The sequence below is a fragment of the Silene latifolia genome, chromosome 4, assembly GCF_048544455.1.
Source record: "Silene latifolia isolate original U9 population chromosome 4, ASM4854445v1, whole genome shotgun sequence".
Lineage (NCBI taxonomy): Eukaryota > Viridiplantae > Streptophyta > Magnoliopsida > Caryophyllales > Caryophyllaceae > Silene > Silene latifolia.
In genome coordinates, this window is record NC_133529.1 from 67816991 (window position 1) to 67961169 (window position 144179).

At 37.9% G+C, this 144179-nt stretch overlaps 1 protein-coding gene and 5 non-coding genes across 6 annotated transcripts; 2 read left to right on the plus strand and 4 right to left on the minus strand.

The window, feature by feature from the left end:
* Positions 1-2712: 2712 nt before the first annotated feature.
* Positions 2713-2818, minus strand: LOC141653969 (small nucleolar RNA R71). Its single transcript, XR_012547555.1, has one exon. It is a non-coding gene; the product is annotated as a small nucleolar RNA R71 (small nucleolar RNA).
* Positions 2819-15962: 13144 nt separating this feature from the next.
* Positions 15963-16068, plus strand: LOC141654009 (small nucleolar RNA R71). The gene has a single exon (XR_012547592.1). It is a non-coding gene; the product is annotated as a small nucleolar RNA R71 (small nucleolar RNA).
* A 5110-nt stretch (positions 16069-21178) lies between these two features.
* LOC141654322 (small nucleolar RNA R71) lies at positions 21179-21285 on the minus strand. The gene has a single exon (XR_012547883.1). It is a non-coding gene; the product is annotated as a small nucleolar RNA R71 (small nucleolar RNA).
* Positions 21286-25342: 4057 nt separating this feature from the next.
* On the plus strand, positions 25343-96100 carry LOC141651611 (uncharacterized). Its single transcript, XM_074459315.1, has 2 exons — positions 25343-25431; positions 95497-96100. Exons 1-2 carry the CDS (start codon positions 25343-25345, stop codon positions 96098-96100), a joined length of 693 nt encoding a protein of 230 aa, XP_074315416.1.
* Positions 96101-118045: 21945 nt separating this feature from the next.
* Positions 118046-118153, minus strand: LOC141654400 (small nucleolar RNA R71). Its single transcript, XR_012547961.1, has one exon. It is a non-coding gene; the product is annotated as a small nucleolar RNA R71 (small nucleolar RNA).
* Positions 118154-143224: 25071 nt separating this feature from the next.
* LOC141654403 (small nucleolar RNA R71) lies at positions 143225-143331 on the minus strand. The gene has a single exon (XR_012547964.1). It is a non-coding gene; the product is annotated as a small nucleolar RNA R71 (small nucleolar RNA).
* Between the last annotated feature and the right edge of the window lie 848 nt (positions 143332-144179).

The following is a 144179-nucleotide window of genomic DNA, read 5'->3' on the forward strand; positions in this document are numbered from 1 at the left end:
TAATTGGTAGTGTTGTCCCTGCTTGAGGTGATTTTGAGGTTGGCCCCTTGTGGTTTCTTGAGGCGTCAAGTTAGGATTGTTTGACAGGTTGGGATGTTGAAGTATGAAAGAAAAGAGCGTTTATATTATGAGTTTGGTAACGAAGAAGTTTACTTTGGGAATAGAGATTTGTAAGATGAAGTTTCCTTTGGGATTAGAGGTTGTTGAGATGAAGTTTACTTTAATTTGGGAATAGTGGTTGTTAAGATAAAGTCTCATTTGGGATAAGTGGTTGTTAAAAACTTTTATGTACTTGAGAAAATCATTTTGATGATAAAGGGTGGTGATATTTGGCATAAGATGTATGATTGTGGTTTGACAGTTTCACTAGAAGTGAGAGACATGAAAGGTTGATTTATCTTGTGGTAATATTTAGGAATATTGTGGCTTATGCTCTTAATGGTTAGAATTGTTAGATTTTTGTCTATGTCAAAGGAAAAGTTATGTGAGTTATTTATGGATCGAGGATAAATTGAGGGGAACGAATTGAATGTTATCGTTGATACGTGCATTTTAGATAGTCTTTTTAGTCTATTTTTGCACGTATTTCCATGTACTTTTGTACTGTTTATATTGCATTATGCCCCGAAATGGCTACTTTGGTTCGTCTTGTCTATTTTGTAGGAATGAACGTGAAAGTAGTAGAACCGTACCATTTTCGTCCTGTTTTGCATGCATTTTGAGGAGACGGGATTTTCAGAGCGAGATACTGCATTGGGATGCGTGAAGGAATGGTCTACGAAGCAGTCGGCAACGAGTTTGGAGCTCTTTTGGAGGAAGAACACTCGATCGAAGACTTTTCTTAGTCGATCGAGTGGTTTCACAAGCTGAGGAGGTCGATCGAGCAATCTGCTGTACTCGATCGAATTGCTGAAATTCAAGGTTACTCGATCGAGTAATATTTCTACTCGATCAAATGGTTTGCCGGCTGAAGTCCTCGATCGAGCTGTTTCAAACTGCTCGATCGAGTGGATTGAGGTTTCACGGGCCTTAATTAATCCGTGAATGTTTATTTTCGTTAATGGACTTGTTATTTCCTATTTAAGTTCGAATAATTAGGTCATTTAGAGGATCTTATCTATCTTTCACTGCTTAACACTCTTAATTACGCTGCTTTCTCTTTTCCCTAAACTCTTTCACTGTAACTTTTGCTATTGGATTATTTTGCTTGGATCTTGTGTTCCTTACGCCAGAATTCTCGCTATTGTAATCTCTTACTCTCCTTTAATCTTAATCTTTCATTTGTTTGCATTAATTCTCTTGTTTAATTCTCTTAATTTCTGCCCTAATCTCTTTTATGCAATTTTCTTACAATTTCAATATGTTTGTTATTAGTTCATTCATTATTATTAATCTTGACAATATTGATAGTATGAGTAGCTAATTTAATTCATGTTGGGATTAGGGGATCTATGGTAGAATTGTGACGATGTAGCGAATAGGTTATATGACTTATTTGTGAGATCCTGTACCCATGGCATTTTAATTGTATTTACCGACTTAGTTGAGTACACACTTCTAAGTTACCCTTTAATCTGGTTAAATTTAATCCTGGATCGGAAGATTGGACTAAATAGACCTGCTATGAAAAGTAGACTACCCTGACGAGGACGAAAGTTAAGTTAGTGGAAATCTAGGATAGAAAGTGGACCGGAAGGATCTTTCAGCATCCGTCTCACAATGAGTTATCTAGACTATTTGCAGTTGAGTCAACAAGCTACCATAGTGATCCGAAGTCCCGACATGTTCTCTCTTTATTGATATTCTTATCCTTGTTTTCTCCCATTTACTGCTCTTATTTATTTCTCTTTCCCTTAAGCCTATTTAGTTTAGAAAACCAAATTTACAAACCCCATACTGTGACCGAATAGACGGACCTTTTATAGATATCTTGCCTCCCTGTGGAGATCGACCCGACTTCCCTAGCTATATAGTTAGTTTAGTTGGTTATTTTTGATAGGTATACGACTGCCCTGTCAAATTTTGGCGCCGTTGCCGGGGAGGCAATAACCCTATCTGTTTTTGTTTCGTTTATTTTACCGTCTCAGGGAATTTTTATTCCTTGGGGCAGTTCTCATTTATCTCTTTTAGTGTTGTGTGTGCCCAGGTCAAACAGGTCGGAGTTAGTTTCAGCTGATTCTGAGCCAGAGCGACTGTTTAGGCATAGACTCCGTCTGCAAAAAGAATCACGAAAGGAAGACTTGAGTAATTTCGAACCCGAGCTACAACATTTCCTATTTACAGAAGATCAATCTTTAATAGAAGATAATCTCAGTTCTGTAAACCAACCAGTAAAGATGCCGAATATTGCAAGTCATTCGGAGCCTACATCATCATCTATTCCCAAGGGTTTCAATCTCCAGACTGAGGATGGCAATACTTTTGACATCCGTCCGTCTTATATCAATCTGGTGGAGAGAAATCTCTTTAGAGGTGTGGCAGGTGAAGACCCGGGGAAGCATATGAAGGTCTTTACGGATTATTGCTCTACTATCCCCGCCACAAAGGGGGTAACTCAAGACAAGATTAAGGAGGTGTTGTTTCCTTTTTCTTTGACTGACTCAGCCAGGGAGTGGCTGACTGACTTGGACCGTACGGCCGCGGGTATCACGAATTGGGAGACTCTCGCGCTTGCTTTCTATAAAAGGTATTTCCCTCCGCAGCGCACTAATCAGCTGAGGGCAAACATTACTAGTTTCAAACAGGCACCTGATGAGACTTTCTATGAAGCTTGGTGTCGGTTCAAGAGGTTGGTGAGGTCTCTTCCTCACCATGGTTTTGATCTGTGGTTCCTGTCAAATCAGTTCTACAATGGGTTGTACGATGACCACAGAGCTATACTTGACGCCTCATCCAACGGAAGTTTTCAAAAGAATACTGATGATGATAAGGGATGAGCCATTATTGAGGAGATGGCGACCCATTGTGCTGAATATGGGAACCCACGAGACGGTATTCGAACAGTTCACGCGGTTGACAAGGCCGTTGTGGCTCAGTTGGAAGCCATGAATGCCCGGTTTGATAGATTAGAACTGCAACCTGCTGCAGATTAACAGACGGTTCATCTGTTGACTAGACAGGACACCGTCACATGTGAGAGGTGTGGAAGCAATGACGGTCATACTGCTATTGACTGTCTTACGGAGAAAGAACAAGTCCTTGCTTTACAACAATATAGGCAAGGAGGAGGTTCTTATTATAACAACCAAGGGGCTATCCATCCCAATTTGAGGTGGACAAGTCAAAATGTGCTCAATCCCACTCCTCCACCGCAGCAGCAGCAGCCATATGTCCCTCCTCATAAGGCTCAACAAGGCTTTCAAAAGCCTCCTTCCTTTCCTCCTCCCAATCAAGGTGCATCATCTTCAAGTGGGGTAAGTGAGCTATCTGAGTTGAAGACGATGTTGCAGTCTTTGACAAAGCAGTGGCAGCTAAGTGACCAACAAAAAGACTATCTAAAACGCGCGTATCAAATCTCCCCAAACCGAGCCTTTACTCGTCCTCGAGTAAACTAAATGCAACTAATGGAACGGAAATGAAAACTCAGAGCTAGCTATAACTTGTCTACTTGAACCAATTTAATGCAACAAAAACCATTGGTTACAACTATAACAGTCAATACACAAACGAGTTATGAGTTGTTCAGAAATAAAGCCGACCTATCGACCTTGCAAGACCAACAAAATCGGACTCTCACGTGGTCACTCTTCTCTCATGAAGCAAAGGGTGAATTATATGTAAAAGAGAGAAAGAGAAACAGTCACTCACCTAAACTGCGACCTACATAGCATGCATGCTACAAAAATGAAAGACGATTCGAGTACTAATGCACACATTCCCACCAACAATGTCCGTCACAGCCGAGGGCTTACAAATAATATAGGAATAGTGAGGTTCAGGTGAGAAAAGGCAAAACAATTTATGGAAATATGGAGGTAAAAGCGCCAAGCTAGTTCCTAAACAGGACCATACAAGACCGTCCGAATCTCAAATGACTAAGAAATAAACACAAGTGCCCTTCATTTGGCACACAACTAACCATCCAATCACACTATCTCCTCAAAAATTTATGAATAAGAACGGAGGAGTGAGACGGTCACAAACTTCCCTTTTTTAATACCGTCTTAAAGAATAAAATAAACCAAATTATTAACTTTTTCAATTTTTTTTTCTTCTTTTTCTGGTTTTCACACGTCTGACTCTTTTTTCATATTCTTTTCTTTTTCTTTTCACGTTTTCCTTTTTTTTTTTCCTTTTTTTTTCTCAATTCTTTTTTTCAATTCATACTCATACTCCCTTCCTTCATCTCCACCAACTCCAGTCAAAATACACACGGGCCAAACCGCAAACGGAAAATCATACCGCAAAAGACATACTAAACTAGCTTGACTAGGCAGGTTCAGTTTTGGATGTAGCTAATGGCTCAAAAAGGCTAAATTTGGCTTAAGTGGAGCTAAATAGGTGAAAAATGTAAGAAAAGGGAAATTTGCAAGCACCTCCCTGCATGTGACACCGACCACAAACCCGAATGTATGTATTTGACAAGAAATCGAATGTCATAAAAGTGCAAAAATGATGAACATGCTATGCAAGGAGTACTACTCTCAATTCCTATATAAACCGGTCATGAATGTCACCAGTTATACGACTCTAAAACTCAGAAATTGTAAGTAGTTTGCCGATTTATCAGGTCAAGTCTAAACAGTCAGCTATATTTGAACAAAAACTCGTAGATTATGCGTAAGACTCAGCTAATAACCGTCAATGAAAGTGCAAGGCTCAAGTAAAATGACAAATTACAGTGCAATATCATCACGGAAATCAACCGTTCCGACTCAACCTATATGCAAAAATAAACGTGGATATTTTATTAATTTTTAGAATTTTCTAATTTTTTTGGATTTTATGATTTTATGAAATAAATAAATACAATGCAAGCTGAAAAATAGAAACGTGAATGCAAAACAAATCCAAATGCAGACTCAAAGGATGCATTAATCGTGGAGTTTAGATTGAGCACGTTGAGAATTTTGGAGACTATGCTCGTCTTTAATTGGAATATAATTTGAGGAATAAGAATCGTTATTGGAAATAAGTGAGTTATGAAAGATTTTATGATATATCCGTTGAGGAGTTATTTATTGATCATACGCTTTTAAGGATTGGTTGAACGAGATAATCTGTAATTTATGGATTTGTGAGATGTTTGACAGGACAGTCGTATACCTATCAAAAATAACTAACTAAACTAACTATATAGCTAGGGAAGTCAGGTCGATCTCCTCAGGGACGCAAGATATCTGTAAAGAGTCCGTCTATTTGGTCACAAAATGGGGGGTTTATAATTGATTTTCTAAACTAAAAGGTGTAAAGAAAGAGAAACAAGGAAAGAGCAGTGAAGGCAGGAAATAGAGATAAACTATCAATAAAGAAGGGACATGTCAGGACTTCGGTTCACTACGGTAGTCCAGTGACTCAACTGCAAATAGTCTAGATAAATTACTGTGAGACGGATATGGAAAGGTCCTTCCGGTCCACTTTCTATCCTAGATTCCCACTAACTTAACTTCCGTCCTCGTCGGGGTATTCTACTTTTCATAGCAGGTCTATTCAGTCCAATCTTCCGATCCAGGATTAAATTTAACCAGATTAAAGGGTAACTCAGAAGCGTGCACTCAACTAAGTCGGTAAATACAGTTATATTGCTATGAGGACAGAGTCTCACAAATAATTCATCTAACCTATTCACTACATCGTCACATTTCTACCGTAGATCCCCTAATCCTAACATGAAATGATTTAGCTACTCATGCTATAAATATTGTCAAGACTAATAACAATGAAATAACTAATATTAAACATGATAAAACAATAATAAATGTGCATAAAAGACTTAGAGCCGAAATTAAAGAGAACAAAACAAGTAATTAAAGTAAATAAATGAAAGATTAAGAATAAAGAAGAGAGATAGATTACAATCGCAAGAATCCGGCGTAAAGAACAAATAAATCCGAGCGAGAAATAATCCGAAAGCAAAAGTTACAGTAGAGAGTTTTTGAGAGAAGAAAGTGTAAAGCAGTAAACGTAATTGCTAAAAAATGAATAATCGATAATAAGATCCTAATGACCTAATTATTGTGCGTTTAAATAGAAATAAGCTAAGTCCATAAGCTAAGAATAAGTTCACGGACTAATTAAAGCCCATTAAAGACCAAACCACTCGATCGAGCAATTTGAAACAACTCGATCGAGTACTTCTTCAAGAAATATACTCGATCGAGTAGAAATAGAGCTCGAACGAGTAACCTCCAATTCCAGCACTGTCGATCGAGTAAAACAAACCACTCGATCGACCAACTCAGCCACAAAAACCACTCGATCGACCAATAAAAGGGCTCGATCGAGTATTCTTCCTCTGAAACAACTCCAACTCGTAGCCGACTGCTTCGTAGACCGTTCCTTCACGCATCCCAATGCAAGATCTCGCTCTGAAAAATCCCGTCTCCTCAAAATGCATGCAAAGTAGGACGAAAATGGTATGATTCCACTACTTTCACGTTCATTCCTACAAAACGGACAAAACGAACCAAAGTAGCCAATTCGGGGCATAATGCGATATAAACAGTACAAAAGTACATGGAAATACGTGCTAAAATAGGCTAAAAAGACTATACAAAATGCACGTATCAAATCTCCCCAAACCGAACCTTTACTCGTCCCCGAGTAAACTAAAATGCAACTAATGGAACGGAAATGAAAACTCAGAGCTAGCTTAACTAGTCTACTTGAACCAATTTAATGCAACAAAAATTAACAATTACAGTTATGCAGTCAATACGCAAACGAGTTATGAGTTGTTCAGAAATATAGCCGACCTATCGACCTTGCAAGACCAACAAAATCGGACTCTCACGTGGTCACTCTTCTCTCATGAAGCAAAGGGCGAATAATATATGTGAAAGAGAGAAAGAGAAACAGCCACTCACCTAAACTGCGACCTACATAGCATGCACGCAACAAAAATGAAAGATAATTCACGTACTAATGCACACAATCCAACCAATAATGTCCGTCACAGCCGAGGGCTTACAAATGATATGGGAATAGTGAGGTTCAGGTGAGAAAAGGCAAAACAAGTTATGGAAATGTGGAGGTAAAAGCGCCATGCTAGTTCCTAAACAGGACCATATAAGACCGTCCGAATCTCAACTGACTGAAAAATAAAGTACAAGTGCCCTTCATTTGGCACACAACTCACTAATCACATACACCATCTCCTCAAAAATATGGAATAAGAACGGAGGAGTTAGACGGTCACAAACTTCCCTTTTTTAATACCGTCTTAATGAATCAACTGATACAAATCAAATATTGTTATCAACTTTTTCTTCCTTTCTCTGACTTACGTGAATCATTCATTTTTCATTTTTTTTTCTTCTTCAGGTTTTTTCCTTTTTTTTTCTTTTCAATTCCTTTTTTTTTCTCCTTCCTTTATTTACACCAACTCCAATCAAAATGATACGGGCCAAACTGCAGACGGAAAACGCATACCACAAAAGACATACTAAACTAGCTTGACTAGGGAGGCTCAGTTTGGGATGTAGCTAATGGGTCAAAAAGGCAAGTTTTGGCTTAAGTTGAGCTGAATGGGTGAAAAATATAAGAAAAAGGGGAAAATTTGCAAGCACCTCCCTGCATGTGACACCGACCACAAACCCGAATGTGTGCATTTGACAAGAAATCGAATGTCATAAGAGTGCAAAAATGATGAACGTGCTATGCAAGGAGTACTACTCTCAATTCCTATGTAAACCGGTCATGAATGTCACCAGTTATAAGGCTCTAAATCTCAGAAATTGTAAGTAGGTTGCCGATTTATCAGGTCAAGTCTAAACAGCCAGCTATATTTGAACAAAAAATCGTAGACTATGCATATGACAAAGCTAATAACTGTCAATGAAAGTGCAAGGCTCAAGTAAAATGACAAGTTATAGTGCAATATCATCACGGAAATCGACCGTTCCGACTCAACCTATATGCAAAAATAAACGTGATATTTTATAATTTTTTTGGAATTTTCTAATTTTTGTTGTTTTTGTATTTATGATTTTAAGAAATAAATAAACAATGCAAGCTGAAAATATAAACGTGAATGCAAAACAAATGCAAATGCAGACTCAAAAGGATGCAATACCCTCCCCAAACCAAAACGGACAACACCCTCATTGTCCTCCAGCATACACCAGCAGATATATACAGGGGAACAGGAATATACAACCAATAAAGAAAGGAAAACAATAAAATAAAAAGGAGACAAAAGAAAATAAAAGAGTGAGAATAGACATACACAACACGAACTTCCCCAAACCAGCCTGAAAACTGGGGAAGTGAGTAGACCAGCAGCTACTCGTCAGCCTCCTCTATCACGTCCTCCACCGTCACAGTGTAGTCCGGGTCAACCTCCTACTCTCTCCTCCTTCTCTGCTCAGCTCGAGCTCTCTCCGCCGCCGCCGCCGGGTCCTCGTCCTCCTCCTCCTCACTAGCAGGCTCCGGGTACCCCTCAGCTGGGTACCGGTAAAAGGAAGGGTATGGCCAACCCTCTGGGATCAGACGGTGTCGCCTCATGTGATACTCGTATAGAGGGAACAAAGTGAGAGCTATGTCCCGCTCCATACGAGCCTCTCTCTCTGCCATCTCAACAACAAACTGTCACGGAGCCCTTGGTCCATGACCGCAGACGCCTCAAAGTGTGGAGGACAAACAAAATTAGCCGGAAGAACCGACTGTGCCTGGTCGGGCGCAGGAGTAGGAGTAGGGATTGAGGTAGGTGTGGTCGTGGAGGGCTAACCACTCGCGGAAGGTGCGGATCCCTCTCCAGTCTCAAGTCTACGCCACTTCTTAGAAGCGTGTAAGGTAGTAGGTGGTCGGATCGGCAGGTGGTACTCGGGTAAAGGTGGTGGTCGGGCGCCCCGTGCAACAGTAAGCAAAGGTACTAGACGAGGGAGAGTGGTGCAAGGTAGGTCTACGGACAAGGAACCATCTATCTTCCAGGTCCGGTAATCAGAAGTCAGCCAGGTCTGAGAGTGCATAGACGCTAGGCTCAGGTACCTATCTCCCTCTATGTACGGTAGGTCACGAGGCAAGGCAGGGAGGAGAGAGCGGGCAATAATGGTGGCTATGCCACCGCAGACGATAGTGCCCGTGATCTTCTCTCCCTGAGCCTGGAACTACTGGGCGGTCAAGTATGCGATGTTGAGGGTAAAGGGACCCTCGCAGTCGATGTTCAGGTAACCACCTAAAATGGAGAGCTCGTTGTTGTTGATATTGTTTGGCTCCTTTCGGCCAAAAATAGTACTCCCCATCAGTCGGAGAAAGTAACGAGCAGGGGGAAGGTGGACCTAAGCGAGTTTTCGCTCGGGAAAGGTGGTCTGGGCAAAGGCCTGCCAAAGCTGACGGAGGACCTTCCTAGGGGCAACAGTGGCGCCCGTAAAAGAAAGTCCGAGTCGAGTACCAAACTCCTCCAATGTCATCGAAAAAGTCCGGTTAAACAATCGGAAGGACACGGAAAGACTAGTGGGGGCAGCATCGTGTTCCCCGGAGGAGAAGGTGAAGGAGTTGAAGAACTCAAGACTCAGCTCCCGAAAGGTATGGCCACTCATAGTGATAAGTCCGGCCATCCCCGTGCCTCATAAAAGCTCACAATCTGGCTCATAGAAACCGAGCCTCTCAAGTGACGTACGGCAAAGGAAACGCGTATGTAGAAACTCGCAGTCAACTAAGTTATAAAATCTAGTACGATGTACACCATTAACAAAAGTTACCTGTGCGGGTACTCAGGGTGGGAGTCAAGAGTGTCATCCACTCGGATGGTAACACGGCCAACAGTAGGTGTAGCTCGTGCACGACCGCGACCCCGGCCTCTAGAACCTGAAGTAGAAGACCGTCCACTGACGGTACGAGGAACTAGAGCTGCCCGTAAAGCAGCTGTGACTGCGGGTGACCACGCAACATGGGTGGTCACCGTACCTGAAGTACTAGCTGAGGCTGCTACAGAAAAAGCAGCAGAGACCGCCACAGAGGAAGAACGGCTAGCAGCAGTGGCTGTGACGGAGGTAGAGGCTGAAATAGAGCTAGCAGCAGTAAAAACGGTACCAACAGCATAAACTAAGAACACAGGAGCTGCGGTACTAACGGAAGTGGAGGCGGTGGTGACAGCAGGGACCACCGTCTCAGACAAGGACGGACTAAAAGTCGAGCTCGTAGAAGGCATAGAGCTAGAATCCATCCTAGTAAAAAAGGGCAGGGGAAAACGATAATTAATTAACGAAGTAACAGCAGAAAATTCCCCATGGACAGTCGAAAATTTCGACTAAACAACCCATAATTCCCAAATTTTTCCTCAAAAATTCGAATGAAACAAGTAATCAGTGACGGGATAAGGGGGATGATCATGAAATGACGTTTTCTATGACGTATTAACAGGAGATAACACACAATTTTCAGTCGAAAATTTCGACTGTCAAGAACCCTAATCACAAATTTCTCAAAAGAATTTGAATTAAACATGTGAACATCAATGGGGTAAGGGAATTAATCATCAAGTAAGGCAAATGAAGCATGGAAGCACAATAATAGTCGAAAAATTCGACCCAAAAGGAAATCCCGAAACCCTAATTCCTAATTATCTTCATAAAAAGCAAAAATTAATGCAATTAAAAGACAATGAAGAGTAGGAATTACTTACTTGATGATAAGGAACCTACACAGAGCAATTAATCGAGACACAAACAAGCAAATTTGGGCGATTTTTCGATCGAAAAGCCGCAAACCCTAACTCCTCTAATTGACCGTGTAAAACAACAATAATCAAGGGGAAAGTAGAGGGCAAATGTCGTTTAATTAGCAAGGAACGATTTGTAGGTGGTGGATTTGGTATTGGGCAAGATTAATGGAGGTTTTAGGGAGGATTTATCGCAAATAAAGGGGAAAAGTGAATAATGAACGAAATAATGAAATAAAGGAGGAAAGTAGGAAGTTTAGAAAACACTTCCTGCGTAGCCCTTGCAAATCCACTTGATCTAGTGATTTTAAACCACTCGATCGAGAGCTCTTGTATGCAGTTCACTCGATCGAGTAAAAATTTACTCGGTCGAATACTCCCCTTTTTAGCTTTTGTCGATCGAGCATTCTGGAACCATTCGATCGATCAAATTTCACTCGATCGAGTAAATTTTTAGGCGGTTACATTTAGGAGACAATTAGATTTGGAGCTTAGGAACTACCATTTTGGTGATGCGCATAGGAGTAAGGAAGCTTAGCGGACAAAGGAAGAGCTTCAAACTACTAGGGCCTACTTTGAAGAGCTATATCTCGAGTTCTACAACTGATAATCAGGTGGTTCTAATTGGAGGTGAAATCTTATCCTCTTAAATTTCCAACGCCATGAGAATCGCTTGATTCCGACAAGTAACGAAGAAATGGCGGCCGTTTGAAGTTCAGTGCGCGAAGCAGGAAATTACGCGCTGAAGCTCTCGATCGAGAACTCTGAAATACACACATTTCGATCGACCAGCTGCTCTTTTGGATCGACCACCTTGAGTCCTTTATGTTGTTAGATCGAGCTAATCGAGTCGGACGAAGCTTATCTTATGTCGAGACTATCTTATATTTAGTTTTATGTTATAAAAAATATCTCTTCTACTATATAAGAGATAATTAGGTTACAATAGGGGGGGGGGGGGGGGGGGGGGACTTCTTTCATCACTGTTCTACTGTTCATTTTTCCCTCTCTATTTTTCCGGATCTAACTACGTAATCCCTTGTCTCTCTTTAATTTAATTCTAGCTTTTAACTATTTTTGCATCTCGTAATTCCTTGCTCTTTTACTTATTGTTACTATTTGTTATTATATCAAGTAGTAGTTATTGCTTCTTCTCTAAATCCATCTTTTGTTATGTCGAATTTAGTTGTTCCTATTGCTATTAGTTTTATTCTTGCCATGTTTAGTTAATTCTCCCTTGCTAAGACATAGGGGAGCCATGATTTTAAGGGAATCGTGAAATAAGTAATTAGGTTTAACGCGAATTTGATCTATGTTGTTAATCGCTAGATTTAACTGTTCTTGTCTAATTGAGTCGACGCAGTTAGTCATTAAACCGCGGTACACCTTGACCTAGATCGGAAGATTTGAAGGGGTAAGACCTGTAGCGAACATTAGGGCACGTAGTGAGGGCGGAAGCTAAGCTATTAGTGTCTTAGGGCGAATTGAGACCGGAAGGAGATATTCATTGCTCCGTAGATTAGACTTGCATTACCTGAGACCTTAGACTACATTACTTGAGAATCATGGTGAACCGACTGTCTTAGCTGCTTTCTCTTTACTTATTTACTCTCTACTTATTTGCTCTCTTTCTTTCTCTTGACCTTATTAGTTTAGTTCAAATACTCAAACCCCCATCCTATGACATATGATAAACTTAAATTAGCAAGTAGAAACAATAGCCTCCCTGTGGAGATCGACCCTATTTACCGCTAGCTTCAGTTAGTAGTATTAGGTTTATCTTTGATACTAAACAATGTCCTCATTGTACACAACAACTAACAACAGCAAAATATGGGAAAAGGAAAAATGCAAACTAAGAAGATGAAGTAGAAAAGGAGCTAAGGAACTCACAGGATAACGCGAAAGAGGGAAAGGTGGACCTCCCCAAACCAGCCAGCAACAAGGGAGGTCACAGCTACCAGCTTTAGAGCAGCTAAATTGCTAACAGAATGCAAGAGTACCTGCAAATTCGCAAATAGCAACCGCACAAAAGTACTGCCAAAGCAAATAGAGCTAAATTGTTCACAGTCTATAGCCGAGTAGGCTAATTATTAAGGCACACAACAAAACTAAATAAAATGTTCAAAAATAAATAAAAAGTTCTAAAATTCCGGGCTGCCTCCCAGTAGCGCTAGATTAGAAGGTGCTAGCTCGACCCCCGTTTGTCAACCAGCAACACAAAGTAATTGCCCACTAATAGGCCTCTGACTGGAAGTAGTAACTTCAGCAATCGTCATATCTGCTTCCGGCCTCCACAGCATGGCAACGGAAGAACAACAGCTTCTCCAATCATCGGGATCCCAATCTCTAACGTCGGCACGCAGCAACTTCCTAGACGACATAACTTCCTCAAAACCTCCTCCAGGGTCATCTATCTGGGTAGTTCCAGACTTCAACTTGAGAGCAGTCATCTCACCTCCCGGGTCCTCGAACCTGTCAAGACCTGTAAAAAGAGAAACAAAGTAATATTCCTCCAATTTGCTCCCAAACTGGGGCGGAGGTGTTATAACAGCAGCAATATGTGACTCATAAGCAATATTGTACTCGATCGAGCTCTTTTCCTCGTGTAAGCCTTTGAATTTGCGTATAATCTCCCCAAACCTGCATAAAAACACTTGCAAAAATATCCCAAAATACCAAATATGAATAGTAACAGTCTATAGTCTTCTGAATTACGCTAAAAATGTCTAAATTCTAATTGTCCTAATTAAATGCAATAAATAAAATCCGACGGAAATTAAAAATTGTTTATACAATTTGTTACACGGGGCATTTCCCCGCTCACTTCTCAAAGCAATTCAGCAGCCCCTCGGAGGGCTTCTGACTGGAGGACGTCACCTCAGCAACATTAACCATCCTCTTCATTCTCCACGAGCTTGTATTTGAATAATTAGGAGGAGAATAGTTGACATCCACATACGCGCAAACTTTCCTCGTCCTTACTCCTTTCTTACCAGCTTTAGCGTCATCACTCCCACTTTGACTGACATTAATTGCACAATAACCATTGACAGCTCCTGCATTATTTTCATCTGTACCTGCAGCAAGGAAAACAGACGAACTTTCCACCTTTTTGCTCTCAATCTGAGGCGGAGGGGTCACGATAGCAGCACAATATTCCAAATTTTCATTTGGAGTGTCAATAGGAGGGTCAGTAGAAGAGAGGGCATTGCAAGGCTGAGCTTGCATGGGAGCCCTTCGGGACTTAGACTGATGGAATATCAATTCCTCGTCCCCAACCTGAAAAGTCAATGTCTTGCCCCCGACGTCTATCACTGCACGGGCAGTGCATAAAAATGGTCTCCCTAAAGTGATAGGGGTATGTGTGTCCTCGGGGATGTCAAGTACAACGAAATCGACGGGAATAAAGAATCTCCCGATCTTAACAGGTATGTATTCTATGACACCTAACGGCCGTGATATAATACGATCGGCCATCTGAACAGTCATATTTGTGCAATTAAACTTGGTCAACCCAAGTCTCTTAGCAAGAGACATCGGTAAGACACTCACGCTAGCGCCAAGATCGCATAACGCATTATCAATTAAGTGGGTACCAATATGACACGGAATCGAGAAACTACCCGGGTCTGACTGTTTGGGAGGTAACTTATTCTGAACTAGGGCCGTCCTTACCTCGGTCAAAGCTACCATCTCATGATCATTAATGTGCCTCTTACGTGATAAAATTTCTTTCATAAATTTAAGGTAAGAGGGTACCTGTGTCAGCAATTCGGCGAACGGAACGGTGACTTGCAAGCTTTTCGGTAGTTCGGCAAATTTACCGAACTGTTGATTAGCCTTTGTGTTCTGTAGTCGCCTCGGGAAGGGCACCGTAATGGGTATTTCAAGCCCCTTGTTCCTCTCTTCCAACGTATCAGCTGGATCAAGCTCTTTATCCTTCGATCGAGACTTCTGTCCTCTCGAACGGGGTCTTTTAGGCGATATTTCACTCGATCGAGCACTAGCAGGCTCTCGATCGAGTTCTTCTTTATCAGCATCACTCGATCGACGAAAAATATCAATCAATCGAGCAGAATCCTCAATAAAATCACTCGATCGACCTGTTTGTTTTACTCGATCGAGCTGTTCTTTTTCCTGGTCACTCGATCGAGAAGAAATTCCACTCGATCGATTCCTTTCTTCATCTTTTTCACTCGATCGACCACCTGAAACCAATCGATCGAGTATCTTCTTTGTCGTCATCTCTTTTTCATCAATAGTACACTGTTCATCAGCAGTAATTACTTTCCTCGGGTCTGATTTCAACAATTCCGGTCCCTCATATAAACGACCGCTTCTCAGATTTATTAAATTCACCGTCTCGTGTGGATTCTTATCAGCTTGTGACGGTAAATGACCCGATTTCCTCGTGGACTGGTTCGCGGCTAATTGGGCAACTTGAGTTTCAAGTGACTTGATAGACGCATCTTTTTGTTGGTCACTTAGCTGCCACTGCTTTGTCAAAGACTGCAACATCGTCTTCAACTCAGATAGCTCACTTACCCCACCAGAAGATGATGCACCGTGATTAGGTGTAGGAAAGGAAGGAGGCTTTTGAAAGCCTTGTTGAGCCTTATGAGGAGGGACATATGGTTGCTGCTGCTGTGGAGGAGGGGTAGGATTGAGCACATTTTGACTTGTCCACCTCAAATTGGGATGGACTGCCCCTTGGTTATTATAATAGGAACCCCCTCCTTGCTTGTATTGTTGAAAAGCAAGGACCTGTTCCTTCTCTGTAAGACAATCAATAGCAGTATGACCGTCGTTGCTCCCACACCTATGACATGTGACGGTCTCCCCTCTAGTAAGCAAATGGACCGTCTGAGGCTCCCCAGCAGAATGCAACTCCAATTTATCTAAACGGGCATTCATGGCTTCCAGCTGAGCCACAACTGCCTTATCGACTGCGTGAACTGTTCGAATACCGTCCCTCGGGTTCCCATACTCAGCACAATGGGTCGCCATTTCCTCAATAATGGCCCACCCCTTATCATCATCAGTATTCTTTTGGAATCTTCCGTTGGATGATGCGTCAAGTATAGCTCTGTGGTCATCGTACAACCCATTGTAGAACTGATTGGACAGAAACCACGGATCAAAACCATGGTGAGGAAGAGACCTCACCAACCTCTTGAACCGGCACCAAGCTTCATAGAAAGTTTCATCCGGTGCCTGCTTGAAACTAGTGATCTTGGCCCTCAGCTGATTGGTGCGCTGCGGAGGGAAATATCTCTTATAAAAAGGCAAGAGCAAGAGTCTCCCAGTCGGTGATCCCTGCGGCCGTACGGTCCAAGTCAGTCAGCCACTCCCTGACTGAGTCAGTCAAAGAAAAAGGAAACAGCACCTCCTTAATCTTGTCTTGAGTTACCCCCTTTGTGGCGGGGATAGTAGAACAGTAGTCCATAAAGACCTCCATATGCTACCTCGGGTCTTCACCTGCCACACCTCTAAAGAGATTTCTCTCTACCAGATTGATATAGGAAGGACGGATGTCAAATGTATTCCCATCCTCAGTCTGGAGATTGAAACCCTTAGGAATAGATGATGCTTTAGGCTCCAAATGACTTGCAATATTCGGCATCTTTACTGGTTGGTTTACAGAACTGAGATTATCTTCTACTAAAGATTGATCTTCTGTAAATAGGAAATGCTGAAGCTCGGGTTCGAAAGTACTCAAGTCTTCCTTTCGTGATTCTCTTTGCAGACGGAGTCTATGCCTGAACAGTCTCTCTGGCTCAGAATCAGCTGAAATTAGCTCCAACCTGTTTGACCTGGGCATACACAACACTGAAAGAAAATAAATAAGAACTGTCTCAAGGAATAAGAATTCCCTGAGACGGATAAAATAAACGAAACAAAAACAGATAGGGCAATTGCCTCCCCGGCAACGACGCCAAAATTTGACAGGGCAGTTGTATACCTATCAAAAATAACTAACTAAACTAACTATATAGCTAGGGAAGTCAGGTCGATCTCCTCAGGGAGGCAAGATATCTGTAAAGAGTCCGTCTATTTGGTCACAAAATGGAGGGTTTATAATTGATTTTCTAAACTAAAAGGTGTAAAAGAAAGAGAAGCAAGGAAATAGCAGTGAAGGCAGAAAATAGAGATAAACTATCAATAAAGAAGGGACATGTCAGGACTTCAGTTCACTACGGTAGTCCAGTGACTCAACTGCAAATAGTCTAGATAAATTACTGTGAGACGAATATGGAAAGGTCCTTCCGGTCCACTTTCTATCCTAGATTCCCACTAACTTAACTTCCGTCCTCGTCAGGGTAGTCTACTTTTCATAGCAGGTCTATTCAGTCCAATCTTCCGATCCAGGATTAAATTTAACCAGATTAAAGGGTAACTCAGAAGCGTGCACTCAACTAAGTCGGTAAATACAGTTATATTGCTATGAGGACAGAGTCTCACAAATAATTCATCTAACCTATTCACTACATCGTCAGATTTCTACCGTAGATCCTCTAATCCTAACATGAAATGATTTAGCTACTCATGCTATAAATATTTTCAAGACTAATAACAATGAAATAACTAATATTAAACATGATAAAACAATAATAAATGTGCATAAAAGACTTAGGGCAGAAATTAAAGAGAACAAAATAAGTAATTAAAGTAAATAAATGAAAGATTAAGAATAAAGAAGAGAGATAGATTACAATCGCAAGAATCCGGCGTAAAGAACAACTAAATCCGAGCGAGAAATAATCCGAAAGCAAAAGTTACAGTACAGAGTTTTTTAGAGAAGAAAGTGTAAAGCAGTAAACGTAATTGGTAAAAAATGAATAATCAATGATAAGATCCTAATGACCTAATTATTGTGCGTTTAAATAGAAATAAGCCAAGTCCATAAGCTAAGAATAAGTTCACGGACTAATTAAAGCCCATTAAAGACCAAACCACTCGATCGAGCAGTTTGAAACAGCTCGATCGAGTACTTCTTCAAGAAATCTACTCGATCGAGTAGAAATAGAGCTCGAACGAGTAACCTCCAATTCCAGCACTGTCGATCGAGTAAAACAAACCACTCGATCGACCAACTCAGGCACAAAAACCACTCGATCGACCAATAAAAGGGCTCGATCGAGTATTCTTCCTCTAAAACAGCTCCAACTCGTAGCCGACTGCTTCGTAGACCGTTCCTTCACGCATCCCAATGCAAGATCTCGCTCTAAAAAATCCCGTCTCCTCAAAATGCATGCAAAGTAGGACGAAAATGGTACGATTCCACTATTTCACGTTCATTCCTACAAAACGGACAAAACGAACCAAAGTAGCCAATTCGGGGCATAATGCGATATAAACAGTACAAAAGTACATGGAAATACGTGCTAAAATAGGCTAAAAAGACTATACAAAATGCACGTATCAATTTTAATGTTAAAGTGCTCTCGAGTTGACTTAGTGAACAACCATTTTGACGATGATTATAATATATCGTGGTGGTCATATTTTGAGGATATAGAGATTGCTATGGATGGATTCGTTAAGTGTGATTACATGAGGTTCTTGAGAGTGGAAGGACACGAGAGTTGGATATCTTGAGTGTTGAAGATATTGAGAGTTAAAGGTTTTGAGATCAGTTGATGAAATGAGGAATATAGTTTTGTGAAGGGCAATTATATACAGATTTGTTGGTCTTGAGGTATTATGGGGATATGACGGAAGGATGTTACAAGACGTTGTTACATTGAGTGATGATTATACGAGAATTGTAAGACTCTGGTTATCGTGCTTTGTTTTTCTTGTCTTAAGGTGTCGCCTTCGGGAAAATAAAACTCGTTTTTAGAGTCGTCTATTCTTGTCATCCTTGCACGTTGATGTGACCATAATTAGCGCATATTTAGTCCCCGAATTAGCCTTGTTCCCATGCTTTTTAGTGCATATTTGGGTCATTTATTGTCTTTAGTCATTTGTTTTGCATATTCTTTGAGGTTTTGTGTCCTTGGTAGGAAAGGAGTGCAAACCTTGCATTTCCATGGCAAAATGAGGCTAAATTGATTGAATTCAATGACCAACCATCAAGGAGAGACAAGACTAGAAGGCCTTTGTACATACTATAGTAGATGGGCAATGATGAGAAAAGATCCTTGCATCCCCGAGGAAATCCTCAAGGATTTTATGAAGAAAAAGGAAGAAATGAAGAAGGAACGAAACTGTTTGACAATCCGTGCGGATTGCCCTGAAGACGCCCGTCCATCACCCATAATCCGAGCGTCTTCCTCCACAAGACGCCCGTCCAAAACACCACCAATCCGAGCGTCTTCCTCCACAAGACGCCCGTCCAGAAGCACCTAAATCCGCCCGTCCCGTGCCTAAGACACCCGGATTCCCATACAGTACTAGTTCGTCTACTATAAGCTTCAAGGAAGGATGCGCATCTTTTTCTAAAGACCGGAGTCTCCCTCGAGACCGGCGATTCCTCAACTAGGGTCTTAATCGTCATTTAAGCCCTTAGTTAACCCTAATTTATGTACCTAATCCCCACTATAAATACCCCATTAGTCTAATTAGAAGAGCATGTTCTTCTTAGCAATCTTTAGTGTAGTTAATATCAACCAAATCTCTCTTTAATATTGTAATCAACATTTAATCAAGTTTTAATACAAGTTTTATTTCCTTAATCTCTCTCTTGTTCATCCTTTATTTTGGGTAATTGAAGATTATTTGGGTTATTATTGGGAGATTGACAACTTTCCAATCAAGCATCAAGTACTACTTTTATTCTTTGGTTTATTATTGGAATCATTAGTAGTTATAATCCTCTTAATCCCTTTTTAATTATTGCTAATTATCTTTATTTATTCATCATGTTTCACTTTGTTGGTATGATTGACAACCTTGCTAGCATGTTCAACATGATAATGAGTGAGTAGTTCCTTAGCTAGGGTTAATGGGTAATTAGGGGAAACCAACATGGGGGATGATTCATGCTTAAATTAATATGTTTTCATAGTTTATTTGCTTGCTTGTTGTGAATCTCAACTCATGCACATGTTATGTTTGATGAAATGCGAGCCTATGAATCCTTGCATTTTTTACCCATCACCTATCTTTTCAATGAGACTTGTAAGACATAAACCAACTCGAGTCTCATTAGACCATGCATGTTGTTGAGTAGGGAAGATTAAGTCGACTTGTAGATGTTGTACAATCTAATCGATTCGGCTCCGGGACCCAAACTTTCCTAGGATTGTAAGATATAAACCAACTCGATCCATCACAACAATAATTGCTTGCTTATAATTTGATAATATGTTTGTATGATCAATTCCCATGAATCCCCTATGACCCCATGACACCCTAGTGCCTTTTATCAATTGTTTACATCCCTTTTTAATCATCTTGCTTGTTTACTTTCATTGCTATTTAGTTTAGTGATCTTCTACTTCAGACCCCAAATTGTGACACCCTTAGACACCACTAGTTGCAATAGAAATTCTCATCTCAATTCCCGTCCCTTGGGATCCGACCTTTACTTGCCTCTTTACTAATTGTAGAGTTTTTTTGTGAAGTTATAAATTGTGTTTTGGTCTAGGTGCTCCTAACGACAAGTACCGAAAACTAAACCTCCGCGAGAGTCCGACCAAAAATGGCGTCGTTGCCGGGGACGGTGTTAACTTGATTTAGATTTTCTTATATTGTTATTAGTTGTGTCTTTCTTTGCCTTAGGGAAGTAAAACTCCTCAAGGTTTGTTCTAATTGTTTTCAAGTTGTTTGATATTTTGCATGTCTAGAAGATCACAAGGTAACTTGTTACCCTTTGATCACGAAATTGAAAGGACTTTGACAACCAATAGAAGACTTGCTAGAGGAACTTTGAGAGGTATTAGTGAGGTTATTCAACCAAACAATATTGAGTTCATCAACCCTTTTGCAAGAGAAGGTGAGGAGAACCCAACACAAAATCCAACACAAAATCAACCCACAATGCCTAAATTTTCATCACATTCCATACCCACCGAGGAGAACCTACCCAATGGTACTCCCACACCACAACATTTAACCGGAAATTTTATTGCCAAATCCGCATTTATACAATTAGTCGAAAGAAGCGAATTTGGGGGGATGCCTAGTGAAGACCCTCATTCTCATATGGAGGCTTTTTATGACTATTGTGATGCGATCTCACAAACCGGTGTAACTCAAGACCAAATTCGATGGGTCTTATTTCCTTTTTCTCTAATTGGCACCGCCAAACAATGGTTGAAAAGCCTTGATAAGGCTACTCTCGGAATTGATTCTTGGAAGAAATTGGCTCTAACTTTCTACAAAAAGTTCTATCCACCAGAAAAGACTAACATGCTAAGAGCTCAAATTACAGGCTTTAAGCAAAGAGATGAAGAATCCTTGTATGAAGCTTTGGAACGATTCAAAGGAATTTGCCGCTCATGTCCTCATCATGGACTTAGCGAGTGGTTCTTGGTACAACAATTTTGGAACGGTCTTTATAAAGACTCAAGAAACATTCTCAACATGGGATCAAATGGAATGTTCACCGAAGTTGACGATAATCAAACTTGGAACAAGATTGAGGAAATGGCGGTCCATAACTCACAATATAGTAGACCTCGAAAGGCTACTAGAGGAGGAAAGCATGAAGTGGACTCCATTAGTCAATTGGGTAATCAACTTAGTGCTCACATTGATACCATTAGCTTGAAGTTTGAAAAAGCTATGGCTAGACTTGAAGAAGCCTCAAAATCTCCAAAGCATCATGTTAATGCCATGACGGCATCTTCATCAATCCCAAGTGGGATATGTCAGAATTGTGGAACTTTGGGACATGACCAAAGTGAATGTAGGGGGACAAATAAACAAGTGAATGCTTTTCAAGCATACAAGAGTGGTATCCCTTACTCCAATTATTACAATGAAAACACCAAATTCCACCCAAATCTCTCATACAAAAGCCAAAATGTTCAAAACCCTCAACCAACATACACCCCACCTCCCAAGAGAAACCAAAATCAAAGACCCTTTTACAACCAAAACCAAGGTTACCAAAATCAAACTCCATACAATCAACGAAATGACTAAGGTTTTGATGTTCAAAAAGCGGTCCTCCAAATGCAAAAGAATCAACAAGAGTTTTTCACTCAAATGCAAAAAGATAGTCAAGCAAAGGAAATCACCATCAACAACATCGCTCACACCAAAATGTTGGAAACCCAATTGACTCAACTAGCATCTTCAAGCTCTCAAAGACAAAAGGGGCAATTACCACCTCAAGGTAATCCCCCAAGACATGAAACGGTTAGTGCCATTCACTTGAGAAGTGGTACAAGGTATGAAGCACCGAAGAAGCAAGTTGAGGATGAAATTGTGGAAGCTAGTGACAAAGAAGAAATTGTGCAAAACTCCAAGGATGGAGAACCAAAAGAAGAAATTTCAAAGAAAAATGAAGATAAGGCCAAGGAGACAGAGCCCATTGTGATTAGGCTTCCTTTTCCAAGTCGCCAAGCCAAGCCCAAATTTGATAACCAACTTGAAAAATTTATGGAGATTGTGAAGAATTTGGAAGTCTCGATTCCTTTTACGGAATTAAACAATCACGTGCCGGCCTATGCAAAATATATGAAAGACATCCTTACAAAGAAGAAGTCTATCCGGAAGCTTGAGACTATCGCCTTCACTAAGGTGAGTAGTGCAATCCTTCAAGGGAGTTCACCTCCTAAACTTAAAGATTCGGGAAGCTTCTCAATACCGTGTACCATTGGCGACACCACGATCAACAAAGCCTTATGTGATCTTGGGGCTAGTGTGAGTGTCATGCCGTACTCGGTGAGTAAAAGGTTAGGGATGGGAGAGCTTAAATGCACCAATTGTTAGAAATCTATATCTGATTACAAAACATAGTCATATATGTTTTAAATTAATTTAGTCATAAAATTAAATGTTGATCTTATGCATGCAAACAATAAAAGGAATAAGGGAGAAATCATCATCTTACATTGAAGATTTCGGATTATTTGGGCACAAGTGAGTTCTCCTACTCAATTGTTCTTGAGCTTCCTAAAATGGATGAACAAGGATTCAAGTGTAGAATACCTCCCAAGGATTAATACCCAATATTAATTTGAATAAAATTGACCCAAAAACCTTTATTTTGTTCTCTGATTTCGGTTAAGAGAGGGAGAAGAAGGAAGAATATTTATCTCTCTAAAACTCTTATTTTAGATGGTTGTGTATGAATGAATAATCCTCTAACATTTTTATGTAATGTATAAGGTAAAAATTAGAGGAAAAATCCATGGTATTTCCTCTCACAAAACCGGGTAAGAGGGGGAGTAAAGGGGCCAATGCATGAGCTAGGTTGTCTTCACAAGAGCAAGTAGGTTTGCATGGCTAGTTTTAGGCAAATATGATTATGTTTACCACTAAGTTAATTAACATAATAATTTCCTAATACACCCCATTATTTCGGTCCATTTAGAGATAAAATGGATTCCATTTTATCTTTGTCAATTTGTCAATTTGTCACATGTCACATAAAATTGTTATGTATTTTTAACATATTAAAAATCAACGCATTAATAAAAATACGTCATATACAAAATCGACTTAGTAATTCATAATTACTTGTACCAAAATAATTTACCAATTATTAATCACAACATCTTGTATTTATAATAAATTATTCATTCAAATGCAATTGTTTCCTTAAACAATAATTTCATCTAAGTAATAAAACAATTCGATCACTTAGACCGTATCTTATTTAATCAAATTATAATGAGATACGTAAATATTACTTCCAAAATCGTCCGTCAATTTTAAGTAATTTAATTAACCCGTATCGTCATACGATCAATTAAATATTCAATTAAGAGTGTTACCCTTTAGGTATAACCTAAGGGGATCAAATGATCACCACCGTCGCACGACAGTAATGTCAAACTCTAGTCAGCCAATCATTACCGATATGTGTGGACCAGTTGACAGTAAAATATTACTTCCCAATCGTATTCTTTAAAATGAGACTTAAACATGTGATCATCATGATCGACAATTGTGATCACATTATTGTCAGAGGACACATATTCCAACAATCTCCCACTTGTCCTCGACAAGTGTGCGTCACCAATTCTCTTGTCCTATTACTATCTCCCACTCAATGCAAGGTGTCTTTCAGGTCGTACTTGCAAGTGATCATATCGAGAGTGGTTTCCTCGATCTGGAGAATAACCGATTGACCGGATTTATCTACCGTAGATATCTTCCGAGCGTGGCCACGCATTTCCAGTTCATTACTCCTCGAGTGGCCCTGAGATATTGTTATAACCCTGACTAGGGGTGGACAATTCCTATCGCACTCATTCCCTTCGACTAGCCACAGCCATCATAACCCAAAATATGCCCATTTGACCCCATTTACGAAGGTCGTAGTAACACAAATCAAAGTTAATCTGAACCTGTGCCATCTTAGGCGAATAGTCTTTAGTCAAAAGAATCGACTCATTAGAATACTATAGTAGCTCTCGCCACGACCAAGCTATATAAATTTGCCAGAACTCTATAAGCGGTCATAAGGCCCGACAAAGTGTTCCTTGATCTGCCTATGTGATCGACTAGTCATCTCACATGACTCTATGGCACTTGAACTTGCCATCAATCGCATCACACTCTAGTCACTTCGAGACGTCACCTCATACAAGTGACTATGGGCGAATACTATGTTAATCCGTGTTCACTTTAACGGGGTTCAATTTGTCACTACTACCCGTTTGGATGTAACAATGTATAAAGAAAAGATAAAAGACAGATGTGATTATGAACATGAACAAAAACAACACTTTTATTTCATTTCAAAATCTAACAAAACCTTGGTACACGTTTAAGTCCCATGGACGCAACATGTCCATCATGCTTGGCCTGCGATAAAGGCTTGGTAAGCGGATCGGCTATGTTGTCATCCGTCCCAACCTTACATATCGCAATTTCCTTTATTTCAATGAAATCTCTAATTACATGATATTTTCTAAGTACATGTCTAGATCTATTACTAGACTTTGGCTCTTTAGCTTGGAAGATCGTCCCACTATTATCACAATAGAGAGTGATGGGATCATTTGTAATACCCCGTATTTTATATAATCGAGTAAACGGATATTTTTTTATATATTAATTATTATGTATTTTTATATTACTAATTATGTCGGGATAATAGTTGAGTCGAGTTAATTGTTTAGTCGTGTTGATATCGTAAAATCGAGTTGTTGCATAAGTTATCTAAGACGGGTTTATATGGTATTCGAGACGTGAGCTAAACCATTTACCCTCGACCCATTTGGGTTTACCCAATATCATGTTTAACCCAATTAACCCAACACCCAACATCATATTCTAACCTAAGTTTAACCTAATTTTTACCCTAGCAACACACGACCCACACCTCAACCCGCCTCCCTCCTTTCATCAACTCCAACTTCTATCTTCACGCAAAACGAGAGAGAGAGAGAGAGCATGGGGATTGGCGGTGCAGCAAGGAAGACCTTAGGGTGTTTGTCGACCTTCATAGGTGGCCCTGGTGGCGGTAGTGGCGGCGGGAAAAGGTAAGAGTGCAACCTTCTCTGTTTTCTTTTTTGTCCGTCGGGTTTTTAGGGGTTGTGCGTGTCTTAGTGAGGTTCTTGGTGGTTGTTGACGGGGCATATGGGTAGAGTGGTAGGGGACGTGTGAAATGGTGGTGGTTATGGTGGCTTTAGGTGGTGGTGGTGGCTGAGATAGGCGGCGTCGCGATGGGGTGGTCAAACAGGTTTTTATACGGTTTCGAGATGGGTTTTTACACGACTATGTTGGGGTGGCACCACCGTGGACTAGGGGGAGGTCGAAATGGTGGTGCCATGGCGTCTGGGTTTGTGGGTTGGCGGCGAACATGACAGTGGTGGGTTTGCAGGGGATAGTTGTTGGCTGCGGTGGTGGTATGGCGGGAACAGAGGGTGTTTGGTGATGCGTGGTGGTGAACCAGGCCAAATGACGGCCTGGGTTTGACTCGCGGCGGGCGATCGACCCGAGTGGGGGTGGCCGTTGGTGGCTGGGGTAGAGTGGGGGTTTGGTCAGGTGGTTGTCGCGGTGGTGAGGTGGCGCGTGGGAGTGTGGGGGTGCGTGTGAAGGGACGTGGTTGATGACGGGTTGTGTTTGTTTTGGAAACGGGTTTTTCATAGTTTAAATCGTTATAATTCGTTAATTGGTCGTATACTTAATTAATTAATTCAATTCCCGAGTCTTCTAAATAATTTATTCAATTTAATCCCTGAGTTATTTAATATAATTAGAGACGGGTTTGAGTCGGGATTGTTTGAGTTGTTTAAGGATTGATTCGGGTATTTCTAAATCGTATAATTCGTTTAATCTTTATTTATTATATTAGTTATTTAATTTAAATCCCGAATCATTTAAATAAATTATTCTAGTCGGTTAAATAATTCAAGTCGGGTTTCGAGTCGGGTTTGTTAAAAGTGGAAAGTTACTATATCGGGAAAGTTTCCATTTTGGGAGATTTCTATATTTAGTAGTTAGTAATTATAAATATTATAATTGTTTTAGGTGACGGATTCGTGAAGGATCGATAATCAAATTCATTGCTTTACTTTCTGGACTGCTTAAGTGCTTAATTGGATTTGCTGGCACTTTGAGGTAGGGAAATACACTTGTCTTATTATCGTCGTTGTTGAGTTGTGTTGACTTGATTCCTGGTTGTTGACTTACGTTATGATTTATATACGGGAAGTGATTGACTGAATTTATCGTATTGAGTATGATATCACAACATCGGGTAATCGGCATGACTTAATGATTTATCGGTTCGTTGATTTATATACATATTGCATTGCATTAATTATCGTTGAGCATTTCATATGCATTGGAGTTGGAGGAAGATGTGGTGGTGACGATGTTGGGATACGATGTGATGTTGTGATAAGGCCAGGGCGGGTTCTGCAGACTTGCCCTGGTGTCCTCAACTGAAAGTGCGCAGATCGGCTACGGTCGATATATATAGTCTAGGGGATCGGTATGGGCTGGGTTGTCCGGGGTATGAGATATGAGATATGAGATATGAGTTGAGATGGAAATGGAGGTGACGGAGGAGCATGCATATCATATTTATTGTTTCATTGTTTTCCCTACTCAACCTCGTGGTTGACCCTGTGTATTCGTGAACACCTGTGATGAACCATAATGGGGAGCAGATTTGTGGTACTAAAGATTAGCTGACTTGGGAGCTATGGGATGCGTGAGGGCTTGGTCAATCTACCTAGAAGTCTAGACCACATAGAAGATTTTATCACTTAATTTATTTTCCGCTGCGGGTTGTATTTATCTTATATTAAGTATTAGTTGGATAATTTGTAATAAACACGTAATCGTTAAGTTTTAATTTAAAGTACTTTGGTATTGTTGTACTTTGTTATTCACTACCTCGGGAAACCGAGATGGTAACAGTCCGGTTTATTAGGGAATGTCTTGCTAAAGGCTCCTTCATAAACCGGGGTGTTACAAAGTGGTATCAGAGCAAACGATCCTCAGGCCTAAACCAATGAACCCAATGAACGTAGGATGTGTCCAAGTAAAATGAACCCCGGGAATAAAGCGATAGGAGATCACAGTGCGGTTAAGAAGGCGCCCTTAATACGTGCTCTTTTGCCCTCTCCGTTTTGAACCAGGTAACCCGAGAGAAATTGAGTGAATGGGTAGTTAGAAGGAAAACCTTGAATATAATCGAGTGGATGTACACCTTGAGACCCATATGTTCTAACCATTCTACAGGACAACGTTACGGTAAGTATTTTGTATGAATGATGATGTGATCATATGATGTTGTGGAAATGAGAAATAAATCTTCGTGTTCAGATTGATAATCAATGAAGTGTTGGAATGTGGTAATCGTGAGCGTGAAAATAATTACGAAATTATGATATTTACCTAGGTGGATGTTGAATGATGTGCTGATAGTACTATTATGTCTAGTGATATGCGGTTATGTGATCCCAAAGCCATGCTAGTATAGTCTTGTGATAGTAATAAGAAACACTATTGAATTGCATGTTTCTAGTCATAGCAATCGTGATTAGATTTAAGGAGTAGATCGAGATGCAACGGGATTCTATGGGGTAGATGTTACGAAGGTATACAGTGTGAGATTTAAGTTAGGATGAGTTAGTATCGATAGTGTGGTTGTAAGAGCTTGGAACATAGTAGATGAATGACCTAGTGCTGAAACACGTTTGTTAGATTTTACTCCCTAATTGATCTTGCTGTCATTTATTTTCTGTTAATCCCCTATGGATGAAAATTTTGTGAGAGATAGCCTCGTGAGTTAGTGTTCATTTGGCGTTGGTTTCATGCTTATATGATATACGGATTAGGAGTAATAAATATTTTAGTAGGCTGTGGTCAGGAAGTTCCTGTGCAGTGATGTTTTGACCAATGATTTTGTAAAAATCCTCATTTAAATTGTATTGATAATTTTTGCATAATTCCAACTCCATCGATCAGAATATTCGCATATGTTTTCAAATTGTTAAGCCACGAAAATTCTTGATGTTTCTATATTAAATGGTACGTTTTGCAAACTGACCCAAGTTTCGAACCAATTGCCGTCACATACTTATTTGGAACAACTGAGTTGTAAAATGCTTTAAAAATGAAATTCTTGTGCTTTAGACATAATTATTTTTCCCCTGTGTTTTTTTAACTCTCGGTATGTTATAAAAAGTAATCTAACTCAAGTATTCGTTGGACGGTTATTTATTTGTGATTTTTGAAAGTTACAACGTGAATCATGACTTGTAAATGTGCGTACTATGTGAGTTTTCATATAATTGTTTGGTTATTTCATGAGCCTTATAAATGTGATCTTATAATGTTTTATATGATGATAGTAGCACGCATGTTCAGTAGTTATGTATCTTAACAGGCGATAAAATTAAAGTCTAGTTGATAACATTGTTGGCATGATAGCGTGAGTAAAATTGGATAGCTTAAATTGATTCTTAATCAAGGGTGAAATATTTTATACGAGTCCAGTTGTTGCATATTTTATGTATGTTTGGCATGTTGTAATATCTCTAGTATGTTCATCATATTTGCATGGTGGTCGGATATATAAAATATAAAACTATGTTCTCATATCTTGGTAAAGTTGATGGCGTTAAAAAAAATTAATTTGATTGTTCTAATATACTCGCATGAATAATTATAATAATTATGTCTAAATGTTTACACATGGATGATAGTAATGAGTATGTCCAAATGTTCACACAGGTAGGATGCATCTAAGTTCTAATGTCTTTCATATGAGTTGTGTGCCAATAGTTATATTTATTACCTTCATCACATTAAATTATTTGATTGGACCTAAAACTATAACATGATAATAAACAATGTTGTTATTCCTTATTGAATATGTTCGTTATTATATTGTCATAAAATGCTAAAGTGATTCTTGCAATTGTATGGGTGTGATATAAAGGAAACTGTTTGACATAACATGACAATTGGCATATCTATATTCTCGAGTCGTTACTATCAATTATATTATAATAAAAATTGTCATGATAACTATGTTGGCAATTATAATGGGATAACTCTTTTGACGATTCACATGATATGCATTGGTTTAAATGATAGTCATTATAGTTACATTTAATTGAGCCTACGAGTTGCCTAATTATTCAATCATGCAAATCAGAGAAGTTGTTCAAGTTGCTAATCTTTTATCATAGCTAGTGTTCTACAAAGTATATGATGGCAAATGTATATGTTTAAACTATTTATACAATATCTCTTGTTTCTTTGAGAAAGAATTATACTAAGTTCTTTGGACACAATTGAATGATATGGTTGCTAAAATGTGAAACATAGGTGTGATATGGAAGTAATGTTGTCGTTGTCATAGATCATATGTAGTTACTTTTATTGGGAAACATGTTTTTAATTGATATCGTGCAAACAATTTTTATAATTTAAAGTATGAATTATGGGTATGTTGTTGATTGCTTAAATTCATCGACCTAATTCGTGACCTAAACCAGTGAGTGAGTAAAGGGTTGAATGGACGTGTCAATAAGATCCTGTGATTGTGATAGATAGTAGTGGTAGATCTATTTCTGTGATATGTTTACAAATGTGAGAAGTTCTTAGATTGTTTTGTTGATTTTGCTCTCGCTCGTTCATAGTCTATAATTGATCATCAAATTTGTTTAATTGTGAAACCGTGTAAACCTTGGTTCCTTTCTTGTTGTTCTTTTAGTTTGATGTTGTGTTTTTAAGTTAAGCATGAGCTAGTAATAAATGCTACTTGTTGACAATCAGTTAATTCCTTAATAAAACCTCGTTTCGACCTTAATGTTGATGCGCAATCTCTATCATGTATTCTTTCCTGTCACATGTGGTTGATAATGATTTTGTTGTATAGGTATATGAAAATTGAAAAGAGGTTACGAGGACGTAACCATGTTTCTAGTCGGGTAGGATTGTAAAATCTTAATGTTTATGTTGCACTTTTTTGTAGATGGTAGTTTTGACCAAGTAGATGTTTCGTTGTGGGGTATCTATGCAAATGAGTTCTATATGTTTTATTCATACTTCTGTTAGTTGGTTGATGTGTAAAAGAAGAGTGTAGTTAAACTATTGATATTGAGATTGAGATTGACCACTAGTATTGAGTTGTGGGGCCTTTGTGCCGAGTTATGTTTACGGTCCAGTGTGATCATGGTTATTGAGTTACTTGAGTTCGAGATCGGAATTTAGATGGAAGACGACGGTGTTCTCAGATGATTATTTAGTTGTTATACATTTGTGTTCTCAGGTAGTTATTAGTTGTAGTTAGTTGGGTTAAGTGAAGATGAGTTAAACTTCGGGACGAAGTTTATTTTTAGGAGGGCAGAATGTAACATTTCGTGTCTGTTATGTTTGATTGATGTGTCAAAAGTGTGTGTTAACTGTGTTAGAAATGCGTGACGTCCGTATGTACGATATAGTGTACCCTTCTGAGGTTTGAGTACGGGAGCGAACTTCGGGACAAAGTTCATTTTAAGAGGGGAAGACTGTAATACCCCGTATTTTATATAATCGAGTAAACGGATATTTTTTTATATATTAATTATTATGTATTTTTATATTACTAATTATGTCGGGATAATAGTTGAGTCGAGTTAATTGTTTAGTCGTGTTGATATCGTAAAATCGAGTTGTTGCATAAGTTATCTGAGACGGGTTTATATGGTATTCGAGACGTGAGCTAAACCATTTACCCTCGACCCATTTGGGTTTACCCAATATCATGTTTAACCCAATTAACCCAACACCCAACATCATATTCTAACCTAAGTTTAACCTAATTTTTACCCTAGCAACACACGACCCACACCTCAACCCGCCTCCCTCCTTTCATCAACTCCAACTTCTATCTTCACGCAAAACGAGAGAGAGAGAGAGAGAGCATGGGGATTGGCGGTGCAGCAAGGAAGACCTTAGGGTGTTTGTCGACCTTCATAGGTGGCCCTGGTGGCGGTAGTGGCGGCAGGAAAAAGGTAAGAGTGCAACCTTCTCTGTTTTCTTTTGTCTGTCGGGTTTTTAAGGGGGGTTGTGCGTGTCTTGGTGAGGTTGCTGGTGGTTGTTGACGGGGCATATGGGTAGAGTGGTAGGGGACGTGTGAAATGGTGGTGGTTATGGTGGCTTTAGGTGGTGGTGGTGGCTGAAATAGGCGGCGTCGACAGGGGTGGTCAAACAGGTTTTTTATACGGTTTCAGATGGGTTTTTACACGACTATGTTGGGGTGGCACCACCGTGGACTCGGGGGAGGTCGAAATGGTGGTGCCATGGCGTCTGGGTTTGTGGGTTGGCGGCGAACATGACAGTGGTGGGTTTGCAGGGGATAGTTGTTGGTTGCGGTGGTGGTATGGCGGGAACAGAGGGTGTTTGGTGATGCGTGGTGGTGAACCAGGCCAAATGACGGCACTGGTTTGACTCGCGGCGCGATCGACCCATGGGGGTGGCCGTTGGTGGCTGGGGTAGAGTGGGGGTTTGGTCAGGTGGTTGTCGCGGTGGTGAGGTGGCGCGTGGGAGTGTGGGGGTGCGTGTGAAGGGACGTGGTTGATGACGGGTTGTGTTTGTTTTGGAAACGGGTTTTTCATAGTTTAAATCGTTATAATTCGTTAATTGGTCGTATACTTAATTAATTAATTCAATTCCCGAGTCTTCTAAATAATTTATTCAATTTAATCCCTGAGTTATTTAATATAATTAGAGACGGGTTTGAGTCGGGATTGTTTGAGTTGTTTAAGGATTGATTCGGGTATTTCTAAATCGTATAATTCGTTTAATCTTTATTTATTATATTAGTTATTTAATTTAAATCCCGAATCATTTAAATAAATTATTCTAGTCGGTTAAATAATTCAAGTCGGGTTTTAGTCGGGTTTGTTAAAAGTGGAAAGTTACTATATCGGGAAAGTTTCCATTTTGGGAGATTTCTATATTTAGTAGTTAGTAATTATAAATATTATAATTGTTTTAGGTGACGGATTCGTGAAGGATCGATAATCAAATTCATTGCTTTACTTTCGGATCGCTTAAGTGCTTAATTGGATTTTCTTTGGCACTTTGAGGTAGGGAAATACACTTGTCTTATTATCGTCGTTGTTGAGTTGTGTTGACTTGATTCCTGGTTGTTGACTTACGTTATGATTTATATACGGGAAGTGATTGACTGAATTTATCGTATTGAGTATGATATCACAACATCGGGTAAGCGGCATGACTTAATGATTTATCATTCGAGTGATTTATATACATATTGCATTGCATTAATTATTGTTGAGCATTTCATATGCATTGGAGTTGGAGGAAGATGTGGTGGTGACGATGTTGGGATACGATGTGATGTTGTGATAAGGCCCGGGCGGGTTCTGCGCAGACTTGCCCTGGTGTCCTCAACTGCGAGTGGCGGATCGGCTACGGTCGATATATATAGTCTATGGGGATCGGTATGGCTGGGTTGTCGGGGTATGAGATATGAGATATGAGATATGAGTTGAGATGGAAATGGAGGTGACGGAGGAGCATGCATATCATATTTATTGTTTCATTGTTTTCCCTACTCAACCTCGTGGTTGACCATGTGTATTCGTGAACACCTGTGATGAACCATAATGGGGAGCAGATTTTGACAGTACTAAAGATTAGCCGACTTGGGAGCTATGGGATGCGTGAGGGCTTGGTCAATCTACCTAGAAGTCTAGACCACATAGAAGATTTTATCACTTAATTTATTTTCATTGCGGGTTGTATTTATCTTATATTAAGTATTAGTTGGATAATTTGTAATAAACACGTAATCGTTAAGTTTTAATTTAAAGTACTTTGGTATTGTTGTACTTTGTTATTCACTACCTCGGGAAACCGAGATGGTAACAGTCCGGTTTATTAGGGAATGTCTTGCTAAAGGCTCCTTCATAAACCGGGGTGTTACAAAGTGGTATCGAGCAAACGATCCTGCCTAAACCAATGAACCCAATGAACGTAGGATGTGTCCAAGTAAAATGAACCCCGGGAATAAACGATAGGAGATCACAAAGTGCGGTTAAGAAGGCGCCCTTAATACGTGCTCTTTTGCCCTCTCCGTTTTGAACCAGGTAACCCGAGAGAAATTGAGTGAATGGGTAGTTAGAAGGAAAACCTTGAATATAATCGAGTGGATGTACACCTTGAGACCCATATGTTCTAACCATTCTACAGGACAACGTTACGGTAAGTATTTTGTATGAATGATGATGTGATCATATGATGTTGTGGAAATGAGAAATAAATCTTCGTGTTCAGATTGATAATCAATGAAGTGTTGGAATGTGGTAATCGTGAGCGTGAAAATAATTACGAAATTATGATATTTACCTAGGTGGATGTTGAATGATGTGCTGATAGTACTATTATGTCTAGTGATATGCGGTTATGTGATCCCAAAGCCATGCTAGTATAGTCTTGTGATAGTAATAAGAAACACTATTGAATTGCATGTTTCTAGTCATAGCAATCGTGATTAGATTTAAGGAGTAGATCGAGATGCAACGGGATTCTATGGGGTAGATGTTACGAAGGTATACAGTGTGAGATTTAAGTTAGGATGAGTTAGTATCGATAGTGTGGTTGTAAGAGCTTGGAACATAGTAGATGAATGACCTAGTGCTGAAACACGTTTGTTAGATTTTACTCCCTAATTGATCTTGCTGTCATTTATTTTCTGTTAATCCCCTATGGATGAAAATTTTGTGAGAGATAGCCTCGTGAGTTAGTGTTCATTTGGCGTTGGTTTCATGCTTATATGATATACGGATTAGGAGTAATAAATATTTTAGTAGGCTGTGGTCAGGAAGTTCCTGTGCAGTGATGTTTTGACCAATGATTTTGTAAAAATCCTCATTTAAATTGTATTGATAATTTTTGCATAATTCCAACTCCATCGATCAGAATATTCGCATATGTTTTCAAATTGTTAAGCCACGAAAATTCTTGATGTTTCTATATTAAATGGTACGTTTTGCAAACTGACCCAAGTTTCGAACCAATTGCCGTCACATACTTATTTGGAACAACCGAGTTGTAAAATGCTTTAAAAATGAAATTCTTGTGCTTTAGACATAATTATTTTTCCCCTGTGTTTTTTTAACTCTCGGTATGTTATAAAAAGTAATCTAACTCAAGTATTCGTTGGACGGTTATTTATTTGTGATTTTTGAAAGTTACAACGTGAATCATGACTTGTAAATGTGCGTACTATGTGAGTTTTCATATAATTGTTTGGTTATTTCATGAGCCTTATAAATGTGATCTTATAATGTTTTATATGATGATAGTAGCACGCATGTTCAGTAGTTATGTATCTTAACAGGCGATAAAATTAAAGTCTAGTTGATAACATTGTTGGCATGATAGCGTGAGTAAAATTGGATAGCTTAAATTGATTCTTAATCAAGGGTGAAATATTTTATACGAGTCCAGTTGTTGCATATTTTATGTATGTTTGGCATGTTGTAATATCTCTAGTATGTTCATCATATTTGCATGGTGGTCGGATATATAAAATATAAAACTATGTTCTCATATCTTGGTAAAGTTGATGGCGTTAAAAAAAATTAATTTGATTGTTCTAATATACTCGCATGAATAATTATAATAATTATGTCTAAATGTTTACACATGGATGATAGTAATGAGTATGTCCAAATGTTCACACAGGTAGGATGCATCTAAGTTCTAATGTCTTTCATATGAGTTGTGTGCCAATAGTTATATTTATTACCTTCATCACATTAAATTATTTCAGTTGGACCTAAAACTATAACATGATAATAAACAATGTTGTTATTCCTTATTGAATATGTTCGTTATTATATTGTCATAAAATGCTAAAGTGATTCTTGCAATTGTATGGGTGTGATATAAAGGAAACTGTTTGACATAACATGACAATTGGCATATCTATATTCTCGAGTCGTTACTATCAATTATATTATAATAAAAATTGTCATGATAACTATGTTGGCAATTATAATGGGATAACTCTTTTGACGATTCACATGATATGCATTGGTTTAAATGATAGTCATTATAGTTACATTTAATTGAGCCTACGAGTTGCCTAATTATTCAATCATGCAAATCAGAGAAGTTGTTCAAGTTGCTAATCTTTTATCATAGCTAGTGTTCTACAAAGTATATGATGGCAAATGTATATGTTTAAACTATTTATACAATATCTCTTGTTTTGCTGAGAAAGAATTATACTAAGTTCTTTGGACACAATTGAATGATATGGTTGCTAAAATGTGAAACATAGGTGTGATATGGAAGTAATGTTGTCGTTGTCATAGATCATATGTAGTTACTTTTATTGGGAAACATGTTTTCAGAATTGATATCGTGCAAACAATTTTTTATAATTTAAAGTATGAATTATGGGTATGTTGTTGATTGCTTAAATTCATCGACCTAATTCGTGACCTAAACCAGTGAGTGAGTAAAGGGTTGAATGGACGTGTCAATAAGATCCTGTGATTGTGATAGATAGTAGTGGTAGATCTATTTCTGTGATATGTTTACAAATGTGAGAAGTTCTTAGATTGTTTTGTTGATTTTGCTCTCGCTCGTTCATAGTCTATAATTGATCATCAAATTTGTTTAATTGTGAAACCGTGTAAACCTTGGTTCCTTTCTTGTTGTTCTTTTAGTTTGATGTTGTGTTTTTAAGTTAAGCATGAGCTAGTAATAAATGCTACTTGTTGACAATCAGTTAATTCCTTAATAAAACCTCGTTTCGACCTTAATGTTGATGCGCAATCTCTATCATGTATTCTTTCCTGTCACATGTGGTTGATAATGATTTTGTTGTATAGGTATATGAAAATTGAAAAGAGGTTACGAGGACGTAACCATGTTTCTAGTCGGGTAGGATTGTAAAATCTTAATGTTTATGTTGCACTTTTTTGTAGATGGTAGTTTTGACCAAGTAGATGTTTCGTTGTGGGGTATCTATGCAAATGAGTTCTATATGTTTTATTCATACTTCTGTTAGTTGGTTGATGTGTAAAAGAAGAGTGTAGTTAAACTATTGATATTGAGATTGAGATTGACCACTAGTATTGAGTTGTGGGGCCTTTGTGCCGAGTTATGTTTACGGTCGGTGTGATCATGGTTATTGAGTTACTTGAGTTCGAGATCGGAATTTAGATGGAAGACGACGGTGTTCTCAGATGATTATTTAGTTGTTATACATTTGTGTTCTCAGGTAGTTATTAGTTGTAGTTAGTTGGGTTAAGTGAAGATGAGTTAAACTTCGGGACGAAGTTTATTTTTAGGAGGCCAGAATGTAACATTTCGTGTCTGTTATGTTTAATTGATGTGTCAAAAGTGTGTGTTAACCGTGTTAGAAATGCGTGACGTCCGTATGTACGATATAGTGTACCCTTCTGAGGTTTGAGTACGGGAGCGAACTTCGGGACAAAGTTCATTTTAAGAGGGGAAGACTGTAATACCCCGTATTTTATATAATCGAGTAAACGGATATTTTTTTATATATTAATTATTATGTATTTTTATATTACTAATTATGTCGGGATAATAGTTGAGTCGAGTTAATTGTTTAGTCGTGTTGATATCGTAAAATCGAGTTGTTGCATAAGTTATCTGAGACGGGTTTATATGGTATTCGAGACGTGAGCTAAACCATTTACCCTCGACCCATTTGGGTTTACCCAATATCATGTTTAACCCAATTAACCCAACACCCAACATCATATTCTAACCTAAGTTTAACCTAATTTTTACCCTAGCAACACACGACCCACACCTCAACCCGCCTCCCTCCTTTCATCAACTCCAACTTCTATCTTCACGCAAAACGAGAGAGAGAGAGAGAGCATGGGGATTGGCGGTGCAGCAAGGAAGACCTTAGGGTGTTTGTCGACCTTCATAGGTGGCCCTGGTGGCGGTAGTGGCGGCGGGGAAAAGGTAAGAGTGCAACCTTCTCTGTTTTCTTTTGTCCGTCGGGTTTTTAGGGGGTTGTGCGTGTCTTGGTGAGGTTCTTTGGTGGTTGTTGACGGGGCATATGGGTAGAGTGGTAGGGGACGTGTGAAATGGTGGTGGTTATGGTGGCTTTAGGTGGTGGTGGTGGCTGAAATAGGCGGCGTCGATGGGGTGGTCAAACGGGTTTTTATACGGTTTCGGATGGGTTTTTACACGACTATGTTGGGGTGGCACCACCGTGGACTCGGGGGAGGTCGAAATGGTGGTGCCATGGCGTCTGGGTTTGTGGGTTGGCGGCGAACATGACAGTGGTGGGTTTGCAGGGGATAGTTGTTGGTTGCGGTGGTGGTATGGCGGGAACAGAGGGTGTTTGGTGATGCGTGGTGGTGAACTGAGGCCAAAAATGACTTTGGGTTTGACTCGCCCGCGGCGATCGACCCGGTGGGGGTGGCCGTTGGTGGCTGGGGTAGAGTGGGGGTTTGGTCAGGTGGTTGTCGCGGTGGTGAGGTGGCGCGTGGGAGTGTGGGGGTGCGTGTGAAGGGACGTGGTTGATGACGGGTTGTGTTTGTTTTGGAAACGGGTTTTTCATAGTTTAAATCGTTATAATTCGTTAATTGGTCGTATACTTAATTAATTAATTCAATTCCCGAGTCTTCTAAATAATTTATTCAATTTAATCCCTGAGTTATTTAATATAATTAGAGACGGGTTTGAGTCGGGATTGTTTGAGTTGTTTAAGGATTGATTCGGGTATTTCTAAATCGTATAATTCGTTTAATCTTTATTTATTATATTAGTTATTTAATTTAAATCCCGAATCATTTAAATAAATTATTCTAGTCGGTTAAATAATTCAAGTCGGGTTTAGTCGGGTTTGTTAAAAGTGGAAAGTTACTATATCGGGAAAGTTTCCATTTTGGGAGATTTCTATATTTAGTAGTTAGTAATTATAAATATTATAATTGTTTTAGGTGACGGATTCGTGAAGGATCGATAATCAAATTCATTGCTTTACTTTTTTTCTGGATCGCTTAAGTGCTTAATTGGATTTTTGGCACTTTGAGGTAGGGAAATACACTTGTCTTATTATCGTCGTTGTTGAGTTGTGTTGACTTGATTCCTGGTTGTTGACTTACGTTATGATTTATATACGGGAAGTGATTGACTGAATTTATCGTATTGAGTATGATATCACAACATCGGGTAACTGGCATGACTTAATGATTTATCAGTTCAGTGATTTATATACATATTGCATTGCATTAATTACTGTTGAGCATTTCATATGCATTGGAGTTGGAGGAAGATGTGGTGGTGACGATGTTGGGATACGATGTGATGTTGTGATAAGGCCCAGGCGGGTTCTGCAGGACTTGCCCTGGTGTCCTCAGCTGCGAGCTGGCAGATCGGCTACGGTCGATATATATAGTCTACCGGGGATCGGTATGGCTGGGTTGTCCGGGGTATGAGATATGAGATATGAGATATGAGTTGAGATGGAAATGGAGGTGACGGAGGAGCATGCATATCATATTTATTGTTTCATTGTTTTCCCTACTCAACCTCGTGGTTGACCCTGTGTATTCGTGAACACCTGTGATGAACCATAATGGGGAGCAGATTTGACAGGTACTAAAGATTAGCTGACTTGGGAGCTATGGGATGCGTGAGGGCTTGGTCAATCTACCTAGAAGTCTAGACCACATAGAAGATTTTATCACTTAATTTATTTTCCGCTGCGGGTTGTATTTATCTTATATTAAGTATTAGTTGGATAATTTGTAATAAACACGTAATCGTTAAGTTTTAATTTAAAGTACTTTGGTATTGTTGTACTTTGTTATTCACTACCTCGGGAAACCGAGATGGTAACAGTCCGGTTTATTAGGGAATGTCTTGCTAAAGGCTCCTTCATAAACCGGGGTGTTACATCATTGGCGGTAGGTACTACTCTTAGACCTTCCGTGAATTGCCTGATCCACACAGCTTCCTTGGCAGCTTCTGATGATGCAATGTACTCAGCCTCTGTAGTTGAATCCGCGGTCACAACTTCCTTGAAGCTTCTCCAGCTAATGGCACCACCATTGAGCATGAAAACGAAACCAGCTTGTGATTTCATGTCATCTCTATCCGTTTGAAAACTCGAGTCCGTGTATCCATTAACACGTAGCTCGGTTTCTACTCCAAACACTAAGATAGAATCCTTAGTTCTTCTCAAGTACTTAAGGATGTTCTTGACGGCTATCCAGTGACTCTCACCTGGATTTCCTTGATATCTACTCGTCATGCTCAAGGCATACGAGACATCATGACGTGTGCATATCATGGCGTACATGATTTATCCAACAGCGGAAGCATAAGGGATCATCTTCATGCGTTCAACATCATGGGGTTCGGAGGGAGATTGAGACTTGCTCAATATTGTCCCAGTTACCATAGGTACCAATCCCCTTTTGGATTTGTCCATGCTGAACCGTCGAAGAATCTTATCAAGATAAGACTCTTGACTTAGTGCGAATATCCTTTTGGATCTATCTCTATGGATCCGGATACCTAATATGCGTTGTGCTTCTCCTAAATCCTTCATTTGGGAGTAGTTACCTAACCACTTCTTAACAGAAGACAACATTGGAATATCATTTCCAATGAGTAGTATGTCATCCACATACAAGATTAGGAACACAACATTGCTCCCACTAAATTTCATGTATAAACATGGTTCCTCAACACTTCGAGTAAAACCATTCTCTTTTATCACATGATCGAATCGATAATTCCAACTTCTAGATGCTTGCTTAAGACCATAAATGGATCTCTTAAGCTTGCACACTCTGTTAGGATTTTTAGAATCAACAAAACCTTCGGGTTGTGTCATGTACACCTCCTCTTCTAAATTCCCATTTAGAAAAGCGGTTTTGACATCCATTTGCCATATTTCATAATCATGAAATGCGGCAATCGCTAACAAAATCCGTATGGATCTTAGCATGGCTACGGGGGCGAAGGTTTCATCATAATGGAGACCTTGGACTTGGGTAAATCCTTTTGCCACTAGCCTAGCTTTGTAGACATCATCATGTCCTTTTATGCCATTCTTGACTTTGAAAATCCATTTGCATTGAAGAGGTCTTGCCCCTTTAGGCAAATCTACCAAGTTCGATACTTGGTTTTCATGCATAGAATCCATTTCTGACTTCATGGCTTCAAGCCATAAGGAGGAATTAGGACTAGAGATTGCGGCCTTGTAGGTGGCGGGCTCGTCACTTTCTAAAAGCAATACATCGAGTGTTCCATCTTCTTCGATAAGTCCCACATATCGATCGGGATGGCGAATAACTCGGCCCGTTCTTCTAAGTGGAGGAGGGACAACCACGTTAAACGACGAAGGAACATCTTCTTGTGTCTCTACCTCGGTTTGTGGCTCTTGAACTTCATCAAGTTCAAAATTTCTCCCACTCTGTCTCTTAGAAATAAAGTCTCTTTCTAAGAAGACAGCCTCGCAAGACACAAACACTTTGTTATCTTGAGGTTTGTAGAAATAGTATCCTCGAGAGTTCGAGGGGTAACCTACAAAGGTGCATTTTTCGGATCTTGGGGCAAGCTTGTTGTCGGTTTTTGCCTTGACGTAAGCATCACATCCCCAAATCTTCATATAGGATATATTGGGAACTCTTCCCGTCCACATCTCATATGAAGTCTTTTCGGTTGTCTTTGTGGGACTATTATTCAAAGATCTAATTGCGGTTTTGAATCGCAAATCCCCAAAACGAGTTTGGAAGCTCGGTTTGACTCATCATTGATCGAACCATATCAAGTAGGGTTCTATTTCTCCTTTCGGCAACACCATTGAGTTGTGGTGTTCCGGGTGGAGAAAGTTGTGATATGATACCAGAACCTTTTAAGTGTGAATCGAATTCAAGGCTAAGATATTCTCCACCACGATCGGAACGTAGTGCTTTTATCTTTTTGTCCAATTGGTTCTCTACTTTGTTTTGAAATTCCTTGAATTTCTCAAACGCTTCACTCTTATGTTTCATTAAATAGACATACCCATATCTACTCAAGTCGTCGGTGAAGGTTATGAAGTAGTGATAATTTCCTCGAGCGGTGATACTCATTGGTCCACACACATCGGTATGTATGAGTCCCAATAGTTCACTAGCTCGTGTCCCTTTACCACTAAAAGGATTACGAGTCATTTTGCCAAGAAGGCAATATTCGCATGTTCCATATGATTGATAATCAAATGGAGTAATCACATTACTTGAAATTAATCTTTTGATGCGATTCTCGCTTATGTGACCTAATCGACAATGCCAAATGAACGCTTCATTTGGGTCACTTGATTTGAGTTTCTTTGATTGAATGTTATAGATATCATTAGTCGGATTCGAGGTTTCTAAAATGTAAATGCCATTAATGGAAGAAGCTTGGCCTATAACCAAGTCGTTCCTAGAAATAGTACAACGATTGTTCTTAATGACAAAACAAAAACCGTCCATGTCTAACATAACGATTGAAATAATGTTTTTAGAGAGTGTAGACACATAAAAACAATTATGTAAATACAACTCAAATCCATTAGGCAAAGCTAATACATAAGTTCCTTTGGATTCGGCCGCTACTCGAGCTCCATTTCCAAGGCGTAGATCCACATCTCCTTTGCTAAGCCTCTTCACGTCTCTTAAACCCTGTAAATGATTACAAAGGTGAGAACCACAACCGGTATCCAGTACCCATGTCGTAGTGGAAGTATAATTTATATCGATAACATAAATTTCCTTAGGAATTTTACCTTTTGGAACGATGATTCCTTCCCTTATATTTCGCAAATATGCGGGACAGTTCCTAAGCCAATGTCCCATACCATAGCAATAATGGCACTCATCATCAACTTGCTTGAAGTTTTTCCTTTTCTTTCCCTTATTCTTGAACTTTTTGCCCTTTGACGCAAGAACTTTATTGCTTGAGCTCCCACTAGTTTTGGCATTTTTATCTTCCAAAGATAAAGATCCTATAGATTTTATGAGGCGGTCTTCCTGAGACCGACTCACAAGAGATCTTGTAGGAGGTTTAGAAGAAGTGATGAAGTTTAGGTTTCCATCCGAACCAATCCCAAAATGAAGTTCTCTAGTAGTGTCAAAATCATTGTTGAAGCAAACGTCGTCAAAAACATTGTGGCAAGACTCAATAGTTATCGGTGCGGTAGCGTTTGATGGATTCATTGTAATGAACTACAAGTATGGAGGAAAAGGAAATATTAACATTTGTCTTTTTAATATCATACTTGTAAATAAATTAACAAGATATGAGCATTTATATAGTGACCTCTACCCAACTATTATAAATGATTCCAAGATCCAAAATCATATTAACTTGGGCACGGTAGGGCCGATACATCCCTTATCAATATAACTCGGTGGATTAACGCGTAATCGATTCGACTTTTAGAACTCTTGGTCGATAAAATTACATTAACATTTATCTTTAGCCCGGAACACATGCGACGACGGTCACAAATACTTCTGTTGAGCTCAATCCAAATTTCGAATAAATGTGTCCATGATCCAAATCCACATCAACTTGGGCACGGTAGGGCCGATGAAACCCTCATCAACATGAATTCGGTGGATAGACATTTATCACCCACTTCCCCTACGTAACAAGGTTTGTACCCCGGTATGGCCGAGTGCACTCCCTCGCGAAATAGGTTTTCATGGTTTCTACTTTTTGGTAAGGCTAAGTCTCAATTGTTTAATTTTAGCGAGAGGTCATGTCAATTTATTATCTATCACGTTTTAAGTGAACTAAAGCGGTGAACTACTATAATTCTAATTGACACGATCGATAAACTCGATTAAAAGATGATGCATGTTTTAGTTATGGCGATTTAGCGATGCATGCGACATATAAATAAAATGCAAAGAATAAAAATAAATCCTAGTATTGCCTTCCTAAAATAGAAAATCTAATTAACTATTACATATTCGTAAACCAACTCCATTGGTCCCTTGAACTTCGGTTCTTGGCACGCATATCGAGGTAACACCGTCTTTATGAATCGCCTTCTTTAGTGACACCGTCTTCAAGGAACTCCGAAATAATTAAATTACATAAAAAATTACATAATTTCCTATTATAAATTTGTAATTAAAATAAAATAAATCTATTAAATTACAAAACGGTGATACGAGATCACAATAAATTACAACCGAATCGATATTCCCATACATTTCGGGTAATACCAATTAAAAACTAAGGCCATACTAAGTAAAATTACATAATTCAAAAATTACATAAAATAAAATTATGACAATCATAAATAAAATGCAGCATTATAATATGTATGAACATGCCCAATTTTATGCTAAATCGACTTTAAGGAGCCAATATCGTATATTAAACGGTTTTTACGGATTTGCGTGATTCAACCTTATAAAATCACAATAAATTACATAAAATCATATTTATGCACAAGTTAATTACCCTAACCTTCTTAGGACTCAAAATTAGTCTTCACTAACATATTGACAATAATTAACTTGTATTTTTTAAAATTGTTCATTAGAGGACTCAAAATTCCAATAAAATGCTATAAACTTCAAATAAATCACAAAAATTTCAAATAAATTCAAATTTTGAAATTTAAACTCATGAACATTCTGGAAAAATACCATGACACTCATAATGTTCAAAAACTTAGGTTAAAATTTCGAAAAAAAAATTATCGGAAAAACTATGTTGCGGTTTATCGGATTTATCAATTATAATCATAAAAACATGAGAAAAAATATATTCATCAAATTTTCAATTTTTGATCTGAAAAATATAATAAAATGCAACATGTGATGTTTTTCCTTTGTCATGAAGTATGTTTTAGCAATTATTCACTAATTAAGTCACTATTTATGCTATTTTTCTTCAAAAATTCATAAATCATGCATGAAGACTTCATTATAGCCTATTATTTTGAACACATCTTGTAAAATTGCATGTGACAACATACTAAATTTCTATGACCAGATTCGAAATATTTCTCATATTAACCTATTTTTCATCTAAATCCGATTTTTATCATGAAAAATCCATATTTCGAGCATAAGAACTCCAAAAATTCTGAAACTTTACAGGTCATCTCAAAATAATATATGTGAAAACATATCCAAAAACCACTGAAAAATTCGAAGTTTAGCTAATTTTAGTCCGAAAATGACATTTTTATCATAAAATCACATTTTTAATGCCATTATTATATAAAATGAACAATAAAAATCCATAAATTAACCAAAATATCCTAAATACATTTTAGGACCAGAAACTTTAACATGCATAATTTATTTCGTGATATATCATAATAACACAAATTTATAAGTTTTATATGTTAATCGTATAACTCGAAAAAACTATAACCGATTTGCATGCAAACAACCTAAGGCTCATGATACCGCTTGTTAGAAATCTATATCTCATTACAAAACATAGTCATATATGTTTTAAATTAATTTAGTCATAAAATTAAATGTTGATCTTATGCATGCAAACAATAAAAGGAATAAGGAAGAAATCATCATCTTACATTGAAGATTTCGGATTATTTGGGCACAAGTGAGTTCTCCTACTCACTTGTTCTTGAGCTTCCTAAAATGGATGAAAAAGGATTCAAGTGTAGAATCCCTCCCAAGGATTAATACCCAAGGTAATCTCTTTATAAAATTAATATTATTATTACTCGAACAATATTAATTTGAATAAAATTGACCCAAAAACCTTTATTTTGTTCTCTTATTTCGGTTAAGAGAGGGAGAATAAAGAAGAAGATTTATCTCTCTAAAACTCTTATTTTAGATGGTTGTGTATGAATGAATAATCCTCTAACATTTTTATGTAATGTATAAGGTAAAAATTAGAGGAAAAACCCATGGTATTTCCTCTCACAAAACCGGGTAGGAGGGGGAGTAAAGGGGCCAATGCATGAGCTAGGTTGTCTTCACAAGAGCAAGTAGGTTTGCATGGCTAGTTTTAGGCAAATATGATTATGTTTACCACTAAGTTAATTAACATAATAATTTCCTAATACACCCCATTATTTCGGTCCATTTAGAGATAAAATGGATTCCATTTTATCTTTGTCAATTTGTCACATGTCACATGGCACATAAAATTGTTATGTATTTTTAACATATTAAAAATCAACGCATTAATAAAAATACGTCATATACAAAATCACTTAGTAATTCATAATTACTTGTACCAAAATAATTTACCTATTATAAATCACAACATCTTGTATTTATAATAAATTATTCATTCAAATGCAATTGTTTCCTTAAACAATAATTTCATCTAAGTAATAAAACAATTCGATCACTTAGACCGTATCTTATTTAATCAAATTATAATGAGATACGTAAATATTACTTCCAAAATCGTCCGTCAATTTTAAGTAATTTAATTAACCAGTATCGTCATACGATCAATTAAATATTCAATTAAGAGTGTTACCCTTTAGGTATGACCTAAGGGGATCAACTGATCACCACCGTCGCACGACAGTAATGTCAAACTCTAGTCAGCCAATCATTACCGATATGTGTGGACCAGTTGACAGTAAAATATTACTTCCCAATTGTATTCTTTAAAATGAGACTTAAACATGTGATCATCATGATCGACAGTTGTGATCGCATTATTGTCGGAGGACACATATTCCAACACCAATATCACACTCCAAATGGCCGATAGATCGGCAAAAACACCATTAGGGATATGGGAAGATGTTCCCGTAAGAGTTGGGAAATTTTTCATCCCAGTGGACTTTGTCATTGTTGACATGGAAGAAGACTCCAACATTCCAATCATTCTAGGAAGACCTTTCTTACACACCGCGGGTGCGATGATTGATGTGAAGCATGGAGAGCTCACTCTAGAAGTGGGAGATGAGAGCATAACTTTCAATCTTGACAAGACCATGAGAGCTCCCCATTTGCATGAACCATGTTTTATGGTTGATCATTATAGCCGGAAGGATGATAGGAAGAAGTCGGAATTCCAATGGAAGAAGAAAATCAATGATGCTCCATTCAAAGAGCAAGTGAATTATAACAAAAAGACCTTGCAAAGCTCACCAAAGTCAAGCAATGAAGAGGATGGCCTTGTTGGCCAAGACAAGAAAGTGGGAGAGTTGTCTCTATCAACTCAAGAGATCTTTAGTGACCAAGTAGATGAAGTTTGTGGTCTTTGGGACGATGAGTTCGAGGGGATTTTCAATCCCTATATTGGTAATGCTATTGATCAAGACCAACATGAAGGAAAACAAGGGCAAAGATCTATTAGGGATCTTTATCATAATAATGAACAAGCTTTTGACTACTTTTTCAAGGTGTTGAGCAACATCAACAACACCTTGGACATGCCCCCATGACATCTCACTAAGGATGAGAGTTTGGTGGAGTCCTCCCTAAACCACCATTTGTAAATATTTCTAACTCCCTAACTTGCATTTTAATTCTTACATTGCATTTTTATTATTTTTGGATTTCTATGCTTTGATCAAGATAATTATCATTTTTGAGAGAAGTGAGGGAGGGACTAATGATTTAATTGATGTGTAGTGCTTTAGATTAGTGTTGGGATAGCAATTGCCTAGGCTATTCATGTCTTTGTAGTGCCCCTACAATGAAGAGCACGGGATTTGAAGAATGAAAAATGACACGGGATATGCAAGTGCACGGATGGAACTGAATCCGGGTAGACCTGGGAGAATCTGAGCGTCTTCAAGGAGAATCCGCTCGTCTCTAGGGAATCCGAGCGTCTTTAGCAAAATCCGCCCGTCCATTTGAGCTGAGAAATTGAATTTTTGGGACTGTTGAAGAATCCGAGCGTCCTGGCAGAGAAGACGCTCGTCCTGAAGAATCCGCTCGTCTTTGCATAAAGACGCCCGTCTTTTTGCCTGTGCAAAATAAGAAAACTTGTTGTATCAGAATCTGCCCGTCTTTAGCAGAATCCAAGCGTCCTGCACTGAAAAATCCGAGCGTCTTTACTGAAAGACGCCCGTCTTTAGGCGAGATTTCTGAACCCAGAATAGGCAGAATCCGAGCGTCCCGAAGGAAAGACGCCCGTCTTCCCCTGCAGTTTCAAATTTTTCGGGTGTTTTTAAATACCCCTCCCACATTCATTCCTTCATTCTTTCATTCAAAACACTACCCCAAAACTCAAAACCCTCATCCTCTCCATCACCAAAACAAGATTTCCTCAACCAAATTCAACAAAATCAAATCCAAACTTCCTTACAACAATAATTAATCACTCCTTTTCCAACAATAATCAAAACCAAGCACAAAAATCTTCAACCTTTGAGTCGATTCTTGAATTACAAAGGCAAAGCCTTTCATCTTACAATCGATTTGGGTATTATTGAAAATTGAAGATTTTCACTCTTTTCTTGGTATAATCATCAATGGCAAGAACGAAAGGATCAACAAAGGCACCTAAGGCAAAGGCACTCTCAACAAGACAACAATGTCTTCAAGCAAAGAAAGCAAAGAAAGCCTCATTGGCTATGGTGGTTGCTAGTGCAAACTTGGAAATTCAACAACAACAAAATCATCCCTCGGAAGCAACAACATCAACAACTCCGGAAATTGCTCAATTATCAAAATATCCGGAAGTAATTTTCATTTCTAACTCCCATAGGGAAAAATTTGCCAAGTATGCTAGAAAATCCTTTCTACCCACCAAATTCATTTGTGAAGATGCCTTGCACGAATTGGGTGTCCTTGAACAAACAAAAGCCTTCTTTGAAACCATGGGGTTGGGAAAATTGTTTGCTACTAGAGAATTGACATACCCTTCCCTTACCTTGGAATTATTGAGTTCATTGAAAGTGACTAAGGTAGAGACTAGAGAAAACATCGAGTTCCGCCTTGCCAATGTGAATAGGCGCATCACCTTTGATGACTTCGGTAAAGCATTAGGTCTTAGCGATACACCTCGTTATTACAAGAAGCCCGAAAGATATGACCCCGCTCCTCTTTAGGAGGCCATTTCCGGGAGGACATTTCAGAACTTTCATGCTAGTCGCGCTCTATTAGTCGACCATCCGGGTATTAGAGTGTGGCACAAGGTCATCGGGAATACTATCATTGCAAGAAAAGACACTAACCACTTTACCAAGCTCGATTGTGTTCTACTTGAGTCGGCCTTAAATATTGGAAGGGAATTCACCAAGCCTTACAATGCTCTAAGGCTTTTGGTGGAAACATGGCTAAATGTTGATTGTGGAAAGAAAGGCACCACTTTTATCGTAAATGGAGGTCTAGTCACTCTTCTAGCCAAATACTTTGATCCAAATTTCAACAAGGATAGCAAGTATGTGGCGAAAAAGGGGGGTCATCTCATTGACATGGATGCCATGATTAACAAGTACAAGTGGGTCAAGCGTAATCCTCTTGACACCAAGTATGGGTGGCTCACCAATGATGCTAGATCTTTTACTTTGCCTTCCAAGATATGCCGTTTGAGTGTCCATCGGACAAACTACCTCCTTCCCCTCTCAAAAGAAGCCGAATACATCATCCGTCAACAAAGGGGTGAAATTGAAATGCCCTCCTCCTCCATTGTCACACCACCCTATCCATTCAAGTATCAAGAGTTCAAACCCGAAGGTGTTGAAGCAAGCAATGACTACATGACTCTACTTATGCAAGAGATGCACAAACAAGCTTTTAAGGATCGGGAAGATGCATACTTAGCCCAATATCCACCCCTCCTTCATTTAGCTAGGCAAGGACTACTTGATCCTTCATGTCCTTTGCCTAGTTGGGCGGATAGGGAAGTCTTCTTTCCAAGTGCATCTAGGGGTGAGAGATTGGGTGACGATGAGGTTGTTGGTGATGTGGTTGTTGATGAGGGCATTGTTGAAGAGGTAAATGAAGAAGAAATGGAAGTGATGAAGGAAGTGAGCAAGGAAGTGAAGAGGGAAATGGTGATGAGTCCACTTCTATTGAGCAAGATGATGACAATGATGATATGGTGGAAGACTAGCAAGCTTTGGAGGCTCTTACCCTCTTGAGGTTTGTCTACTTCTTTCTTTGTTTTATTTATCTTTATCTTGATCATGGTTGGAGAGTCCTAGCAACATAGAGGACTAACACCTCGACCCCATTGAGGTGTTCTTATTTCATTGTTCCCACTTTTGAAAATTCAAAATGACAAATTAGTTTCATGCATTGCATCTTGTGTGCATGAACTACCCCAACTTTAGGACATTACAAATAATGTCTATCTCGGTTTGGGGAAGTACATGCATACGCAACGGGAGATAATCTAAATTATGCTCTCCGTCATAAACAAAAACCCATGCATCATGTAGTGTAGATTAGTGTAGCTTGCATTTAGTGTAGAATTCATGCATCATATTTGCATAATTTCCCATCATTTTGGCCATTGAGGACAATGCCCATATTAGTGTGGGGATGGGGAATTCTAACTTAACTTTTATTCAAAAATCCAAAAAAATCAAAAAATTGAAACTCCAAAAACATGTTCATTTCCTTTATAGTGTAGTCTTGTATATATTGTTTGTATATATTGTGTTTGTTCATCCTTGTTCACATTGATTGACTACGCTGAAGGAAATGTAGATTCATATACATACTAACATACTCATATATGTCGAAATTAATTTGTCATAAAATTAAATACGGATTTTATGCATGCAAACAATATAATAAAAGAGAAGAAACCATCATCTTACATTGTGATTTTGGATTTATGGGCACAAGTGAGTTCTCCTACTCACTTGTTCTTGAGCTCTCCAAATGGAAGAACAAGGATTCAAGTGTAGAATCCCTCCCAAAAGCATATACCCAAGGAATCTCTTAATAACCAATATTATTTAGATCTAGTAATAATATTAGTTTTACTATAAAAACGACACAATATAAATTGTATTTTCACTCTTGAAATTTCGGTCAAGAGGGAGTATTTTTGTGGTTTATTTCTCTAGAAATCTCATAAGATGTAGAGAATATCAACTTTCTTACTCTAGAAAATTTTATCTAGTGGAAAAATGAAAAAAATTAGTTATGAAAAAGAAGGGCTCTTCTCTCTCTTGTGGGGTGGCCGAAATATTGCTTGGGTAGGTTGCCCAACACTTTTCATTTGTGCTCTTCACAAGAGACTAGGCATGCAAGCCTACTACCTAGTGTTATGATTGTGTTTTCATTTAAAAATAAACAACACAATATAAACTATGTACACACCCCTTTATTTTCGGTTTTGGACATAAAATGGAGAATCCATTTTATTTTGTCATTTGTCAAATTTGTCACATGTAACATGTTACATGACATGTTACAATGCAATGTATTTTTATCATATTAAAAATCAACATACTCATAAAATATGTCATTTACAAAATCGACTAGTAATTCGTAATTACTCGGACCAAAAATGTTTCCAAATTATAAACTACAACATTCTGTATTTATAATAATTTATTCATTCCGTTTCAATTGTTTCGTAAACAATAATTTCATCTAAGTAATAAAATAATTCGATTACTTAGACCGTGTCTTATTTAATCATATTTACAATAAGATACGTAAATTATACTCACAAAATCATCCGTCAATTTTAAGCAATTTAATTAACTCGTATCGATATACGATTAATTAAATAATCAATTAAGAGTATTTCCCTATAGGTATGACCTAAGGGGATCAACGGATCACCACCGTCGCACGACAGTAATGTCAAACTCTAGTCAACCAATCATTACCGATATGTGTGGACAGATTGATCAGTAAAATATTACATCCACATGTATTCTTAAAATGAGATTTAATAATGATATTTTAAATCATGTGATCGCACTATTGTTGAGGACACATTTCCCAACAATCTCCCACTTGTCCTCGACAAGTGTGCGTCACCAATTCTCTTGTCCTATTACTATCTCCCACTCAATGCAAGGTGTCTTTCGGGTCGTACTTGCAAGTGATCATATCGAGAGTGGTTTCCTCGATCCGGAGAATAACCGATTGACGGATTTATCCACTCGGATACCTTCCGAGCGTGGCCACGCATTTCCGATTCATTACTCCTCGAGTGGCCCCGAGATATTGTTTTAACCCTGACAAGGGGATGGACAATTCCTATCGCACTCATTCCCTTCGACTAGCCACAGCCATCATAACCCAAAATATGCCCATTTGACCCCATTTACGAAGGTCGTAGTAACACAAATCAAAGTTAATCTGAAACTGAGCCATCTTAGGTGAATAGTCTTTAGTCAAAAGAATCGACTCATTTGAATACTATAGTAGCTCTCGCCACGACCAGGCTAAATAAATTTGCCAGAACTCTATAAGCGGTCATTAAGCCCGACAAAACGTTCCTAACAGTCTGCCTATGTGATCGACTAGTCATCTCACATAACTCTATGACATTTGAACTTGCCATCAATCGCATCACACTCTAGTCACTTCGAGACGTCACCTCATACAAGTGACTATGGGCGAATACAATGTTAATCCGTGTTCACTTTAACGGGGTTCAATTGTCACTACAACCCGTTTGGATGTAACAAAGTATAAAAGGAGTTTTTAAAGAAAAACTCGTACGACAAATGCGATTATCACATATGAATAGTCAATGCCTGATTACTACTTCATATTCTATAATCTAATTTGATCTTGCATGTAGTTGTTAATTTCAATTTAATTGAAATGACATGACTCATCATGATTAGCCTTTGAGAAGGCTTTGGTTAGTAGGTTTTATCAATTTCTTGTACCTTACTCAACCTTACTACATACTCGTTTTCCTTTGTAATGTATACATTTGCATCACAAAACTTTCTGAGTACGTGTCGAGATCCAATCAAGACATAGGTCCTCTAGCTTAAGAATAGCTCCCACTGTTTTCACAGTGTGCGAGACTCATCCTCTTGCACATCTCATGATTGCAAGTGTACTCAATTTCCGTTACAAATATCTCTCATTGTTCTTTATTGCGTAGAACGATTCTAGAAAATCTACTTCTTAATTAACATAGCCGCAATGGTATCTTAACCATCTTAATGTGTTTTGATTATGGTTTTGTCGGAAACCATGCGCAATCTCAATTGTCAATTGTCACTTGTGTAACACCCTTACACAAAATTGCATCATAAGCACTTTGCTTTACTTCCTTAATGCTTCTGCAAGCACTTAAGGGTAATCTTTACATACTAGGCAAAGATTACTTAAATTCGATTTTGAAAACAATTCACAATACTCAAAGTATATGAAGTGTTATACATCATTACTCATTTAATTGATCCGGCAGCGGAAGCAAATGGAATCAATCAAGTACGTTCAATTTAATTGAACTAGTCATGAATCTTATCAACATAAGACTTCTTACTGACGCTAATATCATGTGGATTTATCTTCATAAATCCGGATATTTAAGATGTATTATAATACTCCAAAAGTCTTAAATCATTCTCAATGATCAATATGTCATCCACATATCGGACTAATTAAAATTTCCGTAACTCCCACTAAACTCCATGTATAAACACAACTTCTTGACTTATCGAGAAATGTTTTATCACATGATCCAAAATGTTGATTCCAACTCATTGATGTCCTACTTAAGACCCTCTCTTAAGTTTCACATTATCTTAGGATTGCAAGAATCTTCAAAACTTAAGATATGTATTGAATACATTCCTTCTAATTGAAGAGTTGGGTTTTAGATTCACTCGCTATGTATTTCATAATAATGAAACACAATCCCTAAGAAGATCCAAATAGGCTTAAGCATTTCAATTGGTGCAAAACCCTTTGCAACCAATCAAACCTTGAAATCTCTCTTTATTAGTGCAAAACCCTTTGCAACTAATCAAGCCTTTTTATTTCGGATTTTCATGGCTCTAAGCCTTATATTGAGTTGTGACTTAAACACTCTTATGTAAGTCATATGTTCATTACTTTCTAGAAGTAATCAATTTGAATCAAACGATTTCTTTGTAAGTTATAAGCTCTTTACTTTCTTAAAAGTAGCATGAATTCATTATCTCCAACAAGTGACGAATTTAACCTCCTAGGTTTAAAAGAAACATCATCCTACAAAACGTCTCATGTAGCCAAGAAAGACCAGTTTCTTGTGACATAACATTCTTTGTGGCTCTTGAATAATTTTCTCCCACTCTGTCTTCTAGAAATAAACTTGTATTTTAGAAAGAAACTGACTTTCTGAGCCGCAAACCCGTCGTACTCGTGTTAATTGAAGAGGGAAAAATGAGCATTTGTTTCTTTGTGAAAAATTACAACCATGGTACCCTTACCATTTCATATCTCATATGATTCGATTTAGTGGAAAAATAATTTAGACAAAAATGATAAAATCCCTAAAAGGATCAAGTAACTCAAAGTAACTTGATTGAAATCCAAACCATATCGAATAGCGTTTGATTTCTTATCTAATCACACATTATTCCATAATGCGTGCTAAGAGAGATTAACTTGTGATACTATATCACATTTCCTTTGGCTTATATCAAAGTCTTCACTTTGATAATCCCATCACGACTAAATCGTGATTCCTTGAACTCTTTGAAATTCTTCAAAGATTTCTCCTTTTACCTTATTAAGTGAACATATTATCGTCAACTTAAATCGTTGGTAAAAGAAAATGATCAACCTATTTTGGATCAATGATTTATAACCTCGGTCTCATTTTCAATCAAAAGGCACAAGACATCTTGCTTTGAATACAAGATATGCATATACCATTAACAATCTAATGGTTTCAAGAGTACTCGATAACTCTTTGCGTTCATCATTCCAAAATTTAAGGTTTAATCTTGGGTTACCAATTTGAATCTTACATCATCTACATGATATATCTTTCTAGTTTGGTTTAGAATATAATCACCTTGATAATGGGCTAGCCATACATCAAATCGTGGTGTATAGGGTCACAAAAGTGAAAACCTCTTTTGTATCTTAACAAATTTATATTCTTATTTAGAGTTTATGCACTTAATAGTCATAATTAAGTACAACTTTAAATCCAAAAAACTAGATTGAGTACACAATTACTCTATCTCTCGACTTCATTGTTGCTAGTCGTCATATTCTAATCATTCTATGTATCAAGTACAACGATGTAAACCACCATCGATTTCTAATATTGACGAAGTGGTACTAGCAAAAATTATGTTTAATCAAATAAACATTTAAAGAAGAAGGTCACATTAGATGTCCCACAACTAACTTGTTGATTCTTCAATAATTTGGGGTAGTTTCCTCTCTAGTGTCTAACATTTAAGACAATGGAAACTTTATCGGTCGGGATTGATAGGTTTAGCATCGTCATTTTCAACAACTTTACCTTTAACATTACCTTGTATCAATTCCATTAAAATCTTTATTTCTTGAACCTCGTCGTCATCTTAACGGTTTAAGAGAATGCTCCCACTCATTTCAATGAGTCTTTGCTCTGAGAAGCAAAATTGAATCTTATAAAGATTACTCTTTAATTCAATCGTTTTAGTCTTAAAACTTTCATTGAAGTGGTTGCGTTATTTTGGTCAATTACGAATTCTGACAAAACTAATTACCAAAACAATTTATTGCTTCAAGGTACTTAATTCAATTAAGTATATGAATAATAATCCATTGTAAGTAGATGTGTTAGTCAAGTATCAAAAACCTGTTTGATAATGAACAACTTTTAATCTATACTCTTTACAAGAGATCCTTAACAATGGTTCATTTGAGGTTTTAGAAGAAAATTCAAATTTTGTCTTTAGTTACGATGTTTTAATGGAGATTTGAATCAAAAATCAAAATGACATCGTATATGAATTGTGGTAAAGAAATAGAACAATATGATAACGGAATAGTGGAAAACAAAACATTTATCGTTATATTAATACTTGTAAACAAGTATAGAATTTACATAGTGACCTCTACCCAACTATGATAAATGATTCCAAGACCCAAATTCATATTAACTTGGGCACGGTGTGGCCGATGAAACCCTTATCAATACAACTCGGTGGATTAACACTTTAATCGATTCTACTTTTAGAACTCTTGGTCGATAATATTACATTAACATTTATCTTTAGCCCAAAACACATTCAACAAGGGGACGGTGTGGCCGATGAAACCCTTATCGAAAAACTTTTGTTGAGTTCAATCCAAATTTCGAATAAATGTGTCCATGATCCAAACCCACATTAACTTGGGCACGGTGTGGCCGATGAAACCCTCATCAACATGAATTCGGTGGATAGACATTTATCACCCACTTCCCCTACGTAACAAGGTTTGTACCCCGGTGTGGCCGAGTGCACTCCCTCACGAAATAGGTTTTCATGGTTTCTACTATTTGGTAAGGCTATGTCTCAATTGATTGTTTTAGCGAGAGGTCATGTCAATTTATTATCTATCACGTTTTAAGTGAACTAAAGCGGTGAACTACGATAATTTTAATTGACACGGTCGATAAACTCGATAAAATAACAATGCATGTTTAGTTATGGCGATTTAGCAATGCATGTGACATAAAATAAAATGCAAGAATAAAAGTAAATAAATCCTAGTATGGCCTTTCCTAAAATAGAAAAACTCTTTAACTATTACATATTCGGAAACCAACTCCATTGGCCCCTTGAACTTCGGTTGTGACACGCATCTCGAGGTAACACCGTCTTTATGTATCGCCATTCTTGAAGAAATCCGTCTTTGGGAACTCCGGAATGAATAAAATTACATAATAAATTACATAATTCCTATTATACATTTGTAACTAAAATAAAATAAATCTATTAAATTACAAAACGGTGATACGAGATCACAATAAAAATACAACCGAATCGATATTCCCATACATTTCGGGAAATATCAATTAAAATCTAAGGCCATACTAAGTAAAATTACATAATTCAAAATTACATAAATTAAAATTATGACAATCATAAAGAAAAATGCAGCATTATAATATGTATGAACATGCTCAATTTTATGCTAAATCGCCTTTAAGTTGCCAATATCGTATATTACTCGGTTTTTACGGATTTGCGTGATTTCAACATTTTACAATCACAAGAATACATAAACTCATATTTATGCATAAGTTAATTACCCTAACCCTCTTAGGACTCAAAATTTAGTCTTCACTAATAATTTGACCATAATTAACCCATATTTTATAAAATTGTTCATAAATGGACCAAAATTACAAAAATAAGCTATTAATCTTCAAATAAATCACAAAACTTCAAATAAATTCAAAATTTGAAATTTAAATTCATGAACATTCTGGAAAAATACCATGACACTCATAATGTTCAAAATCTTAGGTTAAAAAATTTCGAAATTTTCCCGGAAAAACAATGTTGCGGTTTATCGATTTTTAATAAAATAATCATAAAAAACACGGAAAAATTATTTTCATTAACCTTTCAATTTTAGATCTGAAAAATATAATAAAATGCAACATTAGACGTTTTTCATAAGTCATAGATTATGTTTTATTAATTTTTTAACTAATAATGTCACTATTTATGCTATTTTTCTTCAAAAATCCATAAATCATGCATAAGGACTTCTTTATGGCCAATTATTTTACACACATCTTGTAAAATTGCATGTGACAACATATTAAAAAACTATGACCAGATTCGAAATTTAACTCATATTAACCTATTTTTCACTTTAAATCCGAATTAAAAATGAAAAATCCATTTTTCGAGCATAACAAGTCCAAAAATTATGAAAATTTACAGGTTATCTCAAAATAATATGTGTCACAACATATCCAAAAATCAATGAAAAATTCGAAGTATAGCTATTTTTAGACCAAAAATGACATTTTTACTCATAAAATCACATTTAAATGCCATTATTGTAAATTATGAACAATAAAAAATCCGAAAAAATAACCAAAATATCCTAAAACACTTTAGGAACAGAAATATTAACATGCATGTAATAATTTCGTGATATATCATAATAACACAAATTTTACAAGTTTTATTTGTTATTCTTATAACTCGGAAAAACATTTAACCAATTTGCATGCAAACAACCGTGGCTCATGATACCGATTGAAGGAAATGTAGATTCATATACATACTAACATACTCATATATGTCGAAATTAATTTGTCATAAAATTAAATACGGATTTTATGCATGCAAACAATATAATAAAAGAGAAGAAACCATCATCTTACATTGTGATTTTGGATTTATGGGCACAAGTGAGTTCTCCTACTCACTTGTTCTTGAGCTCTCCAAATGGAAGAACAAGGATTCAAGTGTAGAATCCCTCCCAAAAGCATATACCCAAGGAATCTCTTAATAACCAATATTATTTAGATCTAGTAATAATATTAGTTTTACTATAAAAACGACACAATATAAATTGTATTTTCACTCTTGAAATTTCGGTCAAGAGGGAGTATTTTTGTGGTTTATTTCTCTAGAAATCTCATAAGATGTAGAGAATATCAACTTTCTTACTCTAGAAAATTTTATCTAGTGGAAAAATGAAAAAAATTAGTTATGAAAAAGAAGGGCTCTTCTCTCTCTTGTGGGGTGGCCGAAATATTGCTTGGGTAGGTTGCCCAACACTTTTCATTTGTGCTCTTCACAAGAGACTAGGCATGCAAGCCTACTACCTAGTGTTATGATTGTGTTTTCATTTAAAAATAAACAACACAATATAAACTATGTACACACCCCTTTATTTTCGGTTTTGGACATAAAATGGAGAATCCATTTTATTTTGTCATTTGTCAAATTTGTCACATGTAACATGTTACATGACATGTTACAATGCAATGTATTTTTATCATATTAAAAATCAACATACTCATAAAATATGTCATTTACAAAATCGACTAGTAATTCATAATTACTCGGACCAAAAATGTTTCCAAATTATAAACTACAACATTCTGTATTTATAATAATTTATTCATTCCGTTTCAATTGTTTCTGTAAACAATAATTTCATCCAAGTAATAAAATAATTCGATTACTTAGACCGTGTCTTATTTAATCATATTTACAATAAGATACGTAAATTATACTCACAAAATCATCCGTCAATTTTAAGCAATTTAATTAACTCGTATCAGTATACGATTAATTAAATAATCAATTAAGAGTATTTCCCTATAGGTATGACCTAAGGGGATCAACTGATCACCACCGTCGCACGACAGTAATGTCAAACTCTAGTCAGCCAATCATTACCGATATGTGTGGACCAGTTGACTGTAAAATATTACATCCCACATGTATTCTTAAAATGAGATTTAATAATGATATTTTAAATCATGTGATCGCACTATTGTTGAGGACACATTTCCCAACATACGCCACATCCGAGACATGAGGATATTGAAGACCGCATGGTATGATCTTTCCAATCTCCTTTTTCCTCTTTATGTTAATGACTATGTGTCGTTATTTTGATTGATGCGGTAAAACAATGTGGATTTAGGACTTGCATTTAGTTTATTTGTCATATTAGTTAGTAGAAGCATATGCATTAGGATGTATAAATGTTAGTTGCATCATGGCATATAGTTTGCATGTTAGAAAATTTGTGAAACCGTCTACTTGGGAAGCTCGACAAGTGTATATAGGCCCTAGTAGACGCTTTTTGTTCTTAAGACTTTGCTTGTTAGAATACTTGCAAAACACCCTAGGATGTGTCATGCTAGTATCCTTTGACCCATGGATTAAGGCCTAGTCAAGAGTACCTTGTGGTGTGATAACTCCTTGGCCACCGTTTATTCCAAGGCGACCCTTGAAACCATGTAACCATCATTCATACATGTTCTACCACATTTTGTCATCAAAGGGAATGAGCACAAAAAGAAATTTTTCATATTTGAGTTCAAGAAATGAAAAGAAAAGAAAAGAAAAAGTTTGCAAATTGCATCAAAAGAAAAGAGGAGTAACAACAAAAATGAAAACTCCTATGCTTCAAATATAAGGCACCCTCGTTACTAATTGGGGTGACTTTGAAAATGTTCAAAAGAAATGCAAAAGGTTGAAAAATTGTCAAGTGTTGAAATGCCAAACATCAAAAGAAATGGCAAAAAGAAAGTGTTCTCAAATGTTATATGCCACAAATTGGGGGGAAAAACAAACAACAAAAGCAAACTCCCAAATGAAACTCAAATCCTATCAATCCCTTTTCCATCGTATCCACTTTTGTGCATGGTAGAGAGGGGACGACCCTTCTTCTTGTCTAGGCAAGAGGGGGAGTTCCGCGATCCTCCAGTGTTTCTAACACCATAGGGAGTCTACTCTTGACAAAAGCATTTAACGATTGAGGACAAAGGTACCCTAGCGTGACACAACTTGGAGGTGATTTATTGGTACCATATCTATGAAGGAGTGTGTACCCTTGAATTACTTCTCCTTTAGATAATTTCCGCCACTTAGATGAGGAAAGTGGCTATTCTTTTGTAGATGCATCCATTACTTGATTTTGTGTGCTTTAATGCTTGGATGTATCGCCATTTTGGCAAGACCCACCTTGCCTTGCAAGAAGGCATCCTACCTCATGGTTGTCTTGTTGTGAGTTGAAGGGGTGGAGTGAGACCCGCTAATTGTCTCATATAGGCTATGTTATTAGGTTAGTTTAAATAACGGTCCTAGTCTTTGTCACCACTTTACTCGGGACGAGCAAAGGTTCGGTTTGGGGATATTTGATGTAACCATAATTAGCGCATATTTAGTCCCCGAATTAGCCTTGTTCCCATGCTTTTTAGTGCATATTTGGGTCATTTATTGTCTTTAGTCCTTTGTTTTGCATATTCTTTGAGGTGTTGTGTCCTTGGTAGGAAAGGAGTGAAAACCTTGCATTTCCATGGCAAAATGAGGCTAAATTGATTGAATTCAATGACCAAGCATCAAGGAGAGACAAGACTAGAAGGCCTTTGTACATACTATAGTAGATGGGAAATGATGAGAAAAGATCATTGCATCCCCGAGGAAATCCTCAAGGATTTTATGAAGAAAAAGGAAGAAAGGAAGAAGGAACAAAACTGTTTGACAATCCGTGCGGATTGCCCTGAAGACGCCCGTCCATCACCCACAATCCGAGCGTCTTCCTCCATAAGACGCCCGTCCAAAACGCCACCAATCCGAGCGTCTTCCTCCACAAGACGCCCGTCCAGAAGCACCTAAATCCGCCCGTCCCGTGCCTAAGACGCCCGGATTCCCATACAGTACTAGTTCGTCTTCTATAAGCTTCAAGGAAGGATGCGCATCTTTTTCTAAAGACCGGAGTCTCCCTCGAGACCGGCGATTCCTCAACTAGGGTCTTAATCGTCATTTAAGCCCTTAGTTAACCCTAATTCATGTACCTAATCCCCACTATAAATACCCCATTAGTCTAATTAGAAGAGCATGTTCTTCTTAGCAATCTTTAGTGTAGTTAATATCAATCAAATCTCTCTTTAATATTGTAATCAACATTTAATCAAGTTTTAATACAAGTTTTATTTCCTTAATCTCTCTCTTGTTCATCCTTTATTTTGGGTAATTGAAGATTATTTGGGTTATTATTGGGAGATTGACAACCTTCCAATCAAGCATCAAGTACTTCTTTTATTCTTTGCTTTATTATTGGAATCATTAGTAGGTATAATCCTCTTAATCCCTTTTTAATTATTGCTAATTATCTTCATTTATTCATCATGTTTCACTTTGTTGGTATGATTGACAACCTTGCTAGCATGTTCAACATGATAATGAGTGAGTAGTTCCTTAGCTAGGGTTAATGGGTAATTAGGGGAAACCAACATGGGGGATGATTCATGCTTAAATTAATATGTTTTCATAGTTTATTTGCTTGCTTGTTGTGAATCTCAACTCATGCACATGTTATGTTTGATGAAATGCGAGCCTATGAATCCTTGCATTTTTTACCCATCACCTATCTTTTCAATGAGACTTGTAAGACATAAACCAACTCGAGTCTCATTAGACCATGCATGTTGTTGAGTAGGGAAGATTAAGTCGACTTGTAGGTGTTGTACAATCTAATCGATTCGGCTCCGGGACCCAAACTTTCCTAGGATTGTAAGATATAAACCAACTCGATCCATCACAACAATAATTGCTTGCTTATAATTTGATAATATGTTTGTATGATCAATTACCATGAATCCCCTATGACCCCATGACACCCTAGTGCCTTTTATCAATTGTTTACATCCCTTTTTAATCATCTTGCTTGTTTACTTTCATTGCTATTTAGTTTAGTGATCTTCTACTTCAGACCCCAAATTGTGACACCCTTAGACACCACTAGTTGCAATAGAAATTCTCATCTCAATTCCCGTCCCTTGGGATCCGACCTTTACTTGCCTCTTTACTAATTGTAGAGTTGTTTGTGAAGTTATAAATTGTGTTTTGGTCTAGGTGCTCCTAACGACAAGTACCGAAAACTAAACCTCCGCGAGAGTCCGACCACACGTGTTAACCATACCTCTTCCATTTGAGCCTTCAGACCAAAAGTTTCTTTTTATCTTTGTCCTCTGTCTGTTTCATCTATCGTTAATCTCTATTTGTTTTCTATTTCGACTCCAGTTCCTTCTTCTTTGAACTTTTGTAATTACCCTTTTTCATTGATTCTCATTGAGCTTATACTTCCTAAAACAATGTATTCTTTTGCCTTGTGATATTCCACGCAAATGTTTCCTTTTTGGTTTGCGTTCTACTTGTTCTTTCATGATGACGTGAAAAACATTTAAATTTTCTCTCTAGAGCTACTTTTGATCATCTCGTAGTGGAAGCTTGGATCCTTTGGCGAGCGATGTTAGATAGTTCGAGATCAATGTTTGGTTATTTGAGGTTGAGAACTTAGTAACATAGTTGTATGCGAGTGTTAATTGGGATAATGTATAGAGTTTTAGAGAAAGAGTATTAAGGGTCTTATACTGAGCTTATGAAAGTTTGAGGATGTTTTACCTTGAGGGTGTATAGATGTTTGTTTGTTATACGTGAGATGAAGTGTTTCATTAAGAGTACGAGTGTTATTCAAGGACATAGATATATATAGTCTTGTTGTGGTTTTGGGATGTAACAATAATATTCATGGATAGTAAATCGTGAATAGAAATTGAGGTTATAAGCTTGTCGTTATGTGAGCACATGTGATTTGAGTTGTATGGTGTTATTATTATGCTTTGATGGAAATGCGTTATCGATGGCAAGTGTGTTGCGGTACAATAGGTACTAGCTTATCTAAAGATGTATAGTTCCTGTTGGAGTTAGTGTCCTCCACAATAGTGCGTTAACATAATAAATCTCATTAATGGAATATCATCAGATATTTAATTATTTGATCCTCGTTAGTTGATTAACGTAAATCGATAACGGTTGGCTGACTAGAGTTTGACGTTATTGTCGTGAGATGGCGGTGATCAACTGACCCCTTTCGGTCACACCTAAAGGAACGAACCCCAATTGATAACTAATTAATTGTATGAGATACAATTTGTTTAGTCCCTTGATTTATAGACTAAGAGGTTAGTCGATTACTTTTAGAGAGATTTCGAGTTGCGAACTCGAGGAGCGGCAGTTATTATTTAATTATGCGATAATTAATTAATAAGTTTTGGGAAACGGGTTTTAGTTAATTAACTGTTAATTTACTAAAATTGTACTAATTGATTAATGTGATTAATATTAGTACGTAAATAATATGTGTAGTGGTACACGTATATTTACAGAGTGAATTGGACGAATTAATTATGGAAGTATTTAAACACGATACGATGTTTAAAATAAAAATTACACGGATTTGTGCGACAAATATAAGAACCAACATGGACCCGTATATGGTCAAGTGGACCGTGTAAAATAAGTGTAGTGGATGATTACTCACATAATCATTTTACCTTATTTTGTATACTACCATAATATATATCTTATACTACATTTTGCATGTGATGTAAGATAAAATTGTAAGACAAAATTTGTCCACTTGAGGACTCCACCCACCCGCCACTTTTCCCCCCTTACACTCCATATATTTGTTCACATTTATACACTACTTCATTCTAACACTCTACCATCTTTGCATGTGATCATTTCTATCTATCTCTCTACAATAATACATCAACTAGTATACATTAATAATATTACTAAGATAAGTTAGTGATATTACTAATATTTATCAAGGGAGCCATATTAACAAGTTACTAGTACAAACTTGTTATTATTAATATTGGGTTAGTTCTTGGGTGCAACTTGAAGGAGACTTTCTAGTTGAAGGTTTTCAAGGAGGATTATCCATATCATTTTAGCTCAAGAACATACTAGTAAGGAGAACTAGTTTGTGCCCATTTTACCATATATTCAATGTAAGGAAATTGTTCTTTCCTTTTATGCTTTCATATTAGCATGCATGTTACATAGATCACATAAATGATAATTTATGAGATAAATTAATTTTATTAGAGAGTCTAATATGGATCTATGATCTTTCAAGTGGTATCAGAGCTTAGGCTTGTAATTTCCATGTTGGTTTTAAGCATTTTAATGAATTATTAGATAATTAGTAAAAACTCAAAAATTGTGTTAGAAGAGGTTTTAGCACGAAATTTTTGAGACATGTATACCTACTGATCTCAAAAGGTTTGTGGAATTTTTTGGTGATTTTTGAAGTTATTTTGCTATTTTTAATGTTTTTTGGTAGAAAACCGAGTCAAAATGTCGCATTTTAGTGAAAAAATTGACTAAAATTAGTTAAATGTTGATTCGGTGCATGGATTTTTTTTATGGTAGTTCATGCATGTTTTCTACTTATTGTATGCAAAAAGTTGAAGGATGGTTCAAATTTTTGCATGTTTATTGATTTTTTGAGTAAAAAGTCGATAAAAAGTCAAATTAATTAATCATAATTTTGAAAGTTTTGATTCTGCCCATGATAAATTTATGTACATTTAAGAATATTATTTAAATGTCAAAAGTGATTTTGCATGTGTGTTTTCACTTTGTTTTGATGTTTATTGGTTTTAGTGGTTAAAAACCGATAAATATCGATCTTTTTCTTCATAAAATTTATCCGGAATTTTTTGGGCATTTTTCTGACTTTATGGTGTTCTTGGGAGTGTTCCAGAATACTAAAAATTTGTGTTTCAATTTTTTGGGTAATGTTTTCAATTATTTTGGATTTTTACTTAAATACTATGATTTTATCGATTAAATTAGCAAATTATCACCAAAGCAAACTAATAATTTGTCATAAAATTAGTGAGGACTAATTTTGAGGTTCAAAACAGTTTGGACAATTAGTTTGGACTTAAATGAGATTTAAGAGTTAATTATTGATTTTTACATGTTAAAAATCGATTAAATCCACAAAAACCGAGATGGATACCAACGAATGATAGATAGGGCGATTTTGGCATCATATTTACAGCATTTTAAGCATATTTATTGAAGTTGAATGAATGATTGTCATTTATTTAAAGTATTTATCTTTTTGTACCTAGTATGGCCTAGTTAATTTTAATCGTTATTACCCGAAATGAATGGGAATATCGATTTGTTTGTAATTTAAATACGATCTCGTATCGTCGGTTTGTAATTAATTAATAGTTTTATTTATTTTATTAATTAATGTATAATAGGAATAGCTATGTAATTCATTTGTAATAGTTATTTTAACGGCGTTTCCAAAAGACGGATTACTACGAGACGGAGTCTATTTTTGGAAGGTGTTCCAAATACCACAAGAAAGAGCCACTTATGGAATGAAGAGGCAATGGACCAAGGAGTTGGTTTCCGAAATGTAATAGACTAGTTTTTATTAACTAGGTGGCCATACTAGGATTTATTCATATGCTTACATGTTTGCTTGTTTTATTTTCGCGCATGCCAAAATCGCCATTCACATGCATTTTATTTTCGCGGTTGTCAATTCACGTCATTTACATTCAACGAATTAATTCACTTATAAGGAATTTATGACTAAATTGACAAGATCTCTCACATAACTAAAATTGAGATTAGCCTTACCAATTAGTAACACCTATGAATCTCTTGTTCATTAGAGCCACGCTCGCCCAAGCGGGGTGTTCTCTTTTTACCTTGGGTAAGTAGGGTGGTAAGCGGTTATCACACGCCAAAATTGGTTGGACTCAACCGGATATAAGACGGTCTTGTGTTCCGGGGCTAGTAGATGAATTTGAGGAAATTCGTCGACCAAGAGTTCTAGAGGTAGAATTAGTCAACGTGACTTACCGAATTAACGCAATTATGGGATGTTTCGCCCAAGCGATGCTCATTTTTGTTTAATATTTGGGTCTTGGAATCATTTATATAATTTAGTGGGAGGTCATTATATAAATGCTAAAACTTGCTAAACATGTTTTTACAAGTAATTTATAAAACAATGAATGTTAATTTTTCTTTTTTGTTGTAGCATTTTAATTCGCAATGGCAACTTCATCAACTCCAGCGACTACTTCACTAGGCAAAGATTCATGGCTAAGGTCCGTAATGGACAAATGTATTTTAAAAGATGACGGTAGTAACATTCTTGAAAGGGAATCCAACATAAAAAATGCAGCGTTGTCCGACAATGTGCTCACTTACTTGACCGATGCTCCTCCAATTAAGCCCGGTGCAAGAGCTTCATCGGCAGTGCGGACCGCCCATGATGACTATGTGAGGATGTTGAATGATATCAAGAATGTGTTGATATGGTCAATATCGCCAAAGCTCAAGCTATCATGCATTTCTTTAAATGCTTACGAGATATTCACTCGTATGATCACTATGTTTTCACAAACACCAAAAGTCCATCAATACGATGCGGCGGCACGCTTCTTTGAAGCTAAGCTTGAGAGGGGCCAAAAGGTTGGTCCTGTTAGTTATTTAGACTAAATAATAGTCATCTTATGATATCAAAATTATATACTAATTTTGTTTAGTCTAAATCTACATGGATGCATAAAAAGAGATGGTATAAAGCCATCTTAAGACAAGAATTCCTTACATTGTTATAAGGCAAAAATTGGGCACAACTCAAGGACTCCTTCCTAGATGTTGTTCTTGAGCTAATCCAACAAGGATGATCCTCCAACACCTTAATTACCAATGTAGGTAATCTCCTAAGGTGGCACCCAAGACTAACCCAAAATACTACTAAAATACTAACTAGGTAAATGTAGTATTAACCTTGTTTTTTTTGTATATTTGATATTAGTTAATTTTATATGTGTTTTTGGATGAAAAAAATGAATAAAATAAGAAGAAAAAAGGGTCTTTTATAGAGGAGAAGCAACCGAAATTTTATAGCCTCAAAGACCAAGTTTTTCTTCAAATGTTTCCTCTTATGAAATGGGGTGAATAGTTGGGTATTTATAGCCATGCAAATGTAAACAATTCACATACAAAAGATAGTGGGAAATGCCTACCTTTTCCACTCACAATGAGTGTATTAGTAGTGTATAAAAAATTTGTCCAAATGGTCCCCTCCGGATCCATTTCGATTTTCGACATTTGCCCCACAAATGCTTATAAGTCTTATATTTAATTATCTGACATAATTAAATATTAATTTGATTATTTAACAATTAAATAATACAAATTAACAACCAATGACTACTTAACTATTAAGTAATCATAAGACTATTTTATCAACATACAATGTGTCAATATTACCCATTTAGCTAATTTTACAACCTCTTGTAAAATTTAATAGCTAATTAATTTCACCTCAAAACATATACACATATCGTATAAAATTTATTAATTAACAATTAATTAATAAATTCTAATTATTTATTACTTAAATATCACATAATTAAATAATAAATCTCCTTGTCCCGAGTTCGTAACCCGTCATCAAATAATACATTTACGTGACTAATTAAAAGTCAAATAATACATGGAATTAATTATCTCGTATCTCTTACAAACAATTAATTTATTATATTTGGGCGTCATCCTATAGGTGTGACCTAAAGGGATCAGCTGATCACCGCCGTCACACGACAGTAATGTCAAACTCTAGTCAGCCAATCATTACCGATTAACGATGACCAGCTGACAAATAAATAAATAAATCCCTGATATTTCTTTTACGAGATTTATTATGTAAACGCACTTATTGTGAAGGACACTAGTCCAACAATCTCCCACTTGTCCGACACAAGTGTGCGTTACCAATTCTCTTGTCCAATAATATCTCCCACTCAATGCAAGATGTCTTTCAGGTCGTTCTTGCACGTGATCATATCATAAAGTGGTTTCCTCGATCAGGAGAATGACTGTCTGACCGGATAATCTACTATAGATCACATCCGAGCGTGGCCACGCATTCACAGTCATCTCTCCTCGAGTAGCCTTGAGATAAAATATGACTTAAAAGGACAATCCCGTTGACCTATTTTCTTCATTCGATACAGATCACAATGACCCAGTGAATGCTCATCGGCCTCCTTTTACGGTGCGACCTAGAAAAAAACCAAAGCCACCGGAAAACCGTACCAACTCAGACAAATAGTCACCAGTCTAAAGAATTGACTCGAAGGAATAAATAGAAATCCTCGCCACGACCTAGCAACAAAAGGACTCTATAAACGGTCATTGTCCGACAAATTGTCTCACAATCTGCCTATGTAATCGACCAACCATCACTATGACCATATGACAGTCGAACCTGTCATCTATCACCTTACAATCTAGTCACTCCGAGACGTCACCTCATTAAGAAACTAGGGACAAAATACAATGTTAATCCAGTTCACTTAATAGGGTTCGATATTGTCTTTACAAACTATTTGGAGAAAACAAAGTATATAAATTCAGACATAAAACTGAATATAACGATAAATGCAACTTATCATATATGAAATAATAAATACAGTATTTTTTTATTATTACATATCATATAATTTACAACAAATCTGGCATTCGTCTCAACCCCATCGAAACTACATGACTATCATGTTTAGCTTGATACAAAGCTTTGGTTAAAGGATCAGCGATGTTGTCAGCTGTCCCAACCTTACAAACTGTAATTTCTTTCCTTTCGATTAAATCTCTAATTACATGAAATTTCCTAAGTACATGTCTAGATTTGTTACTAGACTTGGGCTCTTTTGTTTGAAAAATTGCCCCACTATTATCACAATACAAAGTGATAGGATCCTCGGCGGTAGGAACTACCTTCAGTCCCTCTAAAAATTGCCTAATCCAAACAGCTTCCTTTGCAGCTTCAGAGGCTGCAATGTACTCAGCTTCCGTTGTAGAATCGATCACGAGACTCCTTGAAACTTCCCCAGCAAACCGCCCCTCCGTTCAACAAAAAGACAAAACCAGCCTGGGATTTCAAATCATCCCTATCGGTTTGGAAACTGGCATCCGTATAACCTCTTATACGTAATTCAGATTCTCCTCCAAACACTAAGAATGAATATTTAGTCCTTCTCAAGTACTTTAGAATATTCTTGACGGCTAACCAGTGATTCTCACCTGGAGTTTTCTGAAAACGACTCGTCATACTCAAAGCATACGAGACGCCAGGACGAGAACACATCATAGCATACATGATCGATCCAACAACGGAAGCATAGGAGATCGATTTCATGCGTTCAATATCCTTAGGCTCAGTAGGACACTGTGACTTACTCAAAGTGGTCCCACTGCCCATAGGTAGAAAACCTCTCTTGGAGTTTTTCATATTGAATCGGTCAAGAATCTTATCGATATAGGCTTCTTGACTCAATGCTAATATCCTTTTGGATCTATCCCTATAGATCCGGATACCCAAGATGCGCTGAGCTTCTCCCAAATCTTTCATTTGGAAGTGATTTCCTAACCACTTCTTGACAGAAGCAAGCATATCTACGTCATTCCCAATGAGTAATATGTCGTCCACATAAAGAAGTAAGAAAACAACTTTACTCCCACTAAACTTCATGTATAAACATGGTTCCTCAACACTTCGAGAAAAACCATTATGTTTAATAACATGATCAAAACAATGATTCCAACTCCTTGACGCTTGCTTAAGACCATAAATGGATCTCTTAAGTTTGCATACTTTGTTAGGATTTTTAGGATCCACAAAACCCTCAGGTTGTGTCATGAACACTTCCTCTTCCAGAAACCCGTTCAAGAAATCGGTTTTGACATCCATTTGCCATATCTCATAATCATGAAATGCAGCAATCGCTAACATTATCCGAACAGATCTAAGCATAGCAACTGGTGCAAAAGTTTCATCATAGTGTAAACCATGAACCTGAGTGAAACCTTTTGCAACCAATCTAGCTTTGTAGACATCTTTATGTCCATCCATGCCGATTTTAATCTTGAATATCCACTTACACTGAAGAGGTAGAACGTCTTTAGGTAAGTCAAACAGGTCCCATACCCGATTATCGTACATGGAATCCATTTCGGATTGCATGGCTTCGAGCCATAACTTAGAGTCAGAACTCGTAATAGTTGCTTTATAGGTCTTTGGTTCATCACTTTCTAAAAGTAAAAAACCTCATAGTCACCATCTTCCTCGATAATACCAAGGTATCTATCAGGCTGGCGACTAACCCTTTCTGACCTCCTAGGTTCAACAGGAACAATAACCGATTGTGACGTAGAAGGAGCATCTTCCTGCACTGTCACATCAATTTGTTGCTCGTGAAGCTGTCTTTCTAGAAAAAGAGTTTATTTCTAGAAGACAGAGTGAGAGAAAATTTGAACTTGATGAAGTTCAAGAGCCACTGGCGATGTGACAGTGCAAGAAGATGTTCCTTCTACGTCACAATCGGTTATTGTTCCTGTTGAACCTAGGAGGTCAGAAAGGGTTAGTCGCTAGCCTGATAGATACCTTGGTATTATCGAGGAAGATGGTGACTATGAGGTTTTACTTTTAGAAAGTGATGAACCAAAGACCTATAAAGCAGCTATTACGAATTTTGACTCTAAGCTATGGCTCGAAGCCATGCAATCCGAAATGGATTCCATGTACGATAATCAGGTATGGGACCTGGTTGACTTACCCAAAGAGGTCGAACATTTTTAGGTAAGTCAACCAGGTCCCATACCTGATTATCGTACATGGAATCCATTTCGGATTGCATGGTTTCGAGCCATAGCTTAGAGTCAGAACTCGTAATAGCTGCTTTATAGGTCTTTGGTTCATCACTTTATAAAAGTAAAACCTCATAGTCACCATCTTCCTCGATAATACCAAGGTATCTATCAGGCTGGCGACTAACCCTTTCTGACCTCCTAGGTTCAACAGGAACAATAACCGATTGTGACGTAGAAGGAACATCTTCTTGCACTGTCACATCAGTTTGTGGCTCTTGAACTTCATCAAGTTCAAATTTTCTCTCACTCTGTCTTCTAGAAATAAACTCTTTTTCTAGAAAGACAGCTTCACGAGCAACAAATTGATGTGACAGTGCAGGAAGATGCTCCTTCTACGTCACAATCGGTTATTGTTCCTGTTGAACCTAGGAGGTCAGAAAGGGTTAGTCGCCAGCCTGATAGATACCTTGGTATTATCGAGGAAGATGGTGACTATGAGGTTTTACTTTTAGAAAGTGATGAACCAAAGACCTATAAAGCAGCTATTACGAATTTTGACTCTAAGCTATGGCTCGAAGCCATGCAATCCGAAATGGATTCCATGTACGATAATCAGGTATGGGACCTGGTTGACTTACCTAAAAATGTTCGACCTCTTTGGGTAAGTCAACCAGGTCCCATACCTGATTATCGTACATGGAATCCATTTCGGATTGCATGGCTTCGAGCCATAGCTTAGAGTCAAAATTCGTAATAGCTGCTTTATAGGTCTTTGGTTCATCACTTTCTAAAAGTAAAACCTCATAGTCACCATCTTCCTCGATAATACCAAGGTATCTATCAGGCTAGCGACTAACCCTTTCTGACCTCCTAGGTTCAACAGGAACAATAACCGATTGTGACGTAGAAGGAACATCTTCTTGCACTGTCACATCAGTTTGTGGCTCTTGAACTTCATCAAGTTCAAATTTTCTCTCACTCTGTCTTCTAGAAATAAACTCTTTTTCTAGAAAGACAGCTTCAGGAGCAACAAACACTTTATTCTCGCTACTATTGTAGAAGTAATATCCACAAGTTTCCTTAGGGAAGCCTACAAAAATACATTTTTCAGAACGATGTGCAAGCTTATCGTCAGACTTGCTCTTGACATAAGCATCACAACCCCATACTTTTATGTATAGCAGATTCGGGACTTTTCCTTTCCATATCTCATATGAAGTTTTGTCAGTTGCTTTAGTGGGACTTTTATTAAGTGATTGTACAGCAGATAAAATGGCAAAACCCCAGAATGACTTAGGTAACTCTGTTTGACTCATCATCGATCGAACCATATCTAATAAAGTTCGATTCCTCCTTTCAGCCACACCATTTAATTGTGGTGTGCCAGGAGGAGTTAACTGAGATACAATACCGCAGTTTTTAAGGTGATCTTTAAAGTTATTGCTTAAATATTCCCCACCACGATCTGATCGTAATGCTTTAATCTTCTTATTTAATTGGTTTTCTACTTCATTCTGAAACTCTTTGAACTTATCGAAAGCTTCACTTTTATACCTCATTAAGTAGATATACCCATATCTACTCATGTCATCGGTAAAAGTAATGAAATAGTCATAATTACCTCTAGCAGTGACTGTCATTGGACCGCATACATCGGTATGTATTAAACCCAACAACTCACTAGCTCGAGATCCCTTTCCTAGAAAAGGTGAACGAGTCATCTTGCCAAGTAGACAAGATTCGCATGTACCAAATGATTCGAAATCAAAAGGTTTAATTACACCAGTCGACACTAGTCTTTTAATGCGCTTCTCGTTGATGTGTCCTAATCGACAATGCCATAAATAAGATTGATCGGGATCACCTGTTTTGAGTCTTTTACTATCTAAATGATAAACATCGTTGCAAGTATCTAGAATATAAATTCCATTGATCGAAATAGCTTGGCTATATACAATCCCATTAAGGGAAAAAGTACAACACTTGTCTTTAATTACAAAAGAAAACCCTTCAGTGTCTAACACGGATACGGATATTATATTTCTAGATAGCGTTGGTACAAAATAACAATTATTAAGATGCAACTGCATTCCTGAAGCTAAACTAAGTACATAAGTTTGTACTGAGACGGCAACTACTTTAGACCCGTTTCCCATTCGGAGATCGACATCACCCTTGTTTAGCTTTCTTATGCATTTTTAGGCCCTGCAAATGATTACACAAGTGAGAACCACAACTAGTATCTAATACCCAAGTTGTATTTGAAGCATAATTTATGTCTATCATAAAAGATTCGGTTGAGAAATTACATGTCGGCTTCACAATGCCAGCATTTATGTCATCCAGGTACTTTGTACAATTACGTCTCCAATGTCCCTTGTTATTACAATAATTACAAGTATCTTTAAGAGGATTACCCTTTATAGGTTTAGGCTTGGTAGAGCAATTCGCAATTGCTTTACCTTTGCCCTCCACCTGAACGGGCTTCTTACCTGCTTTCCTCTTAAACTGATTCTTCCCCTTCACGTTAATTGCAAGCACATCTTTCCTCGTGCTCCCACTCAATCCCATGTCCTTCTTTGCTTGTACAAGCAGAGAATGGAGCTCATGTAAACTCTTTTTCATGTTCGTCATATTGTAATTTACCCTAAATTGGGTAAATCCCTTGACGTGCGAGAGAGAGTGGAGCACTCGGTCCACCACTAGTTCGTCGGGGATCTTACATCCCAACCCCTATAAAGTTTCCACGTACTCAATCATTTTAAGTACGTGTGAACTTACAGGATGGCCATCTTTGAGGTTAGCCTCAAAGAAACGAACTGCGGTGTCATACTGAATTATCCTTGGCGCTTGAGAAAACATAGTAGAAAGCCTCGAGAATACTTCATGTGCATCGCGAAACTTGACACATTGCCTTTGTAATGCAGGATCTATTGAAAAAATCAAAACATTTTTTATTGCAGCGGATTCCTTTTGATAATTTGAAAAAGCCTCCCTTACATCGGCAGTGGCCCTAGTACTAGACGAAGGGGGAGAGGGATCGACAAGGTAGCGTAATTTGCCATCACCTGCGGCAGCTAATCGAAGTTGTTCCTCCCAATCTTTAAAATTACTACCGTCGGCTTTTAAAACATATTTGTCCATGAAAGAACGTAGCCATGAATCTCTAGCTATGGTGACGGTTTCACTAGCAGAAGTCATCGTGATTACTACAAAGGAAATAAAGGAAAGATTAACATTTATCGTCTAGAAATATTTAACTTGTGAAACTATTTAACAAGTTCGCATTTATATAATGATCTCCTACTGAATTATATAAATGATTCCAAGATCCAATTTTATATAAACACGGGCACGGTGGACCGATTCAACCCATATTTATATAAATTTGGTGAGTCAACAACTTTGACTGATTCTACTACTAGAACTCTTGGTTGACGGATTTTCATAAAATCTATCTTTTAGCCCCATAATAAATATGGACACGGTGGACCGATTCAACCTATATTTATCCCGTTGAGTCCAACCAATTTTCACGCGTAATAACTTTTATTACCCTACTTACCCAACGTAAAAAGAGTGTACCTCGGTGATCCGAACCTACCTCTAATGAAGAAGGGATTCATAGGTGCTATTATTTGGTAAGGCTTAATCTCAATTTTAAACAAATGTGAGAGATCTTATCAATTTAATTGTCTATCACTTTTAAGTGAACTAAATTGGTGAATGCTAGAAAATTAAATCGATAACAACAAAAATAAAACATGTAGTGACGATTTGGCATGAATGCAAAAATGTAAACAAGTAAGTCCTAATATGGCCACCTAGTTAATCTAATTAACTAAAAAAACAATATTACATATCGGAAACCAACTCCTTGGTCCCTTGAGAGTTGAGTCTTCAAAAATTGGCCTTCTTCTTTAGGATTTCGAAACGCCTTTCCGAAAACACCGTCTTCATGAAAACTCCGTCTTTAGATGCTTCATCTAATTACTTATAATTAAATTACATAACAATACCCTATTATATAATTTGTAATAAAATTAAAATAAAAACTATTAATTAATTACAAATTAGGCGATACGAAATCGCAATTAATTACAAAACAAGTCGATATTCCCTTACATTACGGGAAATACCAACTTCTACCTATGGCCATATTAGGAAAAAATACATTATTATAATGAAAAAAAACATTCATCCAAATGAATAATAAAATGCATTATGGAAAATGACATGCCAAATCGTCTAACATACCAACAACGATCATTTGAGCTTACTTTGACGGAATTTTTACCAATAAAAATTCATAATCAACTCTTAAAACAATTTTAAGACTTACTCATAATACTAATATGGTCTAATATCAAAATAATTATTCTCAACAACTATCTTGAATTTATATGGGAATTAAAACACAATTGTGACAAAAATGATATAATAATTCACAATTATCATACAAAAATTCCATTTAATTTAAAAATTTATAGAAAAATAAATTTCAAAGCCATGAACATTCTGGTCTTACACCAAAAATGCCATGCATGTGAAAATTTTTAGTTTTAAAATTTATTTAAAGCGATTTCACAATATAATCGGTAAAGCGACAATTTTTACGATTTAATTCTAAATCAAACCATAAAAATTGAAATGACTTAAAATAAAATTTTGTACATTTTGGAACAATTTTCAGGAGCTAAAAATTTAAAAATTTCGAGCCCTAAAATTAAATCAATATTTATTTGCAAAATAACCATATTTAGCAATTTTTATCAAATAAAAATCAATAAACTACCTAAATTAATCACATTAATTTAAAGTTTCTATTTTTCTCATAAATAGAACATGCATGTGGTTATTTCTAAATAAATATGCATAAAATTAACATGCAATCAATTTTAATTAACTCTTAATTAATTTTAATGCATTTTTACTCAATTTTATGCCATTTTAAGTTATAAAAAGTGGAAAATTTAACAAAAATCAAATTTTCGTCCCATATCATCCTAAGACCAGATTATTTACATGCAAGACCATATTATGTGATAAAACTAATTTTAGTAACATAATATCAATTTTATCAATTTATCTCATAAATTACTAAAATCGTCTTAAGACAACATGCATGTATTTAACAATGCTCTGATACCACTTGTTAGTTATTTAGACTAAATAATAGTCATCTTATGATATCAAAATTACATACTAATTTTGTTTAGTCTAAATCTACATGCATGCATAAAAAGAGATGGTATAAAACCATCTTAAGACAAGAATTCCTTACATTGTTATAATGCAAAAATTGGGCACAACTCAAGGACTCCTTCCTAGATGTTGTTCTTGAGCTAACCCAACAAGGATGATCCTCCAACACCTTAATTACCAATGTAGGTAATCTCCTATGGTGGCACCCAAGACTAACCCAAAATACTACTAAAATACTAACTAGGTAAATGTAGTAGTAACCTTGTTTTTTTTTTGTATATTTGATATTAGTTAATTTTATATGTGTTTTTGGATGAAAAAGATGAATAAAATAAGAAGGGAAAAAATGGTCTTTTATAGAGGAGAAGCAACCGAAATTTTATAGCCTCAAAGTCCAAGTTTTTCTTCAAATTTTTCCTCTTACGAAATGGGGTGAATAGTTGGGTATTTATAGCCATGCAAATGTAAACAATTCACATACAAAAGATAGTGGGAAATGCCTACCTTTTCCACTCACAATGAGTGTATTAGTAGTGTATAAAAAATTTGTCCAAATGGTCCCCTCCGGGTCCATTTCGATTTTCGACATTTGCCCCACAAATGCTTATAAGTCTTATATTTAATTATCTGACATAATTAAATATTAATTTGATTATTTAACAATTAAATAATACAAATTAACAACCAATGACTACTTAACTATTAAGTAATCATAAGACTATTTTATCAACATACAATGTGTCAATATTACCCATTTAGCTAATTTTACAACCTCTTGTAAAATTTAATTGCTAATTAATTTCACCTCAAAACATATACACATATCGTATAAAATTTATTAATTAACAATTAATTAATAAATTCTTATTATTTATTATTTAAATATCACATAATTAAATAATAAATCTCCTTGTCCCGAGTTCGTAACCCGTCATCAAATAATACATTTACGTGACTAATTAAAAGTCAAATAATACAAGGAATTAATTATCTCGTATCTCATACAAACAATTAATTTATTCTATTTGGGCATCATCCTATAGGTGTGATCTAAAGGGATCAGCTGATCACCGCCGTCACACGACAGTAATGTCAAACTTGTGGGATTTATCTGTATGCATCCGTTTAAATTCAAGGATTATAACGAATACTAAAGTGATGATTACTAGTCATAAAATTAAATTGCAAAACAAAAGTAAAGGATTCAGAAATAACTTTCGGTCCTAGCAAATACGGCCTAAGAACAATATCAAAATAGATATTCGCCTATCAGTTGAACCCAAGACGATATGAGATATGCCCTTTGATTATGCTAGAAATCGATCCAAAATTTTCTGTAAAATTTAGGTTTTTGTGTTTTTTTACTGATGAGAAGAGGCAAGAGAATGAGTAGAAAAATTAGGTTAAAAAATCTCCCTCTCTTCACCCTATACAACCGAGTATATAGATGATTAGGGTAGAGTTTCTTGTTTTATTTTTCGGCCCATAAGCTAACCGAAATAAGAGAGGTCCATTTCTCTTTTTTCGGTTTTTACAAAAATGTATAAAATGTGTAAATTGTCATCTAGTGAGGATCGAACCCACGACATCTTGGTTTGTGTACCCTCACTATTAACACTATGACACATTCAACTTGTTGATATTAAATATAACCGATTACATTTAATTACGAATTAACAGATTAATTCGTCCAAGCTAACATTACATACATTTAATTAAATATAACTTATTATATTTAATTTACGAATTCACAGTTAATTCGTCTCAACTAATATTATTTAATCTTCATTAAATAATTGTCTCATCAACACATTGACTAACTGTTTAGTCATATTAGGCATCAATGTGATCATATTTCTATAACCACATCTCTCAAACACATCCTATAGGTGTGACCTTTAGGGACCAGTTGATCACCGCCATCTGTATGATAATAACGTCAAACTTTCTAGCAAGCCAACCGTTATTAGGTAAACGTTAATCAACTGATTAAATATACGAAGTATACCTGTTCCGGGTGTAATTCCAGAGCAGTTATTAGTTACCACCCGTGCTTGTAGAATGATGTCTTTGCTTGAATCCTCCTTTCGGTCTCCTGAAACGATGAACAAACTGAGGGCTCGGCTTTGGACCGAGCGAACTCACTCCGACGCTCAAGTTAGTAAACTTAGAGAGATAAGTTGTGATTACTTGGCGAAGTGTATATTGTTGAGAGATAAGGAAGATATTACCAGATGAATAGTGATTCTTAGGTTAAATTGTGGATCCTTTCCTCAATGAGGGTTGAGGAGTATTTATAGACTTTCACCTTTTGTCACGTAGTGGCCAAGTGGCCAAGTGGCTAGCAGGTGGAAAGACCGTTATACCCTCGGCCGATGGACCTATGGCAGGCCGACCGAGGGGTCTTGGATATGAGTACGCTATATGTGCCCCGGCTGGCGAGTTGCCTGGCCGAGACCCAAGTGACAGGCCGATGGACTGCGTCGGCTAGGCTGTCTAAGTCGTTGACTTGCTGTGGATACCTTTGACCTTGCTCAATATGTTGACTTGGTTAGCGGTGCAGAATATGCCCCATCAATTTGCCCCCAGCGTAGTCTATGTCGTGGTATGGGCTCCGATGTATGTTGAGCGTATATTCTGCGTAAGTAAAAATTTTTCTGCCCCGGCTTCTTCTATCTCGGCTTGGTTCTGCTTAGGTCGTACCATATCCCCCCTCCACATGGATGTGTAAAGGACATCCGATGTGGAAAAAAGAAAGTGACGCTGGCCGAGACCAGGGTTGAGAGTGCCGATTGTTTTTTATTGCCCCCGGCCGGTGCTACCTAGCTTGGTTGATCATGTGGCCGGCGGAGAACAGATACTTAGGAATTTGCTGAGGAAGATGAATAGGCAAGGAGATATGAAGGGGCGTGTTGAAGACGCTTAGTCAGCATTGCGTTGATTGACGTTTAAGCGTTAACAACGATTGACATTCCGTGGTTGCATGTCGACACGTGTCGTTTGTTGATTGGTCGACGCTTCATGGGCTGTGCCCTGATTGGTCCTTCTTCATGGGCTTTCCCCTATAAATAGGGCAGTTATTCCGTGAAATTGGCCACCAATTTCATTTTCTCCAAAATTTTCACCTCTCTAAACTTTCAAGGGCTTCTTTCTCTTCTAATCTACAGAGTCGTTACTTCGGCTAGTGCTTTTCTTCAAGGTAACAAACAAATTTTTCTCAACTTTTTAACTTGTATGTTTTTGTTGTAAACATGTCTTTTGCTGATGCCGGGACTAGTAAACCGGCGCCGGGGGGTTCCCCGTCGCGTCTTGATGAGGGGGGGGGGGGGGGGGATACTAGACGCCATCCCGATAAGGTCTGCCCTACCCTAGGTCTCCTTCTCCCGAAGTCGATCCACAAATTTTGGAGGACTGGGAGGATGATGATGATGTTGATGATGACTTCGATGATGCTGAAAGGGCTCGTCCTAATGAGGGGAGGCAGTACGTTATGGATCACGGCGACGCCTGTAAGGTCCGCCTTGACCGTGCTTGGACCCATAAGTTCGCCAGTTGTTCCGGCGAGACATTTTTCGAGGGCCATTTCTTCTTTGGCAGGGGATACAAAATTGTTATCCCTGAGGAGGGTCAGGCCGTTTGTTGCCCTCCACCGGGTTGCACCGGCGTATACATCCGGCACTTGGAGTACGGGCTTCGGTTCCCGCTGAATGAATATGCTATGGCCATCATTAGAGCCATGAACGTTGTCGTGGCCCAACTGCACCCGTTGGCTATTAGGACCATAGTCGGCTTTGTCTGGCTCTGTCTCTTCAAGGGAGAGGTCCCAACGGTTAATTTATTCCGCCGGCTTCATCATCTTCGGCCATCGACCTCTGGTAAAGTGGGGTGGTACAGCGTGCAGATGGAGCCGGGCTACGTCTCCGTTGATAAGCTCTCTTCCTGTAAGGACTGGAAGGATCGGTGGGTGTACGTTGAGGTGCCGGATGACTATCCGCTGCCCCGGTCCTTCCAGCACCAAGTTAATTTGCGGTGCGAGACTAAGGCGGAGCATGACAGATGGGTTACCCGAAAAAAACTTAAGATGGACGCCAGCAAGGTCCCTCTTAAAGCGGATGAGAAGCTAGCGATGAGGCTTTTTGAGGCGGACAAGAGTGGGGTGCCGAAAAGATGGATTCCCCCGACGCAGATCATTCTCCAGGATGAGCTGCTCTGCCATGTCGGCCTCATACCGGCCCTAGCACAGGGTGAGTGGGGTCGGTGTGAGGCCCATCACTGCTCTCAATGTTTCAGTTTCTCGAACTTCGATTTATTTCTTCTACTTAACTCTTGCTTTGTTTCCTTTGCAGACCACTTTGGACCGGACCTGTCTGAGGATATCCTCCGGAGAATGGGGCTGCACAAGGATAAGACCGTTGCTGATTTGCATCCCAAGGCTCTAGCCCATGACCGCAGGACGCCGCCGAATGATCTCATGGATCAGCAGCTGAAAGGCTTGAATATGGAGGCGGCCCAGGCAAAGGTTGCTAGCAATATGTCGCGTCGACCGCGGAGAACGAAATCTTCGGCGGCGACGGCGTCGTCATCAGTTCCACCTCCCATCCCTTCAGTCCAGAAGGAGACGGTGGTGATCGTTGATATCACCGATGGGGGGGACTCCGATGCGAGGAATCTCCCCTTGTCCGAAAAAGAAAGGAGACAGCCTCTGCCGCTGCTGCTTGTTCCGGGTGTTATCTCCCCTTGTGAACCTGTAAGAGATTTACAAATGTTATCACACTAATTTGTGGAGGACACAAGCTCCAACAAACTCCCACTTGTCCTCACAAGTGTATGTGCGATAACCGATTCTCATATCCTAAAATTTCTCCCACTCAATGTAAAAAAATTTGCAAATCCGTATTCACAAAGGTCGTATTTTACAAGCGATCATCATCAAGAGTGGTTTCCCCGACTAGAGAGTAACTTAACTGATAAACGAATCAACATTCGAGCATGGCCATGCATTTCAGTTACAACTTCTCGAGTGGCCCTGAGAAATAACTATACCGATAAGGGTTGGATATTTTCCTCAACTCGAACTCGCTGAGATGTAAGCACAGTATGAAATGACCCAGAAAAAATCTACTTAGCTTCTTGATTCACAGAGATCGTGAGAAAGAAACCAAAGTCGCCCAAAAACTGCCTTAATCTCAAGAGACAGTTGATAGTCAAAAGAATCGACTCTAGGAACACAATGGATGTCCTATCCACGACCTGCCACCGAATGTTTTAAACATTTAGGACTCCATTACGTTGTCACAAAAAGTTGTCCTACGAGTTATTGTTATAATCTCGCATCTGTGATCGATCAGTCATCCGTTTGACTTATGGCTCGTTGAACCCACTATCAATCGACTGCACAATATAATAGCCGGAGTTATCAGCTCACATTGGCGATTACGGACCAAAACAAATATAATGTAATTCAGTTCACTTTGTGGCGTTCAATGTTGTCAGTACAATCCACATGAAAAACAAAATATTATAATAAAACGATGAAGTTATAAATAGTATATGAAAAAGATAATGTATCAAATCCATAATCAAGTACTACAACTCAGGAACACGTTTAATTCCCATGGAAATGACGTGCCCTACATGCTTATCAAAATTCAACGATTCAGTAGTAGAATCTGCTACAACACACTAAGAGTGAAGACGAACCGGACTGAGATCCGTTTGGAAGCTAGCATCATCACAGAATCGGTTGCGCATAGCTTAGTATCTCCTCCATAAGTCAATACCCAATCCTTAGTCCTCCGTAGGTACATGGATTCTTTTGGTACCGACTCGTCATACTCAATGCATATGCCACGTCTAGACGTGTGCATATCATGGCATACATGATTGATCCTATTGCAGATGCATAAGGAACACGACTCATGCGCTCAATCCCTTCAGGCGTCGTGGGTGAGTGAGACTTGCTCAACTGCATCCCAGACGTCATTGGAAGGTTCCCCTTCTTGGAGTTGGTCATGCTGAACCTCTCAAGAATCTTATCCAAATAAGACTCCTGACTAAGTGGTAACGTCCGTCGTGATCTATCTCGGTAGATACGGATTCCCAAAATGCGTTGTGCCTCACCCAGATCTTTCATCTGGAAATGGTTCTTCAACCATCCTTTAACCGAAGATAGGAGAGGAATGTCATTCCCAATCAAGAGTATGTCATCGACATACAATATCAAGAATACAATCTTGCTCCCACTCGACTTGATATATAAGCATGGTTCCTCGACCGATCGAGTGAAACCATACTCTTTTATCACCTGGTCGAAACGATGATTCCAACTCCGAGAAGCTTGCTTAAGTCCATAAATGGAACGCTTAAGCTTGCATACTTTCTTAGGATGCTCAGGATCTATGAAACCTTCGGGTTGCACCATGTACAACTCTTCGTCCAAATAACCGTTTAAGAAGGCGGTTTTCACATCCATTTGCCAATTTTCATAATCATGAAATGCGGAAATCGCTAAGATTATCCGAATGGAACGTAGAATGACTATAGGTGCAAAAATCTCATCATAATGCAATCCGTGCACTTGAGTGAAACCTTTTGCCACAAGTCGTGCCTTATAGGTATCTGGTTGCGCGTCTACAGAACGCTTTATTTTGTAAAGCCATTTGCACTGTAGAGGTTTTACCTTATTAGGTAAATCAACTAGATCCCATACGTCATTCTCATACATGGAGTCCATCTCGGATTGCATGGCTTCGAGCCATAGCTTTGAGTCGGAACAAGTCATAACATCTTTATAGGTAGCGGGTTCATTACTCTCTAGGAGTAAAACGTCATTCTCCTCGACCATACCAATGTATCTGTCCGGAGGATGAGAGTCTCTACCCGACCTCCTAGGTTCCTCAGGAATATTAACCGTATCATCAGTTGGAGGAACAACTTCCTCCATCCGTTCCTCGGTTGTTGGTTCGGAATCTCCGATGACTCGAAGGTTCTATTACTCGTCTTGTTCTCGAGAAATTCTTTCTCTAAGAACGTCGCACTAGCCGCAACAAAAACTCGATGTTCGGTTGGCGAAATAGAAGTAATGACCAAATGTTCCTTCTGGATAACCTATAAAGTATGTCTTGACCGATCGCGGGCCGAGCTTATCCTCGTGTCTCCATTTGACATAAGCCTCGCAGCCCCAAACCCGAATAAAGGACAAGTCAGGGACCCGTCCCTTCCACATTTCATATGGAGTCTTGTCGACAGCTTTAGTCGGACTTCGGTTAAGTATTAGAGCAGCTGACAAAAGAGCATAACCCCATAATGAATCAGGCACTACTGTGTGACTCATCATGGATCGAACCATATCGAGTAAGGTTCGATTTCTCCGTTCGGACACACCATTCAATTGAGGTGTTCGGTGGAGTTAAGCGCAAAACGAATCCACGAGTCTTTCGGTGTTGATCAAACTCATTTGAAAGATATTCGCCACCCCGATCCGAACGGAGTGCTTTAACCTTTCTACCCAGTTGGTTCGTACCTGTTCGGTATTCCTTGAATTTCTCAAAGGACTCACTTTTATGCTTCATTAAGTAGACATATCCATATCTACTCAAATCGTCCGTGAAAGTGATAAAATATCTATAGCCATCTCTAGCGGTAATTGACATAGGTCCACAAACATCAGTATGTATGAGTCCTAATAGGTCACTAGCGCGCATTCCAACACCTTTGAAGGAAATTCGAGTCATCTTGCCAATGAGACATGATTCACACGTGACATATGTAGAAAAATCGAATGCGGGAATAGTCCCATTATCGACGAGTTTCTTCACGCGTTTCCCATTTATGTGTCCCATTCGACAATGCCATAAATAGGTTTGATCTTTGTCACCAACCTTTATTTTCTTATTATTCACGTGTAATACTTCCGTGGTTTGATCTAAGATGTAAATTCCATTCATGGAAACTGCTTTGCCATAAATCATTTCATTAAAAGAGAAAATACAGCTATTATCCTTTATTGAAAATGCAAAACCGTCTTTAGCAAGTACGGAAACAGAAATAATGTTCTTAGACAAACTGGGTACATAGTAACAGTTATTTAAAAATAACTCAAAACCACTAGGGAGTTGGATTACATATGTTCCCTTCGAGACAGCAGCAACTCTTGCTCCATTCCCGACTCGCAGGTCCACATCACCCTTTTCGAGAGGTATGATGTTCTTTAGGCCCTGCAAATGATTACACAGATGAGAACCACAACCAGTATCAAGTACCCAAGTTCCGAAACTTGCATGGTTAATCTCAATCATATGAATATAAGATGACATACCAACAGAACGACGCGCGGCCGCTTTGATGTCCTCACGGTAGACGGGACAGTTCCTCCTCCAATGTCCAGTCTTGTGACAATGGTGGCACTCTATGTCACCGCCCTTGCTCTTTGCCTTGCCCTGTGAGCCACTAGTCTCACCGGGCCCACTCTTACCGTTTCCTGGCTTTTTAAACTTTGGTTTACCTACAGCTAGGTCGCCTTTCGCCTTGCCCTTACCCTTACTTTTATTGGAAATCGTGAGAACATCCTGCTTCATGCTCCCACTCAATTTCATATCCTTCTCGGTCTGTACGAGAAGGGAGTGTGGCTCATGAGGACTCTTTTTCAAGTCATTCATGTAGTAGTTCGCCCTGAAAAGGGCAAAACCATCGTGAAGAGAATGAAGCATTCGGTCAATGAGAATGCTCTCACTGATTTTACAATTCAGTGCCTCCAGCTTCTCGACATTCTCAATCATGTGAAGAATGTGTGGGCTAACCGGTTGGCCCTTCAGGAGTTTCGCATCAAAGAAGCGACAGGTATGCTCATATGTAACGAATCTCGGTGCTTTTGAGAGCTCTTTAGTGAGCGTAGTGAAAATCTTGTTTGCACTTTTGGCAATGAAGCGTCTCTGCAAATTGGTTTCCATTGCAAAGATGAGTACGTTCTTTATCGCACCCGCTTCCATAGCGAAGTCATTATAAGCATCAATATCATTGATTCCTCCATTTGGGCCTGGGTTTGGCGGTATTGGCTTAGTTAAGTACTTGAGCTTACCGTCAGCAATGGCAGCATTCCGTAGTGCCGCCTCCCAGTCCGCAAAGTTGGACCCGTCGTTTTTTAGACGTGTGGACTGATTCATCTGGTCCATAAAAATTTTAAGCCAGGACGCGCGATCAAGTGTGGCACTAGGCATTGGGATTGCGTTATTTCCAGCCATTTAGTTGTAACAGTATTATCAAAACATACGTGTTCTATACTGCGAGAAGAAGAATAAAATAATAAGCATGTGCATCGTTTATATTTTTAAGTCTAATGAACTACTGTCATAACGCGAAGACTCAAAAACATTTATACAATTGACCTCCCTCAAGAATTATATAAATGATCCCAAGACTCAATTCTCTGTAAATTGATAAGCTAACCTTTTAGCTAATTCTACCGTTAGAATTCTTGGTCGATAAATTTCTGTAAATTCTATCTTTAGTCCATCATTATCACGAGAAACTCTTCGGACTATGATGTTGAGGTAAACTAAGTCAACACAACTACTTACCCAACGTAGAAGGGGTCATATTATGCCTACCGACGAAGAAGGGATTCATAGTTGTTTGCCCTTATAAAGACTAATCTCAATTTCTGTTTTAGAGGAAGATCCCATCAACTTTATTTTAATTCATTTTAAGTGAACTAATATCTAGCATGCGAGAATGAATAAACTAAGGTGATGGCTTAAAAGTCTGTGACATCTGTATGTCCATGAAAACTAACATACAACCTATATGAGTCAATTTTCATGCATTTTAGTAGTAGGTGGTTTGGTTTTAGGCGGAAAATGATGCAATTACTAACATGTGAATGAAAAGCAATAAGAATGAAAAAACGTAAAAACAGTAAAAGTCCTAGTGTGGCCTATCCTATCAAAATGAACAATAAATACAAGTTTGGAATCCATCCTTGGACCCGAGAAGCTTGTCTTGATGTTCCATCTTGATCCATGTAGCGGGAGTGAGCTTCAATCTCCATCTTTAGTCTTCTTTGAAACTACAATAAATAAAATTACATAATTGACCTATTAATTACATTCTAATTTCAAAACCCAAAACTAAAATAAAGGAGATTCGAGATCTCATAATTACATAAAAAAATCATGTTTCCTTCATTACGAAAACATAATTTGACTAAGGTCACACTAAGTATTACAAATTACAACCGATTGCAAAAATAAATACGTAAATAAAATTCATTCATTCGATTCATTCAACAAAATTAAAAGCATCAACTAAAATAAATTAAACATACATAACACAATACATTAATTATGTTGATTAATTTATCCAAACCACCTATTTAAATTAAATTAAGTGACAATTCCGCAATTTAATCACATTAATTTCAATCTTAATTCATATTAAACTTGTAATATGAATTTAATCCATCAATATTTTAAACTGCTTTAAAATAATTAGGTATCTTTTAATTATGAACCGCTTCACAATAATTAATTGGCCCAAAAAAAATCTTTAAAATTAGCTCGGTAAAACCGAAACAACTCAAAAATAATCTTTCTCTCGGTTTTACAGCTAAAACCAAAAATATATATTTTTTTTATAAACTGTCCAGCCATGAACGAAGAAATAAAGAAAAAAAACAGCCCATTTTTCAATTTTTTTTTTTTTTTTTCATTTTTTGCGGCAAAAACAACAAGACAAAAACAGCCCGTTTTGTTTTCATTTTAAACCCTTTATCTCAGTAAAAACCGAAACACAATTTTTTTTTTTTTTTTTATGAACTGCTATAGTGAACAGTAACCGAAACGTGAATAGTAACAGGAAAAAAAAATTCTTACTTTTCTCGGATGCTTTTCAAATCGGCATAAACAAAAACAGCCGCAAAAAACTTTAATCGGTTTTTAAGGAGAAACCGAAAGAAAGGAAAAAAAAAACAGATTTTTTTTTTTAAAATACTGTTCATCCGTGAACAGTAACGAAAACGAAAAAAAAAAAAATTCCACGGCTAAAAAAAAATCCAGCCGATTATATTTTTTTCGCAAACCCTAATTATTGTTTACGAACAATTTTATGAAATCATCAAAATTAAATCCGTGGCCTTGGCTCTGATACCACTTGTGGGATTTATCTTTATGCATCCCTTTAAATTCAAGGATTATAACGAATACTAAAGTGATGATTACTAGTCATAAAATTAAATTGCAAAACAAAAGTAAAGGATTCAGAAATAACCTTCGGTCCTAGCAAATACGGCCTAAGAACAATATCAAAATAGATATTCGCCTATCAGTTGCACCCAAGACGATATGAGATATGCCCTTTGATTATGCTAGAAATCGATCCAAAACTTTCTGTAAAATTTAGGTTTTTGTGTTTTTTTACTGATGAGAAGAGGCAAGAGAATGAGTAGAAAAATTAGGTTAAAAAATCTCCCTCTCTTCACCCTATACAACCGAGTATATAGATGATTAGGGTAGAGTTTCTTGTTTTATTTTTCGGCCCATAAGCTAACCGAAATAAGAGAGGTCCATTTCTCTTTTTTCGGTTTTTACAAAAATGTATAAAATGTGTAAATTGTCATCTAGTGAGGATCGAACCCACGACATCTTGGTTTGTGTACCCTCACTATTAACACTATGACACATTCAACTTGTTGATATTAAATATAACCGATTACATTTAATTACGAATTAACAGATTAATTCGTCCAAGCTAACATTACATACATTTAATTAAATATAACTTATTATATTTAATTTACTTAATTCTGATTAATTGTCTCAACTAATATTATTTAATCTTCATTAAATAATTGTCTCATCAACACATTGACTAACTGTTTAGTCATATTAGGCATCAATGTGATCATATTTCTATAACCACATCTCTCAAACACATCCTATAGGTGTGACCTTTAGGGACCAGTTGATCACCACCATCTGTATGATAATAACGTCAAACTTTCTAGCAAGCCAACCGTTATTAGGTTAACGTTAATCAACTGATTAAATATACGAAGTATACCCTTGTGAACCTGTAAGAGATTTACAAATGTTATCACACTAATTTGTGGAGGACACAAGCTCCAACAAAACTCTAGGCAGCCAATCATTACCGATTAACGATGACCAGCTGACAAATAAATAAATAAATCCCTGATATTCCTTTTACGAGATTTATTATGTAAACGCACTTCTTGTGGAGGACACTACTCCAACAGGTCCCCATGTACTAAAAATGATCGAATATGTTGACATCCTAGAGCGTCTAGGGTGTAAGATTCCTAAGACTCTTGTGGTGGATCGTATCCTTCACTCACTCCCCACCAAGTTTGCCCACTTTAGGGTAAACTACAACATGAATGACATGGATAAGAGTTACCATGAAATTCATACACTCCTCTCCCAAGCGGAGAGGGATATGGAGGCTAGTGGGAGTGAAAAGGGAGATGTTTTAACCATGAAGTTAAAGAACATGTCTCTTGGAATCAAGAAAGGAAAAGGGAAAGAAAAGTCCCAATTCAAGAAATCGTCAAAGAAACATTACAAGGGAAAGGGGAAGGCCGTTGAGAATGGCAATCCCAAGGCAAAAAGTGTCAAGTTCTCCGAGGCCGAATGTTTCCATTGTAATGGGAAGGGGCATTATAGGAGGAGTTGTCCCAAATACTTGGAGGATCTCAAGGAAGGGCGTGTGACGCCTATTGGTATGACTTCCTCTCTCTATGTGATAGACGTTAATTATGCTTGTACTTCCACTTGGGTACTTGATACCGGATGTGGCTTTCACCTTTGTAACCATTTTCAGGGTATAAGGGACGTGCAAGCACTAGCAAAAGGTGATGTGGATCTCCGCATGGGCAATGGAGCTAGAGTAGCCGCCTTTGCCGTAGGGACCTATGTGCTCACTTTAGCTAGTGGTTTAGAGTTGTATTTAAATAAGTGTTATTTTGTACCAAATTTAACTAAGAACATCATCTCCATTTCCGCGTTAGACGCGGAAGGCTTTTGTTTTATGATTAAGGACAAGTGTTGTACTTTTTCTTTTAATGATGTGGTTTATGGCAAGGCCATTTCAATTGGAGGCATTTATGTTTTAAATGATGTTAATGATGTTTATCATATGGAAACTAAAAAGCTCAAAAAGGGTGATCCAAACGAATCCTACCTTTGGCATTGTCGTTTAGGCCACATAAACGAAAGACGCATTAAGAGACTTGCTTCATCAAAAGTGCTCAAACCATTTGGTTTTGAATCTTATTGTACATGCGAATCTTGCCTTTTAGGCAAGATGACTAGTGCACCTTTTGCGGGAAAAGGGACACGAGCTAGTGAGGTTTTGGCTCTCATACACACGGATGTATGTGGACCATTAACCATCACCGCTAGAGGAGGTTTTCACTACTTCGTTACTTTTACTGATGACTTAAGTAGATATGGGTATGTCTACTTAATGAAGAACAAGAGTGAAGCCTTTGACAAGTTCAAAGAGTTTCAAAAAGAAGTAGAGAACCAATTGGATAAAAAGATAAAGACCCTACGGTCCGACCGTGGTGGTGAGTATCTAAATATTGAATTTAATTCACACCTAAAAGATTGTGGTATAGTATCACAATGGACTCCTCCTGGCACACCACAATTAAATGGTGTGGCCGAAAGGAGAAACCGAACTTTACTTGATATGGTTCGGTCAATGATGAGTCTAACTGAGCTTCCTAGTTCATTTTGGGGTTTTTCCCTCTTGTCTGCAGTATTTTCACTAAATCGAAGCCCGACTAAAGCGGCCGATAAGACTCCATATGAGATATGGACAGGGAGAGTCCCTCATTTGTCATTCATGCGTATTTGGGGTTGTGAAGCGTACGTCAAGATCAAGTCTGACAATAAGCTTGCACCCAGGTCTCACAAATGTCTTTTTGTAGGATATCCAAGGGAAACACGTGGCTATTACTTCTACAATAAACACGAGAACAAAGTGTTTGCGGCTCGTGATGCTGTCTTCCTAGAAAAGGAGTTTATTTCTAGGAGACAGAGTGGGAGAAAATTTGAACTTGAAGAAGTTCGAGAGCCACAAACCGAGAATGAGGTAGAGGAGAACGTGGAGGAAAGCATTCCCTCTTCCTCTGAAACGGTAATTGTTCCTAGAAAGTCAAGTAGGATTTCTAATCCACCTGACCGTTACCTCGGTAACATCGAAGAGGATGGTGTTTTGTTACTTTTTGAAAGTGATGAACCCACTACCTACACATCGGCCATGACTAGTCCCGACTCCTCGCTTTGGCTAGAAGCCATGCGGTTCGAAATGGATTCCATGTACGAGAACCAAGTATGGGACTTGGTGGATTTACCTGAGGGAGTGCGACCTCTTCAGTTTAAATGGATATATAAAATTAAACTCGGCATGGATAAACATGTGGATGTTTACAAAGCTAGATTGGTAGCAAAAGGTTTCACCCAAGTTCATGGTTTACACTCTGACGAAACCTTCGCTCCAGTCGCTATGCTTAGGTCCATTAGGATAATCTTAGCGGTTGCCGCATTTCATGATTATGAGATTTGGCAAATGGATGTCAAAACCGCCTTCTTGAAGGGGATTCTAGAAGAAGAGGTGTACATGATACAACCCGAAGGTTTTGTAGATACATCTAACCCTAAGAAGGTGTGTAAGCTCAAGAAGTCCATTTATGGTCTTAAGCAAGCATCTAGGAGTTGGAATCATCGCTTTGATCATGTTATTAAACAATACGGTTTCACTAGAAGTGTGGAAGAACCGTGTTTATACATGAAGTTTAGTGGGAGTAAGGTTGCATTCCTTGTCCTATATGTGGATGACATATTGCTCATTGGGAATGATATTCCATCGCTCACTCCCGTTAAGGAGTGGCTAGGGAAACACTTCCAAATGAAGGACTTGGGAGAGGCACAACGAATCTTAGGTATCCGGATCTATAGGGATAGGTCCAAGAGGATACTAGCATTGAGTCAAGAAGCTTATATTGACAAAGTTCTTGACCGGTTCAATATGAAAGACTCCAAGAGAGGATTTCTACCTATGGGCCAAGGGATTACTTTGAGCAAGTCACAGTCTCCCTCCACCCCTAAGGAAATTGAACACATGAAGACCGTTCCTTATGCTTCCGCTGTTGGGTCTATCATGTATGCTATGATTTGCACTCGCCCCGACGTTGTGTATGCCTTGAGCATGACAAGTCGGTATCAAGCCAAGACTGGTGAGAGTCACTGGATAGCCGTAAAGAACATCCTTAAGTACTTGAGAAGGACTAAGGATTCGTTCTTAGTGTTTGGAGGAGAAACTGAGTTGTGTGTAAGAGGTTACACGGACGCAAGTTTCCAAACCTATCGGGATGACATGAAATCCCAATCCGGCTATGTGTTTATGCTAAATGGAGGAGTTATTTGCTGGAAGAGCTTCAAGCAAAGTGTTACTGCGGATTCTACAACAGAGGCTGAGTACCTTGCAGCGTCTGAGGCTGCGAAGGAAGCTGTTTCGATTAGGCAATTAATGGAGGGGCTAGGAGTAGTCCATTCCGCCAAAGATCCTATCACTCTATATTGTGATAACAGTGGAGCTATTTTTGAAGCCAAAGAGCCTAAGTCTAGTAACAAATCTAGACACATTGAAAGCAAATACCATGTAATTAGAGATTATGTGGAAAGGAAGGAAATTGACATATGTAAGGTTGGGACAGATGATAATATTGTTGATCCTTTAACCAAGACTTTATCAAAGGCTAAGCATGATGGTCATGTCGTCGCTATGGGATTGAGACGAGTACAAGATTTTCTTTAGATTATGGATATGTAATAATTGGATAGTGTATCTTTTATTATATATATGATAATCACATTCATTGTTTTCGTATTCATTCTTTTATGAATTTTTATTTAGTGTGACTAAATTTTAATACCTTGTTTATCTGAATAAGTTGTGGAGACAATGTTGAACACTATTCAAGTGAATAAGATGAACATTGTATTTTGTCCCTAGTCACTTAATGAGGTGACGTCTCGGAGTGACTAGATTGTAAGTCGATTGATGGTTGTTCAACACCATAAGGTTATATGTGATGACTGGTCGATTACATAGGCAGAGTGTGTAACATTTTGCCGGACAGTGACCATTTAGAGAGTCCCTAAGTTCTATTATAGACGCCTGGTCGTGGCGGGGATCTCTAAGATATTCTAATGAGTCGATTCTTTTGACTGGATACTATTATCTGAGCAGGTGCAGTTTCCGAGTGACTTTGGTTTTTGTCCTAGGTCGTGCCGTGAAAGGAGGCCAAAAGGGCATTTACTAGGTCATGGTGAGCTGTATTGTGCAATAGGATAGATAGGGCATACAGGAATTGTCCACCCACGTTGGGTAACTATATCTCAAGGCCACTCGAGGATTTAATGACTACAAATGCGTGGCCACGCTCGGAAGTAATCTGTGAGAGATTTTTCCGGTCAGGTAGTCACACTCCCGATCGAGAAAACCACTCGCGATGTGTTCATATGCAAGTGCGACCTGAAAGACACCTTGCATTGAGTGGGAGATTAAAACGGACAAGATAATTGGTAGCGCACACCTTGTGTCGGACAAGTGAGAGATTGTTGGAGTTAGTGTCCTCCACAATAGTGCGTTAACATAATAAATCTCATTAATGGAATATCATCAGATATTTAATTATTTGATCCTCGTTAGTTGATTAACGTAAATCGATAACGGCTGGCTGACTAGAGTTTGACGTTATTGTCGTGAGATGGCGGTGATCAACTGACCCTTTCGGTCACACCTAAAGGAACGAACCCCAATTGATAACTAATTAATTGTATGAGATACAATTTGTTTAGTCCCTTGATTTATAGACTAAGAGGTTAGTCGATTACTTTTAGAGAGATTTCGAGTTGTGAACTCGAGGAGCGGCAGTTATTATTTAATTATGCGATAATTAAATAATAAGTTTTGGGAAACGGGTTTTAGTTAATTAACTGTTAATTTACTAAAATTGTACTAATTGATTAATATGATTAATATTAGTACGTAAATAATATGTGTAGTGGTACACATATATTTACAGAGTGAATTGGACGAATTAATTATGGAAGTATTTAAACACGATACGATGTTTAAAATAAAAATTACACGGATTTGTGCGACAAATATAAGAACCAACATGGACCCGTATATGGTCAAGTGGACCGTGTAAAATAAGTGTAGTGGATGATTACTCACATAATCATTTTACCTTATTTTTTATACTACCATAATATATATCTTATACTACATTTTGCATGTGATGTAAGATAAAATTGTAAGACAAAATTTGTCCACTTGAGGGCTCCACCCACCCGCCACTTTTCCCCCCTTACACTCCATATATTTGTTCACATTTATACACTACTTCATTCTAACACTCTACCATCTTTGCATGTGAACATTTCTATCTATCTCTCTACAATAATACATCAACTAGTATACATTAATAATATTACTAAGATAAGTTAGTGATATTACTAATATTTATCAAGGGAGCCATATTAACAAGTTACTAGTACAAACTTGTTATTATTAATATTGGGTTAGTTCTTGGGTGCAACTTGAAGGAGACTTTCTAGTTGAAGGTTTTCAAGGAGGATCATCCATATCATTTTAGCTCAAGAACATACTAGTAAGGAGAACTAGTTTGTGCCCATTTTACCATATATTCAATGTAAGGAAATTGTTCTTTCCTTTTATGCTTTCATATTAGCATGCATGTTACATAGATCACATAAATGATAATTTATGAGATAAATTAATTTTATTAGAGAGTCTAAAATGGATCTATGATCTTTCAGTCCTTAGGTGTTTAAGAAAGTCGTGGTCATAAGTGTTCAAAGGGAATGATTGGATCTTGAGAGTGCGACTACTGATGTTGCCATGAGTTTGTGGTTGGATAGGATTTTGACATTTTAGTTAGAGTTTGATATTTAAGATTGATGACTTGATTGGATACTAGATATATATGGAGAATCATCGAGGTGTATTAAAGCCTTTTGAGCCTAAGAGTTTTGAATGGTAGTAAGCACTACTCGCTTTGAGGATTTTAGAGTAGGAGTGTTTCTAATGGGACTCGTGAATAGAAGAGTTTTCTCATTTGAAAGATACTTTTGGTTTAGAGTTTATCTGTTTGGGGTTTTGGTTAATGTCAGATCTTGTGGTGAATGGTAAACTAGAATTGAAGTGTTTGTTAAAGGTTATGTGGATTTGGAGTAATAGTAATGAGTTTACAACTTTGAGAGGGCATATATGTTGTTTATTGATGGTTAATGCTAGTTGAATGAGTGTTTGAAATATGAGAACTAGATGTTGTACCTTGTGGAATATTACTTATAGGTGTTGAGTGTACTTGGTGGAAGTGGGGAACTCAGTGATATTATGGCTTATGAGATGTGATGGACTTTATGAGCGTCAACCACATGCTTAAAGGTGATGCATGTGTGAAACGTTGTAGTCGTACGACGACTAGGTCATACCGAGATAAGAGAGACTATTTGGGGTGGAATTAACTTAACGATCATTTTGGGTTGTGATGGTATGAGTTTGATGTGACTTTTGAGATTGTAAAGTGAATGGAGATGATAATAACATTGAGGATTTGGGATACTTTCTTTAGTTTGAGCTTGATAAGGATCAGAGTGCGGATCGGTTAGGATTCCGAGATGACTTTTGTTGATGATCACTTTGACGGTGAGATTGTCGTCGGGTCTCCCAATCAAACATATTTATGTTCTCAACAAACAACTAGTTAGTGGTTAAGTCGAGGTCGATCCATGGGACGGTGTGCTTTGGGTTCTAAGTCTATGTATCTCAATTTATGCTAGTGTCACAATTGACTTGGGTTTGTAGTTGGTGAGTCTAAACTAATGCAAGTAATGAAGTAAAACAAACAATAAATTAAGAGATGTAAACAAATGACTAAAAGTGCTAGGATATCATAGGTTCATAGGGGATTCATGGGAGTTGATCATACAAACATGTTCTCTACTAGATGCAAGCACTTATTGTTGTGATGGGATCAAGTTAGTATATATCTTACAATCCCTAAGAAGGTTTGGGTCCCGTAGACGAATTGATTAGATTGTACAACACCTACAAGTCGACTTAATCCTTCCTATTCAACATTATGCATGGTCTAATGAGGCTCGAGTTGATTTATGTCTTACAAGCTTCATTGAAAAGATAAGTGATGGGTAAGAAATGCAAGGATTCATAGGCTTAGCATTTCATCAAACATAACATGTGCATAAGTTGAAATCACAAGAAGCAAGCAAATTATATATGAAAATATATTAGATTAAGCATGAATCATTCCCCATGTTTGTTTCCCTAATTCCCCATTAATCCTAGCTAAATGATTACTCACTCATGATCAAGTTTAACATGTTAATAAGGTTGTAAATCATACTAACAAAGCCAAACATGATGAATAAATGATGTGATTAACAATAATTAAACAAGAGTAAAAGAGATTATACCTATGAAGATGATTCCAAATAATAAAGCAAAGAATAAAAGAAGAGAACTTGATTGATTGATGAAGAGTTGTCAATTCTCCAATAATAACCCAATAATCTTCAATTACCCAATAATAAACTTGAATTACCCAATAATAAACTTGAACAATAATTAAGGAAATATTAATGTGTGATTTGTGGAAAGATTAAAGAGTAATCTATTCTAATCAACCTCCTCCTGATTCCAACTGGAATTGGAGGAATATATGTAGAGTTAGAGGTATTCTTGAGGGTGGCTATCAAGGTAATACCTGGGTAGCATCTCCTGGTGGTTACAGTGTCAGTTCAGGATACCATTGGATGCAGGGCTCACACCCCCCTGTCCTATGGTATAAGGATGTGTGGGATAATTGGTTACTACCCAAGCATTCTTTTATTGCTTGGTTGATTCAGAAGAAGGCTCTTAATACTAGAGTTAAACTTCACAGATTGGGTATTTGCTTGTCTGATACTTGTGCTCTCTGTGAAGTGGGAAAGGAAACGCATGACCACTTGTTTGCTGAGTGTGATTATAGTGCTAGGGTCATTGCAGGTGTTGAGGAATATTTTCATCTTTGCTTCACTGGTTCTAATCATTGCTCCTCGAAGATCAGGAAGAAAACTTGCAGGCTGGCAAGAATAGTTACTTTTTATATGATTTGGAATGAGAGGAATGTCTGCAGGCTTACTCTTCAGCTTAGCAGACCTGAACTATTGGTTTCAAGAATCTCACAGTATGTGCATGACAGGCTAGTTTGCAAAATGGCTACTGTGGTGACGGCTAATGATTGTACTTGGCTAAGTAGATTACACATACGTTGTCGTTTTTGTACTTAGTCTTTCTGATGATAGATGATTTGAACGATATTGTAATATTTCTTTGAGATATGGAATACAAATGCTCACATGTTACCAAAAAAAAAAAAATCTATTCTAATCTACTCCTAATGAAAGCTTAATCTAATCTAAGAGAACTTGATTTAATCTATGGAAACTTGGTCCTTTTGATTATTACAGTTGGAGTATATATAGTAGTACATCATTAGGTTAAGCAAGGGTAGATTAGTAAATAGCATTTCTAAGTGTTAAGTAGGGAAATGCTCCTCTCGAAGGAGATGCGCATATCACGTTGCTAGTCCCGCCACAATATGCTCGTCCCGAGCGTCTGGAGAATAGGCACGGGCTCCCTGAACTGTGATCCGAGCGGATCGTGGAGGAGACGCTCGGATTATGAGGGGAGAAGACGCTCGTCTTGGGTCTGGGGACGAGCGTCTTGAGTCTCGGGACGCGCGGATTGGCGGACAACTTGTCTATTTGAGCTCGGATTGTAAAACGGACGTCATTTCCTCATCCGGACTCCTATTGGAGTGATTCAAAAGCCTAGACCACTTTATTTTTCGACGCCGTTTCATCTAGCATACTTTCTGAGCCAAAGGAACAACTCTTGGTTTGGGTTCCGAGCAATTTCTTCTTGCAATGGCTTCCTTCTCGTCATCCTTGCTTTTAAGCCTATGATCCTTCTATATACTCTTTATTCCTACATCCTTGGTCATCATTATTGCCTCCTCTTCATACCAGTCCATCCAATATCGTCAAAAAGCTTCTAAATATGCACGGGAGACGGGAATTTCCACCTCATTTATCTTCTTTCCTACAAAACATATGAAATGCACTAGGAAAGCAAAATAGGAAGTATTTGACAGATAAAATGGCTATGGAATGTTATAATAGTATGCAAAATGAGCTCAATTAGGGGACTAAATGTGCGCAATTATGAGTCACATCACACTTGTAATTCTTACCTTCTTTTGATCTTATCTTTGAATTTCAAGTGTCGAGGACAAAACTTCTTTTTAGGGGGTTGGATTGTAACACCCCGTATTTTATAATAATATTTTATTATAAAAGTATTTTATTAAATTAATTATTTCGAAGTTTAATAATGTATTTGGGAAATATTTATCGTCTTCATTCTCTATTTTATTATTCCTCATTTTAATCTACTTTTGATCGGGTTAAAATATTCGTGCACGATTTTATTATTTTAAATTAATAACTACTTATCTTATATAAATTCTCCTTGCGTTTTAATATGATCCAATCCATCTTGTAATCAAATAATCCAATTTATGAGCTAATGGACCCAAAGCCCACTTGTTAACCTCTTATAAATATGAAACCCTAAGCTAGAAACTAGGTTGCTCTCCTCTTATTCCTTACGTGAGACGTGCATCAGCTCTTCTCCCTTTCTCCCTCTTTTGTTCTTCTTTTCTCCCTTTGACTCCATTGTTGAATATCTTTTCTTCCTCCAAACCCATACAGAAAATATATTTTCATAATCATTGCTCTTATCTTTACAACATATTTATCTCCAAATAATTTTATGGGGATTATTTGTATGGACCTTTAGACCTACCTTTATGGTCTCTTATTTTTAATGGGTAAAGAAGAAGAAGGGTCTTTTTATGGTGAATTCATGGATTTGGATTCGGGTATTCTTTAAAGTCGATTTTTGGGGACGTTGACACGTGTTGGAGACAAGGCTTTGTTGGTCGTTTTCTTTATGGAGGTTTTCATTAATTGCTAAAAAGGTAACTAGGTGTTTTCCTTTAATTGTGTTTATGCCAATTGGATGTAATTTACATGATTTAATAATTGATTCGTGTAATTAGTGCGTGTTTGATTGTTTACTATCATGTTAATTGTGTTTGTGGGATTATGTATGTGTTTTACCGTTAAATTTGCATAACGTATGTTGCTTATGCCTCGTTTTTGGGCGTTTGGTGCCCGGCTAGGGTTCCCAATGGAAACCCTAGTGGCGGCTTGGTGGTGGTATGGGAGAAGACCTGGAGTTATAGCTAAACTAGTATAACCTTAAGATTATGGCTTAATGTTATAGCTGGGTTTGTACAACTCTGAGGTTGTGATAAATTTATAGGTGGAGCCGTATAACTTTGAGATTATAGCTCAATGTTATAGCTGGGCTACTATAACTTAAGTCACATGTCGATGTTATAGCTAGTGCTAATGTAACATTAGGATAATGAAGTCAATGTTATAGCTAAAGCTAATATAACATTGGGTTACGAGGTAAGGCTATTGTTAAGGTTATAGCTGAAGTTACTATAACATTGGTTGCTTATACTTGTTTCATGTGTTGTATTGTGTTTAACGTGTTATGTCCTTGTGTTGCTTATGTCTTTGGTTACTCGTGTTCATATGATAAGTAGGACGGTCAGTTATACTATCCTATGAGTTGAGTCGTGATGTTGTTCACGCGTGTTGGTACAGTCAGTCATACTGTGCATTTGTTTGTTGGCTGGTTGAATAGGTGACGGTAGTATCAGTTATATACTATCGGAATGAACCAACGCCACCCGTTGATGCGGGATTTATTTTGGTCTGTGTTCGGGGGTGGCTAGAGGCAGTGGTTATATGCTCTGGGTCCCGAGTGTCGTTCGGTTTCCTGAGAGTCTGGCCAGGTCTTAGACATATAGGCAGTGGTTATACGCTATACATAGTACCGTGGAGGCAGTGGTTATACGCTCCACACCGATGGAGCCAGTGGTTATACGCTCCGTCAGATAGAGACAGTGGTTATACGCTCTGGCAAGTTAGAGGCAGTGGTTATACGCTCTAACGGGCGTTCGCTCTATTCGCTATGCTTTGTTGCTTGCTTTGTGCCTTCTGTTGCTGTAGATTGTGTGTTACGATGATCGCTATGCTTTAATGCTAGCATTGTGCCTTAGTTGTTATGGATCGTGTGTTACTTTGGTTGTAAGTATACATGGTCTAGTGGTTGCATATGATCTAGGTTTGCATGATTTCGTCCGTTTAAGATTGATTAAGTCATGGTAAGTTGTATTGGGTTTTCATGAGTATAGATGATCTCACATGTTTACTGTTTATGCCTTTCAATTGTTATTGATTGCTGATTATATTCAATTGTTGTAAACATGGCTGGGAGAGCATCTAATTACTCCCGATTGAATTGTCGACCCCCTTCTCAGGTTTATCAGATGTTGCAGCTTGATGATGCTCGTTGGGATGCTTCGAGAGGCAAGATTAATAATGAATTAGGATTTTGTTTTTAGTTCCGCTTGAGAACCCTTGAATAATGTATTAGTTTTGGTTTTGGATTTAGTAGCGAACCGGATTGGTCGGGTGTTTCCGCCACCTTGACCCTTTTATTATTGTTATACTCTGATATATATATTTTATTATACGTTTTCAATTTGTTTTATAATCCGGATTGTTACACCCGTGGGGATTGAAGACAACTCGCACGAGTTGAAGTCCAAAGGAAGAAAAAAAGTTCCCTGCATGAGAAAACAGGCGAGTTCCTGAGAACCCGAGCGTCCCAAGCCCCAACTCGAGCGGGTTGAAAATGACTCGAGCGAGTCAAGCCCCAACTCGAGCGTGCCAATCTGGACTCGAGCGGGTTCAGCGTGATTTAGCAAATCTGCATCAGAAAACGAGCGAGCTAGGCCTAGCCCGCCCGTGTTGAACTAGAAACTCGTGCTTCTTCTATAATCAGGCTGTGACATTGCAATGCACATCAATCTCACCTACCATCTTCATCTTCTACATACAACACTCATCTCCAACTCACAAAAATCACTCAAACATCAACCAAATCACCATCTAATTAATCTAAAAATCATCCTAATCCATTTCTACACAATAAAAACTAACATTTCAACCTTCTACATACTCAAAATCACCCATTTTCATCACTTTAAAATTTGGGGCTTCAAAAATCCGTGAGCTCCATCTTACATTTCGAGTTTGATTTTTGCCTTCTAGCTTCAATTCATTGCTTCTAGTGTTCTAATAAGGCATTTTCAAGGTTGATTGGTTCTTATTTGTGAAGATTTTAAGCATTCTTGGGTAGTAATTCTTGGTGGATGTTAAAACAACAACAATGAGTTTTTGGGGGCAAGAGTAAGGCTACTACTTCTAAGGGAACAAAGAGGAGAAAGGGAAGTGGTTCTAATGCACCACCGGAGTTCCAAAGACAAGAAGAGGAGCTAGTACCGGAAATAGAGCAACTTGGGGACTTCCCGGAAGTAGTATTCATAAAAAATGAGCATAGGAGACGATTTGTGAAACTACTAGGTATGGAATTTGAGCCTACTCGTTTCATTTGTCGTAATATCTTGGATAAACTTGGTATTGAGAGTCAAACCGAGTCCTTATTTAGAGGAATGGGTCTTGAGACAATGTTTAATATGCATGAGGTGACATATCTTAGCCTCACATTGGAAATCCTGTGTAGTCTTAAGGTTTTTGAAGGAGAAAGATATGGGGTATGCTTGGAATTTAGATTGTATAATGAAACCCACCGGATGCATTTGGGTACTTTTGGTGAAATTTTTGGACTTGAAATACCCAAGACCGATCTTGAGAAACCCATAGGGTTCACGGAGTCACACTTGTGGAGAGCGATTACCGGATTGGAATTACATGATTTTAGGAGGTGTCATGCTTTCTACATTCATCATCCGGTCATTAGAGTATGGCATCAATTTATTGCGGGGACTATCAATGGTAGGAGTGACACGGGAAGCGTTATTCAACTTGACATGACTTTTCTCGAGTCTTATTTGAATGTCCAAGGATTGCCAAAATACAACTTTAACCCCGCACTTGAGTTACTTGTCCGGTTCCAAGCTCTAGCAAGGGGTAAGACTAAGTCCAAGGGAATTGTGAAAGGGGCAAGTATAGTGAGTCGGGAAGCATTGATTGGCACATCAAGGGAAGCACTACATTCATCCTTCCTTGTTGGGACCTTTCTCCCACCGAGCCTAGGTCGAGCTACCTTGCACCTATCCCGAGCTACCTCCTCCCCCATTGAAAGGATTGTGGCTCCACCACCTAGGAGACATGAGGAGGCGCGTCCTACTCCTTCTCATGCACCACCACCATCCCAAGGTCCAAACCTTGGCATCCCACCATTCCTTCATGGTGTTCGGCCTTCTTATGCGGAGATACCCCCTTATCCCCATGTCTACCGACCCTACACTCTTCCTCCTTCCAACACCCCACCATCGATCATTGATATCTTGATGGGTATGATGAGAGACATTGATTATAGGATCCACCGTGGGCAAGAAGACAACTATTTGGCCCTTTACCCTCAATATTACCATATGCCTCAACAAGGGTTCATTGATCCTAACGGTTCTAGACCTTCTTGGGTACAACCGCACCTTGTGTTTCCAAACCAAGGCATGAATGAAGATGATCAAAGGGAAGGAGAAGAAGAAGAAGAATTGGATGAAGATGATGATAGCCTCGATGAAGGGGGCTTTGATTGAGATCGTGATTGTAAGAACCCTTTATTTCCCTATCTCTGATGTATAGTTGCATTGCAATTTAGATTAGCTTCCATTGTAATATATCTCAAATAATTAGATTAGTTTGCATTGTAATATATCTCACATGATTCATATAGTTAGTTTCATATAGACTTGCATTCATGCATAGTCACTAATGACCAAACCTATTCCTTTCTACACTAGAAATAGTGCTTAAATCGGTTTGGAGAGGTTTGATCATAGGTGACCATAGCTTAATAGAGAACATGCATCATCTAGTGTAGTTTAGATTGCATTCATTTGTTATATATGTCATATAGAATTGCATTTAGTTAGAGCATGCATTCATTCATTCATATCATATCATTGCATTTATACTTCATTTCCATAAACTCAAAAATCCAAAAAACATGTATTTTCTTTTCATTCCTACTCCTACATGTACATTGAGGACAATGTCCAAAATAAAGTAGGGGATGGGAATTTATATTCCAAAATACATAAAAATTGAAAAATTTCGAAAAAAATCAAAAATATGTTCTTTAATTTCATAAAAACAAAATCCATAAAAAGTTGAAAATTTCAAAAACAAAAAAAACATGTTCTTTCTTTTGTAGTGTAGAATTGTATATATTGTATATATTTATTTGTTTGTTTGTCACTCTTATCACATTGGGTCGATTACGCCACATTCGAGGCATGAAGAAAATAGAAGACCGCATGGTATGATCTTTCCAAATCTCCTTTCTCCTTCTATATGTTAATGACAATGTGGCTATATTTTGTTGATGCGGTATGAACCAACGTGTCGCTAAGAGTTTGCATTTAGTTTACATGGCATAGTAGTTGATAGAAGCATATGCATTAGAGTTGTAAATATGTTAGTTGTATCATGGCATGTAGTTTGTATGGTAGAAAATTTTGTGAAAATGCCTATTTGGGAAGCTTGACAAGTAAATATAAGGCCCTTGTAGATAATTTTTCTCCTTGAGACTTTGTTTGTTAGAATACCCTCAAGACACCCTAGGATGTGTTATACTAGTATCTTTTGTCCCATGGTCTAAGGCCTAGTCAAGAGTGCCTTGTGGTGTGATAACTCCTTGGCTACCGTTTATTCCATGGTGACCCTTGATGCCATGCAACCGTTCGTTCACTTCTATCATTATTTTGTCAACCAAAAAGGGAATGGGCACAAAAATATCAAATTGAGTTCAAGTACCAAATCAAAATCAAATGTTTGTAAATTGCATCAATGAAATGAGGAGCAAAAATAGACTCATATGCTTTAATAGTAGTACCCTTGCTACAAATGGGGTTACTTTGAAAAATGTTAAAAAATGCAAAAATTGAAATTGCCAAGTATCAAAATGCCAAACATAAAAAATGGCAAGAAATGTTCTTAATCATCAAATGCTATAAAAATGGGGGAAAAAACAACCCACAAGCACACTACCATCGAGAAACTCAAAACCATCTTGATCCCTTTATCCATTGATGATCCAATTTTTGTTGCATGTTGGAGAGGGGACGACCCTTCTTCTTGTCTAGGCAAGAGGGGGAATTCCGCGATCCTACAGGTTTTTCTATCACCATAGAGACTTTGCTCTTGACAAAAGCATTTAGCAATTGTGGACAAAGGTAGCCTAGTTTAACACAACTTGGAGGTGACTTGTTTGTATCCTCTTGGACTTAGTAACTAGGAGAACCAATATCTATGATGGAGTGTGTACCCTTAAATTGCTTCCCTTGTAGATGATTTCCGCCACTTAGATGAGGAAAGTTACTATTATTTTGTAGATGCATCCATTATTTGTTTTGAGTGCTTAATGCTTGGATGTATCGCCATTTTGGCAAGCCCCACCTCGCCTTGCAAGAAGGCATCTTACCTCATGGATGTCTTGTTGTGAGTTGAAGGGGCGGAGTGAGACCCGTTAATTGTCTCACATCGGTTATATTATTATTAGGATAATTTAAATAAAGTTCTAGTTCTAGTCACCTTTTTACTCGGGACGAGTACAGGTTCGGTTTGGAGATATTTGATGTGGCTCATGATTTCGCACATTTAGTCCCCTAATCAACCTATTTTCGCATACTAATATAGCATTTCATAGCCATTTTATCCATCAATTGCTTCCTATTTGCTTTCCTATTGCATTTTATATGTCTTATAGGAAAGAAGATAATGAGGCAGAATTCCCATCTCTCGTGCATATTCGAAAGCTTACTTGTTGATGATCTTGGATGGACTAGTATGAAGAGGAGGCAAGAATGGTGACCAAAGAATGATAGGAATAAGAGTATATGAAGGCTTCATAGGCGTAAAAGCAAGGGAAGAAGTTATGCTATTCAACCCGCTCGAGTCGAAGGCAACCCACTCGAGTTGACCCTTCAATCCACTCGAGTGGAGTTTAACCCGCTCGAGTTGATGCCCAGACTGCCTCCCACGGATCCTCTTGAAACGTGCAAGGCTTCTTCGACACTTAAGCATATTATTTCCTAATCTACCCTTGCTTAACCTAATGGTGTACCTACTATATATACTCCATTTGTAATAATCAAGAGATTATGTCCTCTAAGTGGAAATTAAGTTCCCTTAGATTAGATTAGGAGTAGATTAGAATATATTAGCCTTTAATCATTCCACAAATTGCACTTTAATCTTTCCTTAATTGTTGTTCAAGATTTCTTATTGGGTAATTGAAGATTATTGGGTTATTATTTGGAGAATTGACAACTCTTCATCAATCAATCAAGTTCTCTTCTATTATTCTTTCCTTTCCATTTGTTCATCTTAAGATTGGTATAATTCCTTCACTCTTTACTTAATTATTGTTTATTGTTTCACTCTTTCATCATGTTCACTTGTGTTGTAATGTTTGACACCATTGCTAGCATAATAATCATGATGAGTAGTGAGTAGTCTCTTAACTAGGGATTAGTGGGGTATTAGGGGAGTTAATCATGGGGAAGATTTATGCTTAATAAGTTCATATGAATGCTTCCTTATTGTATTCTCAACTTATGCACATGTCATGTTTGGTGAATTGCTTGATTGACAACCTAGCTTGATTCTCTTATCCTTTCTACAAGTCTCGTAAGACATAAATCAACTCAAGGCTTGTTAGACCATGCATATAGTTGATTTAGGAAGAATTAAGTCGATTGTAGATGTTGTAAAGTCTTGACCGACTCGGCTCCGTGACCCAAACCTTCCTAGGACTCATTTATGTTATCTCATCATGAATAGGGAAAACCAAGTCGACTTGTAGGTGTTGTAAAGTCTTGACCGACTCGGCTCCGAGACCTAAGTTTCCCTAGGAATTGTAAGATATACACTAACTTGATTCCAACAATAATAATTGCTTGCATCTATGAAACTTGTTTGTTTGATCTCACCATGATTCCCTTATGATCCCATGATTCCCTAGTATTGTTAATCATTTGTTCACATCCTTGTTTTTATTGCTTGTTTTACCTTTCATTGCTATTTATTGCTTTCATTAGTTTAGAATCACCAACTCAAACCAATTGTGACAACCCTAGTGCAACTACAATTAGATTGAACAATTTGAGTACCCCCGTCCTTTGGGTTCGACTCCGACTTGCTTGCTATGCTAGTAGTTGGATATAAATGTGTTTGAGAGCGTACAACGACACGTTCATTGATACGGTCGTTTCTGTACCAAAAATAAATACCTAAGTTACTACTAACAGAAGTCAGCGGTAAGTAGGGTCGATCTCCACAGGGAGGTGGTTTACTATCTACTTGTCTATTCTATCTGTCCAATGTCACTAAGGGGGTTTTGATTGTGTTGACTATACTAATGAAGCTAAAGGTAAGAGAAAAGGAATAAGGAAAATTAACAATAAGAGAAAGGAAGTATGCTAGGAGTCGGTCTACCGTGGCAGCTACACTATCGGGTCAACTGAGTCGATTAAACTATTGATAAGAAGAGCTATGGTCGTCACCTTTCGGTCCTTAAACCGCCCTAGGGTCTCCTAACTTAGCTTTCGCCCTAATTAGGTATCACCTATTGTAATTAAACAAGCCTTCCCTTCCAATCTTTCGATCCAGGTCGGGGTTAACTAGATAAATTGGTCTCCTGCATGCATTCATTCGACCTGATAACAATTAAATTGCCTAATACAATTCTTATCGCAAGACTAATCTATTCGAGTCAATTATAACACATTGCTACCACGGCTTCCCTAATCCTAACATACTACGGAATTTAGCTAGACATGGAAATAAGAACGAGAAATAAAGAAATAACAATAAACATAAACAATAATTAAAGAAGAAAAGAAAGGGAAAGAATTAATACTGAATTATTGATCCGGAATTTAAGAACAAAAGTAATAGTGAAAGTGACAGAAGAAAAGTAACGTGAGATGATCCCCGGATGCAAATGGAGAGAAGAAGAGAGAGTTTACATCGTCATACTGACTTCCTATTTATAAGAAAATAGGATTTGCTAAACCTAATTGACGGAAAATAACTAAAAAGCCCAGCCCGTAGCAAAATCCACTCGATCGAGTGGAATAAAACCACTCGATCGAGCAAACCCAGCCAGAAACTGCTCGATCGACCAAGAACAGTGCTCGATCGAGTAAAGGCATATAGAGAACTGGTCGATCGACCATATAACTGCTCGATCGACTGTTTATTCATCCTAAAACCACTCGATCGACTAAGAATGTCCTCGATCGAGTGATAATTAACTTCAGCAGCTTATCATTCACGTTAGTTTGACTTGTCCTTTTAGCTCTTGAAACACCTTCACGCATCTCAAGACAACAATATTTCCCGCTCCAAATTATCTCTTCCTCCAAATGCATGCAAAACGGACGGTAAATGGCATGAATCTACTACTTTATGGTCCATCCCTGCAATTAAGACAAAATACACCAAAGTAGCATATTCGGGGCATTTCGTAGCATAAACTACGATAAAAGCATGGAAATACGTGCATAAAATAGGCTAAAAAGACTATATAAAATGCACGTATCAAATCTCCCCAAACCAAACCTTTACTCGTCCTCGAGTAAACTAAATGCAAACTAATGGAACGGAAAAGATAACTCAGAGCTAGCTACAAATGCCCACTTAAGCCAGTTTAATGCAAGCAAACTAACACTTATAGCAGACAGTCAAATGCAAACGAGTTTTAAGATGTTTATAAACAAAGCTGAACTGTCGACCTTGCAAGACCCTTAATAATGGACTCTCACGGGTCACTCTTCTCTCATGAAGCAAAGGGTGAACATATATATGTAAGAGAGAAAGAAAAATAGTCGCTCACCTAAACTACGACCCACATAGACATGCATGCAACTAATATGATAGACAATTCTAGCTACCGTACATACATTCCAACCAAACAAGGTCCTGTCACAGCCGAGGGCTTACAAAAATATGGTAAAGTGAGGTAATGGGTAAGAAAAGGCAAAACACTTATGGGAATGTGGGGGTATAGGCGGCCAAGCTAATACCTAAACAAAACCATATGACAACATCCATTTCCAACTCAATTATGAATTAAACACAATGCCCTTCATTTGGCATAAAATCTCACCAAACCAAACCAAACATACTCCTCAAACAATGTAAGATAGATCATAGGAGCAGAAACCGTCTCATCAAACATCTTTTTATTTCTTTTCTTTTTCTTTTTTTTTCGGTTTCTTTTCAACTTCTTTTTTTTTTCCTTTTCTTTTTCCACGTCTTTTATTTTCCATCATCCTCCCTTTCTTCATAAATTACCAACTCCGAATCAACAGAATACGAGCCAAACTTGGCACAATGAAATATATACCGCAAAACATACACTAAACTAGCTTGACAAGGCAGGCTAAATTTGGAATGTAGCTAAGGGTCAACATGCAAATTTGGCTAATGTGGAGTTTATGGGTAAAAAATGAAAGGAAAGGGAAATTGTAAGCACCTCCCTGCATGTGACACCAACCACTAACCCGAATGTATGAAGGCAAAAAGCAATTGAATTTCATATATGTGCAAATTGATGAACATGTTATGCAAGGAGTAACTACTCACAATCCTACATGAAACTGGTCATAAATGATACCAGTTTATAAGGCTCTAAATCTTAGAATTTATAAGTAGGTTGCCAAAATTTCAGGTCAAGTCTATTCGTTCAGCTAAATTTTAACATTAACTCGTAGACATGCAAAAGACAAAGCTAGAAAGATATCAGTCTAATGCAAGGCTTAAGCAAAAAGACAATTTATAGAGCAATATCATCATTGAAATCAACCGTTCCGACTCAACCTACATGCAAAAATAAACATGAAATTTTTGAATTTTTTTCAATTTTTTTAATTTTTATGGAATTTTGAAATTTTATGAAAATAAACAACAATGCAAACATAAATTAAACGTGATAACTGAAATGCAATAAAAACAATACGCTGACACAGATATGGATGCATAACCTCCCCAAACCAAACCGTACAATGCCCTCATTGTACCAAAACATGGAAAGGAAACGAAAACTAAAAGAAGAAAGAGAGTAAAATGCGGAAAAAAAACTCACAAGATGCGCGAATAAAGGGACCTCCCCAAACCGACCATGAACATGGGAGGTTGCTAAAGGCCCGGAAACCATCTCAGGAAGCTAATCCAAGTTAATAACACTCGATAGCAGTCGTACAGTGGCTGATCGAGTAAAATGGGCGCTCAAAACTGCTCGATCGAAGGGAATAGCAGTCGATCGAGTGGTTTCTCTTCTGCAGGTGGTCGATCGAGTAAATATTTCACTCGATCGAGTGAATCCAAATGCTAAAGTGCTCGATCGAGTAGAAAAACTACTCGGTCGAGTAGAAAAACTACTCGATCGAGTAATCCTCAGTGTGTTTCCTGCAAAACGCAAATAAAAACAGCCCGCGAACTAACAAGACAAGCATACTGAGATAGTCTATGGTATAAAAACCATTTATTACAACTGAAATGAAATAAAAACAACGAAAATTAAATCTCCGGATTGCCTTCCGGGTAGCGCTAGCTTCAGTCAGGTCCCAGCTCGACCTTCTTTTCTTTGAGGCTCTCTAATTAGTCACAATCAAAACAGCTCAAAGCGCGCAGCAATAAATCATACATCTGCGCATGTGCTACACAACAGCATAAGTAGCACCAAAGTGGATTACAGACGTAGGAAATAAAAATATGTAAACATTTAAGTCTAACAAATTTCCTATGAGAGCTCCTAAATTTATCCACAAAATATAGGAGCGCGGGAGCAATTGTCAGTATATTAGGGTCCCGTTTCAAATTAACAAGTTTGTGACGATAAGGATGGTGAAAAATCGTTAAATTACGCGTCCACATATGAGGAGGTAAAGCATTAAAAGAAAAAGCATGAATCAGAGGAGGCAATATACAAACAATAATAAAATTACCGTTTACTACCTCAGGTTGGTTGCTCTCAACGACGGAATCACTGACAAAGGAATGTAATTCCTCATCCGTGCTAGGAGCAAATACCGACTCAGCTACTTCTTTATCAACCTCCTCGATGGATTTCATCCCGTAAATCTCAGCCTCAAGCGCATCCAGCTCGGCTTTGAATAGGGAAGACTCACCGTATCTGTTATTATCATCAAAATTATCGTCTAAAACGACCCCAAGTAACGCATCAATGCTCCCAATGGCCAATTCAGTCGATCGAGCAGAATAATCACTCGATCGACCAACTTCCTCCTGAATTCCACTCGATCGAGTGGAAATTGTACTCGATCGAGCACTTTCTCCTGAAAAATCACTCGATCGACTAATATTAGTCACTCGATCGAGTGATTCCTCTTGTACAGGGCTGAAATCCTTGTGTAAGGTAGTGAAATGTGATAGAAACTCGTCGTCCGAGTCATAAAAGTCATCCTCAGCATTGGGCAACACGGTTTCTTCATGGGAAAAACCGCTCTCAGCAAGGTATACCTCTTCTGGTTGCCAATTATCCGACTCACATTTGCTAATCGAGCAATTTGGACTCGGTAGTATGATTTGAGCATCCATATGTCTATCACTCTCTTGCCTCACTCGATCATAATCTTGCATTTGAAATGGAAGTGTCTCCAATAAAGATTTCAGCTCCGCAATCTCTTCTTTCTGTATATCAGGAGGATCTTGTTGCGGTGGCCATTGATAGGGTGGATGTGGCGGCACAACTACAGTTGCCTGACTAGCTCGACTGCGCTGCTTGAACGCGTAAACTTCGTCAATCTCTGCCAAACAAGAAACTGCATCATGCCCAGCAGCACCACATCTCCCGCAGTAAATCACCGGCTGTTCCATTTAATAGAACATTGGTGATGGGTCAAAGGTACTCAAGCCTTCCCTTTGACGATCTTTCACCTAGAACTGTCTAGGTAGTACCTGTAAGGCCTATCAAAACAGCACTCAAGGAAAAAGATTAGAACGGCCTCAAGGGCAAAATCCCCTGAGGCTAAAAACAGATAAAATTAAACAAATAAATAAATAGATTGCCTCCCCGGCAACGGCGCCAAAATTTGATACGGTCGTTTCTGTACCAAAAATAAATACCAAAGTTACTACTAACAGAAGTCAGCGGTAAGTAGGGTCAATCTCCACAGGGAGGCGGTTTACTATCTACTTGTCTATTCTATCTGTCCAATATCACTAAGGGGGTTTTGATTGTGTTGACTATATTAATGAAGCTAAAGGTAAGAGAAAAGGAATAAGGAAAATTAACAATAAGAGAAAGGAAGTATGCTAGGAGTCGGTCTACCGTGGCAGCTACACTATCGGGTCAACTGAGTCGATTAAACTATTGATAAGAAGAGCTATGGTCGTCACCTTTCGGTCCTTAAACCGCCCTAGGGTCTCCTAACTTAGCTTTCGCCCTAATTAGGTATCACCTATTGTAATTAAACAAGCCTTCCCTTCCAATCTTTCGATCCAGGTCGGGGTTAACTAGATAAATTGGTCTCCTGCATGCATTCATTCGACCTGATAACAATTAAATTGCCTAATACAATTCTTATCGCAAGACTAATCTATTCGAGTCAATTATAACACATTGCTACCACGGCTTCCCTAATCCTAACATACTACGGAATTTAGCTAGACATGGAAATAAGAACGAGAAATAAAGAAATAACAATAAACATAAACAATAATTAAAGAAGAAAAGAAAGGGAAAGAATTAATACTGAATTATTGATCCAGAATTTAAGAACAAAAGTAATAGTGAAAGTGACAGAAGAAAAGTAACGTGAGATGATCCCCGGATGCAAAAGGAGAGAAGAAGAGAGAGTTTACATCGTCATACTGACTTCCTATTTATAAGAAAATAGGATTTGCTAAACCTAATTGACGAAAAATTACTAAAAAGCCCAGCCCGTAGCAAAATCCACTCGATCGAGTGGAATAAAACCTCTCGATCGAGCAAACCCACCAAGAAACTGCTCGATCGAAGGCCACATGATTTTGTGGATCTGAGGTTCCATCATAAGTTCCCATAGATGGGATCAAAAATTTCTTGGGAAGATCCACCTTAGCTATTTCATCCACAAAAGTCGAGTCAGCGTAACTATCTGGGGCAGCCTCTTCCATGTTGGCAGGTACTCCAGGTATTTTTTTTTCGAGTATTTCATTGAGTTTTTTGATTTCCTGTACTATATCCATCATGACAGCTGCTCATGTCTCATTAGTTTGTTCCTTGTCATTTTTGGGAATATAATCCTCATCCACATTGATTACTTTCTTGGTGTTACTTGGGCTCCCGAAATTCGAGAAATCAAACTGTTTGATGATTGATGAGAATGGGGTTCATGGCGGGATTTTAGAGCCTGATCCTTCACTTTTCTCTAACTTCTGTTTCAAGGCTGACTCAGATTCATTCAGCTATAGGATTTCAGCTTCGGACTGGGCCATTTTTTCTTTCAGGCTCTCCATTTCTGCTATTTTTTGTAAAGCAGCGGTCAAATGTTCTTCAACGGTGGGTTGTGCCATTTTATGCTAGTTTTATGATTTTTTGTGAGAAGGGAAAAAAGATTTTAATGAGCTAGATGCCACGGTAGGCGCCAATTGTTTTGTGTGGATTCTGCGTAAGGCTGAATCAGGTCAGAATAGAATGATTGTAGGGTTAACTAGCTCAACTATCTTAATAATAACTTTAGGGCAGGATAAAGTGTACGTAATGTAAAGTAAATAAAGTAAACAAATAAGACAATAGAATTTGTACGTGGAAAACCCTTAAATGGGAAAAAAAACCACGGGCACCATGGCAGAAGAGGACTTCACTATGATTTGAGAGGATTGATAGGCTATCGCACACCTAACAAAGATACCCTAAACTCGACTAACAAATGAATGTAGTAAGGTAGGGGTCGAACACAAGGAGACGGGAATTGCGCTATGAAATTGCTATGAAAAGAAATCTATCAAGGTCGATTCAATTGGTTGGTTGGTTTGGTTTGATATTAATCAAAAAATGATGTAAAAATAATATGATAAAAAAGTGCAGGGGAGTCGGGTCACACATGCAAGTACGTAAATGTTCATGTCAAAACTAGGAATTCTTAATAACAACAATTGTTTAGGTCTCGTGACAACCACCTCTCGACCTTATTGTCAACCATAGATCGAGTCCTAGAGAACTCTCGTTATAACAAACTTAATCAATGATTATGGCCACTAAACAAAGATTAATCAAAATGATGCAAACATGAAATAATATGAAATGCTAATGTAATATGAAATGCTAATGATAAACTAGTGATGATAATAACTTGATAATAATATGAAATAACAAACTAATATGAAATGCTAATAACTAAAATGTAAATTATAAAACAACGATAATGGAGAATGCAAAAACGAAGTAAACTAGAATCGAAATTACCAAAACAAAGAACTTGGAACTTGAATGAGGAGAACACAAATGACAACCCAAATGACTTGAATAAAAACTTGTATTATAAATAACCAAATGCTTAACTTGAATTGTTTAACAAAGGAGAATGCTTAACAATATGTAAACTAATATGAAACTTAAGAGAATTTGTGTTGCTAAGAGTATAATAGAGTGTAAAAAGATGGTAAAAAAAGATGATTGACCGGAGTTATCTACCATAGATACCATCCGAGCGTGGCCACGCATTTCCAGTTCATTACTCCTCGAGTGGCCCTGAGATATTGTTTTAACCCTGACAAGGGGGTGGACAATTCCTATCGCACTTATTCCCTTCGACTAGCCACAGCCATCATAACCCAAAATATGCCCATTTGACCCCATTTACGAAGGTCGTAGTAACACAAATCAAAGTTAATCTGAAACTGTGCCACCTTAGGCGAACAGTCTTTAGTCAAAAGAATCGACTCATTAAAATACTATAGTAGCTGAACTTGCCATCAATCGCATCACACTCTAGTCACTTCGAGACGTCACCTCATACAAGTGACTATGGGCGAATACTATGTTGATCCGGGATGTTAATGTTTTGTTTGTTGGTAGTAGCATGTGATTAAGGGCATGCGTCTATATATATGAAAGTTGTGTTTAATTTTCATGTGGATATGATAAGAGTTCAATTATGTATTGTTTTCTTGAATTATTGAGTTGTTGTTGTTGCCTTATGCATGTTCAAATCGTTTTGGTTTAGAAAATTTGATTTGTATGAAGATCGATTATGGAAGGGTTGTATTAAAACTGTCATAAGTCTAGTTATATAAATGATATTGTTGTAATTACAATTGGAGGTAATAGCTTGTCTTCTTACGATTCTAACGATAGGTCACACGCCCAAAACGACCAAGTAACAAGTGAGATATGACTGTTTTACGAAAACTGGACGGTGCTGAGAACTGCGCCGATACTCGACCGAGTAGGCCCTACTCGACCGAGTATCTTTTATACTCGACCGAGTATTCCATATTCGGTCGAGTAATCTCTCTGTGATAATTCTGTTTAGCTTCTAGAGTCGTTACCTCAGCCGAGTAGTCTCATTACTCGACCGAGTACCCTGTACTCGGCCTAGTATGCCACGTACCCGACCGAGTACCTCAGTGGGCGACCATTTTGAGTCGGTGGCTATATTTTCACCAGTGGTCCGATTGCGACAGTCAGAGTGATGAGCCTCACGACCTTGTGACGAGTGCCGTCGTAGGCGCGTACTCCTTGGTTTGTTAGGACCCAATCAGCTTCCTTAATACCCAGTTTGTGAGCAGTCGTGAGGGGAATGACATTCACAACGGATCCGTCATCTACAAGGACCATGGGCACATTCTTCTTGAGACATTGTACGGTAATGTACAGGGCAAGGTTATGGTTGGCTCCGAAAGGAGGGATATCTTCGTCAGAGAAGTCGGCTGGGTTGTTCAAGTCAGGGGCGTCCCTTGTCATGTGTGCCACTATTTCTTCCGGGGAGGAGGTAGAGGGCACATTTAATTTTCCCAAAGCCTGTAGGAAAGCCTGTCGATGCTCAAAGGATGTCGCGATCAGTTGCCAGATTGAGATTTCGGCTTTTGCCTTTTGAAGCTGTTTCAGGATTGAATTCTCAGGAGCCTTTGGTTGAGTGTCCGCGTCCGGGACAACTTGGTCGTTCGTTGTTGGAACGAATGTTGGGTTTTGATAGGGGCGTCCGGACCGGGTAAGGTGACCGATCTCTTTCGCCCGTTTCTCTTTCTCTAGGACGATATAGACATCTTCAACATCATCTCTCCAGATGCCATTTTGGGGACCTTAGCATGTTTCAAGGGAGGTAAGGTGCTCCTCAGTGGATTGAGGGGTAAACCCGGGAAGTAACCCTGGCGCATGAGGATGCGGTTGACTGTGAGGTTGGCAAACGGGTCACAATAAAAGGGTGTTGATTCGTCACTTATGGCATTCACGGCTTGGAATCCCCACATTTCATTGTCGTCCTCCTCGATGGCTTGGGAGGCTATTCCCTTTTTCATGACGTCTTCGATCGGGGAAGCAGAAATTGTGATTGTTTTCCCGTTGAAGGGGACCCTGATTTTCTGGTGGAGGGGCGAGGTAACTGCCTTGAAGGCGTGAATCCAGGGACGTCCTAGGAGCATATTGAAGGAGGCAGCCCCGATCGGGGCCTGGCCACCCCGATCGAGGTCGTAAGTTTTCCGGTTTTTCTCTTAAATCCGTCTTTAATTGCATGAGGAATCCAATATCAGCCATTAATCCCATATTTAAGCCTCCGGTTAATTGCACAATGAGCATCCTAAGAGCATCCTAAGCTTGGCATTTTCCACATGAACTTGGATTTCTCTTTTGGGCTTTATTTTGTATGATCATTTTGCAAATCAACCCAAGCTTCATACTTCTTGCTCGGGCTTGGAAATTACCAAAATACCCTTCCGAGGTCATGCTTAGTCTTTTAGCCTCGTGAACTCGTGTGCTTGCTATTTTGACGGGAAGAAGCTACTAAAAGTTTATTTTCCTACAAAACACAATGAAAACAAGCAAACACAACTAGAACACGGAATTAGCTCATTAAATCACTAACATTAGTGCAACTGACATGTAAAATAGAGCTAAAATAGGGGGTAAAATCATATATAAAATGGACACATCATCTTCATATGGCTGCATAATCTTCACTCTTAATGGAGTAATATTCCCTCTTAATGACGCCATTAATTGCTCTTTTATTACTCTTAATCACCCGGTGTAATGCAGGCGATATACCATAAGCGACCTCCACATTCATTAACTTTGAGGATAATAAAGTTACTACACTTGGTTACACAAACAATATTCCAAGAAGGCTTCTGTTGGGCCTGATATTTCCGCACTACGTTCAGGATACATTTCTACATTGGCCTGACGATCAGGACAGAAACGTCAGGATAGCTCAATACTGGCACCAAGCAGGAGAGAGCAACGATCAAATAAGAAGACATTATTCGACTAAGTCAAGGACAAATATGGAGAACAATCGTGCATTATTACACTAATTATGGAGCAAATAAGGAGAAAATTTTACCATAAATATCAAGCATTACACCGAGTGATTAAGAGTAATAAAAGAGCAATTAATGGCGTCATTAAGAGGGAATATTACGCCATTAAGAGTGAAGATTATGCAGCCATATGAAGATGATGTGTCCATTTTATATATGATTTTACCCCCTATTTTAGCTCTATTTTACATGTCACTTGCACTAATGTTAGTGATTTAATGAGCTTATTCCGTGTTCTAGTTGTGTTTGCTTGTTTTCATTGTGTTTTGTAGTAAATTAAGCTTTTAGTAGCTTCTTCCCATCAAAGTAGCAAGCGCACGAGTTCACTAGGCTAACAAGACTAAGCATGACCTCGGAAGGGTATTTTGGTAATTTCCAAGCCCGAGTAAGAAGTATGGAGCTTGGGTTGATGAACAAGTGAACAAATGGAATTGGCCCAAAAGAAAAGTCCAAGTCAAGCAAGACCAAGAGTCAAGCTTGGGGATGCTCTTAGGATGCCAAATGATGCTCTTAACTCGAGTGATTAAGGAGGTTAATGACGGAGCATAGGATACTTTGTGTTGATTAATGAGGAATTAAAGAGCAAAACCGGAAAAGTCTCGACCCCGATCGGGGTGGCCAGGCCCCGATCGGGGCTTACCTTGTTCTATGAACTTTATGTTATGCCCCTATTTTACTATAAATAGGGGCCTTAATCCGTCATTGTAGGATATCTCTTTGACATCTTTTACACTCCTTTACATACTTAACACACAAATTCTCTCTAGCTTTCATTAGTTTACATATTGTTAAGCATTTCCTTTGTTAAACAATTCAAGTTAAGCATTTGGTTCTAAATAATATAATCTTTCCATTCAAGTTATTTGGGTTGGCATTTGTGTTCTCTTCATTCAAGTTCCAAGTTCTTTGTTTCGGTAATTTCGATTCTAGTTTATTTCGTCTTTGCATTTTCCATTATCGTTGTTTTATAATTTACATTTTAGTTATTAGCATTTTATATTAGTTTGTTATTTCATATTATTACCAAGTTGTTATCATCACTAGTTTATCATTAGCATTTCATACTACATTTCTCATCTTTAACATTTCACTAATTCATATGTTATTTCTATTTAGTTTATTAATAATTCTTTTAATTTCATTTAATTATATTTCCATTATAGTCATGTTTATTAATTCGTCCTACAATATTAGTCTCATTTCCATCATGAGTGAGTAGTTTCATTTGTCTAGGGAATAGGGAAGCCATGCATGATTAATATTTGTAAATATTGAATTAGGATGATGTTATATTGTTTAATTGTTTCTATCACATGTTTGCATCACTTTGATTAATCTTTGTTTAGTGGCCATAATCATTGATTAAGTTTGTTAATTCGTTCTATATGTCAAGAGGCACGCGGAATCGAATTAGACTAAACATGTGTTAGTAGGACGACCTATTAATAACGACAGTTCTCTAGAACCCAACCTATGGCTGACAATAAGGCCGAGAGGTGGTTGTCATAAAAACTAAACAATTAACAATGTCATTTATTCCGAGTTTAACATAAACATCTATATACAACTGCATGAGTGACCCGACTCCCTTAGACTATTTTATCATATATTTTACATCATTTTATTTACAAGTTATCAAACCAATCAAACAACCAATCGTAATCGACCATGATAGAATTCTATTCATAGCATTTCATAACGCAATTCCCGCCTCCTTGTGTTCGACCCCTTATACTACATTCATTTGTGTCTAGGGAATTTTATCCTTGATTAGGTGTGCGACAATCCTATCAAATTTTGGCGCCGTTGCCGAGGAGCACGGTTTTATTGCGTTTAGAATTGTTGATTTCTATCTTGTTTTCTTTTGTCTTAAGGAACACTTGGTCCTTGAGACCGTTACATACAAGTTCCTTGAGATATGTGTCATATGCCCAGGTCCTCTCGTACCGGAGAATTGATTCCCTTTAATCCGAAGTCCGAGAGAACATTCCGAAGTCGACTCAATTATTTTAAAGAGCTTAACACATCTTCTAGTCCCGGAGGTTTGGGTCGTATTTGTACCAATTACCCAATCCGTGACGAGGAAGAAGGATCTAATTCATCATCTCCACCACCACCACCATCTCCAATCAAAAAGATGGGGAAACTTTCCGATCATTCCAAGCCCACCGCGGCTATGCTCCCGGCGGGTATCACTACTACCCAAATTACCGCCCCGTAGTTCGAGATCAAACCGGGTTTTATTAGCCTTGTGGAGAGGAAACAATTTGGGGCAAGTCCTTTGGAGGATCCCAATTTGAATGTGCAAAATTTTTGTGACTATTGCTCCACGATTAGGCAAACGGGAGTTACTCAAGCTCAAATAAGGGAGATACTTTTCCCTTTCTCTTTGAAGGATAAGGCAAAACTATGGATCAATAGCCTTGATCGCACCGCCATGGGAATCACCAATTGGGAAACTTTGGCTCTTGCTTTCTATCAAAAGTTTTTCCCACCGGAGAAAACTCAAACCTTGAGGAGAAAAATCACGAGACTCCGTCAACAAGCTCTAGAGAGCTTATATGAAGCTTGGGAAAGGTACAAAGAGTTTCAAAGGCAATGCCCACATCATGGGTTGGATGCTTGGTTCCTATCTTTAACATTCTACAATGGATGTTGTGCCGAGTCCCGACGAATTCTTAATTCCGCCAAAAATGGGCGGTTTGATCAAATTGACCCGGATATTGCTCATGCCACGATTGAATCCATGGCGATTCATGATGCCCAATATGTCAATTCCCGGAGTGCACCAATCAAGGGTAAAGAGGAAGCTTCCGATACTACCATTTTGAAAGCTCAAATCTTATTGCTCTAAGAAAAATTGGAGGCTCAAAATGCGGTCTTCTCTCTTCAACAAGTCAATGCCATGTCTTCTACAAGCCAAATTGTTGTTTGCGAAGGTTGCGGAGGTGCGGGTCATTACACCGCTCATTGCCAAGCAACTATTGAGGAGGTAAATGCTTTTCAAATTTTTAGACAAGGTTCATTTCCACCGGGTACATTTTCAAATAGTTACAATCCAAATACGAAATTTCACCCGAACTTGTCTTACAAGAGCAATAATTTGTTAAACCCTCAACCTCAACAACAACAAAATGCCTATGTTCCACCACAACAAAGATTCAATTACCCACCGGGCTATCAAAATCAAAACCAACAACAAAGGCCACCACAACAAAATTTCCAACCAAACCAAGGTCCACCACCCCCAAAATGTCTAACAAAATAACCAAGGGGGGAACAAACTAGAAACCTTGGTGAAGCAAATGGTTAAGGCTCAAGCCGAGATGGTGTCTCAATATCAAAAGAGTGATCAAGCACACAGTACCGCCATCAAGATGCTAGAGAATCAAATAGCTTAACTAGCCTCCTCTATCTCTAAAAGGAAAACGGGTCAACGACCACCCCATGGTGAACAACCACATGAGACGGTTAATGCCATTCAATTGAGGAATGGTAAGAGTTATGATGAGCCATCCATGATTTTGGATGATAAGGTGGTAAGTAGAGAGACCAAGCTTGGGGGAAGTAGCCAAAACAAGGCTAGTGAAGAGCCTCCCATTAAGATCCAAGTGCCATTTTCTCACCGCTTAGCAATATTTAAGAGAAAGAGTAAGCTTGGTACCAAGGATGATGAGCCCCCTATGCCTAAAGGAAGTGAAGAGGTGCCCGTTGAGAAGGAGGTCTCTCCTAATGCTAAGGAAGTTAATGTCATTTCAGAGTTGGTGGATGATCATATTGTGGTTGTGAAGGAGAAAGATGTGGAGGATGCTCCTCCAAAGGATGTTGTTGAAATTCAAGTGCTATTTCTCCACCGCCTTGCAAAGAACAAGAAACAGAGTAAGTTTGGTGAGTTCTTGGAAGTTGTTAAGAATTTACAAGTTACCAAACCATTTATCGAATTGCTTACCCAAGTCCCTTCTTACTCAAAATTCATGAAAGAAATCCTCTCAAAGAAGCGATCCTTCAATGAGGTTGAGACCATAGCTTTCATCGAAGAGTGTAGTGCATTCTTACAAAACAAGTCTCCCCCAAAACTTAAGGATCCCGGTAGTTATTCTATTCCTTGCACTATTGGCACATATACCATTGATAAGGCCCTTTGCGACTTAGGTGCTAGTGTAAGCGTCATGCCCTATTCCATTTGTGAAAAACTTAACATGGGTGCTTTAAAATGCCCAAATATTACTTTGCAAATGGCGGACCATTCTTTAAAGCAACCTTTAGGTGTCTTGGAAGATGTGCCCATCAAAGTTGGTAAGTTTTTCATACCCGTTGACTTCCTCATACTTGATATGGCCGATGACTCACAAACCCCAATCATATTGGGTAGGACATTTTTGCACACCGCGGGCGCATTAATTGATGTAAAAAATGGGAAGTTGGCCTTAGAGGTGGACAATGACCGGGCTACCTTTAGCAAAAACAACACCATTAAGAGCCCAATGTCCCAAGAGTCTTGTTATTTAATTAACACTGTGGACTCTTTTTTTGTTTCTTCTACACCTCGATCCTTACTGATGGATCCGCTAGAGGTTGATATTGGTATTGATTGTTTTGCAGGTAATGATTTTAAGAGCACGAATGCTAAGAGTGCTAAGAAAGGATATTCATGGAAGAGCTTAAAGTGGATGAGGAATGTGAAAGAAGATATGAAAGAAAGCTTGGAAGGTGGCGAGCTAAAAGACAAAGATTGATTGATGGAGCTTCTTACGTCGTGTGGGACGTCAAACCAGCCCTTCTTGGGAGGCAACCCAAGCTTTTAATTATTTTTGTTTTTTTTAAGTTTTTCGCAAATTTAATGTTTTCATAGATTTGGAAATAAATTAAAAGACTTGACGGTGTTTTGTTTTATGATTTATAGGTGAAGGAAGAAGAAAAGAAGTATCAAGGAGGATATTCACGCTTCCCCATGTAAGAAACCCTGTTCTGGAACGTAACTTTCAAAAACGGGACGGAATTTAAACAATACGGAGTAGCGAAAAAGTCAAACTAGACACAGTCAACCCCGATCGGGGTGGGCTGGCCCCGATCGGGGACGCAATTTCCTACTTTTTTTTTATTTCGCTGCTATTTGGAACACGGGTAAGGCAAAGTTCATATCATTTTCGACGGTACACTTCTTCTACTCCTTCTCTCTATTCTTCATATTTCTTCACTAAAATCACAACAAAACATCATTCCTTCATCAAGATTTCAAGGTTTGTTCATCTATTAACATCACCAAGTAAGTATTCATCTCATTTCTCTTTGATTTCATCCATTTTAATCAATTTAATCCAATTTCACAAACCCTAACTCAATTTGGGGTAAATCGATTTTGTGCTTATTTTTGCTAGAAATTGGAGAGATTGTGTTCTATTAATGTTTATAGGATGAATTAGTTCACTAATTTGTTCTTTTATACTCACTTGGATAAATTTTAGCTTGGCTTAAGATGAAATTTTTGTCTTCAAATTTCAGAAAATGGCTCCTAAGAAAGGTACTTCACAAGGTGCTACAAAGAGAAGTAGAGGTGAGGCGGAGGCATCCCATGTCGCGGAGGATGTCGAGATTCAAGAGACACCAACTTGGCATGATCCGACATATCCCCAAGTGGTCTTTACTACTAAAAGGCAATGGGAAAATTGGGTCATCTTGAGAAACAAAGGTATGAAGGCTACAAAGTTTATTAATCATGACTCTCTTAAGCATATTAGAATAGAAAAACGAGTTAAGGCATTGTTTAAAATTTTTGATATGAAGCATGCCTACACCGTGAACTATAAGCCCTTCCCCGAACTCACACTTGAGTTCTTGAGTTCCTTTCAATTTCATAAATCTCAAAAGAACGAATATATATTTGGTGTTAGTTTTCGTTTGTTTAATCATGATTATAAAATGTATCTTGGTGAATTTGATGAAAATTTTCAATTTAAGCATGAAAATTTGCATACTGAGTCTCCCGAGTATTACAACCCCAAAATCACATGGCAAGCCATTTCCCATTACCCCTTTGTTGATTGGGACCATGTCCCGCATCAATATATTCATTATCCCGAATTTCGAATTTGGCAAAGTTTTATGGAATGGACTTTCTTGGGTCGGAATGAGCCTCACTCGGTAAGGAAATTGGAGGTTGAAATACTTGGTGTTTTTATTAATGTTAATGGTGATAAGAAATGGGGGATTAATATCCCTTACCATTTTGCCACACACTTGACCAAACAATGTCACAAGAACAATAGTGCCATTGTCATGGGTAGGTTAGTCACCAAAATTGCTCACAAGTTATGCAAATTTAACCAAGAAACAACACAAATGCAACCTTTGACTTCCTCAAGGGCGACGGGTAATAGACTTGACTATACTTATTTTCTATCCTTGAATTGGTTTAGGAATTCTCATCCGAACATGATTTGGAAAATTGCTAAAAATGACTCAATAAGTCTACCGGATGAGATTTCCGAGCTCAAGGCCGTGGTCCACACTAAACCCCGCCGTTCGGCTACCTTTGAACCCGTAACCTACCTTTTGCCTTTAAGGAAAGAGACACCCACCACCATTGAGCAACGTGAGAGAGGTCAATCCTCTCATTGTAACACCCCCATACACCAAGGTGCCTTACCAAGACCACCTAATGCATGAAAGTGCTACCATCTCGGTTACCCGAGGCAATGTATATCAAATTGACCATAAAAGAACGTACTTTAATAAATAAGTTTAAAGTGATACATAACAAAATCCAAAACTGTCAAAAGAAATACAACTATTCCAAATCAAAAACCAACTAAAGTAAAAGTAAAGTTCGACAACACAGCGGAAGACTCTAAATGACTCGTGATGACTCAATCCCAGCCATCCCTCGCGCATCCATATCATACCTGCTCAATAACTGCTCACCATCCCCGAATGGATCACCACAGTTTTTAAAACAATTAAACGGGGTCAGTTACTGATTACACAATAATAGATAATGCAACAACAACAATACATATAATCCTCCAACACCGTCACATCACTAATCACCTGACTAGCATGAAGGTCTAGTCCTGCCAAATTACGACCGCAACCAGTAATCCACACCGCCAGTGGGGGACCGCAGCCGTTCCCACCTAAGCCCCGCTCACCTATTCCGAGCGCAAACCCATGTTCCTTAATGTGCACATCCCCTCTTGTGGCGGGTTCCACAAGGGGCGAATCAAGGGCGTGAAGCGACTCCCGTAAGTGACTCAACCCAGCCGAGGGCGCACCTCGTGAACCATAGACAAACAACCACAACCAACTACAACATCAACAATTACCAAAACCAATACGATATAGACAAATGCTATTAATCAACAACCAATCAACCATCTCGCATTACGTAAACAATAACTGAGTAGGAAACCCTAACTGGAAATGCAATTACCACCATCGTCACAACAGCGAATCAGAAACGTTCCTCTAGGAAATCACCTCCTATCAATCACACAATCATACAATCACCATCTAAACCAACAATACACCCAAAACCCATAAATTACCCAATTAGGGTTTGAACCAAAATCAACGAAACAATATAAAAATTGTACTAGGATCTTACCAACAACGCGACGGCCTCAACGGCGTAAAGAACTCTGGATTCCGACGACTCGAGCCTTAGGATTTGATAGAAATGAGAGAGAGGAGAGCAACGTAACTTTGTTTTATCTTTTGTAAAAATTAGAATAGGGTAAACGCGAAAAGAAACTGAGGAAAAGTGTTTTTATATCCTTCTCGCGTTGCTATCAAAACCCGGCAGATAACCCGTAAAAACCCACTTACTCAATTGAGTAAGTGACTTACTCGATCGAGTGGCCCCTACGCGATCGAGTTGCCCCTACTCGATCGAGTACCCATCAAACAGAACATTGTTTCGTACGCAAAACTCACTTACTCGAAGGAGTAAGCCTTACTCGATAGATTACCCAACAGCACATAAAACCGTAGTATTACGGTCTTCCTTCCTTAAAAACGAACTTCGTCCCCGGAGTTCAAACACAACCTATAAAACATAAACTCTTAACACTAACTCCACCAACTCTGCCTACCTCCCACAACATGGCTCACGATATCGTATCAACTACATTATAGCCTCTCATCAATAACTCCATACACTACCGAATACCATCCACAAACGCCGCTAGCTTCGTCTCATTAACATATTATCCACTAGCAAATCCAATACCAAGACAATCCACCAAACGAGATTAACTACCAAACGGAATGTTACATTCTACCACCCTTAAAATGAACTTCGTCCTCGAAGTTTACTCATACTCATAAATTTCATCACCCAAACTGCCAACACTATCGAAGTTTACTCACACTCATAATCGACATACTACTACAAGCATTGCCATTACCTTCAATAAAATCAACCGCAACACAGATCCATCCTTTATTCTACACCAACACTCAAACTTCCAATTATACTACAACATGTACAACCATCAAACTCTCTTTGTCGCATCCTACTCCTCTTAAGATAAATGTTACGTCCTCGTAACTCTCTAATACTAGATCCTTAGCTATATCTTCTCATTATCCCCATCACCACCGCAGGTCAATGATAACCGCCTATAACCTCAGCACCTACAACCATTCCTATATCCAAACTCTCTTACTCTAATATTTCTCATACCTCAATTAATTCGGCACACCACCTAACATATACCACAAAATCCTTAGCATAACCAATACTCCAATTCTTCCACATTACCGCCAAAACAACATACTCCTCTATACATACACTTATCTCCATAATCATAACTCACGATCCACAATTGTTACACACACTCACTCTTGATCCTCAAGTTCTTTCCTTTTATTACCGCAAAACTCATCCATAACTTAACATGATACTAATTCCCAACACCCTATACTTATTGTAATACCCCGTATCTTTGAAGACTTAGTTAAAGGATTGTCAACGGTAAAATCTGAAGGAGTTACATTTATTAAACGACTTTTATGAATTTAATTTATTAACATATATTTTATGATCATTATTATTACTATTTACCAATTTATACTTTTAATGAGGAAATGTTTTTTGAGACGGGAATCCATATTTTACGCTTTGTTGTTATAATAATAATAATAATAATAATAATAATAGTGGTAGTAGTATTAGTAATGAATAATAATAGTTGTAGTAGTTGTAATAATAGTATAATAATAAAGAGAAAAATTCCCTAAACTAATACTACCTTATTACTATATATATATATATATATATATATATATATATATATATATATCATGCTAGCCTATTCATAAATCACTTATTCACTTTTACAACATCACATAAAAGTTAGAGGGAGAGAGGGGGAATTACAAGGGAGATAAAAAGGGAAAAGGGAATTGAGCAATCAATTTGAGGATTTTGCATCTACTTCCATTGGATTGAATCTTTTATTTTGTAAGTTCATCGTTAATCTTTCAAAGATTTAATATTTAATCTTTATAAGCATGTTTTAAGTTTTACTTCATCACCAAATCATGTCTAGATTAAATATAATCATCTATAGTTAAATTTGTGACGATTTTATTAAAGAATAAAGTTACAGGAATTCTGTAAATCTGTAAGTTGTCTTAAACGAATTATCAGATCATTTTAAAGTTGTTATCTTCGAAAACATAAAGAATAGACTTAGGTTTTTTTCAAGTCTAGTTTATGCCTGTAAAGTTTCGTGGCAATTGGCCTCGTAGATTTTCTAGAATAAATTCGTTATGAACATGTCGACTGAGAATCTGCGAATGCACTAGTAGTCTAAAGTTTATTTCGTAAACCTAATTTATAAATTGAAATTTAGTTGGGTCTTTTGCATAAATTAACTTTGAAGAGTCTAGATGATGGTAGGCATTGGAATTTCTCAAAAATTATATGTTAAACTTGTTTTATGAATCGATAGTTTTTATGCGACGGAATTCGTCAGTATTTATAAATCTTTCAAGAAAATCTTGATAAGTCTGGAATTTGAGGAAAGTATATTTCACAAGAACTGTAGATATGTGTCTTAGGGTTCCAACCCCACTGATCTTGCATCGTTTGGACTTTTACTGAATTAATTATGAATTTTATAGCGAGACTGAACTCTGCTGTAAAACGGTAGAATTAGAGATTTAGCTTTGAGGTTGTCAAAAGGATTAGGACGTGATGGGCATAGGATAAGTGCATGATTAGTTGGTTGGTTATGTAGTAATTGTACATAATTATGTTATGTAGGCTATGGATTTATAAAGGATCGATTTGATTGCTTGTGTGACTCGTGTTACTCGAAGATTTGCTATCAGGTAGGATAACTACTCAACTTGTCTTATCTTTGTTGGTTTGTGGAATTAAAAGTATTGTGGAATTGGATGGATTAATTGATGTGGATTACATATTGTCTGAGATGATTTTTATAATTGGCATGGCGTATAATTGAATACCTCAACTTCGGTTGGGATGGTGAATACCTCAACTTCGATTAGGATGATGAATACCCCGGGCCAGGGATTGGCGGGATGAACGGGTGTTTCGGGTGATGAGCTCAGTTGTATTTGCATATCATGTATTTTCATTTATTTCATCTTGTATTGTTGTTGCTTATTCCTACTCAACCTCGTGGTTGACCGTGTATTTGTGAACACCTGTGATAAACCATAATTGGGGAGCAGAATTGACAGGTATTAAAGATTAGCTGACTTGGTAGCTTATGGGAATGCGTGAGGAATTTGGTGAGTTGTACTTTGTTATTCACTACCTCAGGAAACTGAGATGGTAACGCTCTCATTTACTTGGGATGTCTAGCTAAAGGCTCCTAAACAAATGGGGGTATTACACTCCTGCCCCAATAAATATTACGAACTACTTGCCGCTTCCAGCTCAGCACACACACATTCCACAAAACTCTTGCCACAACTATGTCAACCAATGTCTCATCTAAAACAAGGTCAAAAGTACACTAACAACCTCTCACAACTGTGTCCCATTAACAGAATATCACTATACCATGACAACAATGGAAATATACGCAACTCTCTTCCACACCATACTCTACCCTCACTCCCCAACCAAAACTGGTAAGAAACATCAATAAACAAAACAACGGTCTATATGTCCAAGCCGAAACTCACAAGAAACAGCAGTAAACAAAACAACAATCTATATAACTGGTATACACTTTCAAAAACTCGTCTCATAAGTATCCCGTCTACTCCACCACAACCGATGACGTCATCGCAGCACCGCCACCAACAGCCGCACCGAAGCGCGAAAGTACCCGAATCACAACACGAAGTACCATGCCCGGATCACCACCCAAGGCACAACAACTACATCGATAGTCATCGAAACTTATACAATCACATAAACACTGACTCAGTATAACTTCCTTGATAAGAAAACTTCCTTAAAACCGCTTTACTAGATCAGAACGCAACATATTACACGGAATAAACAGATAATAACTTTATGAATATCATCCATACTATTACTCATGAGGTAGGAACCTCACACTATCACTTACATATATCATGAATACACATACAAGTATAACTAGCCATTCCATATCACCCAAACTATTACTTTTTGAATATCATCTTATTAGGTTACCGTACCTAACACATATTACGGAGCACTCAGATAACAACATTATGACTATCGCATTATACCAGTACTCGCGAGGTCAGAACCTCACACAAACACTTACATACATCATAGACCAATAATCGAATCTAACTGGCCAATCCCGATCACGTAAGTTACCACTTGATAAAGGTTATCTCTCGCCCGAGCTTAACTCGTATGCCCTTCATAGCACATTCTGCCATTCACATAACTATCACCTCCTGACAAAAGTACTCACATCATTAATACCCAAGTACTAGAAACCGCCTCCTATAATCACACCTCATACTCCCTCACAACCATACATACCATTCCGGCCTCTACAAAATCAACCTCTTTAAAATGGCTACCTTTCCTATTAATCATCACCCTTAAGTACTAGTGACAACACCACAACACCACCACTGTTCGTATAACAAATCTCTTACACTCACCTCTACATATAATAGTTCATTTACAATCTTCGGTTAACATCCCAAATAACGAGCATCAAATCCATCAATAAACATTACCTCAGCATTCATTCCAATTCTATCCTTAATTGTATCGTCACCTAACTCACCACCAAAATCCCATATCGTGCAAATAGTCTACCAACTTTTTACTCCCCTTAATTCCTCGAAACTCATGACTAACATGTCGTCCTGAAATTCCTATATAACCATTAACTCACACCCTTATGATAGTATCTCACATTTCGACGATTCCTTACTTCCATATCGCATAACTCCGGTCAACATTCTCTTCGTTTACTCTCCTCATTCTTTTCCTTTTACACTCGATAAAATCAATTAACAATTCAACTCCTTATTCCTTCTTCCTAACTCTTTAGTGCTCCGGTTACCTTCTCATTGCTCAAAAACTCAAATCCCATTATTTCATATCAGTACCATCTCACTCTTTCCTACCATGGGTATTCTCTCATCATGCTATCACTCACACTTGTCACCAATAAGTCCACACAATCAACGTTTACTCTTCATTTTTTTTTCGCCTCTAGAAACCAAAATTCATTTCATACCGTTAATTGCCCAAGGAAATTACACACTAGTTTCACCTCTTGATTATACAAATTCCCAAACTCGGCCACTACCTACACATCGCGGCATAACTCGATCTCACTATAACACCATTCATTTCCATCCCTATATAACGATCTTCCATCACATATATCCTTAACCAACACAATCCTAACCATCTCCCTCCATAAATCCTTACACATCCCAATTTGCCACTATTCGCATCCTTCATCTCAACCTTTTCATTCTCACGTTCTTTACACTTACATCACCCCTTGCCCATATACACTTACCTTAAATTACTCAAACTTGCAATTATATCACTCACCACGTCTCACAAAACATGATCCATGCCTCAATAAGCTCATCAATCTCCCTTTTCTTTTTCCACTATCCATCACAACCACATATAACCCATGTCCTCCCCACCAAACTCATACCCATCATAAGGTGCTACTCCTTGCATCACAAGGTCTGGAAACTTACGCATCAGGACCAACACATATGTAAAACAATGCATAAAGAAGCAAAAGAACATCTTTGAAATAATTATGACATGCATAGAGGTAAAAAAGATACGCATAAGACCAATACAGGGGTCACTAGATCGAGTACAGCCTACTCGATCGAGTAGGTGAAGATCAGAAGCACGTACAATAAAATACTAGGTCTACTCGATCGAGTAAGCGGTACTCGATCGAGTACCAAGAGGTGCACTCGATCGAGTACCCTACGCAGTTCTCAGCACTGTCCAATTTTCGTAAAACGGTCATATCTTAAACGTTTCTTAGTCATTTTGGACGTGTGACCTATCGTTAGAATCGTAAGAGAACAAGCTATCACCTACAAGTGGAATCACATCAATATCATATATGCATCTCAAGTTATAACAGTTTAAAGACAGCCTCTCTATAATCGAACAACATAACTACTTGATTTTTCCTTCCAAACAACTTAAACATCAACAAAGTAAACAAAAGCGACTCGATACTTGTAAAACAAGTATCCCTAACCACATGTTAATATCTACAAAAGCCAAACACTATAACCCATCATGCTCATACAATATTCAACTTATCAATCATGTACTATCCACATGCTTTTATTCTATAACTTTATGTAAAAACAATAACATAATATACATCAAATCCCCTATTCACATGTTATTAACATAACAACATTATAAAATAACTTCCATCATAAAACATGCTTAACCATAAATCATATTATCATGCAACGATTATTCATCTTTTTCCACCAATTAATCCATCATACTCATCCGACGTATTCATCCAACGTATTCATCCAACATATTCATCCAACATACTTATCCAACATATTCATCCAACATATTCACATGAACAATAGTAAACATGTAGCGATCCCATGACACCCCATAGTGACTGGTTCAAAGTTGTAGGGCGAGTTCGCGACTTTTAGACGTCTCCCAAGTCTTTACATTTGCTCCTAACAACTCCTACCCGGGTTCATTTTAATTTGACTCTCTACATTCATTGGGTTCATTAGTTATAGGTTCCAAAATCGTCGCTCTGATACCACTTTGTAACACCCCCATACACCAAGGTGCCTTACCAAGACCACCTAATGCATGAAAGTGCTACCATCTCGGTTACCCGAGGCAATGTATATCAAATTGACCATAAAAGAACCTACTTTAATAAATAAGTTTAAAGTGATACATAACAAAATCAAAAACTGTCAAAAGAAATACAACTGCTCCGAATCCAAAACCAACTAAAGTAAAAGTAAAGTTCAACAACACAGCGAAAGACTCTAAACGACTCGTGATGACTCAATACCAGCTATCCCTCGCGCATCCATATCATACCTACTCAATAACTGCTCACCATCCCCGAATGGATCACCACAGTTTTTAAAACAATTAAAGGGGGTAAGTTAGTGATTACACAATAATAGATAATGCAACAACAACAATACATATAATCCTTCAACATCGTCACATCACCAATCACCTGACTAGCCTGATAGGCTAGTCCTGCCTGATTACGGCCGTAACCAGTAATCCACACCGCAAGTGAGGGACCGCAACCGTTCCCATCTAAGCCCCACTCATCTATTCCGAGCGCAAACCCATGTTCCTTAATGTGCACATCCCCTCTTGTAACGGGTTCCACAAGGGGCGAATCAAGGGCGTGAAGCCACTCCCGCAAGTGACTCCACTCAGCCGAGGGCGCACCTCGCGAACCACGAACAAACAACCACAACCAACTACAACATCAACAATTACCAAAACCAATACGATATAGACAAATGTTATTAATCAACAATCAACAACCAATCAACCATCTCGCATTATGTAAATAATAACTGAGTAGGAAACCCTACCTGGAAATGCAATTACCACGATCATCACAACAGCGAATCAGAAACGTTCCTCTACGAAATCACCTCCTATCAATCACACAATCATACAATCACCATCTAAACCAATAATACACCCAAAATCCCCAAATTACCCAATTAGAGTTTAAATCAAATTCAACGAAATAATATAAAAACTGTACTAGGATCTTACCCATAACGCGACAGTCTCAACGGCGTAAAGAACTCTGGATTCCGACGACTCAAGTCTTATGATTTGATAACGAAGAGAGAGAGAGAGGAGAGCAACGTAACTTTGTTTTATCTTTTGCGAAACTTAGAATAGGGTTAACGCGAGAAGGAACTGACGAAAAGTGTTTTTATATCCTTCTCGCGTTGCTATCAAAACCCGGCAGATAACCCGTAAAAACCCACTTACTCGATCGAGTAGCCCCTACTCGATCGAGTGGCCCCTACTCGATCGAGTACCCATCAGACAGAACACTGTTTCGTATGCAAAACTCACTTACTCGACAGAGTAAGCCTTACTCGATAGAGTACCCAACAGCATATAAAACCGTAGTATTACACTCATGCTCGCCATTCCACCTCTAGCATTGACATGATGGATATGATGAGAGACCTAAGCCTTAATGTGAATGCCATTCGTGATGACCAAAGACTTGCTTTGCACCCCATATATGATCATTTTGCTAGGCAAGGGGTTATCAGACCCGAGGGACCATACCCATCATCCTACAACTATCCCCCGGGTGAATTCCCTTCTTTTTCTGGTTATAATGAAGGTACTTATGGTCCCGACCCGGACTTTTGTGTTTCGGATTATGGAGTGGAGGCCTTTAATGGTGGCTATGGAGGCTATGGAGAATATGGTGGTTATGGAGGGTATAGTAGCTATGGAGGAGGACTAGGTAGTGGGAGCAACATTGGTGAGTATGTCACTCCTTTGCAAAGAGATGAACCAAGTGGTAGTGGCCAACAAGAGATGCATCGAGATCCGGTAGGAGTAGGCCACCAAGAGTTAGGAAGGGCTTCAACTTTTGGCCCTTTTCTTGAATATTTGATGAATGAAAGAGTCCTCCGTATACATACTGATACGTGTCGTTTGCGCATACAAATTAATAATTTATAAAACCTATCTTAACCTCAAAAATAACAACGTAGTAAAGGATAAGTAGAGTCGATTCCACAGAGAGACTGGAAAAACTAATTAACTATTGAGTATTTTTATTCACTAACTTACATATATACCATTTATTTACATATTTACCGTTATTAACATTATATACGATTAAGGGGGGTTTCATTGTGATTTTAATTAAACTAATGCTAACGTCTAATGTCTAAGAACGAAGTCAAATACCCTATAAAGCACATATTCTTCTGGTAATTTTAGCTTATCAACCGGTTATTGTTTACATCAAATCTCTATGTCATTTATAGATTAACTGCGGAATTAAAGATAACAAGAACTCCCTATCCTCTCTTAGATTACAACCAACTTGAACTAAGCCTAGACCGATTCTTAACTAACCAACTAATGTAAGTTTGTCGCGCCCTACTAAAGACCGGATTAGCAGTATTATCGAACCAAGAAGACATCATTAACCCAATTAATCCCTTCAGTGTCGTCACTACCTAAAGATTAACTGACCAAAATTTACTCTTAACTTAAGTTAACCCCAATTTGCAGAGATCAATTTAAGATAGTTACTACTCGTATTATGTAACTCGAACTAAGCCAGAATCACATAAATAACATAGTTAACAATCTCAGCCATAATAAGATAACAAATTACCACTGAAAATTGCAACTGTCAATTGAGAATAACTAAAGCTTTGAATACAAATCACTGAAAAATTAACAATTAAACAACCAACGGTTTTCAATACTAAAATTAATCAACGAAAATAAACCATAAATTGGATACGCGAGAGGTACAGAGAACTTAATTTCTGCCCGGACCTTGTAGTCGGAACTTCGGATGTCGCACCTCTGGAACCGCCTCAAATTCGCCCTTACTCGACCGTGTGCTAAGACTCCGACCGAGTACGTCTCCTACTGCTCTCATGATCCAATGGGTCTCAAATCGTCACTTTATTTCGCTCAATATCTATGAAAATATATGGGTAATTTGCCTCTTCTCCGCTTCCTTTATTCTGACGGAAATCATCGGTATTTATAGTTGACAAAGTCGGTATCTGGAGATATTCAGGATAGATTTTCGGAAGACTACGGATATATAATTTGTAGTTAATTTAAGAAAAGGGATAAAATTTGAGAATCCAAAGATCAAACTGGGAATTCCGAACGTCGAGCTTCGCGTAGCTTCTGTTATTGTTGTTCTCCTGCTTCTTTATTTTGTTGGACTTTTGATTTCTATACTATTTTCCACCAATTGACCACCTGTTATTTTAGTCTAAGCTTTGGGCCTTTCAACTTGGTCTTCTTATTCGCTCCATTAGTTTGCGAAGTCTGGTAATACATCGGCTCATATTCCAAAGCATTTTACCTATTAATCCAAATCACATGTAAATTAGCTCATTTAACACTAATATAATATTTTGATAATTAAACTCGTAAAATGACAAGAGTGTATTATATAGCTCAAACTATACGAGGAGCGACCGTAAAAATATATAGATAAGCGGTTTAAATATGGTTAAATATCGTCTCATCAAATTCCCCGACACTTAGCTTATTGTCGCCCTCGACAATGACAAAAGCGGAGCTTTAAATAAATAATCAACCTCAGAGATTTTAGACATAACCAAGACAAGGTCTATCGACGACAAACTAAAACATTTTTAGAAATCATTTTTAAGTTAGCGAAGTTAACGCAAAATATTCTTAAGTTAGATTAGGAAGCAACATATACCAAATTTTCCCTCCACTTCAAACTATAAAACCAACTAATTAGCCAACATAAATATTTTAAACCGCTTTTAAATTATAATGATAAAAAAATGCATTAGCAATACACTCGGTCCAACTATCTTCGTGCGCATGTGCAAGTGTATTGACTCGTAGAGCAGGGGTTCGACAATTTAAGGTCTTAGGGAAAGAGAATTTACTTTCTTGTACATAGTACGAGGATCGTTCTCCCGAACATTCAAGTATATCCGTCATACCTCAACTAAGTTACCACCATTACACACAACAACCAATCAACCATGTCCTTTTCTTTCTTCTTTCATTCATTATTTTTCTCGTTTCAGTTTTTTTTTCCTTCTGTTTTTTTTCCTATTTTGACTTTTTTTTCTGTTTTTTTTTTCAATTTTTTTTGAATCTCCAACACCTCCACCTTCCGTACCCGTTTATTCAGTGTCCCTTGTAACGAGCTTTCGACCAATGGATCCCGCCCATCCGAACAAGTCATTAGGCATTCTCCCAATACATTGACTGGGTTCCCCTAAGGGTCTAATTACTCGGATACCGGATAAAATTGTGGTCAAGAACTTAAAGCGGGAGTCACCTATGAAAGTAAATTGGTTAATAAGACCGGCTTACGCCCCCACACTCTAGAATCAACGAAAAGTGTAATAAAGGTAGCCAAAGTAAGTGCTTTATAATTCTAATTTAAAGGAGACTTAAAATATGTATGTCACTTAATTAATCAATCCAAGTTCAAAATGGAGGAAAAACTCATGTATACACGAACTCAAAACTTTTTTAGTACTACTAATATTAGTGAAATTATTTTTAAGTTAGTATTTTGAAAAGTTGTTTGATTAGAGCTTGTCGTCGACTCTCTAATCTAGTTAGTCCAATAAAAACAATGTCTTTTTTACTTGTCAAATACCAATTTCTGACCAAATTTTGACAGCACCTCTCCTAAAAACGGACATATGCAAAAATTTAACCACCTGAAAGTACAACAAAATATACATGGCAACCCGCCAGACTCCATTTTCAGCACACAAAACCACAAACTCCAGCAATTTTTTAAGTAAACCCATTTTTTAGGCCTTGCCTCTCCCCCAGACTTAAACTCGACATCGTCCTCGATGTCAAAAATAGACATCAAGATCAGTAACTAAACGCATATAAAATGTAACACCCGCGAATTTTCCGTTTTGGCATTTATAATTTAATTTGCCGTTTTATTATTTTATTTGTATTTTAAATCCGTTTTTATAAAAATGTTGGTTTTACATGTATAATAATATTAATGTTGATAAAAATATCCGTCTTAAGTTTGTAGTAGGTTTGAGACGCATGTTAGTGTAAAATCGACTCAATTTAAGCCTTTTGGGCCTAATATGACTAATGGGCTTTCCTCTTATTCTTATCCCTTCACCAAACTCATTTACTAAACCCTAATATAATCTTTCTCCCTCAAAATTTCAGCACACCATCTTCAACAACCATCACCATTTTTATACATTTCTCTTACAAATCTTCAAAACACCATAACTTGCTCAATTCTTACCCAAATCAAGTGATTTTCGCGCCTATTTCTTCTTCTCATCGCCCTCCATCTTTCTAGGTAAGAAAAGAACCGACTTTCCTCATCCATAGGGACTGCCGGCCCATATTATGCACGGTACCCATTTTTTAATTTCGGTTCTTAGTCTTAATTTGTGTTTTCTTATGTTTAGGAGAAGGATTAGTTGACCCAGAAGTGGATTCTTAAAAGTTAGACGATTCTATAGTAGATTAAAGAGATAGAAAGGTAACGGTGATAGGTTACTCGACATTATGTCAATTTGGGTGTTTATATGTTATAGTTTGTTCACATGTATGTTAAAGTTTGATTCTTTACATGTTTTTACTTGTTTGTTGTTGAATGAGTTTTTGTGTGGAATCTCTCTTGGTAGTTTCAGGAAGTTTCTAGTCTTTTGTTTACATGGATGAATTAGTAAAAAAACCGTCTTATTCATGCTTAATAATTGTGTTTAATTATGTCATGAAGTTGTTAATTTGGAATTGTTTGAATTTGAATCAAATCTTGTGTTTTAATCCCTCTTTTATGCTTTGATTTCACCCTTAATACTTGCATGAAGTTACTTGGGTAATACATGATGGAATTGGGATGTGTTATGATAAGATAAAATTGATTTAGGGATGAACATGAAGATTCTTGTGTCGTGCAAAACAGTGCATTGCGCAGGGTGCGCACCTCGACGCAGGCTGCGTTACAGCCTGGACCAGTTTTCGTAAAATGGCCATAACTCCCTTATTTCTTGTCCATTTCAGGCATATGACCAACCGTTAGAACCAAAAGAGGATAAGCTATCACCTCCAATTAGTTTCACCTCATTTGCATGTCAAGAACGTGAGTTATAATTGTTTGAAGTTGACCCTTGTTGTAATCGAGTTCTAAACTTGTTGTTTTGAATTGGGGTTTTGGATTTTGTTGGTTATGCTTATTAACCTTGGTTATAATGCTTGTGTATCGCGTGTTGACACTTTTTTATCATTGGATCACCTTGCCTATGTCCCATTCACATGTTAAATGTTGGTCTTGGTTTGTTTACGTTTTGCCTCGTGTTTCACATTACTTAACTCATTTGCTATCGTTTGTTTATACTATGCTTAAGTAACATGTATATATGAAACATAATTTTTGTTCATGCTATAAATGAAAGAAATGGTATTGTATACTTCATATTTGGGTTCTTACTTGTTCATTGTCTATTCTTTACCAAGTTAAAGTATGAAATGCTTATTTTACGCATTGGATTGTGTTGAGTCGTATTCCCGTGGACTTTGTGCATAGCATTTCACTAGACACTACTCATTACCTTCTTCGGACCTTTGGTTACGGTATGTGTGCCATGTTTCCGATTTAGGAACCTTTCTTGGACCTTTGGTTACGTTATGTGTGCCATGTTTCCGAGTTAGGTGTCACTCGACCTTTGGTTACGGTATGTGTGCCATGTTTCGAGTTGACTTATTATGTTGCCCTCCTTTCGGACCTTTGGTTACGGTGTGTGTGCCAGGTTTCCGGATTAAGGATTACAATTCCGCCTTCTTCGGACCTTTGGTTACAGACTGTGTGCCATGTTTTCGATTAGGGTTACTCGACCTTTGGTTACAGTCTGTGTGCCATGTTTCGAGTCTTGGATGCGAGACGTTTATCGCATGTCGAATCGGGAGACATTTATCCCGAGAGTCTGGCCAGATTTAGACTAGGACCGTCTATATTATCGTCGTCCTACTAAGAGGAATGAGTCGGGTGTTATCGTGTCTTGCTAGTATAATGTTTTGCATATGTCACACACTTCTTGAATCTATGAGTAGTAAAGGTCGTGTATAATTTGGATAGTTGCATATGTCATATGTCATTGGAATTCGTGTTCGTGATTAATTAACCGTGTCTATGTTCTTTCCTTTACTTCACTTTATTTGAATATACCTATGATATGCTAATTTATTATTCTATCTTTCTTTCCCGTATTACGATAACATGAATGATATCATGTTTGTTATAATTCAAGTTATGTGCATCTTCTTTAATGTGTTCGCTTATTTGAGTTCTTTGTTATGTTCATTTTGATATAATGTGGCTGGGAGAACCTTGAGTTACTCCCCACTGACTGCGTCATTCATTTTTCATGAATGACAGGTATTAGTTGGTGCATTTATGGGATGAAGACATGTGTGAGCTAGCGAGTACCTTGACCGTTGAATTTTTATCTATCGTTATGCTTAGACTCACCTTTTAAGCTTGTTATTCGTGGGATATCTTTTCCCCTTATTTGCTAGACTTGGTTTGTAATAACCTAAGTTTGCCTATCGCTGCACTTGTTTCATTTTATTAGTGACTTCCGCATGTTAAACTTTAACTAGTAAAAAAATGTTTTTAAAATTTCATTTTTTCCGCATTATCGCGGGGTGTCACATAAAATAACAAGAAGGAAAGTGATGGGGCGTTGTTGTCACACACCCAATCAAACACATTTATATTTCTCAACAAACAACTAGGTAGTGGTTAAGTCGAGGTCGATCCACGGGACGGTGTGCTTTGGGTTCTAAGTCTATCTATCTCAGTTTATGCTAGTGTCACAATTGATTTGGGTTTGTAGTTGTTGAGTTTAAACTAATGAAAGTAATAAAGTAAAACAAGCAATAAATTAAGAGATGTAAACAATTAATAAAGATACTAAGATGTCATGGTTTCATAGGGGATTCATGGCGGTGATCATACAAACATGTTTCCATAGTTGCAAGCAATTATAATTGTAGAGGAACCGAGTTAGTTTATGTCTTACGGTTCATAGGAAGATTTGGGTCCCGGAGCCGAGTCGTCTAGACTGTACAACACCTACAAGTCGACTTACTTTCCTCCTATTTACTTCTATGCTTGGTCTAACAAGACTCGAGTTGGTTTATATCTTACAAGTCTCATTGAAAAGATAAGAGATGGGTAAAAAATGCAAGGATTCATAGGCTCGCATTTCATCAAACATAACATGTGCATAGGTTAACACTACAACCAACAAGCAATAATATGATAACATATTAGATTAAGTATGAATCTACCCCCATGTTATAGTTCCCTAATCCCCCATTAATCCTAGTTAAGTAACTACTCACTTATTACCATGGAAAACATGTTATCAATAGTGTCAATCATCACAACAAGTATAAACATGATAAAAGAGTGAATAAATAAGCAATAAAGAGTAAAGAGTAAAGGAATTATACCAAACTTGAGTTCAACAATTGGAAAGGAAAGAATAATAGAAGAAAACTTGATTAATTGATGAAGAGTTGTCAATTCTCCAATAATAACCCAATAATCTTCAATTACCCAATAATAAACTTGAACAATAATTAAGGAAAGATTAATAGGTAATTTTGTGGAATGATTGAGATTAATCTATTCTAATCTACTCCTAATGAATGCTTTACCTCTACTAAGAGGGTTTTTTCTAATCTAAGAGGACTTGATTTAATCTAAGAAAACTTGGTTTCTTGATTATTAGTAAATAACATTCTTAAGTGTTGAAAAGAGGTTTGCAAGTCCCGAGGGACATGCGCGGATCATGTAGCAACTCCTAAGAAGATCCGTGCGTCCTGGCTTGAGGCACGGTTGATCCTGTAAGGGAATCCGCTCGGATTGGCTGCGGGACGCTCGGATTCTCGGCTGAGACGCGCGGCTTGGTTTTCGGACGCTTGGATCCTGTGCTGAAACGCTCGTCCAGAGCTTGGGACGCACGGATCCTGGGACAGGGTTCCATCTCCTTGCTTTTAAGCCTATGATCCTTCTATATACTCTTTATTCCTACATCCTTGGTCATCATTTTTGCCTCCTCTTCATACTCTTCATACTAGTCCATCCAAGATCGTCAACAAGCTTCCGAATATGCACGAGAGACGGGAATTCCGCCTCATTATCTTCTTTCCTTCAAGACATATAAAATGCACTAGGAAAGCAAAATAGGAAGGAATTGACGGATAAAATGGCCATGAAATGGCCATGAAATGCTATATTAGTATGCAAAATGGGTTCAATTAGGGGACTAAATATGTGAAATTAAGTGTCACATCAAACATCCGCAAACCGAACCTTTACTCATCCCGAGTAAAGAGTTGACTAGAACTAGACCTTTATTTAAACTATCCTTGTAATAATATAACCGATGTGAGACAATTAGCTGGTCTCACTCCGCCCCTTAAACTCACAACAAGACATCCATGAGGTAAGATGTCTTCTTATAAGGCAAGGTAGGGCTTGCCAAAATGGCGATACATCCAAGCATTAAGCACACAAAATAAGTAATGGATGCTTCTTCAAAAGAATAGCTACTTTCCTCATCTAAGTGGCGGAAATCATCTAAAGGGGAAGCAATCTAAGGGTACACACTCCATTGTAGATATTATTTCTCTAAGCTACTAAGTCTAAAAGGATACCAACAAATCACCTCCAAGTTGTGTCAAACTAGGGTACCTTTGTCCACAATTGCTAAATGCTTTCATCAAGAGTAGACTCCCTATGGTGTTAGAAACACTGTAGGATCGCGGAATTCCCCCTCTTGCCTAGACAAGAAGAAGGGCCGTCCCCTCTCCACCATGCAACAAAATAGGATCAATGGATAAAAGGGATCAAGATGTTTTGAGTTTCACATTTTTAGTTTGCTTTTTGATTTGTTCCCCCCCCCCCCCCCCCAATTTCTTGTGGTATTTGACATTTGAAGAACATTTCTTGCCATTTTTGATGATTGGCATTTTGATACTTTGGCAATTCTTTTCAATATTGCATTTTTGAACATTTTTCAAAGTAACCCCATTTTGTAGCAAGGGTACTTTTATTTAAGCATAGGAGTCTATTTTTGTACTCCTCTTTTCTTTGATGCAATTTTGCAAACTTTTGACATTGATAACTTGAACTCAATTTGATATTTTTGTGCCCATTTCCTTTTTGTTGGCAAAATATGATAATAGAAGTGAAATAACGGTTGCATGGTTTCAAAGGTCACATTGGAATAAACGGTAGCCAAGGAGTTATCACACCACAAGGTACTCTTGACTAGGCTTTAGTCCATGGGTCAAAAGATACTAGTATGACACATCCTAGGGTGTCTTGAGAGTATTCTAGTAAACAATGTCTCAAGGAGAAAAATTATCTACAAGGGTCTTATATACACTTTTCAAGGTTCCCAAATAGGCATTTTCACAAAATTTTCTAATCATGCAAACTACATGCCATGATGCAACTAACATATATACAACTCTAATGCATATGCTTCTATCAACTAAAATGCCAAATAATCTAGATGCAAACTCTTAACAACATATTGGTTCGTACCGCATCAACCAAAATAAAGCCACATAGTCATCAACATAGAGAGGAAAAAGGAGATTTGGAAAGATCATACCATGCGGTCTTCATATTCCTCATGCCTCGGATGTGGCGTAGTCGATCCAATGTGATAAGAGGACAAACAAACACAAGTATATACACAATATACAATTCTATACTACAAAGGAAATGACATGTTTTTGGAATTTTTAGATTTTCAAATTTTTATGGCTTTTGTTTTTATGAAATTAAAAGACATATTTTTGACTTTTTTCGAAATTTTTCAATTTTTCAATTTTTATGCATTTTTGAAATATAAATTTCTATCCACCACTTTATTTTGGACATTGTCCTCAATGTACATGTAGGAGTAGTGATGTGACCATAATTAGCGCATATTTAGTCCCCGAATTAGCCTTGTTCCCATGCTTTTTAGAGCATATTTGGGTCATTTATTGTCTTTAGTCCTTTGTTTTGCATATTTTTTGAGGTTTTGTGTCCTTGGTAGGAAAGGAGTGCAAACCTTGCATTTTCATGGCAAAATGAAGCTAAATTGATTGAATTCAATGACCAAGCATCAAGGAGAGAGAAGATTAGAAGGCCTTTGTACATACTATAGTAGATGGGCAATGATGAGAAAAGATCCTTGCATCCCCGAGGAAATCGTCAAGGATTTTATGAAGAAAAAGGAAGAAAAGAAGAAGGAATGAAGCTGTTTGACAATCCGTGCGGATTGCCCTGAAGACGCCCGTCCATCACCCACAATCCAAGCGTCTTCCTCCACAAGACGCCTGTCCAAAACGCCACCAATCCGAGCGTCTTCACCTTCTGGACGCCCGTCCAAAAGCACCAGAATCCGCTCGTCCCGTGCCTAATACGCCCGGATTCCCATACAGTCTAGTTCGTCTTCTACAAGCTTCAAGGAAGGATGCACATGTTTTTCTAAAGACCGGAGTCTCCCTAGAGACCGGAGTCTCCCTAGAGACTGTGGTCTCCCTAGAGACCGGAGTCTCCCTCGAGACCGGCGATTCCTCAACTAGGGTCTTAATCGTCATTTAAGCCCTTAGTTAACCCTAATTTATGTACCTAATCCCCACTATAAATACCCCATTAGTCTAAATAGAAGAGCATGTTCTTCTTAGCAATCTTTAGTGTAGTTAATATCAATCAAATCTCTATATAATCTTGTAATCAACATTTAATTAAGTTTTAATACAAGTTTCATTTCCTTAATCTCTCTTTTGTTCATCCTTTATTTTGGGTAATTGAAGACTATTTGGGTTATTATTGGGAGATTGACAACCTTCCAATCAAGCATCAAGTACTTCTTTTATTCTTTGCTTTATTATTGGAATCATTAGTAGGTATAATTCTCTTAATCCCTTTTTAATTATTGTTAATTATCTTCATTTAATCATCGTGTTTCACTTTGTTGGTATGATTGACAACCTTGCTAGCATGTTCAACATGATAATGAGTGAGTAGTTCCTTAACTAGGGTTAATGAGTAATTAGGGGAAACCAACATGGGGAATGATTCATGCTTAAATTAATATGCTTTCATAGTTTATTTGCTTGCTTGTTGTGAATCTCAACTCATGCACATGTTATGTTTAATGAAATGCGAGCCTACGAATCCTTGCATTTTTTACCCATCACCTATCTTTTCAATGAGACTTGTAAGACATAAACTAACTCGAGTCTCATTAGACCATGCATGTTGTTGAGTAGGGAAGATTAAGTCGACTTGTAGGTGTTGTACAATCTAATCGATTCGGCTCCGGGACCCAAATTTTTCTAGGATTGTAAGATATAAACCAACTCGATCCATCACAACAATAATTGCTTGCTTATAATTTGAGAATATGTTTGTATGATCAATTCCCATGAATCCCCAATTATCCCATGACACCCTAGTTCCTTTTATCAATTGTTTAGATCCCTTTTTAATCATCTTGCTTGTGTACTTTCATTGCTATTTAGTTTAGTGATCTTCTACTTCAAACCCCAAATTGTGACACCCTTAGACACCACTAGTCGCAATAGAAATTCTCATCTCAATTCCCGTCCCTTGGGATCCGACCTTTACTTGCCTCTTTACTAATTGTAAAGTTGTTTGTGAAGTTATAAATTGTGTTTTGGTCTAGGTGCTCCTAACGACAAGTACCGAAAACTAAACCTCCGCGAGAGTCCGACCAAAAATGGCGCCGTTGCCGGGGACGGTGTTAACTTGATTTAGATTTTCTTATATTGTTATTAGTTGTGTCTTTCTTTGCCTTGGGGAAGTAAAACTCCTCAAGGTTTGTTCTAATTGTTTGATATTTTGCATGTCTAGAAAATCACAAGGTAACTTGTTACCCTTTGATCACGAAATTGAAAGGACTTTGACAAACAATAGAAGAGTTACTAGAGGAACTTTGAGAGGTATTAGTGAGGTTGTGCCAAACAATATAGAGTTCATCAACCCTTTTTCAAGAGAAGGTGAGGAGAACCCAACACAAAATACAACACAAAATCAACCCACAATGCCTAAATTTTCATCACATTCCGTACCCACCGACGAGAACCTACCCAATGGTACTCCCACACCACAACATTTAACCGGAAATTTTATTGCCAAATCCGCATTTATCCAATTAGTCGAAAGAAGCCAATTTGGGGGGATGCCTAGTGAAGACCCTCATTCTCATATGGAGGCCTTTTGTGACTATTGTGATGCGATCTCACAAACCGGTGTAACTCAAGACCAAATTAGATGGGTCTTATTTCCTTTTTCTCTAATTGGCACCGCCAAACAATGGTTGAAAAGCCTTGATAAGGCTACTCTCGGAATTGATTCTTGGAAGAAGTTGGCTCTAGCTTTCTACAAAAAGTTCTATCCACCGGAAAAGACTAACATGCTAAGAGCTCAAATTACGGGCTTTAAGCAAAGAGATGAAGAATCTTTGTATGAAGCTTGGGAGCGATTCAAGAGAATTTGCCGATCATGTCCTCACCATGGACTTAGCGAGTGGTTCTTGGTTCAACAATTTTGGAATGGTCTTTATGAAGACTCAAGAAACATTCTCAACATGGGATCAAATGTAATGTTCACCGAAGTTGACGATAATCAAACTTGGAACAAGATTGAGGAAATGGCGGTCCATAACTCACAATATAGTAGACCTCGCAAGGCTACTAGGGGAGGAAAGCATGAAGTGGACTCCATTACTCAATTGGGTAATCAACTTAGTGCTCACATTGATACCATCAACTTGAAGTTTGAAAAAGCTATGGCTAGACTTGAAGAAGTCTCAAAATCACCAAAGCAACATGTTAATGCCATGACGGCATCTTCATCAATCCCAAGTGGGATATGTGAGAATTGTGGAACTTTGGGACATGACCAAAGTGAATATAGGGGAACAAATGAACAAGTGAATTCTTTCCAAGCATACAAGAGTGGTACCCCTTACACCAATTATTACAATGAAAACACCAAATTCCACCCAAATCTCTCATACAAAAGCCAAAATGTTCAAAACCCACAACCAACATACACCCCACCTCCCATGAGAAACCAAAATCAAAGACCCTTTTACAACCAAAACCAAGGTTACCAAAATCAAACTCCATACAACCAACAAAATGACCAAGGTTTTGATGTTAAAAAAGCGGTCCTCCAAATGCAAAAGAATCAACAAGAGTTTTTCACTCAAATGCAAAAAGATAGTCAAGCAAAGGAAATCACCATCAACAACATCCTAGCTCACACCAAAATGTTGGAAACCCAATTGACTCAACTAGCATCTTCAAGCTCACAAAGATAAAAGGGGCAATTACCACCTCAAAGTAATCCCCCAAGACATGAAA

Excerpts from the sequence above, each read along its gene's own strand:
- LOC141651611 (XM_074459315.1), top strand. The coding sequence starts at position 25,343 with ATGGGGATTGGCGGTGCAGCAAGGAAGACCTTAGGGTGTTTGTCGACC. Across the intron at positions 25,432-95,496 it reads GGTAGTGGCGGCGGGAAAAG|AGTTAGAGGTATTCTTGAGG; the intron begins GTAAGAGTGCAA and ends GAATATATGTAG.